Source organism: Nomascus leucogenys, chromosome 22a (genome assembly GCF_006542625.1).
Source record: "Nomascus leucogenys isolate Asia chromosome 22a, Asia_NLE_v1, whole genome shotgun sequence".
In the NCBI taxonomy this organism is placed as follows: domain Eukaryota; kingdom Metazoa; phylum Chordata; class Mammalia; order Primates; family Hylobatidae; genus Nomascus; species Nomascus leucogenys.
In genome coordinates this window covers 72258662-72363999 of record NC_044402.1, presented here as the reverse complement: position 1 = coordinate 72363999, position 105338 = coordinate 72258662, and the positions used below count along the sequence as shown (strand labels likewise).

Sequence of the window (105338 nt, the reverse complement as noted above, 5' to 3'; positions counted from 1 at the left end):
CCGATCTTCAACTCCTGACCTCAAGTGATCTGCCTGCCTAAGCCTCCCAAAGTGTTAAGATTATAGGCATGAGCCACCATGCCCAGCTCTCTATTTTTACAGTTTTAAGACACAGAGTCCCACTCTGTTGCCTAGGCTGGAGTGCAGTGGCACAATCATAGCTCACTGCAGCCTTAAACCCCTGGGCTAAAGCAATCCTCTGCCTCAACCTCCCGAGTAGCTACATGCACATGCCACCATACCCAGCTAATTTTTAAATGTTTTATAAAGATGGGGATCTCACCATGTTGCCCAGGCTGGTCTTGAACTCCTGGCCTTAAGCGATCCTCCCACCTTGGCTTTCCAAAGTGCTGGGATTACAAGCGTGAGCCACCATGTCTGGCCACAATGTACTTTTTCAAAGGTCACTTGACTGCAGCGTGGAGAATAAACTGGAGGAAGTATAATAGTTTAATAGGCAGTATTTTAATGACCATACAACGGCCCATCTCAACTTATGAATAAATCATAATTTACTGAATCATTTCTCTATTTTATTGGACATTTAGGCTATTTCCAGTTCGTTGCTAATATTAATACAAGCAACACTGTAATAAGTATTCTTGAACCTAAATCTTTGGCAGCATCTCTAATTATTTTCTTTCTTTTTTTTTTTGAGACAGTCTTGCTGTCGCCCAGGCTGGAGCGCAGTGGTGCGATCCCAGCTCCCTGCAACCTTCACCTCCTGGGTTCAAGTGATTCTCCTGCTTCAGCCTCCCAAGTAGCTGGGATTACAGGTAGGCGCCACCATGCCTGGCTAATTTTTGTATTTTTAGCAGAGACGAGGTTTTGCCATTTTTGGCCAGGCTGGTCTCAAATTCCTGACCCCTGGGATTACAGGCGTGAGCCACCGTGCCCAACTTAATTATTTTCTAAATATAGATTTCTAGAAGTGGAATTAAGTAAATAAGTTAAAGGGTATGAAATTTTGTGGCTATTTTATAAAAATTGTTTTTAAAAGATAAAGATTTTGATCATTAAATATAAAAAAATCTACTTTGCAAAATGGGTATCTTTTCACCTATCCAGTCAAATTATATCAGCAGAAATGTGCTTTAAAAAGATGAAAAACTAGGCCGGGTGTGGTGGCTCACGCCTGTAATCCCAGCACTTAGGGAGGCTGAGGTGGGCGGATCACAAGGTCAGGAGTTCGAGACCATCCTGGCTAACATGGTGAAACCCCATCTCTACTAAAAGTAAAAAAAATTAGCTGGGCGTGGTGGTGGGTACCTGTAGTCCCAGCTATTCGGGAGGCTGAGGCAGGAGAATTGCTTGAACCCAGGAGGTGGAGGTTGCAGTGAGCCGAGATTGTGCCACTGCACTCCAGCCTGGGCAACGGGGCGAGACTCCATTTCAAAAAAAGAAAAAACATGAAAAACTATCTGGATGCAAAAATTACCACATTTTAAAAAATAAGTGGCAAGATAGTCATCAAATCCAATACTGTCCAACTTCTTGGTCAGAACAGGCCACATTTTAAACAACCAACATGTCACAAGCAGGCTATGCCTCTGAATCAAATGACTACACCTTTGGGACAACCTAAAATAATCCCACTGTAATGTAATATGCTTAGTATATAACTCTTTGTGTTTTTATAATAATAAATTTCTAGCCGGGCACGGTGGCTCACGCCTGTAATCCCAGCACTTTGGGAGGCTGAAGTGGGCAAATCACCTGAGGTCAGGAGTTCAAGACCAGCCTGGCCAACACAGTGAAACCCTGTCTCTATTAAAAATACAAAAATTAGCCAGGCGTGGTGGCAGGTGCCTGTAATCCCAGCTACTTGGGAAGGCTGAGGCAGGAGAATCGCTTGAACCCAGGAGGTGGAGGTTGCAGTGATCCAAGATCGTGACACTGCACTCCAGCCTGGGTGACAGAGATTCCCTCTCAAAAAAAAAAAAGTAGGCCAGGCACAGTGGCTCACACCTGTAATCCCAGCACTTTCGGAGGCCGAGGCAGGCAGATCACTTGAGGTCAGGAGTTCGAGACCAGCCTAGCCTATATGGTGAAACCCCGTCTCTACTAAAAAATATAAAAAATTAGCTGGGCGTGGTGGTGAACACCTGTAGTCCCAGCTACTTGGGAAGCTGAGCCAGGAGAATCGCTTGAACCCAGGAAGCAGAGGTTGCCGTGAGCCGAGATCACACCACTGCACTCCAGCCTGGGTGACAGAGCAAGACTCTGTCTCAAAAAAAAGAAAAAAAAAAGTAATAATAATAAGTTTATTTGTTATAAATATATTTACAAATTGGAAAGAATGCTTCATCAGACTGTGTCTCCCAATGCTGTGCATGGTCACATTCTGCCAGGCAAAGCTGTCGTTTTGCTCTTTCTATTCTCTCACATGTGGCCTCTTTCACACGCAAATTTCCCTCTTTTGTTCCTCATTTCAGTGACCAGCATCTGCATACCCAAGCCCCTTTATGTCCTTGCCTACTTCTTCTCCCTGCCATCTTGTCTTTGTATACAGGCCTCATCACCCTCATATTCTGACATATTTATTTTCTCTCCCACACTCCTTCGCTCTCACTTTCATCTTCCCTCAGACTCCTGAGACCTGTCACCTTTCCTCTCCCCTCTCTAACAACTCCTGCCCCCGGTCCTAGTTCAGGGAAGAACTGTTAAGTCAAGAAATCTGCCAAGGTGGCTGAGGGGACAACTGGGGCAGATGCGTAGATGCTGGGCATGAGGACACCAGGTGGCCAGGCTGAGTTTCCCAGGCCTCTGAGGCAGGAGGGGGTGGACCTGAACTAAAAGATGGGGCCAACGAAGCCGGGGACAGAGGCCAAGTCCTGCTGCTCGACAGCCGGAGCGCGCACACAAGCCACCCGGAAATGCTCTGTGGCCTGGATGGGCTCTGAGAGTTGCCAGTTGGACATACTGACCTAGACAAGCAATTATCCGTGTTCAAGGTCTGCTGCACAGATCATACACTCTTGTAAACTAGGCTAAATCCCCTGTTAAGAGTTACTGATTTTTCTTCCCCCAAATTCTCCAGATTTACAGTCACAATAAGAATTGGAAAACAAATCAGACAAGGGTACTGAACATTTGACACATACCGAACATGAGACTTAATGTTCTTTTATGTGCTTTTGGAAACAAACCAGTTATTCAGTGAACGCTGGGAGATCTAGTAGGTATGTTTAATGAGAATTTGTACCGGGAAGGAATTTGAGATCAAGGTCAGGAATGATTAATATGCATGCAGGAAGTCATCAACATTTAAGCATAAGCAGTATGAATCTCATTAAATCTTCAATAGCTTCCTATTGCCTGAAGGAACTGGTGGTATTCTAATGATTAAAGCAGTAACATTAAGGTAGAAAACAGCATTAGAAAATTAATCTGACCCTCATGAAACAAGCTACCCCAAAATACTAAGCCACTAAAACTGGCTTTGCAAGACTCTCTTCTGCAGCTGTGATTTTTCTTTGAAGTGCAGCATCTCCTTCCGTTGAGTTAGAAGGCTTTGGTAAAGTGACCAGTGACAGAGGTGTTCGAGGGCTCTTTTTTTTAAATCTAGGTAATTGATAATCTCCCCCACGCTTCACCCCATGGTGAAGCCATCACACTGCTATCTAGCTGTTTGTCCTGTCTCCCACTCACTGGCCCCAGAACAGCCTTCTCCTGCTGTGTCCCTCACTCCCTTTTCTGATTGCAGTGCCCCTGCGCTCGGGCGATGTCCTGAACAGCTGCTATGCGCAGAGCATAACATAGGGGAGAGAGGACAGAAGACGACAGAGAGGAGTTGTCCTTTGAAATATCAATTCTTAAAGAGGTTGGTATTAAGGAGCATCAGCTAGTTTGAGGAGAATAAGGCCAGGGAGCTCTTTTCTCTCCTGACCTATTTCTATTTGATCTTAATCATAATCTTACTGATGACAGAGACAGGGTGTGTGGGGCCCCATGTCCAGAATGATCACAATGCTGACTCGAAGGAAAAACAAGGTTGTGATATATAGATTCCAAATGTGAGAGATAAAAGGATCGCAAAAGTTAACTTTCATAAAGGAATATTTCAGTACTTAATAAACATTGTCTTGTGGACGTGGTAATTTTACCACATCCTTACCAGTTTCTTTGCTTCCCTCTGCATCTAAACATAGCCTATTTCAAAACCAAAATAAAATATATGCCCGCACAAAAACACGTACACAAATATTCACAGTAGCATTATTCATAAGAACTAAAAAGTAGAAATGACCCAAATGTCCACAAACTGGTGAATGCATAAACAAAATGTGATATACCCATACAGTGGCATATTATACAGCAATAAACTGACACATGCCACAATAGGGATGAACTATGAAAACATCATGCTAAATGAAAGAAGCCAGTCACAAAAGACTGCATGTTGTATGATTCCATTATATGAAATGTCCAGGAGAGGCAAATCTATAGAAACAGAAAGATTAGGCTGGGCACGGTGGCTCACGCGTGTAATCCCAGCACTTTGGGAGGCCGAGGCGGGAGGAGGATCACGAGGTCAGGAGATCGAGACCATCCTGGCTAACACAGTGAAACCCCGTCTCTACTAAAAATACAAAAAATTAGCTGGGCGTGGTGGCGGGCGCCTGTAGTCCCAGCTACTCCGGAGGCTGAGGCAGGAGAATGGCATGAACCTGGGAGGCAGAGCTTGCAGCGAGCCGAGATCGCGCCACTGCACTCCAGCCTGGGCGACAGAGCAAGACTCCGTCTCAAAAAAAAAAAACAAAAAAAAAACAACAAAAAAAAACCACATTAGTGGTTGCTTAAGGATGAGGGGATGGGCAGATTGGGGAGTGGCTGCTAATGGGTAAGAAGTTTCTCTTTGGGGTGATAATAACGTAAAACTTATTGTGGTGATGCTTGCACAACTCTTTGAATATACTAAAAAATCACTGAATTATACAACTTAAATAGATGAACTGTATGGACTGTGAATTATATCTCAAAAAAGTTGTTAAGATTGAACAGGCAGGCTGGGCGCAGTGGCTCACGCCTGTAATCCCAGCACTATGGGAGACTGAGGTGGGCAGATCACTTGAGGTCAGGAGTTTGAGACCAGCCTGGCCAAAATGGTGAAACCCCACCTCTACTGAAAATACAAGTTAGCCAGGTGTGGTGGCACGTACCTGTAATCCCAGCCACTCATGAGGCTGAGGCAGGAGAATCGCTTGAACCTGGGAGGCGGAGGTTGCAGTGAGTGGAGATCGAGATCATGCCACTGCACTCCAGCCTGGGTGAAAGATCAGAGACTTCATCTCAAAAAAAAAAAAAAAAAAAAAGGGCAGACGAATCACTTGAGGCCAGGAGTTCAAGACCAGCCTGGCTAACATGGCGAAACCCCGTCTCTTACTAAAAATACAAAAACTAGCCAGGCAAGGTGGCACACACCTACAATCTCAGCTACTCGGGGGGCTGAGGCAGGAGAATCACTTGAACCCGGGAGGCACAGGTTGCAGTGAGCTGAGATTGCACCACTGTCCTCTAGCCTGGGCGACAGAGTGAGACTCTGTTAAAAAAAAAAAAAAAAAAAAAAAAAAAAAGAGAGAGAGAGAAAGGAAGGAAGAAAGGAAAAAAGTTGTTAAAAAAAAAAAAAAAAAAGGGGCCGGGCGCGGTGGCTCACACTTGTAATCCCAGCACTTTGGGAGGCCGAGGCGGGCGGATCACGAGGTCAGGAGATCGAGACTACGGTGAAACCCCGTCTCTACTAAAAATACAAAAAATTAGCTGGGCGTGGTGGTGGGTGCCTGTAGTCCCAGCTACTCGGAGAGGCTGAGGCAGGAGAATGGCGTGAACCCAGGAGGCGGAGCTTGCAGTGAGCCGAGATCGCGCCACTGCACTCCAGCCTGGGTGACAGAGCGAGACTCCGTCTCAAAAAAAAAAGGGCGGGGTGCAGTGGCTCACACCTATAATCCTAGCACTCTGGGAGGCCAAGGCAGACAGATCAATCACTTGAGCCTAACAGTTCAAAGCCAGCCTGGGCAACATGGTAAAACCCCATCTCTATAAAAAATGCAAAAAATTAGCCAGGTGTGGTGGTGTGTGCCTGTAGTCCCAGCTACTTGGGGGGCTGAGGTGGAAGGATCACTTGGGCCTGGGAGATCGAGGCTGCAGTGAGTTGAGATTGCGCCACTGCACTCCAGCCTGGGTGACAAAGTAAGACCCTGTCTCAAAAAAAAAAAAAGAAGGGACAAAAAACCCCTCCACAATTCTCTACAACCACCACCAACTGTCACTTTTCACAAGCTCCTTCTACTGCTACATTTTGCTCCAAGCCGCCATCATCCCTAGTGGCCAAATTCACTGATATTTACTTAGTCATCCTGTAATTTCATCTTAGAGACTCTTTTCCCTACTAGGTTCTCTGTTCCTGCCAACTCCTCCTTTTCTGCTTTGATGGCCCCTTCCCTTCCTCTGGTCTCCTTTCCAGCAAACAACCAGGTCATGATGATTTCTCCTCTGTACCATTTCCTTGGCATCCATCTCTCCCTTTCCATCCTGCAGTCATTACCCTAGTTCAGGTCCTTCTGTTTCTGCCACTATCTTCTAACTGAATGCAATGGCTTTCCCTCTCCAATACATTCAGAACACACCAGCAGCAGATTAAAATGGAGACACCATCTCACTTTCTTGTTAATCCTCTCTTACCCTAGTCTTCTACTCTAACATTAAGGTATAGTAAGAATTTCTTAAATTCCATATATTAGAAATGCTACTTCTGTCAATAGCTCTTCTATCTTGAATCTTGCAATCCTGCCTCACAATTTCAACACTCCATGACATTTCATATACTTTCAGAAAATTAAAGAAGTAGATACACAATTAAAAATAAACCCGTATAAAAAAAATTAACCCATATAATGACCCTAAACAAAAATTCATTGGTCACTTTTGGATGATAAACCTGTTACAGTAGTCTCCTCTTAGATAAGAGTTTCAGTTATCCAAGGTCAATCAAAGTCTAAAAATATTAAATAGAAAATTCCAGGCCGGGCGCAGTGGCTCACACCTGTAATCCCAGCACTTTGGGAGGCCGAGGTGGGCAGATCACGAGGTCAGGAGATCGAGACCATCCTGGCTAACATGGTGAAACCCCGTCGCTATTAAAAAATACAAAAAAAATTAGCCTGGCGCGGTGGCGGGCACCTGTAGTCCCAGTTACTCAGGAGGCTGAGGCAGGAGAATGGTGGGAACCCGGGAGGCGGAGTTTGCAGTGAGCAGAGATCGCGCCACTGCACTCCAGCCTGGGAGACACAGTGAGACTCTATCTCAAAAAAAAAAAGAAAGAAAATTCCAGAAATAAACAATTCACAAACACACTGTTCTGCACAGCATGATGAAATCTCACACTGGCCCAGTCCATTCTGCTCAGGACATGAATCCTCCCTTTTGTCAGCAGGTCCACACCCTGCACATTAGCGACCCATTAGTCATCCACATCCTCTGCTTCTGACATCATGTCATGGCTTAGTGATCCAGGATCACCTGAAGCAGATGATTCTCCTTCAGACATGTAGTCTAAAACTACATCACAATGCCTTCTCATTCACCTCACTTCATCACGTAAGCATTTTATCATCTCACATCATCATAAAAAAAAAGGGTGAGCACAGTGCAAAAAGATATTTTGAGAGAAAGGCCACATTCACCTAACTTTTATTACAGTATATGGTTACAATTGTTCTATTTGTAGTGATTGTTGTTAATTTCATACGCTGCCTAATTTATAAATTAAACCTTACCACAGAAATGTGTGTATAGGAAAAAGCATAGTACAGCACCATGCAGGGTTGAGTACCATCTGTGGCTTCAGACATCCACTGGGGGTCTGGGAACATACCCCCATTGGAGAAGCGGGGAACTATGGTATTTTAAAAACTGATAAATAAAGAGAACAAACCATTTAACTTTCCTTGCTGGGACAGGGCCTGTCAGGGTAATGAAATACTTCATGAGAAAGTTTCTCTTTGTAGATGTTTTCTAGCTGATAAATAAAGAAGGAGCAATTAAAATATTGTCATTTGTAAACTCCTAATGAGCCAGGTAATGATTGCCAATGGCCACTAATGTCTCCAATGTCTCCAGGCCACAATGTCTCCAGCAACACCACTATGAAGTACTTGTACCAAAAAATGTCTAACTTAAGTCAGGCCTTGGATCTAACTACCATTTTATAAAGGAACATCTTCAACAAGCCCTGTGGAATATAATACAATCAGCAAAATCCACAAAATGCAAAGCTCCACATTACCAACAGACTAACCAGTTGCTTCAACAAATAATTTTCAAAAAAAAAAAAAGGGAAAGTAAACTTATAGACTAAAAAAAATAATAATATCCGGCCGGGCGCGGTGGCTCATGCCTGTAATCCCAGCACTTTGGGAGGCCGAGGTGGATCACTTGAGATCAGGAGTTGGAGACCAGCCTGGCCAACATGGTGAAACCCCGTCTCTACTAAAAATACAAAAATTAGCCGGGTGTCGTGGCACGCGCCTGTAGTCTCAGCTACACAGGAGGCTGGGGCAGGAAAACTGCTTTAACCCAGGAGAAGAAGGTTGCAGTGAGCTGAGAATGCGCCACTGCACTCCAGCCTGGGCAACAGAGACTCTGTCGCAAAAAAAACAAAATTAATATCCTTTTCCATCCATTCCAGCATAACTGGTACTAGAATTCCCACCTGTCTTAACCAATTAGACAAAATATGTGAAGCAACTATATCTTGGCACTGGATATTAGGCAATGCAGGACCATGAACCTTAAAAGAAAACAATACAACACATGAGCCCACACTGGCCTCAGCCACCCCCTAGAACTAACAGCAAAACACAAATAGATCCATCCTAACAGAGAATAAAAACCGGGCCTGAAAGAATCAGATTTAACAAATTGCCTGGTAGTTCTTTAAAACATATGTTAAAGAAAAACAACATAATCTCCACCAAGATATTATCTGTCATGCCACTTACAAAATTAAATATTACATGATTAGCCAGACATGGTGGTGTGCGCCTATAGACCCAGCTACTTGGAGGGCTGAGGCAGGAGGATTGCTTGAGCCCAGGAGTTTGAGGTTGCAGTGAGCTATGATTGTGCCACTGCACTCCAGCCTGGGTGACAGAACAAGGCCCTTCTCTAAAAAAAAAAAAAAATTACATGACATGGGAAGCAGCAGGAAAATGTAATGTACAATAAAAAAAAAAGCAGTCAATAAAACAAAAACAGACTCTGAGGGGGCCCAATAATAGAATTAACAGACTTTTTAAACGCTGTTATAAATATGTATGTTCAAGTACTTAAAGGAAAAGATGAACGTAATGAGTGAACACGTGGGAAATCTCAACAGAGAAATGGAAATTGTAATGCAAATTCTAGAACTGATATGTACAACATAAGAAGAAAAAAACGGCTCCCTATCTTTTAGAGATACACGGTAAAAAATCTACAGATGAAATAATGTATCTGGAACGTGCTTCAAAATAATCCACCTGTAAGGAGGCAAAGTAACTGGGAGTATAGATGTAACAATAGTGGCCATAGGTTGATGACTTTTGTAACTAGATGATGGCTACATGGGAGTTCATTGTACTATTGTCTCTACTTTTGCATTATGTTTAACTGACTCCATGTTCAAAAGCTAAAAAAGAAAATTCAGTCTCCACAAGAACAAGCTGTTTCAGCTATAAAACAAGATGTTGTTCAAATGAAGATCTGCATACACATAATACTTCTCCCATCTTTGCCAAGTTCCCTAAGATATGTAGCATCCACACTGATTTTTATGGATTTCCAATGCTAGAGGAACGTGGGTATTTCATAGAAACTATAAATATTGGCCAGGCGCAGTGGCTCACGCCTGTAATCCCAGCACTTTGGGAGGCCAAGGCAGGCGGATCACGAAGTCAGGAGATCGAGACCAGCCTGGCTAACATGGTGAAACCCCATCTCTACTAAAAATACAAAAAATTAGCTGGGCGTGGTGGCAGGTGCCTGTAGTCCCAGCTACTCGGGAGGCTGAGGCAGGAGAATGGCATGAACCTGGGAGGCGGAGCTTGCATTGAGCCGAGATCGCGCCATTGCACTCCAGCCTGAGTGACAGAGTGACACTTCGTCTCAAAAAAAAAAAAAGAAACTATAAATATCTAGTTGTATGTCATACTCTGTGTGTATATGTTATATACACTTAGACACACGTATACACATATACAGAAATGTTGATATTTTATTTACAAAATGTGAGTAGCTTATATTGTTTTATAACTTGCTTTTCCAAAATAATGTATTTTGTGGACATCATTCCATACCAACAAATGCAGGTCAATATTTTTTTTTTTAATGACTGCAAAGCATTCATCACTGAGGGTCTATATGCCCTGTAGTATACATTGAAATTTCATAATTTCAATGGAAGACAGGAACTATTTGTAGTACAGAAAGCTGTTTCACATCAACCAATGAGTAGATAAATAAAATGTGGTATACATGGTGGCTTATGCCTGTAATCCCAGCACTTTGGGAGGCTGAGGTGTGTGGATCATTTGAGGTCAGGAGTTTGAGATCGGCCTGGCCAACATGGTGAAATCCCGCCTCTACAAAAAAATACAAAAATTAGCCGAGCATGGTGGCGGGTGCCTGTAGTCCCAGCTATTCAGGAGGCTGAGGCAGGAGAATTGCTTGAACCCGAGAGGCGGAGGTTGCAGTGAGCCAAGACTGCGCCACCGCACTCCAGCCTGGATGACAGAAAGACTCTGTCTCAAAAAAGAAAAAAAGATATATATATAATACAGACACCATGGAATACTACTCAGACATAAAAAGGAACAAAATAATGTCTTTTGTAGCAACTTGGATGGAACTGGAGGCCATTATCCTAAGTGAAGTAACTCAGGAAAAGAAAACCAAATACTGTATGTTTTCACTTATAAGTGGGAGCTAAGCTATGAGGATGCAAAAACATACAGAGCCATATAATGAATTCTAGGGACACGGGGGTGAAGGATAAAAGAAAACATATTGGGTACAATGTACACTGCTTGGGTGATGGGTGCACTAAAATCTCAGAATTCACCTCTAAAGTATTCATCCATGTAACGACAAACTACCTGTACCCCAAAAACTATTGAAATAAAACATAAAATAAATAAATAAGAAAGAAAGAAAACTTTCACAGCCTGGGCAGCATGATAACCTGTCTTTATGAAAACAACAAAAAATTAGCTGGGTGTGGTGGTGTGCGCCTAGCCACTCAGGAGGTTGAGGTGGGAGGACTGGTCGAGCCCAGGAAGTTGAGGCTGCAGTGAGCTGTGACTGTGCCGCTGCACTCCAGCCTGCGTGACAGAGTGAGACCCTGAAAAAAAAAAAAAAAAAAGGAAGGAAGCAAGGAAGCAAGGAAGCAAGGAAGGAAGGAAGGAAGGAAGGAAGCAAGCTAGCTGTTTCAAATAGAGGAAAACACATACAAGTATGTATGGATTTAGGAACACTTAGGACTTTACAGCCATGGTTTCATTGTAAGTATTTCTTAATTTGTGTAGTAACATGCCATATTATAATAGAATTGGAATGTATTTGTTAAAAGATGTCATACGGCAAAACTCCATTTCCATTCTCTGGTTGTCAACAGGAGTGTAGTCTAAGTAATAGGAAGTTAAACTTAGGAATGTTAGCATTTTCCAAATCACCCATGAATTGCCTCCCAAAAGTTTAATTATAAGTTGGTTTGGCGGCTGGGCACGGTGGCTCATGCTTGTAATCCCAGCACTTTGGGAGGCCGAGGCAGGTGCATCACCAGAGGTCAGGAGTTCGAGACCAGCCTGGCCAACATGGCGAAACCCCCGTTTCTACTAAAACTACAAAAATTAGCCAGGCATGGTGGCAGATGCCTGTAATTCCCACTACTCAAGAGGCTGAGGCAGGAGAATCACTTGAATTTGGGCGGCAGAGGTTGCAGTGGGCCAAGATCACACCACTGCATTCCAGCCTGGGCAACAGAGCAAGACTCCGTCTCAATTAAAAAAAAAAAAAAAAGTTGGTTTGGCAAAACTGAGCAGACATTTTCCTGCAGGAGCTATACAAGATAGCAAGGATCTCAGGGCAGTTGGCAAAAGTTTAAAGTACTTAACTCATGATGTATAACAGCCCCTCCCCTGCCTGGATATTACATTTTTGAAAAACTACTAAGGTAACAAAATTCTCAGTGGAGGAGTCTAGGGCCTTACAGTCACAAGTGAACAAAAGTACTTGTAAGTTTTTTTTATATTTGTTAAAAATAAGTAAATGGCCAGGTGCGGTGGTTCACGCCTGTAATCTCAGCACTTTGGGAGGCTGAGGCAGGAGGATCACTTGAAGTCAGAAGTTCAAGAGAGACCAGCCTGGCCAACATGGCAAAACCCCGTGTCTACTTAAAAATAAAAAAATTAGCCAGGCTTGGTGGTGGGCACCTGTGGTCCCAGCTACTCGGGAGGCTGAGGCAGGAGAATCGCTTGAACCCGGGAGGCAGAGGTTGCAGTGAGCCAAGATCGCACCACTGCACTTCACCCTGGGCTACAGGGCGAGACTCTGTCTCAAAAAAAAAGAAAGAAAATATGCCCTCTTACTTACTGTATTAGTCTGTTCTCACACTGCTATGAAGAAATTCCTGAGACTGGGTAATTTATTAAGAAAAGGGGTTTAATTGACTCACAGTTCTCGGGAGGCCTCAGGAAATGTATAATCATGGCAGAAGGCACCTCTTCACAGGGTGGCAGGAGACAGAATGAGTGCAAGCAGGAGAAAATGCCAGACGCTTATAAAACCATCAGATTTCCTGAGACTCGCTCATTATCACAAGAACAGAATGGGGGAAACTATCCCCATGATCCAATTACCTCTACCTGGTCCTGCCCTTGACACATGAGGATTATTACAATTCAAGCTGACATTTCCTTGTTCCTTCTCATATTCACTGGGATCTTGCTTAGTGGCCCCAGCTAGACCTGGGATTCCAGTGAAGCGAGGGCTGGGAGTGAGACTGAGATAGGAGAGAGTTCCTGGGGCCCCAGGGTAGGGATTCTGTACTCTGAGTAAGGGATTTCCTGCCAGCGCTAATACTTGGGAGTATTTTAGTCCCTTAAAGGCCCTTGTTACCTTCTCTCTTGGTTGCAAGAGGCTGATCTGTCTTTTCCTCTTTCCAATGTCACTACTCATAGTTTCTACCCATCCCTCCTTAGACCATGATAGAAGAGAACAAATCTTAACAGCCTCTCAATTCAGTATACTTTTAATGAGCTTAACTTTGAGTCAGGTACTGTGCTTATAAAGACAGAAAGATACATAAGACAAAGCGTCTGTTCAACAAGAATTAATAATCTAGTAAGGAGAAGAAATGGTGAGAGGAGCTAGGTAACTACTGTATACAGGGTATACTGTGACCAAAGCCACAATGAGTTGAGGCGTCACAAGAGAAACCTCATGCCCTTTTTAAAAGGTTAAAAAAAAGTCTTCCTATATTTCAAGAAGAAATGATGCTCATAGATGCTGATGATAAATCCTGGTACACAAAGACTTGTAATGGATTGCTTTACATCAATCTAGATGGGTGAAAGGGAGGAAGAGAGTGGAGAGAGGAGTCTTCGTGAATTTACCCTTCATTTTCAATTCTTGGGGGCAGGGAGCAGGAAAACCTCTCTGCAATTTAAAACTAGCTATGGATAGTCCAAAAAGGGGCCCTTTCCCCATCATTAAAATAGCTTCCTGATGACACATTTTTCGTCTCTCCGCTAATGAGAGGATCCACTTCTTGGTTGTTGCAACACTTTGGGATACAGTGGGATGGATTATAGGAATCAATAACTTGGCCTGACTTCCATATAATATATTTTCTCAAGACTGTCTAAACCACCATTTGTCAAAATAATAAGTTATCAAAAAGAAAGAAAAGATTAATGCTATTTCTGTAATCTGCAAAGAGATGTTATATATACAGTTGGTGCAAAGTAATCGCAGTTTTTGTCATTGATTCTAAAACTGCAATTACTTTTGTACCAACCTAATACATATACACACACATATAAAAATACGTTTATACATGCATAGGTGTATATATATATATATATGTATATATATATATATATATACACCTATGCATGTTTTCAGGTTGTTTTTTTTTTTTGGCTCCTCCTCTACATTGACTATCTCCTCAGATCCTTCTCACTATTACCTGAAGCACACAAAAATGAAGTCTAAAAGCCATGATTTCTTGTGAAAAGAGGAAACAGAAAAGTAATTAGTAAAAAAAGTTTGGACTGGAACCCAGATCTTTTTTTTTTTTTTCAGCTCACTACAACCTCCGCCTCCTGGGTTCAAGCAATCCTCCCACCTCCACCTCCCAAGTAGCTGGGATTACCAGCATGTGCCACCATGCCTGGCTAATTTTTGTATTTTTAGTAGAGACAGGTTTCACCATGTTGGCCAGGCTGGTCTTGAACTCCTCGCCTCAAGTGATCTGCCCGCCTTGGCCTCTCAAAGTGCTGGGTAATATTACAGGCATTAGCCATCTTGCCAGGCCTAGCACCCAGATCTTAAGAGATGTAAATTGGCTGTCTTTTCACAAGGCTACACTCTCATACTGATCTCCATTCCTCCATGCAACCAGTCCAAAATGCTCACTACATCACCTTCCCCATACACATCTCTCCCCTCAAATCTTCCTGTGGCTCCTTTCTCATCTCCACTAACACTGAAATACTGAAGTCTATTCAATTATCAACCTTCTTCCTCTCTAAAAATATCTTCCTCTTCACTTCTTTTTATTATTTTTATTTATTTATTTTTTTTCTGAGACAGAGTCTCGCTCTGTCGCCCAGGCTAGAGTGTAGTGGTACAATCTCAGCTCACTGCAACCTCCACCTCCCGGGTTAAAGCGATTCTCCTACCTCAGTCTCCCGAGTAGCTGGGATTACAGGCATGCGCCACCACGCCCAGCTAATTGTGTGTATTAGTAGAGATGGGGTTTCACCACGTTGGCCAGGCTGGTCTTGAACTCCTGACCTCAAGTGATCCACCTGCCTCGGCCTCCCAAAGTGCTGGGTTTACAGGTGTGAGCCACCGTGCCCGGGCTCTCTTCACTTTTTGCACACACTCATCCTGCACTGTCTCTGCTGAACTTTACACACTGACTTCTATGGAGTGACCATGTCATGCAGTACAGAGAAATGAGTCTTAAAAAAAAAAAAAATTAGAGTCATGTTCAAATGAGCATTCTGCCTCTTACCATTTATGCGACCTTAGTCATGTTACTTAACCTCTCTAGCCTTACTTTTCCCTTCTGCAAAGAGAAAACAATTCCTAACTCACTGGGTTTTTGTTTTTGTTTTTGAGACAGGGTCTGGCTCTATTGCCAAGTCTGGAGTGCAGTGGTACGATCACGGCTCACTGCAGCCTCACGACCTCCCAGGCTCAAGCGATCCTACCACCTCAACCCCCAGAATAGCTGAGACTACCGGCATGTGCCACCACGCCCGACTAATTTTTAAAATTTTTTGTAGAGACGGGGTCTCATTCATTGAGTTTTAAAAGGAAACAAGCATATGTAAGGCTTAACACAGTATCGTGTACTTAAAAGGCACTTAATAAACAGTAGCTATTACTATGAAAATAATATTTACCTCACAAAACTGTTCCTACATGCCTGACACTTAAGTAGCTCCTCAAAATATGATAGTTTTCCTCTTCCCCCGTCCTTGGAAAAACTTTCTAGTTCTTTCCAACAAAGATTCAGAACCTAGTTCAAATCCAACAAAGATTTCCCCAATTCTGCTGCAAACGCATTTGTATATTTACTAAAATCTCAACACTCACGCAGGATAAAACCTACTTAGAACTACCCAGACATCCTTTCTTATCTTCTTAACTTTAAGTTACTGGAAGAAAACAATCACATTTTGCAAGTCCCCAAAAGACATGCCTGCATAAAAGCTCTAGGGAAGGGAACCGGGTGTCCAAATGCATTTCAGAATTACCATAGGTTTCCTCGCTCGGCATACAGAATAAATGTTGGTTACACTAACGACACAACCGAAGTTGGGGAAAAAAACTTCAGACAATGGCCCGCAAATCTCAAGGAGTAATTGCGAAAAGATGCCACGTGGTGACGTGGTCTAGGCGGGTGATCAGTGAACAAATTTGTGCGTGTGTTCCTGTGGTGTGTGAATGTGTCATCTTGTGTGCCTGCGTGTGTTCGTAAAGACTGAAAGTACAGTCGTGTGCGCCGAGAAGTCTGAGCTCGGGTGTGCATCCCTTTGGACCCGGGTGCGTACCTAGTGAGCAACCGTGCGAACCCTCACGGGGCTGTCCTCCACGCGCTTACCTCTGCGGACGAGCAGGTGGACGCCGCTGGGCGCCGCCATGTTGGCGTCGGTCACGTGGCCGCGAGCACTCGCTCGCCGCCCCGCCCGCTGGAGCCGGCCAGTCGCAGCCCTGCCGAATCCCTGAGTCGTCGAGGCCGCCCGAGGGGAGCGCGCGTGCGCGCGCGGGGCTGACTGCGGGAGCCTTAGCTGAGAAGCGGCTAGGGCACCCGGGCAAGCAGCAGAACCCGCGGCCGGCTGAGTCCTCTCCAGCCGCGAGAGGCGGGCTCCAGCCGCGACTCGCGCGCTCGCTGAGCCCCCGCGCCCAGGTGGGATGGAAGAAGCCTGTCAGGTAAGCGTGGCATCCAATATTTATAGCATCAACATTTTGGTGCATGGAAACGTGAAGTTGGGCGGAAAAAATAAAGCACAATCTAGTGTTCAACATAGCACTTTGTATCGTCTGCCACTCTGTTGCAAATTATTCCCCTGGATTCAGTTGAAAGGTAAAATTTGGTTCAAAGTCACCAGCTTCCCTTTTGCTGTCCCAGAATCTACATTACTCAGCAGAGACTCCAGACAACACAGGATCTGTGTGTCGCTGCAAAATCTATTCTAGGTACCCCAGTGGGTATGTTCAGGAGACTTCTCTTTCCCCAAGGACGCCTTCTGCTTGGCAGTATTAACTGGAGTCTTAATCCTAAATTTGGAGTTTAAGTATAAAAGGATGACGCCTGCCAATTGCATTGCCAAGAGATGAAGCCAACAGAAGGCCAATTGTGAATCAAATGAGGGAGCTGATGTATGCCTACTGATGACGGTGCCCATTTTTACCAAATTCACTGTCTCTCTTACCTGTGTTCTGGGGTAGATACCATCCTGTCATGGACCAGGTGTTATTCATCTTAGTAGCCTCCGTGCCCGGCACAGAACCCGAAACCCGAGGAATGTCAGGTGAAGCAATTGAACACTGCATGAAACCAGTCAAACTGAGAATGTAACCGTTTCCAGACTTTAAATGCAGTGAAGATTCATTAGGATTCTCGGTGAATGTGTGTGATGTCTTCTAATTAATTTTTAAGCACTACGCATTCTGAATAATCTAGACAATTCAGAACAATTCAGAAATAAGTTAAGGAACAAGTGCAAGCCCCTTCCTCGCCCTCTGTACACACCACAGTCCCACTCCCCAGTTAACCACCGTGTGCTCAATCGAGATCTTTGCCTTTTACACACAGGCAAATGTAAGTATTTTATATAGAATCATATGACTTGCTTTTTCCATTCCACTCATCATAGACATCAAATCTTAGAACACTTAGTTCAAACTTATTCTTTTTAATGACTATATAATCTTGATATTTTTACTTTTAAAGAGAGTGAATGTTGGCATTTCATTAGAGGACACATGCTATAATTCTTGGAAACCTGGTTTTGGATGCTTTTGGGTCACCTTGAAAGATAAAGAGAAGTAATGCTTTCCATCAAGGTAAATAAGATGCACAAGAGTCAGAATAAAATGTACTCCTATGGGTTACTTCAAGCCCTACCTTTTGCAAACTCATTTCAATTCCAGGGAGAGCATCTCTGAATGTGGCAAGTCTGTCCTCTGTATAACTGAAGCCAGCAATCTGAGTGCAGCAAAGGAGCCTGAGAGTTAGCTGGCCACAGAGTCTTAAGAAGTGTGCAGAAAAAAGAAACCTAGACATCCCTATTCCTTAAGGTATCAAGCCCAGTTTCAAACACATCTGAAATAGAACACATGTTCATGTGACTTAACTCAGCCAACCCTTGGGAAATAAATGAATGCTTTATTCCCCTACAACTAGAAGGAAAAGGAAACACTATGAGGACCCAGGTGGCACCAGCAGTAGTGGAATCCAGTGAGGAAATCCTCAGTAAGTTCGGCATGGAATGTAGATATCTGGGATGAGCTAGAAATGAAGCAAATATGAACCTGCACAGGTGATAGCTCATCCACTGACCCTGGATCTGGCTTCTCTGATACACATCCTTCTCACAGCAGAAGGGCTAAAAGCTGCCAGCACATGTCCGCCAAAACCATCAATTTACGGGATATAGGCCGGGTGTGGTGGCTCATGCCTGTAATCCCAGCACTTTGGGAGGCGAACGCAGGCAGATCACTTGAGGCCGGCATTTCGAGACCAGCTTGGGCAACATGGTGAAACCTGTCTCTACTAAAAATGCAAAAATTAGCCAGGCATGGTGATGCACGCCTGTAATCCCAGCCACTCAGAGGCTAAGGCGGGAGAATCACTTGAACCTGGGAGGCAGAGTTTACAGTGAGCCGAGATCCTGCCACTGCACTCCAGCCTGCGCCACAGAGGAAGATTCTCTCAAAAAAAAAAAAAAAAAAAAAAAGGGATATATACATAGTGACCAACAAGATAAAGGGCTAGATCACTGATATCTAGGATCCCTTGCAATTTTAACATTCTGTGATCTTGAGCATTAGAGTGCTTTTATTTAGATGAGTAACCACTACTGAGTCACTTCTCTACTCCATTTCTGTCCATGCTCCTATCTGTGAAATGAAGCTTAATTATATTATAGCACTTCACTGATTTGAATTCTCACCATTAGTCAGATTTTGTACTTAGGATTCTTGAATAAAAAATTGAATAATTCGGCTGGGTGCAGTGGCTCACACCTGTAATTCCAACACTTTGGGAAGCCAAGGCAGGAGGATTGCTTGAGCCCAGGAGTTGGAGACCTGGCTGGGCAACATAGTGAGACCCCGTGTCTACAAAAAATTTAAAAACTAGCTAGATGTGGTGGCACATGCATATAGTCCCAGCTACTTGTGAGGCTGAGGCAGGAGGAGCGCTTGAGCCCAGGAGTTTGAGGCTGCAGTGAGCTGTGATTGTGCCACTGCACTGTAGCCTGGGCAACAGAGCAAGACTCTGTCTCAAAAAAAAAAAAAAGTTGAATAGCTTTTCAAAACCAGGGTTCAAGAAATAAAGGATAACTTAATACCTTCAGCTTATGTCCAAAAATTCATTCTTGAATGTTAAAATATTTTTATTAATTGTGATTATTATTTTATAGATCTTTACCTTGATTTTCAAAAGATCATGTCTTATTCACATCTTTTAAAATCTTTTTATTTATAAAAGACATAAATCAAATAAATTCCAATATGCATATTTTTGAAAAACCCATTTTTCCTTCCTCCTTCTTGAACTTAATGATATTATAGACTTATACCATGAGTTTGTCTAAAGTTGTATATAGTTTGTAATAAAATTTAAATTATGCAGGTTCTGTAATGTATGTATTGAATTTTTAATTGAATATTTGCATTTTTAAATGCTCTAAGGGATTATGTGACATGAAGTAAATAATTTTTTAAAAATGTTTGTCTTATAGTAAATAACATCATCTTGTAATTTGTCTCACAAGTTGTAGATTTTTATATATATATATTAGGATTACTATAAGATATTTGAAAACACAGGCCCGGTGTGATGGCTCACGCCTGTAATCCCAGCATTTTGAGAGGCCGAGGCGGGCAGATCACCTGAGGTCAGGAGTTCAAGATCAGCCTGGCCAACATGGCGAAACCCCATCTCTACTAAAAGATGCAAAAATTAGCCGGGTATGGGGCGGGCACTTGTAATCCCAGCTATTCGGGAGACTGAGGCAGGGAGAATAGCTTAAACCCGGGAGGTGGAGGTTGTAGTGGGCCGAGATGGCGTCACTGCAGTCCAGCCTGGGTGACAGAGTGAGACTCTGTCAAAGAAAGAAAGAAAGAGACAGAGAGAGAGAGAGAGGGAGGGAGGGGGAGGGAGGAAGGAGGGAAGGAAGGAAGGAAGGAAGGAAGGAAGGAAGGAAGGAAGGAAGGAAGGAAGGAAGGGAGGGAAGGGAGGGAGGAAGGAAGGGAGGAAGGAGGGAAGGAAGGAAGGAAGGAAGGAAGGAAGGAAGGAAGGAAGGAAGGAAAGAAGGAAGGAAAGAAAGGAAGGAAGGAAGGAAAGAAAGAAAGAGCACAAACCGTGAAATAGGGGCTAAGGTGCTTACACATCTCTAATAAAAAGCTGTTTTATATGAATACGTTGTAAGATTAATTGATATAATGTGGCTGCTGGGGGAAACTGGTACCCTGGGACCACACAGCTTCAGCGCAGTTGTCATCTAGACCCAGGGGCCTCATTTTCCCTTCCTGACCCTGCCTCTTTGTTTTGCCATCTGAATCCGTAAAGTTAGCCTTTTGATTTGATTTCACGATCATTTCTTAGCAGCTCTGTAGTTGGAGAAGAATCTCCAATCTTGTCCTCTAGTTTCTCTAATTTTAATATGTTGGTATGCTACTTGTTTACATATTTTAAGTCAAATGAACATTCTTTTCAGGAACTAGGAGTCCTGCATAAACATAAGCTGCATGTACCACAAAGATCTGTCTTAGTAGCTGATTGGGCCCCTCTAAAGTTAGGGTCTATGTTTGAATGATTATAGGTTCAGGCAGACAGTTTCTAGGGCACTCTCAACTAACTTGCTGGCAGAATGTCATGTTTCCTATACCAATCATTTGAGACAATCATGAATATGTTACTGAGTAATCTAAGGGTACTGTTAGAGAAAATGTGTAAATATTCCATGTTTTGCAAGGAAAAGTGACGCCATATGTGAGACAGTTGTGGAAAATCAAGTGGATTTCTCTTTGTTGTTTGTGCCCTGTTCCTTGATCTTTAGCAGTGCCAAGAGGGAGCCAGGACAAGAGGAGGAGGATGTTAGTTGCATGTGATCCTCCTGCCACTCTCATTTTTTATTTGTCTAATGACATTTTCCCAGTCGTATAATTCCTATGCAAATGATACTTTAAGCCCCACCCCTTCCTAATGGGATTGCCCTACCTGAGCCTCTCCCATACTGAAATTCTGAGGATTTCAGGGATCTAGAGCCATGTATAGGCATAATCCAAATGGGCTCAGCAAATAGCATGCTGCAACCTCCTGAGCAGTCTGTCAAGGGGAAGGGGAGTAGAATGGGACCAGACAGGGCTAACTTAACTGTAGGGTAAGACCAAAACATTGCCCCAAGGGAGTTGTTGATATCAGGCCCAGTCTGGCTAGCATTCAAGTTTGTCCAACCCTTTGGCTTAAAAGATGTTATAGGAGAAGTAAAAACAGCAGTAACACTCCAACATAATAGCATATCCATTTTTGGAGCAGTAGCCCATCTAGAATCGTGGCAGGAGCTGAGGGAGGGAAGGGAATGGATGGCTATAGGGAAGAGCGTGGAGATGGTCCCAGACCCTTCTCACTGGTGCATTAAAGCTTTCTGATAATACTGCCTGCTTCGGTCAGAGTTGGCTTGGGAACTGTGCAGGCTTGAGGGACAAGGCTTCCCTGACCTGATGTCTTGGGACTGGCTCTGAGTGTTGAGTTAAAGCAGAAGTGTGCAATTGCCCCATGGAATCTAAATGAAAGTGTGAACCATTAGAGGCTGCCATCCATTGCCAAACTCATCCAATTCTTAAGAAACGAATTGGAAGAGACTAACGTGCTCACAAGATTGTCCATAAAACAAGACCAAATTGTACCCTCTTGACTATAAGCCCCATGGAGCAATGCCAGGGGTCACAGATTGTAGCCATGCCTGGCTGCCAGGAACTGAGGAAAATGGTGAACTCTAATTATCTAAGTTCCCAGGAAATTATACCTACTTAATCTCCTTCCTTCAAATATGTGCTGTTTGAAAAACATTCCAAAAAAAAAACAAAAAGAGAGAAATGTATAATAAATAGAAGTCCCTCACATTCAGGTAATTACTGTTAACAAATTGATGTATATTCATTCATCTAGACTTTTTTTCTATGCCTATACTCATTTGCTGGACTTTTTTTTTTTTTTTGAACAGGATCTCACTCTGTCACCCACATTGGCGTGTGGTGGCACGATCATGGCTTACTGCAGTCTCAACCTCCTGGGGTCAAGTGATCCTCCTGCCTCAGCCTTCTGAGTAGCTGGAACTGCAGGCACACACCACCACACACGGCTAATTTTTCTATATTTTGTAGAGACTGGGTCTCACTATGTTGCCTAGGCTAGTCTCAAACTCCTGGACTCAAGTGACGCTGCCACCTTAGCCTTCCAAAGTGCTGGGATTACAGGCATGAGCCACTGTGCCCGGCACTATTTGCTGGACTTTCTAAGGGAAGATACCCATTTTTATCATGACCAGTCACACAGGTATATAGAATAAAAGACAGCAGACTAGGCAAGTCACACGCAAAAGCATAGGAATGCACAATATTATTCATGTCTTTATTGCAGTCTACCGTGCATTCTCTCTCTTCCTTTTGCCTTCACTCTGCATCTGTTTCTCTTCTTTCTTTTATTTTTCTCTCTCCTGTAAAATTACTTATTTTCTTGTGGCTTTTTTCCCTTTCCCTCATAAAGTGATGATATTGGTTATCTTCTCATATTTTTCCATCTTTGTTTACTCTTTTGCTGTATTTATGGTTCTATGTTTGCTGTTATGTTCTTAGTGGTTTTGGTTTAAAATATTTGGTCCTGTAGGACTGTGTGAGGCCAGTGCCTATGGAAAGCAGTTTGATCATTAATATCAGAGGTTGAAAATATTTGTAATTTTGCCATTTCCTGCATATAATTATGAAATAGTGTTCCTTAGTCAGTTAGCAGTTACACAAAAGAGACTGCAATAAGAATCTCTGAAGTGGAGATCATGAAATAAGAAGGGATTTAATAATAGAAAGAGAAAACTAGCTGTATGTCCCTTTCTCCCCTCCCACTCTCCACCTCCACTCCCCAAACCGGCTGAGAAACTAAGCAGTAGTGCATTTTTTAACTTCTTCTGCTCGCCTCTCACTGAACACATTCTATATTCAAGACTGAAACTGTTGAAACAAACAAGAGGGCAGATGCTGCCACGACCTCTCTTCCCATTGAACTGAGCTCCTCTGTGCTCACTCCATCCACTTTAACCCAGAGAATAACCTGTGTGGAGTGCATTCTCCTCATCCGAAGCATGCACAAACATCACTGCATTTTCTTTTGCTTGATAAAGGATAAAGGAAGAAAGCGGCAGCTGCTCTAGGAGCAGACAGCAAACAAGCCTCTCTGTGGTAGCACCACGGCCTTCACAAAAGGGATTCAGAGAGCCGGGCAAACACACACATCCAGCCAAGACTTCCTCACAGATTCACCTGCCAAAATTATTAATTAAACATGTAACGAGCTGTCCAGGTGAACTGAGAGTCTAAAGCACATTTTCCAACTAGTCTTTTATTAAGATGGTGGAGCGAGAATATGGTTGAAGAACTAGAAATGGCTTCAAGATCACCTAATCCAACTCTAACCCTACCCCTTCTAATTTTAAGATAAAGACAGTGAGACCCAGGGAGGTTATAGAAGATGTATTCCATTTCAAGCCTGTATATAACACTGGAGGTTTTTAAAAACATTTTTTTTTACATTAGTACAGCACTCCTTGCAGCGTCTTACACACAAGAGCTCAGCAGATATTCATAAATGATGATATTATACTTTTATTGCATTATATTTCTCCACTGGGTTAATGGGAAGCCCAAAAAATTATGAAGTATGTTTTTCAGAGCTTTGGTTGTACATCCAGTGTCTACTGACTCATAAAACCAGTGTATCAAAGATGGAGACAATTTGCTTTGATAACAAATTTTTTCCAGATTCATCTTTTACCAGGTAAAGTACATGGTAAATATGATTCCTTTGATAATCAGTTTCCAAAGAAAATAACTGAGTATTGCTCTTTTTTTTTTCTTTTTTCCCAAAGAAAGCTCTTCACTATCTTTTGGTGAATTCTGCCTGGTCGAAGTCAGGCGGAGCACGATTTCATTGTTTAAAGGTGCCACTTGGTTGCTTTAGGTAAACTTTTATTTTAAAAATTTCCTAGATTTACAGTTTTATTTTATTTGACGGTAATATGGAGCTTTAGTGGCAGAACAATATACCTGTGGTAATATTAAACAGATTTTTATATCAAAGACATATATAGTGAAAAAATAACCATACAATTATAAAAAGGTTTACAATGAAAAGCAATAGGTTGGGTGCAGTGGCTCATGCCTGTAATCCCAGCACTTTGGGAAGCTGAGGCAGGCGGATCACCTGAGGTCAGGAGTTCGAGACCAGCCTGGCCAACATGGCAAAATCCCATCTCTACTGAAAATACAAAAATTAGCCAGGCATGGTGGCGTGCGCTTGTAGTCCCAGCTACTCAGGAGGCTGAGGCAGGAGAACCGCTTGTACCCGAGGAGGCGGAGGTTGTAGTGAGCTGAGATTGCGCCACTGCATTCCAGCCTGGGTGACAGAGCAAGACTCCGTGTCAAAAACAAACAAACAAACAAAACAATTCAGCATCAGAGCTTTGAAGATATTGTTCCATTATCTTTCAACACGCAGTATGGCTGATGAACTCTAATGCTGAATCCCCCTTCCTCTCCCAGGTTGTCTGCGTTTTCCCCTGTGAAAGCATTTAGGATCTTAATTTTATGCTTTGGATTCTGAACTTAATAATTTGGCCTGTGAGTCGATCTTTTTAGGTAAGTGGTAGCGGTACAGTGGTTGAGAATCTAAGTGAGTCATATTGCATGGGCCAAATTTCCAGCTCTGCCACTTACTAGCTATGTGACCTTGGTCAAGATAACCTTCCTAGGTCTCACTTGAGGATACCAAGTACCTCAGAGGGTTGTTAATGAGAATTGAGATAACTCATGCAAGTGCTTAGCCGACAATAGAAAGTGCTCAGTAAATGTTAGTAACGCTGCTCAAACTTCAGGGAGCTCTTATAGTCTGAAGATTCATTTCTTCAACTTCGAGGAATTATCCTCTTCCTTTGGTTATGTTCTGTTTGCTCTTCCTCTCTGAAACGAAAATTATTGGTTATTGAATTTCCCACATTGATCCTCTGTTTTATCTTTTTGTCTCATATTTTCTGTCTCTCTTTTTGATGTCCTGGGAAATTCCCTCAACTTCATATCTCAGTCTTTCTGCTGCTTGAGTTAGAGCAATCATTTTTAATTTCTCAGAGCTCTTTCCTACACGCTGATTTTTCCTTTTTCATACTGTTCTTTCATATATGATATGTCTTTTCTTACCCAGTTTTTATTTTAAACACTTAAAAAGATAGAGCAGGTCGGGCAGAATGGCTGACACCTGTAATTCCAGTACTTTGGGAGGCCGAGGCAGGCTGATCACTTGAGCCCAGGAGTTCAAGACTAGCCTGGGCAACATGGCGAAACTCCATTTATACCTCCGCCACCCCCCCCCACCCACCGCCAAAAAAATATATATATATATATAAAATTAGCTGGGCATTGTAGTGTGCACCTATGGTCCCAGGTATTTGGGAGGCTGAGGTGGGAGGATCGTTTGAGCCCAGGAGGTGGAGGTTGCAGTGAGCCAAGATTGCACCTCTGCAATCCAGCCTGGGTGACAGACCAGGACCTTGTCGGTCAATCAATCGGTCATACAGGTTGAAAGAACCATACTGAGAACACCTGTATTTAATTCCACCTATATTCAACACTTTTACAAACTTTGTCACATCTGCTTTATACACACACACACACACACACACACATACATGCCCCACATACACAAACATATTTTTCTGGACCATTTGAATGTAAGCTACAAATGTCATGACTCTTTGCTCCTAAATGCTAAGGCATGTGACTCTTAGGAATAAAGACATTGTCCTACATAATGACAGTACCATTATCACAACTATGAAAATTAACAAAATTCCTTACCAATTGTGTCCATATTCAAATTTTCCTTCTGTCGGCCAGACACTGTGGCTCACTCCTGTAATCCCAGCACTTTGGGAGGCCGAGGCAGGCGGATCACGAAGTCAGATCGAGACCATCCTGGCTAACATGGTGAAACCCCGTCTCTACTAAAAATACAAAAAATTAGCCGGGCATGGTGGTGGGCACCTGTAGTCCCAGCTACTCAGGAGGCTGAGGCAGGAGAATGGCGTGAACCCAAGAGGCGGAGCTTGCAGTGAACCGAGATCGCGCCACTGTACTCCCGCCTGGGCGACAGAGCAAGACTCCGTCTCAAAAAAAAAAAAAAAATTTCCTTCTGTCTCAAATATGTGCAAAATCTACCAAAATGTACAATGTCCATACCTTTTCACTTAGCGATTTGATCACTATTTATCCTACATACACACTCCCAAATATACAAAAATGGTGTATACAAAAGGCTATTTGCTGCAGCATTGCCTGTAGTAGAAGATAAAAAACAACCTAAATGTCCTTTAATACAGCATTAGGTCAAACATTGACATCGAGCTATGGAATATTATACAGTTGTTTAGAATTAAGGTGTTTAGAACTGAAGTAACATGTACTGGTAGAGATATGCATTAACTGGAAAAGATACTCAGAGTACTGCATGTAGTATATCAATATTTGTGTTTGTAATAGAAATGGACATTTGTAGACTGATAATTCTGGGGGATAAAAGAGAAACTGGTAAAAGTAATTGTAAAGAAGTGAATTGGGTGGCGGTGTGGGAGGGCAGTTTATTTCTCATCAAATACTTTCATAGATTTTAAATTTTTAATTTTTACTTAGAAAGCCCATGACTGCATTTTTTTTTTTTAGTAAGTGTATGTTACATAATTTAAAAAAATAGTGCTTAAAGTAGATGGATATTCAATCCCACAGAACAACGATTCTCAACAAAGGATGATTTTGCTCCCCAGAGGACATATCTAGAGGCATATTTGGTTGTCACAACTAGTGGTGGGGGTGGCACTACTGGCATCTTAGTGGGTAGAAGCCAGGGATGCTGTTAAACATCCCACAATACATAGGTCAGCCCCACACAAGAAAAAATTATCTGGCCCAAAATGTCAGTAGGACTGAAGCTGAGACACCTGGAAGTACAGTGATTCTTAAGGACGCAAAGGTTTGAGAAGAGCTAAGCAAGACTAAAGGAATAAACAGAAAGGTGCATATGCCTAATCATTCAAATCATTGTGCATTTAAGATAAGGCCAGGCACAGTGGCTCACGCCTGTAATCCCATTTTGGGAGGCCGAGGTGGGTGGATCGCTTGAGCTCAGGAGTTTGAGACCAGCCTGGGCAACATGGTGAAACCCTGTCTCTACCAACAAAAATATATAAAAATTAGCCAGGCCTGGTGGCACTTGCCTGTGGTCCCAGCTACTTGGAGGGGCTGAGGATGCAATGAGCTGAGATCATGCCACTGCACTCCAGCCTGGGTGACAGAGTGAGACCCTGTCTCTAACAACAACAAAAAAAGGTCATTCAAATTTCTAGCCATGAAAGAGATGATTGGAGAAGTCCAATATGCTCCTGTTTGCATAGTTTATTCAAATTGGGACATTATAAAGTTCCCACAAGCTTAGTTTATGGTGATAATTTTAACTGTTGTAAAGGTAGTAGAGTCACTGTAAGAGTGAGGTTAGACTAATGTCCATGACTTCTAGGACTTTCATCTATTGGTATACTTGTATATGTATGCATAGCACATATACAATAGGCATTGCAGCATTGTTTGTAAAGGAAAATATTGGAAACAACATAAATATGTTACTGGTAGAGTAACTTATGATATATCCACACAATGGAATACCGTGCTGCCATTAAACAAGATAGCTGAAATAATCCCCAAAATAAAAGTAAAAAAGCAGTTAGAAAACGTGGTAGGTCATCACATATACATATGGTATATAAAAAATATATATACATACATGCTCCCTTTTGCATGTATCTCTGAAAGATACACAATATATTGATAACTGGTTGTTTCTGGAGGAATGCAGTGAGGAAATTTTCACTGTATGCCCTGTTGCTTTTTATTTCCATGTGCATACTTCCTATTGAAATATCACATATACATAAACACAGCTCTGCCCAACTCAGTGAGTAAACTAAATGCACTGTATAATTCCACCACACCTCATAAAACAAGAATGAAATATTTATAATAGAAATGTAAAGGCATATGGGAACACAGAAAAGTTGAAGATTAAATGTTGAGAGGAAGAGTAACTTCAGGCTGTATTTCCAGAGGCATTGGTAATTTCAGTCATTGCTATCAAACATACTCTTAAGGTTTTCTGTGTTTTTTTTACTTTTTTCTTATTTTTAGAGATGGGGGTCTACGTTGCTTAGGCTAGTCTTGAACTCCTGGGCTCAAGCTATCCTCCCACCTCAGCCTCCCAAGTAGCTGGGACTACAGGCATGTGACATCAAGTCCAGCTTTTTCTTTTTCTTTTTTTTTTTTTAAGAGGACAGGGTCTGGCTTTGTCACCCAGGCTGGAGTATGGTGGTGTGAACATACCTAACTGCAACCTTGAACTCCTAAGCTCAAGCGATCCTCCCGCCTCAGCCTCCCAAGTAGCCTGGCTTGCACCACCACAGGTGTGCACTACCAAGCCTCATTTTTCTTTTCGTTTTGTTTTGTTTTGAGATGGAGTCTCACACTGTTCCCTGGGCTGGAGTGCAGTGGCGCAATCTCGGCTCACTGCAACCTCTGCCTCCCAGGTTCAAGCGATTCTCCTCCCTCAGCCTCCCAAGTAGTTGGGATTATAGGCGCCTGCCACCACACCCAGCTAATTATTTTTATTTTTAGTAGAGATGGGGTTTCACTATGTTGGCCACCAAGCCTAATTTTTAAACTTTTTGTAGACGGGGTCTTGCTATGTTGCCCAGGCTGGTCTTGAACTACTGGCCTCAAGCAGTCCCCCACCTTAGCCTCCTAAAGTGTTGGGATTACAGGCGTTAGCCACCGTGCATGGCCAAACATACTTTTCTTAATACTTGCTCCTCTAAAAGTCCCTCTTAGGAACAGCCTAGTGGGCTGGCATGCTTTACTTGGCTGGCCTACTTGATGGAAGATGAGATGGAGTAGAAGTCAGGAGCCTAGTGTATATTCCTGGCTTTGCCACTTACTTGTAGTGTGGCCTCTGGATTTATTGTCCATTTATAAATTGACAGTGTAGATTGCAAAACATACATTAAAAAAACAGTTAATTCATATCAAGGAAAAGATTTTACACACACACACACAATTCAACCTTCCCAGTAAAATAAATGTAAATAAGATATTATATCTATGGAAACAACAAACATCCCACGTCATTGAAATTCTGTTAAAATTGGTGTATACATTCACATCGGGTAGTATTTTAACAACGATTCTGCAAAATATGGCATGTTTTTGTAATAGAGCCATAGACATATTCTTATCCTTTAACTCAAGTTAACTACATTTCCCAGGAAATGATTTCACAGATACAAATATATACATGCACAAAAATATACTACTATGTTCCAAGTATATACACAGAGATATACAAATGCAAAAATAATTTTATTTGGAAGAATTATGAGTACTTTATTAAATCAGTATTTAATAGTTAAACTGGCTTTTAAATTCTAAGAAAAAGAACTTAAGATTTAAGGAATTAAATCAGTTGACCTCTCAGGTGTGATTATTATTATTAAATATGGCCTTGGTAGCTTTGCTGCCAGCTCTTCTCTAGTAGGCGAAGATGGCAGTCAATCAGGTCTGATAGATTTTCAGCCTAGACAAGGCTCTGGTACAACAAACTGGGGCCCCAGCAACTTGGAGACAATCAGGGACACAGTCTTTTTTCCCTCCCTTCTCATACAAACTATGTCACGTATAAACTATGAATATCCTTGTGTGACTTAGAAAAGTGTTTTATTTTAGACATATACCACATCTACACCCACATGAGTATAAAAGTATAAGGGTAAGGAGAAAGATATGAAAACGACAAGCACAGAACCTAGAACAAGGAGGGAGTGAGCCTAGAGATCATTCTAGTACAACCTCAATTTTAGATGAAAAATCTGATGCTCAGAAGGAAATACATGTAGAGAAAACACAATTTGTAGAGGACAGGGAAAAAGTAAGAGGCTGGGCACGGTGGCTCAATGCCTGTAATCCCAGCACTTTGGGAGACCGAGGGCAGATCATTTGAGGTCAGAAGTTCAAGACCAGCCTGGCCAACATGGTGAAACCCTGTCTCTACTAAAAATACAAAAATTAGCTGGGCATGGTGGCTCAGGCCTGTAATCCCAGCTAGTTGGGAGGCTGAGGCAGGAGAATTACTTGAACCCGGGAGGCGGAGGATGCAGTGAGCTGCATTCCAACCTAGGCAGCAGAGACTTCGTCTCAAAACAAACAAACAAAAGAATAGGAAAATCAGCATCACATTTTCTTTCTGGTTTTTATACAAAAAAAATCTTGAAAGATAATTGGTTTAGATGGTATTGATGCTTTCTTCAGAGCTCATCTTTAAGTATCAGTTGTGAACTGTCGATAAAAAAATTAAAAATTAGCCAATTTATATGAAAGACAAATTGCTTTCATATCATTTCAGAAAGGATTTTAACTGAACTAGTTCATTTTATCTGTAGCAAATTATGTACACAGATATAATCTCTCAGAAGTCAACAAGTTTTATCTATATACAGGCTTCTAAGATGAGACGGTTTGAAACTTTTATAGCTCCCTCATTTTAAGGAAAGTAGTGCTGTTGGTATGCTGCTGGCCACAGCTATTTTGTGTCCAGAGGCTACCCGTTACTTTACTTCTCTGACAGATTTTACGGACGGAAATTGATCAAAGGACAAGATAATGCCTGTCCAACTTGGGATTCTGCCCCAAGCATCCATCAAATCAGATTTTTAAAAGTAAATTTCAACTTACATCCTGTTTTTGTTATATAATACCTTGCTTACTAGCATACATTATAAACATCTCAAACTTTTACTTTGAATGATTCTGTTTCCAGCAATCTATTTATACTCCATTAAAAACAAGACTATATTAGGCAGTTTGTCATTATTTTTTCTTGCTGTATTTCAATACCTTGGTAACCTTACAGCAAATCCAAATAGATGGGCGTCTCATTTTACACAAGATATATTTTAATAATGATGTGTAAATTGGATTTTTATACACTGATTTCTATCTTCTATTTTTATTTATAGAATGTTTATGCTAACTTCTAAGTTATCTTCAAATAATATTTGATGCCAAAATTTTGGCTTTTAGGCTGTATCTAGCTTGATTTCCCTCTTACCTGCCTTCCCAATAGAGTTAATAGGATTTTATTTAAAACAAAATAAAACCTATACTAAGAACATTTCCTATTATGAAAAATCAGTAAGAACTTAAAACAAATTTACAAGGAAAAAACCAAACAACCCCATTAAAAAGAGACGTGAACACTTTTCAAAGAAGACACACATGTAGCCAATAAGCATATGAATAAAAGCCCACCACCACTGATCATTAGAGAAATGTAAATCAAAATCACAATGAGATACCATCTTACACCAGTCAGAATGGCTGTTATTAAAGTCAAAAAATAACAGATGCCGGCAAGGTAATGGAGAAAAGGGAACACTTATAAACCGTTGGTGGGAGTATAAATTAGTCCAACCACTGTGGAAAGCAGTGTGGCAATTCCTGAAAGAGCTAAAAACAGAACTACCATTTGACCCAGCAATCCCATTACTAGGTATATACTCAGAGGAATATCAATCAGTCTACCATAAAGACACACACATGCAAACATTCACTGCAGCACTATTCACAATAGCAAAGACATGGAATCAACCTAAATGTCCATCAGTGACAGATTGGATAAAGAAAATGTGGTATATATACACCACAGAATACTATGCAGTCATAAAAAAGAACAAGATCATGTATTTTGCCAGGACATGGATGGAGCAGGAAGCCACTGTCCTTAGCAAACTAACACAGGCACAGAAAACCAAATACTGTATGTTCTCACTTAACAAGTGGAGTAAATGATGAGAACACATGGACACAAAGAAGGGAACAACAGATACTGGGGCCTACTTGAAGGTGGAGTTTGGGAGAAGAGCAGAAATAGTAACTATTGGGTACTAGGCCTAGTACCTGGGTGTTGAAATAATCTGTACAAGAAACCCCCGAGACACTCGTTTACTGTGTAACAAACCTCCACATGTACCCCTGAACCTAAAAGTTAAAAAAGAAAGAAAAATCATATTGAAAAAATAAAATTACCAGGATAACCTTAAAGAAATGTTTTAAAGGTGTCAGATGTAAAATCTTAGAAGCAAAGTGTGGAAGGAATGATAAGTATTTAAGAATGAGGTTTATTGTAAGTATTTAAGAATCATATCACCACACATTAACATATCACAACTAAGCATTTATTATACTGTTTAAGAAGGGAAGCAATTGCAGTAGTATTTCAGAAGCTATATCTTTTTTTAAATGCAATATATGCTCATAAACTCTAAACAGTATTTTAAAATATACAATCTCTCCAAAAGAAAATATTCAACTAAAGATAGATAACTTTTAGTATAAGCAAAATGTCACAAGATTTTAAAATTAAAGTCATCAGATTTTTCACAGCACATTGTACAGAAAATTTGCAAGCTTCCTGTACAGAGCAGTATAATCTTTACTCTTGAGCAAGTCGTTCAATAACACGCCGGTAATCTTCCACTAGTTCCTGAAAACTCTCTTCCAGCTGTTCATGTTGCATGCTTATTTCTATTTGGTTCATCTGGTTTGTCAGTTCTTCTGGTCTGAGACATTTTCTCATCTTAGCAAGATCTCTCTGCTTTTTCTAAGTGACAAACAATTATTTGTTAGACGAAGAAAGCAAATATATTTCCTTATAGTCTTACAATTTTAAGTCTCCAATGTTAAAAATAAGAATAGTATGAACATGCCCAAACTTGTGTCCCACACTGTGTTTTTTTTTTTGTTTTTTTGTTTTTTTTTAGGAAGCTTAAACATAACCATGAATTGCAAACCCTCTAAAAAGGGTTAACAAGAAGACTTGGTATTTGTGTCCAATGATGGTAAATATAGACATTTGACTAGCAGCCCCCTCCAAAACTTTAAAGAACTCTGGGCAGTATAGACACTCAAATATTTGTTTAATAAATAAAAGACATTAGCTGAAGAAAGACAACTGAGATTAGGTGCTATTATTCTTCATTTTACTATTCAATCATTAATTAATTACATTTTAAATTCCACCCAGTGAGGTACTTATGGGCCACACGCTAATTTTAACATAAACTGTTAGAAATGTTTCAGAAAGACAAATGGAAAACTGCTGTACTTTAAAAATATACTAACTAGCATTTGAGTCTTTATTAAGTTCCAGACATACATTATCATACTAAACCCTCCAGGTTTGACTTAGGATACCGCTATGCTGAGGAGTTTGCAACAGGTAGCTGATAACAACTTTTATGCAGGACACTGTGTCAGAGATGTTTAGGATGGGACTGGAGGACTGGGCAGCTACTGCAGTAGTTCAAGCCAGAGGTGATGAAAACCTAGATCAAGTCAGCAGCAGCAGAGATGGAGAGGACAGGGCAGATTTAGGGGAGAAAATACTGGGTGATAAGAGGAAGGAAGAATGAAAAATAACTCCAAGATTCCTGCTTGGGTGGCATTATTGCAAATATGAAGCTTTCATATTTCGGATGTACTGTTCTAGAACTCCTGGGCCCAAGTGATCCACCCACCTTGGCCTCCCAAACTGTTGGGATTACAGCCATGAGCCACCACACCCGGCCCAGTTCTGGCCTTTTAGACTGGTGAACTGGCTGGACAGGTAAAGGTACTTAATAATAATATAAAAAAGAATTATCATTCTTTAAGAGTAGAAAATACTTGCACTTATGAACTACAGAGATTCCCATTATTTGGCATTAGCTGCGTGACTACTATTTGTACTCATTTGTTATATTTTATATAAAAGTCACAATATCTAAAATACATAATTCAATAAATTATTTTACTTTAGTAAAATCTTAATACTCTTAAATGTTGCCATCTATTTATACTGTTCTCTGTACCCAAATTTCATCATTAAGACATTTTCTAGCTAACAAATATTACTTAAAGATCAAAACCTTTGGAAAGTACCATTTCTACCCATTTTCTGATGTTTCTGAATTGATAACATCAAATAATAAAATGCTACTTTGGATAATTTTTGAGGAGACCATTATAATTTATTACAAACCTGCTATATGCAGATGATGGCCTGTAAAATAGAAAAACTATTAAACTGCAATGAAATGACACTATGAGGAACTATTCATACATCTATGTATGAATTCAAGATAAAATGATTTAGTCAGGCAAATAATAATTACTTTTATATTCAGAATGTGATATAGTTGAACAGAATTACAATGACAAATTAGGAAATACAGTTGCACTGCAAAGTAAAAAGATGCTATGAAGGAAAAGTTGGGATTCAGCAAGTAGGGTCAGCCAATGAACCATCAGCATTCAAGACTGGCTCTATAAAGCAGAATCCATGGCAAATAAAACTTAAATTTTCTTTAAATTTACAAAGGAAAACCAAAACTACGTGTACCTGATATAGTTATTTAATTTACTTTCTCAAATTGTAATGCAGATTCAACTTGGTCATTTATGTTCTCAGCTATTGTGATGTATAACCCTATAGGTATAGTATATGTAAATGCAGCAACAACATTTCATCATTGAGCAACTGTACTCAATAATTATCTGTTGAATAAATTAAATATTCTGCCAATCAGCCCACTACTCAGCTGCAACTAGATGACAAATTTTCTTCTTTTTTGAGATGGAGTTTTGCTCTTATCACCCAGGCTGGAGTACAATGGCACAATCTTGGCTCACTGCAACCTCTGCCTCCCAGGTTCAAGCAATTCTCCTGCCTCAGCCTCCGGAGTAGCTGGGATTACAGGCACCTCCCACCATGCCTGGCTGATTTTTGTATTTTTAGTAGACACAGGGTTTCACCATGTTGGCCAGGCTGGTCTCGAACTCCTGACCTCAGATGATCTGCCCGCCTCAGCCTCCCAAATTGCTGGGATTATAGACATGAGCCACCGCACCTGGCCTTTTTTTAAGAAATTTTTTTTTTTTTTTGAGATGGAGTCTTGCTCCGTTGCCCAGCCTGGATTGCAGTGATGTGATCTCGGCTCACTGCAACCACTGCCTCCCGGGTTCAAGTGATTCCCTTGCCTCGGCCTCCCAAGTAGCTGGGATTACAGGCACCCGCCACCACACCCAACTAATTTTTGTATTTCTAGTAGAGGCTAGGTTTTGCCATATTGGCCAGGCTGGTCTTGAACTCCTGAGCTCTGGTGACCTGCCCACCTCGGCCTCCCAAAGTGCTGGGATTACAGGCATGAGCTACCATGCCTGGCCTAGACAGCAAATTTTCATTCACATAAGGTGGCATAAACAATACCCATCCTAACAATGTCCAAATGATAAGGCCAATTTGATCTAGGAGGGAAAATATGGAAGATGACAAAGAAGTGGGAAAAAAGGGCAAGAAGAATGTTTAAAAATATAATAGTACTAACATGGTTTTGGCTATGGTAAGGTACACAGATTATATTAATAAATAGCAACAAAGGCTATTTTTAGGAAGAAGAAAGCAAAAGCAAAGAGAATATATATATATGTAACTTTGCTTTTATCTGGGAAGAGAGAAAAAAGAGAATATATATATAACAACTGAGACAAGAAACTTGGGAAAAACAAGATAATCTGTTAGGGAAGAGACTAGGCATTCAGATTTTTTAAAGATGCATACAAATGAAAGAAAAGCTAACCATGGTAGACTATCCTTGGGATAAGTTTGTTTGTTTGTTTGTTCTGAGACACAGTTTCATTCTGTCGCCCAGGCTGAAGTGCAGTGGCACAATCTCAGCTCACCGCAACCTCCACCTCTTGGGTTCAAGTGATTCTCGTGCCTCAGCCTCTCAAACAGCTGGGATTACAGGCACGTGTTATCATGCCCAGCTAATTTTTGTATTTTTAGTAGAGATGGGATTTCGCCATGTTGGCCAGGGTGGTCTTGAACTCCTGACCTCAAGTGATCCACCTACCTCAGCCTCCCACAGTGCTGGGATTACAGGCGTGAGCCACTGCATCCAGCTTTTTTTTTTTTTTTTTTTCAGATGGAGTTTTGCTCTTGTCATCCAAGCTGGAGTGCTATGGTGCAATCTTGGCTCACAGCAACCTCCACCTCCCGGATTCAAGCGATTCTCCTGCTTCAGCCTCCCAAGTCACTGGGATTACAGACGCCCACCACCATGCCTGGCTAATTTTTGTATTTTTAGTAGAGACAGGGTTTCACCACGTTGGCCAGGCTGGTCTTGAACTCCTGACCTCAGGTGATCCACCCGCCTTGGCCTCCCTAAGTGCTGGGATTACAGGTGTGGGCCACCATGCCCAGCCATGAGTGAGAATTTTTATAAATTACTGGAAGAATATTTCTACTTTTGTAAAAGTTAATTTTACAAAATGACTTGGACTGTCTCATATACTGGCATTTGGTAGCTTTTCTTCTGTTTTAAACAGTGAAAAGAATACGATGTTTAAGATTCTTGAAAGTCCTACCTTATATGGGCTAATTAGTCTTCTTTTAATATCCAGTCTATAGCTTCTGTATTGTTCGGCATCACTCATGTCAGTTACCAGTAGTCGAAGAATTTCATAAACCCTTCTAGCATGTTGCTAGAATGAAACAAAAGAAAATGTGAACATTTTCAAAGTAAAAATAATGACACTTTCCCAAAAGAACACAGGATATATTTAATATCTGCCATGAGCAAGGAATTGTGCTAGATACCAGAGGAAAGGCAATAAAGTAGTTGCCCTCAAGCAGTCTAGTGGGTAACACAAATGATTATGGTAAGGATAATTTAATGTGGCACAACCATAGTTCACTGCAGCCTCAACCTCCTAGACTCAAGCCATCCTCCCACCTCAGCCTCCTGAGCAGCTGGGACCACAGGCATACACCACCACACCCAGCTATTTTTTTTTTTTTTTTGGTAGAAATGGGGTCTCACTTTGTTGCCCAGGCTGGTCTTCAACTCCCAGCTTCAAGCAATCCTCCTGCCTCAACCTCCCAAAGTATAAGAATTACTGGCGTGAGCCACTGCCCCAGCCTTCGTGACAAATTTTAAAAAGGAATGTAAGCAATATGCACAAATTTTGAATTTTAAATAAGTCACTCTTTCAGCTACAAAGAAATGGTAGTAAAAAGAAGTGCAGAGAGACCAATCAAGAAGCTGAGTTATTACATCAGATAAAAAACGATGAGGGCATGAACTGGAACAGCACAAGTAAGAAGACCAAGGGGACAAGGACTCTAGAAACATATGAGAGGAAAAACTGACTTAGAGAAGGATGTGAAAATGTGAGTTTTCACAGCCTAGGAGAGATTTAGGAGGCAGCAGAAAATAGAAAATCTGAAGAAAATTCTAGTCTAAGGGCAAGGATTTAAGCAATGTCAGTATATAGGTAAGAGTTAAAACCATAAGGCTGGTTAAGGTCACCTGAGGGAAGCATATACAGTGATAAAAGGAGAAAGGTCAGAAACCTGGTAGTACAGTGACAGTTAAAAAGCAGACAGGGCTGGACATGGTGGCTCATGCCTTACTTCCATCACTTTGGGAGGCCAAGGTGGGCAGATCGCTTGAGCCTAGCAGTTTGAGAACAGCCTGTAGGAACCCTGTCTCTACACAAAAATTAGCCAGGTGTGGTGGTGTACCCCTGCAGTCCCAGCTACTTGGGAGGCTGAGGTGGGAGAGTCATTTGAGCCCAGGAGGTTGAGGCTGCAGTGAGCCGTGATTACACCACTGTACTCCACCTCAGGTGACAGAGCAAGAGAGCCTGTCTCAAAAAAAAAAAGGAAAAGGAAAAAAAAAGACAAATGGTATCAAGGAAATATCAGAAGAATCAGGAAGTTTTCGGTAGCACTGAAGCCAAAGGAGAACCACAGTTTTTCTGTTGGTGTTGTTTCACTTACATATTTATTTGGGCAGGGAGTTGGGGTATGGGTAGGTTGAGAAGGTAATATTTTCTGACTTCCTGGAAGGGAACCTGAGTTGAACCTGAAAAAATGAGTATTATTTGGCCAGGCAGTTAGGAAAAGGGAGTATTTCAGGTAAAGAGAACAGAATATGTAAAGGAATACAGAAGGAAGAAGGATGTGTGGCAGAATTGGGAAACAGCTAGAAGATCAGTAAAGCCAGAGCATGTGGCAAAGTACTAACAGGCTGAAGCTAGCAAGGTAGGCAGGGTCCAGATTATCATGGGCTCTTTGTGCCCTAGGTAGGGAGTTTGAATTCCTTTTTTAAGAAAGCACCATTAAATATATATACATATACATATATATATATATATATATATATATATTCATATGCCCTTTCTTTTAAAAGCTGAGCTATTAAACAAATTTCTTTTCTTTTTTTTTTTTTTTTTAAGATGCAGTCTCTCTCTGTTGCCCAGGCTGGAGTGCAGTGGCATGATCTCGGCTCACTGCAACCTCCGCCTCCCAGGTTCAAGCAATTCTTCTGCCTCAGCCTCCTGAGTAGCTGGGATTACAGGCACGCGCCACCACGCCCAGCTAATTTTTGTATTTGTAGTAGAGACATGGTTTCACCATATTGGACAGGCTGGTCTCAAACTCCTGACCTCGTGATCCACCCACCTCGGCCTCCCAAAGTGTTGGGATTACAGGCGTGAGCCACCTCGCCCAGCCTAAACAAATTTCTTTTTTTTTTTTTTTTTTTTTTTTTTAGATAGGAGTCTCACCCGGTCACCCAGGCTGGAGTGCAGTGGCACCATCTCGGCTCACTGCAACCTCCGCCTCCCAGGTTCAAGCAATTCTCCTGCCTCAGTCTCCCGAGTAGCTGGGACTACAGGCACATGCCACCAGGACTGGCTTTTTTGTATTTTTAGTAGAGATGGGGTTTCACCGCGTTAGCCAGGATGGTCTCGATGTCCTGACCTCATGATCTGTCCGCCTCGGCCTCCCAAAGTGCTGAGATTACAGACGTGAGCCACCACTCCCAGCCCATCCCACATACTTTCATAATCCAAATCCTACTCATTCTTCAAGGTTTACATCAAATGCCATCCTTTCTATGAAATAACCACTGATTTCCTTGCTTACATAAATGCAATAAACTTCCTTCTCTGAACTTCCGTATTATTTTTTCTGTAGGTATCTTAAGACATTTACCACTTTAAAATTTAAATAAATATATAAAAGTATATAAAATGAAATACGTGTTTTACTTCAACCCTTCTTCCCACCAATAATGTCTCCAGGGGTGCAACTACTTTAAAGAGCAAAAATATCCTATTATCCACCTTTCCTCTGCTTGTTATGCTTAATATAACAATAACACCTATTATCTTCCCATTTTATTAATGAGGAAACTGAGGCACGAGGTAAAATTAAGTTGCCATAAATCACAGAGCAAGGGTTGGAGCTAGATTTGAACTCAGGCAATTTGGCTTCAAAGCTGTACTGTTAACCACTGCTGGTTCCCACACATGTATTCTTAATGTCCTTATAATATTTTAGTTAAGGTATACACTTTAAAAATTTGTTTGTAATTTAAGTCTGTTTTCCTCCTACAGAATAAAAATACCTTATTTATTTTGAACTTCTGTTGTGCCTCTATCGCCATATCTTCATTGAATCCTTGCATTAATTTTTCTCGGGAAAAACAGGGCAAATCTTGACAAAGCTTCACAAGCACAAAGTCTCGTAATTTCACATAGCTTTTGGATGGATCTTCCGCTAAATAAATAAAGCAGAATAATATTAACATTTCCCTGATACTCAATATAATTTCTTCATCATTTGCAATCTCAACATATATGCTAGGCTAGGAAGGCAAATATTCTTAAAAAAATTACACATACAAAAGTTACAACATGAAAGGATTATTATAAATAAAACTATTATCTTTGTCAAAATAATAAATCCAATCCTTTTGCAAAGACATTTGTATTAATATTTGTGCATCAAGAGCTACCCGTTTCAAATTTAAACTTTTTTTTTTCTTTGAGACAGAGTCTCACTCTGTCACTCAAGCTGGAGTGTAGTGGCATGATCATGGGTCACCACAGCCTCAACCTCCCAGGATCAGGTGATCCTCCTATTTCAGCCTCCCTAGTAGCTAGGACTACAGGCTCCCGCCACCACACTCGGCTAATTTTTGTATTTTTTGTAGAGACAGGGTTTCACCATGTTGCCCAGGCTGGTCTCGAATTCCTGGGCTCAAGTGATCCACTCGCCTCAGCCTCCCAAAGTGCTAGGATTACAAGCATAAGTGACTGCACCCAGCCTCAAATTTAAACTTTTTAACTGGCATGGTATCACATGTATCTTAGTTTTTTTTTTTTTTTTTGAGACGGAGTCTCGCTCTGTCGCCCAGGCTAGAGTGCAGTGGCGCAATCTCGGCTCACTGCAAGCTCCGCCTCCCGGGTTCGTATCTTAGTTTTGATTCCAATTAAAGTAGCTGTATAAATGAGAGATTCAAATTTGGATGAACAGATCAGGCACAGTGGCACACGCCTGTAATCTCAGCACTTTGGGAGACCTGAGGCAGGCAGATCACCTGAGGTCAGGAGTTAGAGACCAGCCTGGCCAACACGGTGAAACCCTGTCTCTACTAAAAATACAAAAATCAGCCGAGCATGGTGGTGCATGCCTGTAATCTCAGCTACTCAGGAGACTGAGGCAGGAGAATTGCTTGAACCCAGGAGGCGGAGGCTGCAGTGAGCTGAGATCGCACCACTGTACTCCAGCCTGGGTGACAGAGCGAGACTCCTTCTCCAAACAAACAAACAACAAATTAGCCAGGTGTGGTCATGCACGTTCCTCCCAGCTACTCAGGAGGCTGAAGCATGAGAATCACTTGACTCTTGGAGGCGGAAGTTGTAGTGAGTGAGCCAAGATTGTGCTGCTGAACTCCAGCCTGGGTGACAGAGACTATCTCACAAAAAAAAAAAAAAAAAAAAAAAAAAAAGGAAAAAATTCATACAGAAAGACAAAGGACCCAGAATAGCCAAAACAATATTGAAAAAGAACAGGCCGGGCACGGTGGCTCACATCGGTAATCCCAGCACTTTGGGAGGCAAAGGCAGGTGGATCACAAGGTCAGGAGTTCGAGACCAGCCTAGCCAACATGGTGAAACCCTGTCCCTACTAAAAATACAAAAATCAGCCAGGCGTGGTGATGGGTGCCTGTAATCCCAGCTACTTGGGAGGCTGAGGCAGAAGAATCACTTCAACCCAGGTGGCAGAGGTTGCAGTGAGCCGAGATTGTGCCACCGCACTCCAGCCTGGGCAACAGAGCAACTCCATCTGGGGAAAAAAAAAAAAAAAAAAAAAGAAAAGAAGAAAACTTCGAGGACTCAACACTTTCTGATTTCAAAACTTACTTCAAACCTATGATAATCAAGACCATGTGACACTAGCATTAAGGACAGACATACAGAAATGGAACTGAACTGACAGTCGAGAAATAAAACCATAGATTTAGGTCAGTTAATCTTGGAAAAGGTTGCAAAGGCAATTCAATGGGGGAAAGAAGAGTCTTTTCAACAAATGGTGATGGGACAATTGGATCTCTATCATCAAAAGAATAAAGTGGGATCCCCTTTCCTCACACCATACATAAAAATTAACCAAAATTGATCATAGTCCCAAATTTAAGAGGTAAAACTATAAAACTCTTAGAAGAAAACACAGGAGTAAATCTTCATGGCCTTTGGTTAGACAATGGTTTCTTAGATAATGAGACCAAAGCATAAGCAACGAAAGAAAAAACAGATAAACTAGGTGACAAAAATTTTAAAACTCTTGTGTTTCAAATGATACCAGTAAGAAAATGAAAAAAATAACATACAGAATGGGAGACTATTTGCAAATCATGTATCTAATAAACACTTGTATCCAGATTTGTATAAATTGGTATAAAAACCCTTATAATTTGGTAAAAAAAAAAAAAAAAAAGACCCAACTAAAAAATGGGCAAAGGATCTAAATTGACATTTATCAATAAGATATATACAAGTGGATAATAAACACATGAAAAGATGCACAGTCTCCCTAGCCACAGGAAATGTGAATCAAAACCACAATGATATACCACTTCATACCTACAAGGATGGCTAGAATTAAAAACACAGTAACAAGTATTGATGAAGAGAAATTGAAACCCTGATACACTGGTAATGGAAATGTAAAATGGTGTAGCCATTTTGGAAAATAGTCTGGTGATTCCTCAAAAAGTTAAACATAGTTACCAGATTTCCCATAATTTCCAGTCTTAGGTATATACCCAAGAGATATGAAAACACAGGTCCACATAAAAATTTGTACATGACTGTTCCTAGTAGCATTATTCATTCATAAGAGCCAAAAAGTGGGAATAATCTAAAATGTTCAACTGACCAATGAATAAAATGATATAACCACACAATGGAATATTATTTGGCAATAAGAAGAAATGAAGTACTGTTATATGCTATAAGAATGCACCTTGAAAACATTATGCTATGTGAAAGAAACTAGTCATATATTGCATGATTCCAATGTCCAAAATAGGCAAATTTATAGAGACAGAAAGTAGATTAGTGGTTGCCTAGGGATAGGAGTTGATGGGAGGAAAGGAGTGCTAACAGGGATTTCTTTTGGGGTTTTTTTTAATGGGGGAACAGAATATTCCAAAATTAGATTATTCGCCAGGGCTGCTAGCACTTTGGGAGGCAGAGGTGGACAGATCTCTTGAGACTAGAAGTTCGAGGCCAGCCTGGACAACATGGCAAAACACTGTCTCTACTAAAAATACAAAAATTAGCCAGGTGTGGTGGCACATTCCTGTGATCCCAGCTACTCAGGAGTCTGAGGCATGAGAGTCGCTTGAACTCAGGAGGCAGAAGTTGCAGTGAGCTGCAATCACACTACTGCACTCCAGCCTGGGTGACAGAGCGAGACTGTCTCAAACCAACAAAAAGATTATGGTGATGGTTGTGCTGTAAATTTCATCTTAAAAGTGTCTACTTTAAGTGAATGAATTGTATGATGTGTTAATTATATACCAATAAAGCTATTTTTTTAAAAAAGCCTGAGACAGGGTAATGTCTTATGATTCCAAGAAACACATTCATTCATTCAACTGATTTGTACTAAAATACCTTTTTTATGCTTCTATGCCACAGTTAATTATACACATCATATGCATGTAGTTATTAAGTGCTATTTGACTATGACTTTAAAATAATAAGAACTGAAATCAAGTCACTGCATCAATTTGGGATGAAATTATGATCTATTAAGAATGGTGAAATCAACAGTAAAACAAAATAAGTAAAATACAGACCTACACAGAAAATAAACCTAAGACTGTTATGTAATTTGTCACCCTATCCCATTCTTCAGTCTTTTCTCATTTTAATTTACCTGCGTCATCCAGTTATACAAGCCACCTAGAAACCTGGAGGACATTTATTTCTTCTATCTGCTTCCACCAGTATTTTTGTCAACTAATAACCTTTTTTTAACTCATTCTCCTTACCTGTTGTCCCCTGCGTTATGAAATATAAACTGAACTCTGACACCATCCTATATTAAAATTGTTCGAGCATATAAGAGAGGAGAGGAAGGAACAGAAAAAATACTTAAAGAAATAATGGTCAAAAATTTCCCAAATTTGATGAAAAACACTGGTCAACACATCTAGGAAGCTCAAACTTCAACTAGAAAAAACATAAAGAGATCTACACCCAAACATATCATAATCAAACTGTCAAAAGTGAGAGAAACAGAAAATCTTTAAAGCAGCAAGAGAAAAATGACTCATTAGAAACCAAGGAGGTCAGAAGTCAGTGGGATGACATATTCAAAGTACCAACAGGAGAAAAAAAACCTATCAACCAAGAATTCTGTATCCAGCAAAACTATCCTTCACAGTAAAGGTGAAATAAAGATATTCCCAGAAAACCAAAGACTGAGGAAATCTGCTGCTAGCTGACCTGCCCAAAAGAAATATTAAAGAACTTCTTCAGGCTAAAACAACACAGTACCACTGAAATCTACATGAAGAAATTAAGAATACTCATAAAAATATATATAAAAGTTAGTATATATAAAAGTTAGATTATTTTCTCTCTTTTCTTCTCTCAACTAATTTAAAAGACAATTACATAAAGCAATAATTATAAACCAGTGTTTGGCTTATAGTAATACATAAGGATGTGGCCAGGAACGGTGGCTCATGCCTGTAATCCCAGCATTTTCGGAGGCCAAAGCAGGCAGACTGCTTGAGCTCAGGAGTATGAGACCAAAAAGTACAAAAATTTAGCCAGGTGCGATGGCATGCACCTTTAGTCCCAGCTACTTGGGAGGCTAAGGCAGGAGAATCGCTTGAGCTTGGGAGGCAGAGGTTGCAGTGAGCCTAGGTCACACCTTTGCACTCCAGCCTGGGCAACAGGAGTAAAACCCTGCCTCAAAAAAAAAAAAAAAAAAAAAAAGATGTAATCCTACTGAGTAGCTAGGACTACAGGTGTGTGCCACCACACTCTGCGAATTCTTTTTTTTTTTTTTTTTTTTGGTAAAGAGATAGGGTCTTGCTATGTTGCCTAGACTGGTCTGAAACTCCTGGCCTCAAGTGATCCTCCCTCCTTGGCCTCCCAAAGTACTGGGATTATAGGCATTAGTCACTGAGCCCAGCCTAAGAAAATAACTTAAAAAAAAAAATTAAAAAACCACAAAGGAATTGAAATGGTTCAATAGAAAATATTATTTAACACAAAAGAAGGCAGTAAAAAAGAAACAAAATAACAAAAAGGGTTGGGTGTGGTGGCTGACACCTGTAATCCCAGCACCTTGAGAGGCCAAGGCAGGAGGATCACTTGAGCTCAAGAGTTCAAGACCAGCCTAGGCAACATAGAAGGATCTCGTCTCCGCTAAAAATAAAACAAATCAGCCAAAGTGTGGTGGCATACGCCTGTAGTCCTAGCTACTTGGCAGGCTGAGAGGGGAGGACAGCTTGGGCCCAGGAGTTTGAGGCTGCAGTGAGCCATGATCATGCCACTGGACTTTAGACTCTGACAGAACAAGACCCTGTCCCCGCTCCCCACCAAAAGAAATGAGACATATAGAAAACAAACAGCAAAATGGCAGGCATAATTCCAAGCACAGTAATAATTACGTTAAATGCATGCATATTAAAATATTCTAATCAAAAGGCAAAGAGTGTGAGACCGAATTTTAAAAGATCCAACTATATGCTGTCCACAAGAGAAACATTTTAGATTCAAGATGGATAGGTTCAAAGTCTAATGATGAAAAAAGATGGCTGGGCACTGTGGCTCACGCCTTTAATCACAGCACTATGGGAGGCCGAGACAGGCACATCATCTGAGGTCAGGAGTTTGAGACCAGCCTGACCAACATGGTGAAAACCCGTCCCTACTAAAAATACAAAAATTAGCCAGGTGTGGTGGTGGGCACCTGTAATTCCAGCTACCTGGGAGGCCAAGGGAGGAGAACTGGTTGAACCCAGGAGGCAGAAGTTGCAGTGAGCTGAGATTGTGCCATCGCACTCCAGTCTGGGTGACAGAGTGAGACTTCGTCTCAAAAAAAAAAAAAAAAAAGAAAGAAAAAGAAAAAAAAAAAAGAAAAAAGATATACCAAGCAAACAATATGCAAGCTAGAGTGGCTACATTAATATCAGGCAAAATAGAGTTTAAGGCCACATGCAGTGGCTCATGCCTGTAATTCCAACACTTTGGGAGGCCAAGGCAGGTAGATTGCTTGAGCTCTGGAGTTTGAGACCAGCCTGGGCAATATGGCAAAACCCTGTCTCTATCTTTTTTTTTTTTTTTTTTTAAAGAGTTTAAGACAAAAAAGGGGCACATTTTATAATGATAAAAAAGTTTATTCATCAGGAAGATATTACAATTATAAACAAATGCACAACAGAGCCCCAAAATACATGAAGAAAATACTGACAGAATTAAAGGGAGAAATAGACAATACAACAGAAAAAGTCTGAAATTTCAATACTACACTCTCAATAATCGATAGAACAATTAGACAGAAAATTGGCAAAGATATAGAAGGCCTGAACGGCACTATCAACTTGGCCCAACTGATATTTACAGAACATTCTACTCAATAACAGCAAAATACATGTTCTTTACAAGTGTACAAGGAACATTCATCCAGGAAAGACTTAATGTTAGGCCAGGGATCAATAAACTATGATGGCCCATGGGCCAGTCTTGCCTGTGGCCTGTTTTTGTATGGTATGTGAACTAAGAATGGTTTCTAAAGGGTTGTTTAAAACAACCAAAACAACAACAAAAACCAAGAGTATGCAACAGAGACTGTGTGTAGCTTGCAAAGCATAAAATACAACCTATCCTTAAAACAAAAGAAAGTTTGCTGACCTCTAAGCTTGAACAGAAAACAAAACTTAATAAATGAAAAAGGGCTGGGCATGATGGCTCACACCTGTGATCTTAGCACTTTGGGAGGCCAAGATGGGGGCATTGCTTGAGCCCAGGAGTTCCAGACCAGCCTGGGCAACATGGCAAAACCCCGTTTCTACAAAAAAAGTAAAAATTAGCTGGGTGTGGTGGTGTGCACCTGTAGGCCCAACGACTTGGGAGGCTGACGCAGGACGACCACTTGAGGCCAGGAGGTTGAGGCTGCAGTGAGCCATGATTGTGGCACTGCACTCCAGTGTGGGCGACAGAGCAAGACTCTCTCAAAAGATAGCTAGGTAGGTAGATAAATAGACAAATAGAATAAATGAAAAAGGTTCACTGGAAGGTCATGTAAAAATTAAATATAAAATCACATAAATAAATGAAAAAGGACCGAAGTCATACAAAATATGTTCTTTTTTTTTTTTTTTTTTTTTTTTTTTTTTTTTGAGACGGAGTCTTGCTCTGTCACCTAGGCTGGAGTGCAGTGGCACAATCTTGGTTCACTGCAAACTCTGTCTCCCGGGTTCACGCCATTCTCCTGCCTCAGCCTCCCGAGTAGCTGGGACTACAGGCACCCATCACCACGCCCGGCTAATTTTTTGTATTTTTAGTAGAGATGGGGTTTCACCATGTTAGCCAGGATGGTCTCGATCTCCTGACCTCATGATCCGCCTGCCTCAGCCTCCAAAGTGCTGGAATTACAGACGTGAGCCACCGCTCCCGGCTTTTTTTTTTTTTTTTTTTTTTTTGAGACGGAGTTTCGCACTTGTTGCCCAGGCTGGAGTGCAATGGTGCCATCTCGGCTCACTGCAACCTCCACCTCCCAGGTTCAAGCGATTCTCCTGCCTCAGCCTCTCAAGTAGCTGGGATTACAGGCACGTGCCACCACGCCCAGCTAATTTTGTATTTTTAGTAGAGATGGGGTTTCTCCATGTTGATCAGGCTGGTCTCGAACTCCTGACCTCAGATGATCTGCCAGCCTCTGCCTCCCAAAGTGTTGGGATTACAGGCGTGAGCCACTGCGCCTGGCCCTAAAATATGTTCTTTAACAACAGTGGAATTAAATTCAAACTTTACAAAAGGAAACATGGGAATCCACATTATTTAGAAATTGAACAACAAGCTTTTAAATAATCCATGGATCAAAGAAGAAATCACAAGGAAAATTAAAACACATTTTGAACTGAATGAAAATGAAAGCACAATTTCTAAAAGCTTACGTGATGCAGCTACATCAATGCTTATATTTAGGTATTATATATTTATATATTTATATATTATATATTTATATATAAATGTGTATTATGTGTAAATATTTAGGTATTTAAATGTCTGTATTAGAAAAGAAAGGCCAGGCATGGTGGCTCACACCTGTAATCTCAGCACTTTGGGAGGTCAAAGTGGTCCAATCATTTGAGGCCAGGAGTTCAAGACAAGCCTGGCCAAAAAAGCGAAGCCCTGTCTCTACCAAAAATACAAAAATGAGCTGGGTGTAGTGGCCCATGCCTATAGTCCCAGCTGCTCAGGAGGCTGAGGCCTGAGAATCACTTGAGCCTGGGAGGTGGAGGTTCCACCACTGCACTCCAGCCTGGGTGACAGAGCAAGACTCTGTCTAAAAGAAGAAAAGAGAAGAAAAAAAGACATCAAATCAATATAACCTAAGATTCAATCTTAACTAGATAAGGAAGGGCAAATTAAACCCAAAGTAATAAGAAGCAATAATAATAACAGAGTAAAATCAATGACAAAGAAAACAAAAATAGACAAGTTCACATAAACACAAAGTTGGTTCTTTGAAATGATCGATGGATTGACAAACCTTTAGTTAGAATGACTGAAAAAAAAGAGAGAAAACATTTACCAAAATCAGGCAGGAAAGAAGGGATATTCCTACCAACTTTACAGAAATTAGAAGAATTAAAAGGGAATATGCCATGAACTTTATGCCAACAAATGAGACAACTTAGATGAAATAGACAGCTTCTAGAAAGAAACAATTACCAAAATGACTCAAAAAGTAAATGACTATGTGAACTGACTATAACAAAGACATTTAATTACCAACTAAAAATCTTCCCACAAAGACAAGTCTACAACCAGATGGCTTTACTGGTAAATTCCATGAAACACCTGAAGAAGACATAATGACGATCCGTCACAAACTATTCTAGAAAATAGAGGCAACAGGCCAGGCACAGTGGCTCACACCTGTAATCCCAGCACTTTGGGAGGCCGAGGCAGGCGGATCACCTGAGGTCAGGAGTTTTGAGACCAGCCTGGCCAACATGGTGAAACCCCATCTCTACTAAAAATATAAAGATTAGCCATGCGTGGTGGCGCAGGCCTGCAGTCCCAGCTACTTGGGAGGCTGAGGCAGGAGAATCGCTTGAACCTGGGAGGCAGAGGTTGCAGTGAGCCAAGATGGTACCACTGCACTCCTGCCTGGGCAACAGAGTGAGACTCCATCTCCATTAAAAAAAAAAAAAAAGAAAAGAGAGGAAACACTTTCCAACTCATTCTATGAGGCCAGAGTTACCCTGACACTAAGGATCTAAGACAAAAACTACAAATTAATATCCCTCATGAATGTAGATACAAATGTCCTCGACAAATATTAGCAAACCAAATCTGGCAATATATAAAATGATTTACATACCAGAACTAAATGGGATTTATACCAGAAATGCAGTTGGTTTAACATCCAAAAAAAATCAATTAATGTAATATACCATGTTAACAAAATAAATGAGAAAAATTCAATACATGCAGAACAAAGCGTTTGACAAAATCCAACATCAATTCATGATAAAAACGCTCAACAATCAACAATCTAGAAATAGAAGGGAACTGCCTCAATTTCATAATTAACACATATGAAAACTATAGCTAACATCATCCACAATGGTGAAAGACCAAATGCTTTCCCTCTGAAACTGGGAGCAAGGCATAGATGTCTGCTTTCACCATTTCCAGGCACCATTATATTGGAGTTCTCAGCTAAGCAATCGGGTAAGAAAGAAAATGCATCTGACTGCAAAGGAAGAAGTAAAAATGTCTTTATTTACAGACGTGATCCTGTATGTGGAAAATTCTAACCAAAAAACCACTACAACTAATAAACAAGTTCAGCAAGGGTGCAGGATAGAAGATCAATATATAAAACCTAACTGTATTTCTACATACTAAAAAAATCAATGATCCAAAAACAAAATTAAGAAAATAATCCCATTTCCAACAGCATCAAAAATATTTACAAATAAAGTTAACAAAAGTAGTGCAAAACTTGTATACTGAAAACAACATTGTTGAGAAAAGTTTTAAAAGATCTAACTAAATGGAGATAATTCTTTTTTTTTCTTTTTGAGACAGGGTCTCACTCACCCAGGCTGCAGTGCAGTGTATGATCTTGGCTCACTGCAGCCTCAACCTCCTGGGCTCAAGTGATCCTCCCACCTTAGCCTCCTGAGTAGCTGGACCCACAGGTGCTTGCCACCATGCCTGGCTAATTTTTGTATTTTTGCAGAGATGGGGTTTCACCACATTGCCTAGGCTGCTCTCGAACTCCTGGGCTCAAGCGATCCACCTGCTGTGGCCTCCCAAAGTGCTGGGATTACAGGTGCAAGCCACCAAGCCTGGCCCAAGACATTTCATATTAATGGATTAGAGCAGTGGTCCCCAACCTTTTTGGTACCAGAAGTGCCAAAAATCTCTAGCACCAGGGATTTTGTGGGAGGCAGGCAATTTTTCCCTGGGGATGAGGGGAACAGACATGGGATGGTTTCCAGATGAAACTGTTCTACCTCAGATCAGTCATCAGGCGTTAGTTAGATTCGACCTATATCCTTCACATGTGCAGTTCACAATAGGGTTTGTGCTCCTATGAGAATCTAATGCCGCCACTGATCTGACAGGAGGTAGAGCTCAGGCAGTAATGCTTGTTCACCCATCATTTACCTCCTGCTGTGTGGCCCAGTCCTAATAGGCTCTGGACCAGTACCAGTCCGTAGCTGGGGGTTTTGAGACCCCTGGATTACAGGATTCTGAATTGTTAAGATGGGAATTTTCTTCAAATTAATGACAGATTTAATATAATCCCTCAATCCCTATCAAGACCCAAGAGACTTTTTTTTTTTTTTGTAGAAATTGGTGAGCTTATGCTAAAATTTTTATGCAAATACAAGGGACATTATAAACAAAATAATTTTGAAAAAGAACAAAATTGGAGGACTTTCATTTCTGATTTCAAGACTCATATATGATTGAGGTGCTGCTTTGCCAGAGCCTCTGTGCCTAAAGGAAGGAGAAAGGGAGGCCACAAAGGCTAAGCAAGGCAGTACATATTCCCCAAGCAGATCAATGCACAGCTCCAAGTTGAAAAGCAGAAGGCCAGAGAAGACACAAGAGAGTGGAGAATGGAGGCTGCAGGTGACCCCAAAAAAGAAGAAATCTCTAGCATCAGGCAAGAGATTGCCTGAGAATGAAGATGACTGACTGCCAACAAAAGTACAAAGGCATAGAACAGCTCATTGACACGAAGAACCCCAATTGGATGCCACAGATAACCAGAAAGGTCACACAACTGAATCTGGGCAGGCCAAAGGAGATTTCAAGAAAAGAAGACATTGAGAAGAGAGAGCAAAAGAGCATTACACGAAATTGCATTTAGCTGGGAAGACAGAGCAGGTGATTATCTGGAAATAGCAAGAGAAAGCCAAGAGGAAGAAAGAGAGGAGAGCAAAAGATGATTCATGTTTGTCAGGAAAGTGAATGCAGTCACTCTCCCTGAAGAAGCAAGCATGGACTATATAGAAGGAGATACCAGGAACTGGGCCATGCTGCCAAAACCTCTGCTGTGCCTTGCCCACTCTGTGCTGTCGCCACTGCAGCAGCCCTTTACAGATAGAGGAGACCCCACAGCTTGCTGCCTGTGGGGGTTGGGGAAGGGCACCTGCTATAACTTTGTGTGTGCCAGGCCAGGTGCAGTTGCTCACACCTGTAATCCCTTGCTTTGGGAGGCCGAGGCAGGAGGACAGCTGGAGCCCTGGAGTTCAAGACTAGCCTGGGCAACATAGTGAGACCCCCATCTCTACAGAAAATGCTTTAAAAATTAGCCAGGTATGGTAGCATGTGCCTGTAGTTCCAGCTACTCGGGAGGCTGAGGCAGGAGTTTTGCTTAAGCCCGGAGTTCAACGCGCAGTGAGCTATCACTCCACTGCACTCCAGCCTGGGTGACAGAGCAACACCCTGTCTCAAACACTACCCCTACCTCACCAAAAAAACAAAAGAAAGACCCCGGAAAGATGCAGATAGCATTTCATATGTAACCGTTTGAATGTTTTCTTAAAAACTGTTTTTAAGAGTTCAGGATCCTGGTGGGGGGCCTGGGAAGAGTGCCTTAGAAAGTAGGGTTTGTCAGGTAGATTACACAGTAGGGGGTGGTTGTGCCAGGGGTTGAGCACTGATGAGTTTGCAACATGTAGCCCCTATGTGTGTTGCTTGGGTGCTCACTCAGAAAGGGGCTGCCCTTTGGGACCCTGTACTCCTGTGTCCTTGAGGGTCATGGCCCAAGCCCAGCCAGTCCACTCTGAAGCCTCCATCTCTACCTTTCTTTGTCCCATTCCCACCTGCCTGGCCAGGGCAAGGACCCATTTTTAACCCTACACCATCGAGCATTTCAAGAAACTTCTGTTTACCTTGCAGCACACAGGCAAAATATGTTCCACAAATTCAACTCGTATATTTGACAGGTTAAACTTGACATTATCATTTTAAAAATAAATAAAAAAATAAAAAATATAAAGCTATATCAACCTAATCATGACGGTTTAGTAGTGGCATAAGGGTAGAAGTATAGATCATCAGAGAGTCCGGTAATAAACCTTCACATTTATGGTCAACTGATATTCAAGAAAAGTACCAAGCAAATTCAATGAGGAAAGACACTCCGTTCAACAAATGGTGCCAGGACAGCTAGCTATCCACATGTAAGAAGATGAACGAGATACTTACCTCACATCATACACAACAATTTATTCAAAATGGACCAAGGACCTCAATGGACGTTGGGTGTAGGGATGGAAACTGACTACAAATGGACATGAAGGATCTTTTCAGTGATGGAAATGTTCTAAAACAGGCAGATTTACTAAAAACCACTGAACTGTCCGCTTAAAATGGGTGAATTTTATGGTCTGGAAATTATACCTCAATAAAGTTGTTTTAATTAAAAACTCTACTAAAGACAAACGCTTAAGCAAGTATCTCTTGTAAAACATTTTTTTGTTTGTTTGTTTTTGAGACGGAGTCTCGCTCTGTCGCCCAGGCTGGAGTGCAGTGGCGCAATCTCGGCTCACTCAAGCTCCACCTCTGGGTTTACGCCATTCTCCTGCCTCAGCCTCCCAAGTAGCTGGGACTACAGGCATCCACCATCACGCCTGGCTAATTTTTTTATTTTTAGTAGAGACGGGGTTTCACCGTGTTAGCCAAGACGGTCTCTATCTCCTGACCTCGTGATCTGCCCGCCTTGGCCTCCCAAAGTGCTGGGATTACAGGCATGAGCCATGGCACCAGGCCACATTTTTTGAAGTACTAATAGATGAGGTACAAGCTTATGCAATGTCAGTTTTTCCAAGTCTATTTCTTTCTAAATTGGTTTAGAAAAACAACTGCATTGCGGCCAGGGGTGGTGGCTCACGCCTGTAATCCCAGCACTTTGGGAGGCTGAGGCCGGAGGGTCACAAGGTTAGGAGTTCGAGACCAGCCTGGCCAATATGGTGAAACCCCGTCTCTACTAAAAATAGAAAAATTAGCCGGGCATGGTGGCAGGCACCTGTAGTCCCAGCCACTTATGAGGCCGAGGCTGGAGAATTGCTTGAACCCGGGAGGCGGAGGTTGCAGTGAACCAAGATCGCACCACTGCACTCCAGCCTGGGGGACAGAGGGAGACTCCATCTCAAAAAAAAAAAAAAAAAAAAAAAAAGAAAAATAACTGCATTGCTAATATTGATTTAAAGTAACATTTAGTGTATGTGTGTATGGCTGTGTGTGTATGTGTGTGTGAGTGTGTGTGTTTTTTTGAGACAGAGTCTCACTCTGTCACCAGGGTGGGGTGCAGTGGCAGGATCTCGGCTCACAGGTTCAAGTGATTCTCCTGCCTCAGCCTCCCGAGTAGCTGGGACTACAAGTGCATGCCACCACGCCTGGCTAATTCTTTGTATTTTTAGTAGAGACAGGGTTTCACCATGCTAGTCAGCATGGTCTCGATCTCTTGACCTCGTAATCTGCCTGCCTCGGCCTCCCAAAGTGTATGTGTATTTTTTAAGACAGGGTCTCGCTCTGTCCCCCTAGCTGGAGTGCAATGGCGCAATCACAGCTCACTGCAGCCTTGACCTTCTGGGCTCTAACGATCCTCCCATCTCAGTCCCCCAGGTAGCTGGCTGGGACCATAGGTGTGTGCCACCATATCCAGCTAATTAAAAAAATTTTTTTTATAGAGACGGGAATCTCCCTATGTTCCCCAGGCTGGTCTTGAACCCCTGAGCTCAAGCAACCCTCCAGCACAGCCTCCCAAACTTCTGGGATTACAGGCATGAGCCACTGTAACCAGCTGAGTGAAATTTTAAGTAACTTCTATACCCTCAGAAAAGTTTAGGAAATAAGTATCATAGGAAAATGAGTTACAGTTGAGAAAAACTACTCAGACCACATTTTTACCTGAAATTTTCACATAAGTCAAAAAACATGCAAAAATTTTCCAGTTTTAAATAAGGCATTATAGACTGATAATACTTTGTTTGCAGTTTAATATAAGGAACCAAGTCACCAATCTTTAAGCCCTTTGAAAGTGTCAGTCTGAAATGAACTTAAAATGACACCCAATAACGTGTGACATCCTTCAATTCCTTTGTTTCTATGCTACAAAGATAAGCAACATATTTAAAGATAAAATTTTCTTGAATTTAAATCTACAATGATATGCAGGATCAAAAACTGAGTTTTTTCCAAATGTAATACCTCATCTAGCAATCGTTTTTTAAAAGCTTCTCATATTAACGTACTATATTAGTGATAAAAAAATCATATTCTAAAGAAGGGAAATGAGATAACAGCACAATCACCTAAGTATAAACAATTCACATGATATTCTAAAAAGCTATATGGCACATCCCAGAACAATAAAGTACATTTAAAGGACAAATATAATTAGCTCTTCATGTACTACTGATAGATAATAATACTGATATGTATTCCAGCCCAGAATCGATTTCTATTGCCAAACGCAACTCCTTTCAGAAGTCCAGAGGAAAGAGATCATTGATTCTATTTATAAAGTTATACAACTGAGATGAATTCAAATGCTGTACATCTTGAGACAATGACATCTTCAAAAGGCAGATGATATATAAGGAATTGTCTGCCAGTATTTTACCTTAAAATTGAGTGCAAAAAAATGAAAATGGGTGGCAATGATACCACAAACACCCATCCATTGGAAGTAAGATATAACTTAGGCCATCTACAGGAAGTTTCAATTATTATTAGATCTGGCTATCTGTCAAGTAAGCAAAAGGCCATCTCAATATAAAGAATATTCTGGATTGCAAATGGAGATCCAGAGCCTGCAAAAGAACCACAAAGCTAAAAAAACACACACAATAATGGAGAAACAGGCAACTAAATGACAGAAGAGTAGAAAAATCTGCAGTTTCGTTTTCTAAGGACTGGGTATGGAAATCTAGGAGAAATAAATATCTTAATGAGAACAGCTGATAAGGCATTTTTAGTATTTTTAAATGCTGAGAAATGTCAATGCTGAAAATAAAGACCAATACCCAGTTGCCAAATTCAGAAGTCCTTTAGCATGTTTAGTCTTTTCTTTTTAGAGACTTCAGTTTCTAATGAATAACACCAATGAATAAAGGCTACCATTATTGATGACTCTTCACTGAGATTTAAGAAATAAAATTCTTTATCTGCTAATTGGTGCTAAGTATCAAGGACTTTATTGGTTGGAGTAGACAGAAGAAAGTGGTTAAGAGGCTTCAGAGAAACAACCCCCGCTGGCACATTACCCACTAGAGTAGACAAAGACTACTTATGTGAACTTCATATTAAAATCACCAAAAATGTCCCTTCATGTAGCAGCAAGTCTAAGCTTTGTAAGTTAATAGAAGCTAAACAATTTTCTGCTCAACTAAAAGAAGTGACATAGTCTGTATTACGTTTCTACAATTTTATAAGTCACTAAGCTAGTGAAGTTGTCACTTAAACAATTTATAACTTTTGTTATAAACGAAGTTTAGTAACTACTACTTTATCTCCTGAGCTTCCAATCCATTTAACAGTAGCAGGAAAGTCAGATGAAAAGATAATTCACCTCTATAAATGTGGAACTCCCTTTTAAAGACAACATGCTTTCCCTCCAGTTTATTATTCTACAGATCAATTCACTGTTCTGAGGCAACTTCAATTTTATTTACCTTGGATTACTAGTCTATATAAAGAAGGATGAAACAATCTGCTTACTAGCCTATTTATGTGGTTGCCAGTCTCACATCCAGTTTTCTTTTTTTTGGGGGGGGGGGGTGGGAGGTGGTGTCTTTAAACAAAATTCCCAAATCGCATTTTTTAACATGTTAATATTTTAGTGCATGTTAAATAGCATAGTTTGTAACAAAGATGTATCCAAATTCAAACTTGTAAGATTAATAAATTTTAATACCAATTTGCATGTAACTATCTGGTAAAGTAATTTTCATGAAAAGAAAAAGGTAACTTTCAGTTTCATCAGCAATTTTATGAACAACAAATTTGAAAGTTAGAAAATAACATAAATATTCCTTGGGCCACTTTGTTTTTTGGTGGATCACACTTTAACATATTATCATCTGAAACTCCATCTAATAATGCCTTCTCCTTTTAAAGAGTCAAGTCAAGTAAGTCGTCTTTCCTTCTCCTAAGCATTCTAGTCATAATACTACTTCTATGGCTAATCCATACTGAAAGACATTTCCAAAACAAATAGGCCTACATTTCACCTTATCTACTACTGTTGTGAAGGCATGCATTTTAGGAATACAAAACACACACTTTAGGAAATGTGTATTCTATTCAAGAAGTATTTACCTTGACTTTTTTTCTCAGTAAAGTTTAGAATATTCTGCCCCTACATGTAAATTAAAGCGCAGGCTGCCTCTAAATAATGCAACTGTTTGCCAAATAAAGTGAACAAATAAGTTATACCACAGTATTTATGCCTGACCAAGACTTCCCCATATATATTCAGCTCATTATCTTCAATTTGTTCCATTAAGCACTTCACAGTTAGGGATGTAATCCAATCCCCACAAAGGCTTATGATCTAAAATATAGACTTAAGCCATCTTGAGATGGCTTAAACACCCTAGGAAAATGTTGCTGTTTAAAATAGTTATTTCTGACAAAAATAAAATCAATCAGTAAGAAGACACTTTTAGAAAGGCTCTTTCAGTAACAAATCAAATTTTACATACCTGTAATGTCAAGAACTGTAGGAAATTCAGTGTAGTATCTATGAACTGTTTCAAGAAGTTGAGCACCATGGCCTTGACCTTGAAATGGAGTCAAAATCAGCATCTGACTACAGTAAAGAAATTATTTTAAAATTAAAATATCATAATATGACCAGTTTCAAACTCGCAGATCACTATAGTATTACAAACACTTTAAAGTTTGTGTGATCTTTTTTGTCTACCTTTGAGATACCCAAAAATTCTCAAGATACTCAAAATTAGTTTAATCTTCTACACTGTTTCAAAGGGAACAATGAAATAAATCAGTACATAGCCCATGAATAATACTGATTTTTTTTTTTAAACAAATCAACACTATTATAACAAGTATTGGAAACTTCAGCAGTTCCTTCTTCTGAAATAAAAGACAAGGCACGTGTTATACTGCCAATTACCTTACACGTGGCCGGGTTTTGTCTGGGTACACATAGTAATTATAGACTGTCATGTAGCCTACGGTCGCAAAGAGCGTAGCTCCATCCTTATTATACTTCTCAAATCTGCAGATAAAACAGAAAGCCAAGCAGGTCAATTACAGTCGCGCTCCCATGCAGTGTCCATTTTCTTTTCCATTCTCTGACTGAATTTTCAGTGTCAGCAAGCTACTCTGTGAGGGCCCAATGGGTACACCTGCTATGTTCTGAATGTACAATTCACTTAATTGGTGTGCAGCAACTTGGATAAATCAGACCTCTTTACATCACTTCAGTGCACTTGCCTATTATAAAGATGAATAGGTGGCAAGTAAAAGAAAACACAGGCAAAGCTCATTTTACTGTTTAAGCCTACATTCAGGGCCCTAACGGACAACAGCATTTAATTCAGCTCTATTCTCAAGGTCTCCCAAAGCATAATGAAGGAAAACTCAAGCCTCATAAACAATAGTTTTTCTTTCCTGGGAAAAATATCATTATACTGTCCCAATAATTGGGCTGCCACAATTAAAATCCTGGCTTTGTGGAGGTAATAAGGTCTACTGTTGCTTTAGAACTGTACTTACACTAGAAAGTAGTGCCATCTTTCATCATCCACGTCAATAAAGCTAGCAGTTTCAATAAACCACATCAAAAAGGTCTGAAGCCTTTCATGATATTCTCGAAAGCCTCTACATGTCATGTCAGCCTAGGGAAAAAGCCAGGAAAAGTCAGGTGAAACTCATCACAAAGGTAAGTGAAAGTCTGCAGAACACAAAATTATCCTGTGGGAAAATGTTTAGAAGTCTCAGATTAAGATGTGAACACAGATACAGACATACACACAAAATAGATCTTTGTTTACAATGCTGATTAAAACTTGTTTACTGCAGTTAGAATAAATCACTGACAACAAAACTACATACAGGTTTCAGGCAAATAGAACTTTACTCAATAAATATTTAGATTTATCTTTACCTTATATATCTGAAAGGTAAAGTTTTCTCCTCCTGTTGGACTGAGAACTGAGTAGGTATGAAGTAAGGTTCCGAATGGCTTGAAATCAACTTCCTTTTCCAGTAAAGAAAGGAAATCATTCGTGTTTGTGCAAAATCCAGGTGGAATGATTTGTCTAATTTTGCCCTCAACATCATCTGCCTAAAGAATAAAGGATATAAAAAATTAATAACAAATTCGACTTTAAGTTGAATATGGTTAATTTCTTTAAAATTGACAAAACCAACACAAATTACAAAACTTTGGTTGAAAACTAAAGAAGTAAACACACAGTGAATTGGAAAAGGATGAGCTTCCTGTGCACAAACTGCATCACAAAAAACTGAGATGAGCATAATATAAAAGTAAATAAGAGAAGGCAGGTAACCTGATACCAAGTACAATAATAAGGGCAATGCTATGGACGTTTCCATTATGTAGAAACTGCTGACTATACCCCTTCATGACAGTCTGAACTGGCCAAGGCAAAAGGTTGCTTATTATTTTATATGTGTCAAAGAAATCATATTATCCAAGACATGAAAAGATCACCAGCAGTAGTGAGATGAGACTAGAGTCTGACCAAATGAACAGCAATCTCACAACTAGATGGGTCACAATTCCCTCATATGCCAAACTCAAACTAAGATGATAGCTTAAAAATATACCTATTTAGGAAATAACATAAATTATATGAATGGATATATCATTCTTTCATCCTTAGAATGTGACACAATTCTTAACAGACCTGGATTTGTGACAGTAAAAAAGAGACAAGACTGGACAACAAAACTAAACTCAGAGATTAAAATTACCCTTGTTAAACAACCTCTATCAATGTTATCAGCTGAGCAGACTTCATAATCCTTTTCAAAATCCCAAAAGACCACTTGATTGAATACATTTACTACTTCTCTTTAACCATGAATATTTGATGAAGTCTTACAATAAAGTATTGCTGCTTCTCACCAGGCAATAAAACTTAATGAATTGGTCTCAACTTAACAAAACCTTATCCCTCAATACAGTCCCTAAAAGCCTGACATTACATTCAACAAAATGAGCTTGTATTCTATTCAAACTTTTTCCTGAACAATGAGGCCAGGTTTTTACTTAATGGAGTTTGCCGTGAGTTCAGCTGTAATGTTTGTATTGTATCTATTTCCACAAGCACTGACACAAGAACACTTTGTGTTAACTTACTAAGCAGCTCTTTCATACCGTTTACATGCATGATGGGTATTAGTTCTAAACCAAGACCCTTGCTACTTAGCATTCAAAACAGGGAAATTAAGATGCTTAGGACAAAATACACTACAAAAGGCTAATACAACATGCTACTAATTCCTATCCTTTCAACCATCTTTTAACTAAGTAGAAGCAATGCACCTGCAGATGAATAGCACTTTATTATGATTCAGTTACATTTCAGGATAGAGAACTAGTGATGACGTTTATCACAAACGAGTTTTATTTTCAATGCTCTGGTACCACCACCATTTATATATAATTTGTTTATAGGTATAAAAAAGACCTATTATTGAAAATATAGCTCTTCAGCATTTTGCCCAACAGTTTATTTCTAATATAGACATCAGTCCTTGCAACTCATTCACACTCTAGATCAAATAAACTGCATTTCATAGGACTGTTTTTGCTTATTTTTAAAGTACTATTTGATAAATATTTCTCCTTGAAATTGCTAACGTGAAGAGGCCATCGTAAGCATATTTTATAGAATCAGTACAATTTCAACAACTATCAAGGAAACTGTCATAATGAGGGATATCTGTAATAGGTGTGTTGTGTAGCAATTAAAATCCAAAGTAGTGATGAGTAAAACAGTATAGTATGTTAGTTAAGGTTTTTAAAAAGTCAAGAAAAACTACTTTTAAAAAGAGATTTATAATCTGTCAGTTTAAAAATCACTTTAAGACTTTCATAGCATGTATAATTTTAACTTTTAAAAACTTTCCTTATGTCCTGTCTTCTCAAGAAGGCATTGCAAATCACTTTACATATCTTGTATCAAATCTACTTCAAAGACTTCTCAGAAACTCTAAGTTTCAAGTAGCACTTTTGGTGGCGGGCAGAGCAACCCGAAGGTTTGAGCCCAACAAAGATGAAAAAGGGCTTTCAGCCTTCAAAGGATGCCTATTCTTGTAATAAATATCTTCAAATAAAATATTTTGCTTTGTGTAAGTTTACACATTAAGAATTTTTAGAGGGGAAAAGGACAATTTTAAAGCAAGGAATCTTTATATAATTATATAAATATATATTTATAAATAGTTATGTATATAAATATATATTTATAAATAGTTATGTATATAAATATATATTTATAAATAGTTATGTATATAAATATGTATCTGATATACTTACATAAAATATACAACTTAAAACCAAATAGTTCTTCAACCTAGAATTTAGAACTTCGCTTCACTAAAGGGAAAATGTCTGCATTTCTCTATTAAATGGATTCTGCTTTAAGAAAAAAAAAATCCTGACTACCATGTCTTAGAGATCTGTACTCTTTTCCCAAATATATAATTTAGTTCAATTTAAAATATTTGTTTTTCGGATTGGATTACTGATCAGATAATAAAATCAGCACAAGAGCAAAACCTCATTTAATCATTGTTAATTGAATAGAGTTAAAAATGAACAGAAACTTTTTAATTCCAATGTCTGTGGCTAAAAGTTTAGAATCTATTTCTGAAGATCACTGAAAAATTCCCTGTCTTCCAGAGCATTATTCTAAACTTCAACTAAAATTATATAGAAATATAGAAAGGGTAAGAAATTCAGCTGACTAGACAGACCAGGGAACTAGAATTTCAAAAAAATTTTTAAAAAAGAAACCAGGCTGGGCATGGTGGCTCACGCCTATAATTCCAGCACTTTGGGAGGCCAAAACATGCACATCACCTGAAGTCAGGAGTTTGAGACCAGCCTGGCCAACATGGTGAAACCCTGTCTCAAATAAAAATACGAAAGTAGCTGGGCGTGGTAGCGTGCACTTGTTAATTCCAGCTACTTGGGAGGCTAAGGCAGGAGAATCGCTTGAACTTGGGAGGCAGAGGATGCAGTGAGCCAAGACTGCGCCACTGCACTCCAGCCTGGGTGACAGGGTGAGACTCCATCTCAAAAAAAGAAACCAGAACACAACCTGATATATTTAATTAACAAAGACATCTCTTAAAAATGGTTTCCTAACACTTGGCAATTTCTTTTTAAAAAGGAAAGTGCAAAAGTATTCTAGTGAGATATTCTGGTAGGTGGGTCATGATGAAATATTTTTAGATTGTATACTCTTTAACTATGGTCATTTCAAGTTCCAGTGTTCTGTACTTTATTACACATGAACATGTTCATATGGAGCAATTTTTGCATTTCCTCATTATTGAATAAAGCGATATGCCTGATAATTAGTAATCTATTTTTTTAATGTTTATATTTGTATTTCTACACATTTGAAAACCCAATAACCTCTCTAATGTCTTATCTTTAAGCAGCACCATTTGTCTAAATTTGTCTAGTTATTTTTGAGATTGCAATTAAAGGCATGTTAAGTAGGTGGTAACATGTTGTTCTTTACTTGGCTAAAGTGGTACATAGACTTAACTATACTAAGACTACCTAAAATATGCTAAAAAAAAAAAAAAAAACAAGCAAAAGAAATTCTGTATCTACTTAATGTTCTCAATCTCATGTTCTCTGATAATACTTAAGCTTTAACTACAGAATGTATTGTTGAGAAATTAAAAGTGTGAACTTTTTCACTAATGGAAAAACAAAGGTCATATTATGTTATTTACACTGCATTAGTATTTTGCTACTTGAACTAAACAAGATAAGCTTGTCAATATGTACTTTTAAAGCTCTTTATGATATTTCATAAAAAGTATTACTTATCAAGAACACCATCACAATTTGAAATTTTACTAGTCTACCAACGATTTTTTCGAAATTTCTGGATGTGGGGTTTTCCTAGAAAGAGGCTAAACACTCCATAAAATTTTTTAAATCTGCTCTCATCTACTCTCAAATTCAATCCAATTAGTGGGACACTAGGATAAAATAACTGAAATTCACAGTTAATACAAACTTTATCCATCTATTTCAACTTCCTGTACCAAACCTTTCCCAGAAATGCTAGCAATTAGCAAGACAACAATCTTAGTTACGCACTACTTCACTAAAAGGCAATGAAATTACCCCCAAGAAAAGGCAGGAGGTTTTTAAGACAAGAGTCTTGCTGTCACCTAGGCTGCAATGCAGTAGTGTAACCATAGCTTACTGCAGCCTTGACCTCCTGGGCTCAAGAGATCCTTCTGTCTCAGCCTTCCAAGTAGCTGGGACTACAGGAGCATGCCATCATGCCTAGCTTTTGTTTTTGTTTTTGTTTTTTGAGACGGAGTCTTGCTCTGTCACCCAAGCTGGAGTACAGTGGTGCAAACTTGGCTCCCTGCAACCTCCACCTCCTGAGTTCAAGTGATTCTCCTGCCTCGCCCTCCTGAGTAGCTAGGACCACAAGCATGCACCACAACACCTGGCTAATTTTTGCACTTTTGGTAGAGATGAGGTTTCACCATGTTGGCCAGGCTAATCTCAAACTCCTGACCTCAAGTGATCTGTCCACCTTGGCCTCCCAAAGCGCTGGGATTACAGGTTTGAGCCACCACGCTCAGCCTTTTTTTTTTTTTTAAATAGGCAGGGTCTTATTATGTTACCAAGGCTAGTCTCAAATTCCTGGCCTCAAATGATCCTCCTGAGTCAGCCTACAGAGTAACTGGCATTGTAAGCACAGAGCAGGAGGTGTTAATAAAAGCAAAGATCAAGGACAACCAGATGAAAAAATCATCAGTGTCTGAATAATCAAGTTTACTGTATTGTAAAATTCAGAATTATGTTTCCTTTAAAGATGATGGCTAGTAGAGATTTTATAGGCATCTTAATTGTGACTGAAGAATTTTAGGTGCAACTAGAGCATTCAGCTTGGAAAAGTAAAAGAATGGATATTAAAAATTAATGTAATGACATAATCCTAATAAGAAATAACTTCTAAGCAGATGTTATGGCTGCTGACCACCTATGTAGTATGATCTGCAAAGCCCTAATATATAGACTCAAACTTAACATCCCAAATAAAATTTTTTATTTTTCCCACTTAAACCTATTTCTTCTATAGTTTTCCCAGTTAACAGTACCATAATTGAACCCCCATTGCTTGGGCAATGGGGTTCTCCTTGCTTCTTTTCTTCATCTGTCACATCTAATTCAACAGCAAACCTCCAAAATGTTCCTTACTCTGACAACTAAGTCCAGTGTCACCTCTAACACTGCAATGTTCCGGTCTCTTCTTTCACTTTTGCCCCATACAGTGTGTTCTCTGCACAGCAGCCAGAATCATATTTTAAAAATATAAATCACATTGTTTATGACCTCCACCTACTTAAGAATGCCTCTAAAGAATGCCAACTACTCTTATTTCTTGCAAACACCTATCACAGAACAGAAGATCCTATAAGATGATCTAGCTTTGCATCCCCTTCAACCATCTCCTACCCCTCTCTCCATCACCACAATGATTTAACCCTGGTAAACTTTCTGCACTACAAAAATGCCAAAAATGCTATATTTTTTAGAGCCTTTGTATCTTAGTAAGCTTTACCCTCAGATTATAACATGGCTGGTTCCTCCTTCATTATTCAGAAATGAGCAAAATGTATCTTCATAATACTACCGTAATTTAATTTGTGTATTTACTATTTTGTTTACTGACTGTTCCTCTTGGCTAGAATGTAAGCTCCATGACTTTGTCTGCCACTATATCGCTGGCATCAAGAACACAGAAGGCACTATGGAATGAACACTCACTGCAAACTGAGATAGAAGACGCAAGCCCATGACCCACGTATCCCCTACCCAATCGTTTTTAATAAGGGGAAAAAAGTATTTGTTTGAATACGCAATATAAATGATCTTTGACCACAAAGAAAATAAGTAACTCTACAAAAAGACATTATAAAAGATTGATTCCTTACTCCTAACACAGTATTTCTAAATGGAAAAACCTAATTTTCAAGAATGGAACAATTAGATGTCAATGCAAATACAAAGCTATTTTCACTGCATGAAGTATTTAAAAGATTTATCTATAACTAAATCAATAGTTCCTTTGGAAGAAATCAATTTAGTGCTATCAGCTGCAACTGTAAAAAACAAAAACCCTCCAACAGTGGGTTTACACACAAGGAAAAATATCACCTGCATTTTTAATAAGAATATCTAGCTGGGCTTGGGTCTGGAGAATTTAGCAATCTACATATTTGATTATGAAAAAACTCTATTTTAATAAATGTGTTAAATGCTAGTTCATCTAAGATTACATCTTTTCAAACATCAAACCACTACAGTATTACTCAGAATCACTTTTGTATCTGCACAATTTCAAAAGTTATCCTGGGACACAAACTATATTAAATAAAACAAATATTAAATGTAGTTACATATTATTTATCTGGCAAGCTCAGTCATCTCAAACATGGCTGGGAAGTGGGGAAAAACACACACACAAAAAAAACAAGTAGTACTCAAAATATTTCTAATATTAAAGTTGAATAATAAATATGAAACTACTTCAGATCTTTTTCATGCTATGCACAATTCATATTATACGAAACTATTTCAGATCTTTTTCATGCTACGCACAATTCATTTTATAGATGGGGCACAGGGTTGGCAAAAGAGGTAAAGTCAGAAGTTAATGTCAGTTTAAAGTCCTGAAAAAGTTGGTTGCATTGTTAATGTTTCAAGAACTGCTACTTCTGCAGAAGAAAGCTATGACATATAGTATGAATTAATCAGATTCCATCAAGCTTACCAATATGGTATTTTTAACCATAAGGGGTTTGCTAGTGTGAAGCCCCTTACAATGATAGCAGTAAACTGGGAGCACATGGCATAAAACACAGGAGAAGGCTGGGTATGGTGGCTTGCGCCTGTAATCCCAGCATTTTGGAATGCCAAGGTGGGAAGATTGCTTGAGGCCAGGAGTTTGAGGCCAGTCTGGGCACTATAGCAAGACCCTGTCTCTACAAAAAATTAAAAACAAAAATAAAAAAATTTTTAATGAAGGGGAAAAAAACACATGGTCAAAAGGAGAAAGATACCTATGTAACAAATGTGCATATTCTGCACATGTATCCCAGAACTTAAAAATTAAAAAAAAAAAAAAAAAAAAAAAAAACGGGAGAGAGAGAAAGAAAAAGCAATAAGCACAAGAGCCTGGATCCTCTCAGAACAGGTCATAAATATTCCTAACATCTTTTAATCAGGATATTATTATATATTATCCATAATAACACTAAATAATCATCTCCTAGTACAATACTGATTATTTACTAGTTGTATGACTTTGGGCAAAACCTTTAAATATAACAAATCCCTCAAAATTTAAATAATAAAAAAGGGCCAAGTAAGTCAGTTCCAGTAATGAGAGGAGATTTTAACCAAAAATATAGATGGGGCATAAGTGTGGCAAAAGAGGTAAAGTCAGCAGTTAAAGTCAGTTTAAAGCCCTGAAAAAGTTGGTTTCATTGTTAATTCTTTAGGAACTGCTACTTCTGCAGAAGAAAGTTATGATATACAGTATGAATATATTTCATTTTCCATACTTGTTCTAGCACAGTATTACCAACAGTATATCAGATATAATTTACTAAAACTTCCTGGATTTGTAAGTGCAAAGAAAAGCGATTTTGCTGTAAGAATTAACTTTCAATTTTATAAATATGATTTAGTGACAAAATGGGATTTAATCTTTAAAAAAATCACCTCTGTGAAGTAATGCTTGATTTTCAATGCCCTTAAATAAGGAATGCTGAGAAACAGAACAAGTCTAAAATATAATTTTCTTAAGGCCCTCAAAGATTCATGTCCATCCCACATGCAAAATACATTCGTTCTATCCAAACATTCCTAAAAGTCTCAACCATTACCATATCAACTCAAGTCCAAAATCTCATCTAGATATAGTCAGTTCAAAAGTCACACATCTCATCATCTAAATCAGCTATAGGTAAGACTGTGGGTATGATACATCCTAGGGCAAAATTCCTCTCCATCTATGAACGTGTGAAATTAGAAAACACAGTATCACTTCCAAAAGACAATGGTAAGACAGGCATGGGACAACGGTTATAGAATCTCTCATTCCAGAAGAGAAAAGAAGGAAGAAAGGAGCCACTGCCACCAAGCAATTTCAAAATTCAGCATGGCAAACTCCATTAGGTTTCAAGGCCTAAGAATAACTGTGGCCTACAACTCCACCCTCTGGACCCAAAGCTTTGCCCTCAGAGTCATTCTTCCATTTTCTTTAAAGGTAGCACATGTTGGCAGCTGAGCAGTTTTATTAGCCTGTTTCCTGCCTGTGAAATTTGGAGAGTTCATACAGCCTTCCTTCATTTTGTCCTGTCAATCCAAGCTGCACTATAGAGTTTCAATTCTCAAAACCCTTAAGTCGCCTGTGTACGTCATGAGGGTTCATACCATTAGACAAGAGGGTCTTCCACAGATGTTCCCCAGATCTACATTCCTAGCTTTTTTGCTGAGACAACTGAGGAGATCCATGAGTCACATGCCTAATCCCTTCAGCACTAGCAAAAGGTTATCCTGTCACACTCACGGCTTTCTCTCCAGAACACGCTTTCCACTTTCCTGACAATGAATATCCTAACTAGTGTCTTCTACAATCTGGATAGGCTAAGAATTTCCCAGATCATCAAGTCCTGTATCCTTTTTGTTTAACAGTTCTTTCCTCAATTTATCTCTTTCATCACTTTACTATAAGCAGCCAGAAGTCAGGCCACACCTCCAATACTTTGAATAAAAACCTCCTCAGCTAAACATCCAAGTTCATTGCTTACAGTAAGTTCTCCTTTCCACAGAACTGCAGGACATAACTCAGCTAGGCTTTCTACCACTATAGAACAAGGATATCCTTTTCTCCAGTTGCCAAATACATGTTCCTCATTTTGTTCTAAGCCCTCGTCAACCAGAGGCACTTCTTTTTTTTGGTTTTTTTTTTTTTTGGAGACAGGGTCTGGCTCTGTCACTCAGGCTGGAGTGCAGTGGCACAATCTTGGCTCACTGCAACCTTCACCTCCCATGCTTAAGCCAGTCTCCCACCTCAGGCTCCAGAGTAGCTGGAACTACAGGCACACACCACCACACCCAGCAAGTGTGTGCGTGTTGGTAGAGATGGGGTTTCGCCATACTGCCCAGGCTGGCTTGAACTCCTGAGCCCAAGTGATCTACCTGCCTTGGCCTCCCAAAGTGCTAGGATTACAGATGTGAGCCACTAGGCCTGGCCTTTTTTTTTTTTTTTTTTTTTTTTTTTTTTTTTTTAAAGAGACAGGGTCTCACTGTCACCCAGGCTGGAGTGCAATGGCATGATCACACTTACCTTACTGTAGCCTCAACCTCCTGGCCTCAAATGATCCTCCTGCCTCAGTCTCCTCAGTAGCAGAGGCATTTTTTTTTCTTTTTTTTTTTTTTTTTTTTTTTGAGATAGTCTTGCTGTGTTGCCCAGGCTGATATCAGCTCACTGCAACCTCTGCCTCCTGGGTTCAGGTGATTCTCCTGCCTCAGCCTCCCGAGTAGCTGGGATTACAGGCATGTGCCACCATGCCTGGCTAATTTTTGTATTTTTAGTAGAGATGGGGTTTCACTATGTTGGCCAGGCTGGTCTCGAACTCCTGACCTCGTGATCCACCCGCCTTGGCCTCCCAAACTGCTGGGATTATAGGCATGAGCCAATGCATCCAGCTCATGTTCGTGTTTCTACCAAAACTAAGTTTATGACAATATATATATTCTCTAAGATGATACGGGTTTTCTCTCCTACACTCCTAGCTTCATTCTGAGCCCTAACCAACAGTCCATTATTTCCTTTATTTATTTGTTTATTTTTGAGATGGACTTTTGCTCTTGTTGCCCTGGCTGGAGTGCAATGAATGGCGCGATCTTGGCTCACTGCAACCTCTGCCTCCCAGGTTCAAGCGATTCTCCTGCCTCAGCCTCCCAAGTAGCTGGGATTACAGGCGCCCGCTACCACGCCCGGCTAATTTTTGTATTTTTGGTAGAGATGGGTTTCACCATGTTGGCCAGGCTAGTCTCAAATTCCTGACCTCAGGTGATCCTCCCGCCTTGGCCTTGTAAATTGCTGGGATTACAGGCATGAGCCACTGTGCCCGGCCCATATTTCCTTTAACATCCATATTTCTACCAACAGTCCATTCAAGGTAATCTATGCTTTTTCTATCATGCACCTTCAAAACTCTTCCAGCCTCTATCTATTTCCAAAGACACTTCTACATTTTTAGTTATTGGTTATAGCAGCATCCCACTTCCTGGTATGAAAACCTGTATTAGTTTCCTGTGGCTGCTATAATAAATTACCACAAACTTGGTGGCTTAAAACAATATTTTTTCTCTTACTATCTGGAGGTGTTCTGAAATCAGTATCACTGGGCTGTAACCAAGGTAATACACTCCCTCTGGAAGCTCTAGGAGGGAATCTGTTCCTTTCTTCTTCCAGCTTCTAGTGAGTAAGCATTCTTTGGCTTATGGCCATATCACATCTGCCTCTGTGGTCACACTGCCTTCTCTTTTTCTGTCATCAAGTTTCCTTCTGTCTCCCTCTCGTTAGGATACATGTCATTACATTTAGGTCCATCCCAATATTCCAGGATAATATCAAGATACTTAATTATATCAGCAAAGTGCTTTTTGCAATATGAGGCACCATTCACAGGTTCCAGATATTAAGACATGGATATCTTTTGGGGGGGACCATTATTCAGTCTACCACGGATACATACTCATCTCTCTCTCTTTTTTTTGAGATGGAGTCTTGCTCTGTCACCCAGGCTGGAGTGCAATGGTGCAATCTTGGCTCACTGCAACCTCCACCTCCTGGGTTCAAGCAATTCTCCCGCCTTAGCCTCCCGAGTAGCTGGGATTACAGGCATGTGCCACTGTGCCTAGCTAATTTTTGTATTTTTAGTAGAGATGGGGTTTCGCCATGTTGGCCAGGCTGGTCTCGAACTCCTGACCTCAGGTGATCCGCCCACCTCAGCCTCCCAAAGTGATAGGATTACAGGCGTGAGCCACCGTGCCCGACCTCATCTCTCTCTTTACCTTTATCCCCTTTTGATATACTCGCTTTAAATAGTTTTATAATGTGATCAGCTTGATCATCCATGTATTCCATCCATAAAAGAATACATTAGCAAAATTTGTGGGATTAGAAATGCAGCAAGAGAAACTTCAATAGATTCTACACTAGGTAAAAGTGGAAAACTTAGCTATTTTCCTCCATCTTCTTTGACTTATAGGAAATAACCACAATAAAAAACAAAAGTTGGCAAAAAAATAAAACTCTGATAACAAAGGCAAAGATTTTTGTGAAGAAGGTCCATGCGGGAAACAGGAATGGTCCATACAGGAAACTGTAATGACAGGGAGGCAAATGCCTCCACAACTAAAGACTGAGTATATGATTTTAATTAATTTTTTTTTGAGACAGTTTCACTCTGTCACCCAGGCTGCAGTGCAGTGGCATGATCTAAACTCACTGCAACCTCTGCCTCCCGGGTTCAAGCAATTCTCGTGCCTCAGCCTCCCAACTAGCTGGGATTACAGGTGCGTACCACCACGTCCATTTAATTTTTGTATTTTTAGTAGAGACGGGGTTTCACCATGTTGGCCAGACTGATCTCGAACTCCTGACCTCAGGTGATCCACCCACATTGGCCTCCCAAAGTGCTGGGATTATAGGCGTTAAGCCACCACACCCAGCCTGAGGATATGACTTTAAAACTACCATATAACAGATTCTCTTCCCTCAAACCTTAGTTTTTTTTTTTTTTAGAGACAGGGTCTTGTTCTGTTGCCCAGGCTGGAGTGCAGTGGTGCCATCATGGCTCACTGGCAGCCTCAAGCTCCTGGGCTCAAGTAATCCTCCCACCTCAGCCTCCCAAGTAGCTGAGGGTCTCATTACGTTGTCCAGGCTGGTTTCCAACTCCTGGGCTTGAGATCCTCCCATTTCAGCCTCCAAAAGCACTGGGATTATAGCCACAAGCCACTGCACCCAGCCCAAACCTTTAATTTTTAGAACCTATTTGTTTATTGTTTGTTTGTTTTATTTTTGAGACAGGCTCTAGCTCTGTCATCCAGGCTGTAGTGCAGTGGCATGACCTCAGCTGACAGTAGCCTCTGCCTCCTGGGCTCAAGCCATCCTCCGACCTCAGCCTCCTAAGTAGCTGGAATTACAGACACATGCCACCACGCCCCACTAATTTTTGTGGGTTTTTTGAGAAATGGGCACTCATTATGTTGGCCAGCTGGTCTTGAACTCCTGAGATCAAAAGATCTGCCCCCCTTGGTCCCCCAACTGCTGGGGTTACAGGTGTGAGCCACTGCACCTGGCCTAAAACCTATTTTAAAATAAATTAAATTGGAAAACAGTTTAAAAAGTATTTCTGTTCTTACCTCTACACAGTCAAAGTTCTCATCAACTTTAGATGCATATTCAACACGGAACATTGTTGACAGGCTACCAGCAATATAGTATAACAGGATCTTTAGACCCTTGTAACCAAAAGCAGTTTCACTGAAATGGAAAAAATAGCAATAATGGAATGAATTTTTGCTGTCATTAAAAAGTATTAACCCTACATATAAACAAGTTTAACTTCATGGGTAGTTTCAAGATTTTAAACTATACTTAAAAAAAAAATCTATGATAAAATGTGCTTCAGTTTTCATCTATAAAATAGAATAACTCAGGAATGTTGCCTAAGTCAGGAATGTTGTTTGGGTTAAATAAGTTAATACACGTAAACTACTTATAAAACTGGCACATCGCATAAGTACTCAATAAATGTCAGACATTTAATACTATTGCTACTGTTGCTGCTGCTGCTACCATTACCAGTATTAGAAGGCATTTCAAATGAGAGAAGTAGTGTTAAACTAGGACCTGGCGAGGCAAGCAGCTACCAAGCCTTGGACTAGTCCCTCCAACTTCCTGCTTACTGAATCACCAAAATCCAGAGCTGCAGTGATAGCACCTGCCTTACTACATGTAAACTGCTCTATGAAATCAAAAGGCAGATATGGAACTGCTGATAATTTTTCCACCCCTGCTCCCTGCTATCACATTTATGCCTTAATATTCCTTTTTCCAGCTTAAAAGAGTCTTCTAAAAAGTGAACTCTAAATTATCCAGAATAGGTAAATCTATAGAGACAGAAAGTAGATTAGTGACTGCCTAAGACTAGGGGTCAGGGTAAAGGAAAGTGACTATTAATGCATTTTAGGGTTTTTGATGGAAGTAATGACAGTGTTCCAAAATCGACTGTTTGCACAACTCTGAATACATTAAAAACCACTGAATTGTACACTTTAAATGAATTGCACAGTATATATCTCAATAAAGCTGTATTCTGATTTTTTTAGAAAGTGAATTGTGAAAGAAAAGTGTTTGAAAGAAGCAGTGTCATTTCCAAATTTTTGTCTAGGCTACAAAAATATGCAGCATTGTCCATTCCAGCAACTCTGAAAGTTATGTGAAGAAGAAAGGAGTGGCAATGATACTAGGATCAAGACCAATATCATGCTTGGGTCATACAGTTCAGGGATATCACTATTATGTTACTGTCACCTGCCCACCTTAGAAGAATGGTATACAAGACCCCCACTTTCAGTGATATTATGCAAAACAGTGTGCAAAATGCCATTAAGAAGCACTATCTGGGCCGGGCATGGTGGCTCACACCTGTAATCCCAGCACTTTGGGAGGCTGAGGCGGGGGGATCACTTGAGGTCAGGAGTTCAAGACCTGCCTGCCAACATGGTGAAACCCCGTCTCTACTAAAACTACAAAAAAAAAAAAAAAAAAGACGGGTGTGGTGGTGGGTGCCTGTAATCCCAGCTACTCAAGAGGCTGAGGCAGGAGAATAGATTGAACCCAGGAGGTGGAGACTGCAGTGAGCTGAGATTGCACCACTGCACTTCAGCCTGGGCAAAAGAGCAAGACTCCGCCTCAAAAAATTAAAAAGAAGCACTATCTGTAAAACTAGATCTTATCTACTAAGATATTATTATATGGATTTTTTAAAGTAGTAAAAAGTAGAGAATAAAACAATGTCTCTTTAAAGATAGAACTCCAAAGAGAAAATATTCTTATTTTTATAATACAGTAAAACCTGTTTAAAATATAAAAGGCTGAAATTTTGGCATTAATCTACATATAATAAGATATAATTATTAATATGTGAAAGCATATAAAATGCCTAATCTGATACATTAATAATGAAAAATTCACAGGAAATTTGTTGCAGGAAGAGACATTTGTTGACTTAAAAACACAGTAAGGGCCTGGTGCAGTGGCTCACGCCTGTAATCCCAGCACTTTGGGAGGCTGAGGCGGGTGGATCACCTGAGGTCAGGAGTTCAAGACCAGCCTGTCCAACAGGGTGAAACCCCGTCTCTACTAAAAATACAAAAATTAGCTGGGTGTGATAGCACGTGTCTGTAGTCCCACCTACTGGAGAAGCTGAGGCCGAAGAATCGCTTGAACCTGAGAGGCGGAGGTTGCAGTGAGCCAAGATTGCACCACTGCATTCCAGCCCAGGCAACAGAGTGAGACTCCATCTCAAAAAACAAGCAAACAACAAAAAAAGCCACACATTAAATATGGCTGGGTGCAGTGGCTCACGCCTGTAATTCTAGGACTTTGGGAGGCTGAGATGGGCAGACTGTCTGAGCTCCAGAGTTCGGGACCAGCCTGGCCAACATGCCAAAACCCCGTCTCTACTAAAATTACAAAAAAAAAAAAAAAAAAAAAAAAAAAAAAAAAAATTAGCTGGGTGTGGTGGCACACACCTGTAGTCCCAGCTACTCGAGAGGCTGAGGCATGAGAATCACTTGAACTGGGAGGCGGCAGAGGATGCAATGAGCCGAGAAGATCATGCCACTGCATTCTAGCCTGGGCAACAGAGCAAGACTCCGTCTCAAAAAACAAACAAACAAAGAAACTCAAAACCCCCACACATTAAAGAAATATGTCAATGATGTTAAAATAATGCATGGGGGGAAAAAAGACATGAAGGGAAATATTTAAATGTCCACTATGTCTAAATACCCTTTCCTACTACAACAAACCAGGGGTTCCATGGGAGACTGACTGACTCCAGAACTAACAGGGAAAGTACAAGATGAATCTGGAAACATCCTATTGTGCGAGAAAGTAAAGTATCATCAAAATTATAAGGACATATCAGAAAGACTCAAAAGTGTCTGAAAGGGTGGCCACTTGCCAAATCTGTGATAATTTGAGCATCAAAATTAGTAGCAGTAACAGATTGTACATAACCCACTGAATTGTAAAAGACTCCTTAGCCAGGTGCGGTGGTTCACACCTGTAATCCCAGCACTTGGAGGATCACTTGAGCCCAGGAGTTCAAGACCAGCGTGGTCAACATAGGGAGACCCCCATCTCTTAAAATTTTTTTTTTTTTGAGATGGAGTCTCGCTGTGTTGCCCAGGCTGGAGTGCAGTGGCGCAATCTCAGCTCACTGCAACCTCTGCCTCCCAGGTTCAGGCAGTTCTCCTGCCTCAGCTTCCCAAGTAGCTGGGACTACAGGCACCCGCCACCAACACCTGGATAATTTTTTGTATTTTAGTAGAGACGTGGTCTCACCTTGTTGCCCAGGCTGGTCGCGAACTCCTGGCTCAGGCAAACCTCCTGCCTCGGCCTCCCAAAGTTTTGGGATTATAGGTCTAAACCACTGCACCCGGCCAAAAAATTTTTTAAAATTAGCAGGGTACGGTGGTACACGCCTATAGTCCCAGTGCTTCAGGAGGCTGAGGTGCGAAGATCTGCTTGAGCCTGGGAATTCAAGGCTGCAGTGAGCTGTGATCGCACCACTGCACTTTAGCCTGGGTGACAGAGCAAAATCCTGTCTCAAAAAACAAAAACAAAAAAAAGAATCCCTGAGTTTGATACAAGTAAAGAAATAAATAAGAGGAAGAAGAGCTCTTTCTTATAGTAGCACGCCCAACTAATAAATGAAACAGGCATGAAAGAGTTACAAAATCACCATTTTACAATCATCATAGTAAAATACTGATTCAAGCAAGAATCATTAATGGATGCTTCTGGGTGAAAGCTTGACGGAAAACAGGATATTTTCAGTCTCACAGTATCTCCCTACAAACTACTTATAAATTACAAAGGAAAAAAGATTAACTTTATAGTGGAAAAACCTAGCAGCCACCACTAAACCAAGTGACCCAAGTTAACCAACAAGGGACAAACTGACATCACAGACTTCCTGATGTGATACACTGAGGACACAATACCATTTCTGTAATGGCACAGCAAAAATATGCATTATCTGAGTTTAATCACAAATAAACCAATCAAATTAATCCAATATAACAGTTCTACAAAATTAGCCTATACCCTACAAAAATGTATGTTAGGAAAAAACAAATGCTGAGGATCTGTTTCAGATTAAAGAAGAATGAAGAGATATGACAACGAAATACAATATGATTCTGTATTGGATCCAGGATTGGAGAAAATTGCTATAAAGGAATTACTAGAAATCAACTGACAAAATCTGAAACATGGGCTGCATATCAGAAGATAGTACTGTATCAGGCCGGGCGTGGTAGCTCACGCCTGTAATCCCAGCACTTCGGGAGGCCAAGGTGGGTGATCACTTGAGGTCAGAAGATTGAGACCAACCTGACCAAGACGGTGAAACCCCATCTCTACTAAAAATACAAAAATTAGCTGGGTGTGGTGGCGGGTGCCTGTAATCTCAGCTACTTGGGAGGCTGCAGCAGAAGAATCATCTGAACCCAGGAAGTGGAGGTTGCAGTGAGTTGAGATAGCACCACTGCATTCCAGCCTGGGCAACAACACGAGACTCTGTATCAATGTTAAATTTCCTGAATTTTTACAACTCTTCCATGGTTATTAACCTTATTTTTAGGAAATACATAGTGAAGAGAAATGAGGTGTAAAGGATCAGGATAGATCTGCAACCTACTCTCAAATGGTTCAACAACAACAACAAGAAGAAGAGAGAATGATTAAAGCAAATGTAGCTAAATGGCAACTGGTGAATCCAGGTAAAAAAATATACAGAGATCACTGTACTATTCTTGCAACTTTCTGCAAATGTGAAATGTTTTCAAAATCAAAAGTTTTTTTTACAAAGTATTTCAATGATGTAATCAAAGTATAGGAAATTAAAGAACAGTGCTAAATATACTGGGACATATCTTTATTTTGTTTTTGTTTTTTTGAGACAGTCTTGCTCTGTCACACAGGCTGGAGTGCAGTGGCATGATCTCGGCTCACTGCAACCTCTGCCTCCAGGGTTGAAGTGATTCTACTGCCTCAGCCTCCCGAGTAGCCAGGACTACAGGCGTGTGCCACCATGCCTGGCTAATTTTAGTATTTTTAATAGAGATGGGGTTTCACCATGTTAGCCAGGCTGGTCTGGAACTCCTGACCTCAGGCAATCTGCCCGCCTCAGCCTCCCAAAGTGTTGGGATTACAGGAATGAGCCACTGCACCTGGCCTGGGACATATATTTAAAGTTCCTTCGAAAAAATAAACTTCAGGGCAGGTACAGTGGTTCATGCCTGTAGTCCCAGCTCTTTGGGAGGCACAGGTGGGAGGATCACTTGAGCCCACGAGTTCAAGACCAGCCTGGGCAACATTGGGAGACCCAACCTCTACAAAAAATTAAAAAAAAAGGCAGGCATGATTGTGTGTGCCTGTAGTCCCAGCTACTCAGAGGCTCAGGTGGGAGGACTGCTTATGCCCAGGAAGTTCAGGCTGCAGTGAGCTTTGATCACACTATTGCACTCCAGCCTGGGTGACACAGCAAGACCCTATCTCAAAAATAAATAAATAAATAATAAATAAATAAACTTCTCTCAACTGCTTATTTAATCATAGAATAACAACTTAAGCTTTCTATTACAACTTCAGGGGAATACACGCTACTAGAAGTAATTTAGCAAAATGGTAGCAGAAAAAAATAGTAGTTATGATTATGGGCTCTGGAGTCAGATTGCCTAAAATCTACACTCCAGCCATTTGTATGTTCATGAACAATTATCCAATTCTATCAATGCACAAAGTAGCAAATAATAATACCATCATTAATACTGTTGTGAGAATTAAATAATGCATTTATAGCACTAAATGGTAGATATTAAAATGACTGGTGTCTTTGTAAAAAAACACCACTATAACATATATTTTAAGATAAACCACATTAAAAATAAAAACAAAGAAAATAAAATTTGATTTCTAAATCTAAAAGAAAAAGAATGAAAATTTTTTTTCCATACTAATTTGACAAACATTTTACTAAGTTACTTACTCATCCCCAAAGAGTTGATGGGTATACTCAGGAAAGAAAGTTCTAATGTCATTTTCAAGATCTTCAGGAAAACGAACTGTTTCAAGGGACAAAAAAATAGAGATATTAAAGATACTAAAGATATTGAAGGTGACAGGTATTCCTATTTCATGAGTTTCAGTATAACTAGGATACAGCCAACATTTTTCTTACTCAAAGTGTCATTTCACGATTATATGATTTACACTGTATTCTCAAGAGACTAGTGAACAATGAAAATTAAAATATTACTTTGAGTGCTTCAGCATCAAAACCCTACTTATTCTAAGAATCAGAAGGCGAGGTTATGACAGAGGCACCTGATTTAGTTTTTATTTTTCCATGTTTATGCACAATGCAATGAGTAAAGGAAAAACAAAGACGCTTTGAGATAAGAAAAGTTACAGCAAATGAAAACAGAATGCTGTAAGAAACATTCTGATAATAACAATAACCTGAGTTTGATGAAGTCATTCTTTCTGACTGCTAGATGACATTTATGTTGTTCTCATGTTTGTTTTTTGCTATTAAAAATAACACTGCAATGACATCTTATATACATCCTGCTGTACTTTTATAAGTATACACGGGAAATTCCTGGCAGCAGAAAACTAGGGGGAGAGTACTGAAATATTTGTATAAACATTGCTGAAGTGGCCAGGTGCAGTGGCTCATGCCTGTAATCCCAGCACTTTGGGAGGCCAAGGCAGGTGGATCATCTGCGGTCAGGAGTTCACACCCAGCCTGGCTGACATGGTGAAACCATCTCTACTAAAAATACGAAAATTAGGCTGGGCACAGTGACTCATGCCTGTAATCCTAACACTTTGGGAGGCCGAGGTGGGCAGATTACCTGAGGTCAGGAGTTCAAGACCAGCCTGGCCAGCATGGTGAAATCCCGTCTCTACTAAAAATACAAAAATTAGCTGGGCATGGTGGCACACACCTGTAATCCCAGCTACTCGGGAGGCTGAGGCAGGAGAACTGCTTGAGCCTGGGAGGCAGAGGTTGCAGTGAGCTGAGATCGTGCCACTGCACTGCAGCCTGGCCAACAGAGCGAGACTCTCTCAAAAAAAAAAAAAAAAATTGGCTAGCCATGGTGGCGCATGCCTGTAGTCCCAGCTACTTGGGAGGACTGAGGCAGGAGAATCACTTAAATCTAGGAGGTAGAGGTTGCAGTGAGCCAAGATCATGCCACTGCACTCCAGCCTGGGCGACAGAGACTGTCTCAAAAAAAAGAAAAAAAATTACAGATAGATAGATAGCTAGCTAAAGTGCCCTATAAAAATATTCTAACAGTTTATACACCCACAAGCAGTTTATATACCCATAGCTTGTAAACTCTTTTGCTCCCCTACACCCTTGAGAACACTCTGATGTACTCAAGGATACTCTGTACCCTCAACTTTAATTTCTATCAATCTACGATGGAACGGGTATCCTTTTATTATTTTTATTTGTATTTGTTGTGAGTACTGAAATACTAGACAGTTCCCTGATAAAATTTATCTTAGGAAGAAAATTTTATTCATTAAAAAATTCTTAAGCAATTGAAGAATGAACAGATAAATTGGAGAGCTGGGCGTGGTGGCTCACACCTGTAATCCCAGCACTTTGGGAGGCCGAGGCAGGCGGATCACTTGAAGTCAGGAGTTCAAGACCAGCCTAACCAACATGGTGAAACGCCGTCTCTACTAAAATACAAAAATTAGCCAGGCATGGTGGTGGGTCCCTATAATCCCAACTACTCTGGAGGCTGAGGCATGAGAATCGCTTGAACCTGGGAGGAGGAGGTTGCACTGAGCTGAGATTGTGCCACTGCACTCCAGCCTGGGTGACCGAGTGAGACTCCATCTCAGGGGGAAAAAGAAGATAAACTGTAGATGAAAAATTTCTTAACACTGTCCTCACAGACCAGGTCATTCCCTGCATGCCAAAGTATCACCAGCAGATTACTAATTTACAGAAGAAAAGGTATACTTTCACTGGAGAGATCTGGTAGTCACCTCCTTTCCAAATGATCTAACTTAGCATCATTCATTGTGGGACAGAACAACATTATGTGCCTCCTGATTCAATGCAATATGAAGTACAGTCATCCCTCAGTATACTCAAAAGACTGGCTCCACGACCCCTGACTGTACCAAAATCCATGATACTCAAGTCCTGTAGTTCTGTCTAGTGTCCCAAACACTGTATTTTCTATCTGTATTTGGTAGAAAAAAAAAGTCCATGTGTAAGTGGACCCACACAGTTCAAGTCGTGTTGTTCAAGGACCAACTGTATGCTGCATCACCCATGAAGTTTTCTCACCAAAAATTTTATCTTAATCTAATCAAGCTTTTTACCTTCCAATTTACAGGAAATACAGAGGATAGGAGGAAGTTAAACTAATATCAAAAGGAAAAACACAAATCCAGAATGTACATTTATCTGTGCAATGACTTTACTCTCCCAAATAAATCAATGTCATGTAGGGGAAAAGTTGCATGTGGCCGGAAAGGGACTGCTCTGCATTAAAGGAGATTATTTAAGAAACATTACAACCAAATGCAGTGCATAATCCCTTACTGGATCCTTGTTTATTTTTTTATTTATTTTTATTTTTTCTTTTGAGACAGGGTCTCCTTGTCACCTAGGCTGGCAGTGGCACAATCACAGCTCACTGCAACCTTGAAATCCTGGGCTCAAAAGATCTTCCCACCTCAGCCTTTCAAGAAGTTGAGACTACAAGCGCAAACCACCATGAACAACTAATTTTTAAAATTTTTTGTAGAGATGGGGGTCTTACTTTGTTGCCCAGGCTCGTATCCAATTTCTGGACTCAAGCCATCCTCCCACTTCAGCCTCCCAAAGTGCTGGAATTACAGGCATGAGCCACCATGCCTGGACTAATTTTTTTTAAAGCTATTAGTGTTTTGATGGCAACTAGGGAAACCAGAAATTACACAGTATTGAAAAAATTACCATTAATTTTCTTAAGTGTGATAACAGTATTATGGAGATATATATATATATATATATATATATATATATGAATGTCCATATATTAGGAGATATACTATAGGGAAGTGTCATGATGTTTAGATACCTACTGTCAAATAATTCAGCAAAACTACACACATACTAAAGCAAATGTGGCAAAATGTTAACTGTTGAATCTAGGTGTTACATATACATGAGTATTGTTTTATTCTCTCAATTGTTCTATGTTTACAATTTTTCATAACAAAAATTTAAAGAAAAAAAAAGAGGTCTAGGCAAATGCAGCCAAATGTTAAGATTTGAAAAAGCAGAGTGATGGAATCAGAGATATTGCTTAGTTTCCTTTTTTTTTTTTTTTTTTTTTTGAGACAGAGTCTCTCTCTGTCGCCCAGGCTGGAGTGCAATTGCATGATCTCGGCTCTCTGCAACCTCTACTTCCCGGGTTCAAGTGATTCTCCTGCCTCAGCCTCCCGAGTAGCTGGGATTACAGGCACCCACCACCCAAAAATTAGCACCCAGCTAATTTTTGTATTTTTAATAGAGATGGGGTTTCGCCATGTTGGCCAGGCTGGTTTCAAACTCCTGACCTCAGGTCATCCGCCCGCCTCAGCCTCCCAAAGTGTTGGGATTACAGGCAAAGCCACCATGCCCAGCCAGCACTGTATTTTTTGTATGCCCGTAATAGTTAAAAAAAATAGTCAAATATGTCCAGACTCATTAACCTAAAAATTCACAACTACTACATCTCTAATGTTTGAAAATGTTTGGAAAATCTAGAAATTCTGAAAAATTAATTTTCAAACTAATATGTATATTATATGACATTTTGGTACTGATAGGTAAAAAGACATAGAGAAAAGAACAAGTAATGAGTAAGAAAAGTTGTCTTAAGCCTAGTTATGATAATAATTTCTAAAATTCAGATTGGCCTTCTTCTGATGCCCCTGTCATCCAAATTAGTGAGGTTTTAATATTTTCCCATAAAATTTGGTCCACAGAAAATAGGAACTAAAAGTTGGTATTTAGCGGATTTAAGGTTCAATCAGTGTGACATAACATGTACAAAATGTGAACTTTCTCCAGGATATCAGAAACATTAAATATCTTCAAGTCTTTATAAGGCAGTTATGGTAGTACAGCAAACAAGCAACCCAAATGTCACAGGTGAATGATTAAATAAATTACAGTAAACACATGAAATGGCTTACATAATTGTTAAACATGTTATCACGACAAACATAGGAAAATGTTCACAATGCAGAGTTAAGTGAACAGAACATGATACGGTAACCTCGATTTTACAAAAGAGAAACAATAGAAATGAATATATAATAAAAAATACTAGAAGAAAACACCCCAAATTATAATACAGAGGTAGGTATTTTGAGTGATGAATTATGGATAATTTTTATTTCATATACTTTTATGTACTTTCCAAATTTTCTGTAAAATATGTATTACTGCAATACTCAGAAAAAATATACAGTATAAAAAACTGAAACAATTCAAAATAAGCACTAAAAACCTATGTCACAGCTGGGCACAGTGGCTCATGCCTGTAATCCCAGCACTTTGGGAGGCCGAGGCAGGTGGATCACCTGAGGTCAGGAGTTTGAGACCAGCCTGGCCAACATGGTGAAGCCCCGTCTCTATTAAAATTACAAAACTTAGCTGGGTGTGGTGGTGTGCACCAGTAATCCCAGCTACTCGGAAGGCTGAACTAGGAGAATCGCTTGAACCCAGGAGGCAGAGGTTGCAGTGAGCCGAGATCGAGCCACTGCACTCCAGCCTGGGTGACACAGCAAGACTCCATCTCAAAAAACAAAAACAAAATCTATGTCACTCACACTTTTGTAGAAAAATGGAAGCTCAGGGCCTGGAATACTAAATGGCACCTTATTGCTCTATAGGAGGGGCCCTCAAACCCCATGTATCGGTTTGTGGCCTGTTAGGAATGAGGCTGCACAGCAGGAGATGCACAGCGGATGCAAATACAGATTAATGTTAGCAGAGAGGTCTGACTGCAAAGAAACCATAATAAATCAATTGCTTGCAGACTCATATCAAAACCCTATCAGCCCAGCCTGGCCAACAAGGAGAAACCCCGTCACTACTAAAAATACAAAACTTAGCCGGCTGTGGTGGCACACACCTGTAATCACAGCTACTCTAGAGGGTGAGGCAGGAGAATCACTTGAACCCAGGAGGTGGAGGTTGCAGTGAGCCAAGATCGCGCCACTGCACTCCAGCCTGGGCAACAGAGCAAGACTCTTGTCTCAAAAAAAACAAAACAACAACAAAAAAACCACCAACCCTATCAGTGAGTAGTGAGTGGCAAGTGACAACTAAGCTGCATCTGGTGGCAGGCTTTATAATGGCAAATGAGTTCATATAGTTCCATTGCACAGGTGCATCTAGTGGCAGGCTTTAAGTCAGAATCCAACATTTATTTTAGTCCCCATGTTGCCAACCCATTATTTTATTTGCGACTTCCATCTGTGCCTCTTTCTCACACTGTACACTTGTCTCAGTCACAGTTTTGGTAAGTCTTTTTGCTAACCCTAGGCAAAATGAGTGAAAAACAAATGTCACTGGAGAGCTTCTTTGAAAAAGGGGAAAGACCCAATGATGAGACAGCAGAAGACTCTAAGACTGCCAACAAAAAGAAAGCTGCATTTAAAATACCAAGAGTCCTACTTAAATTACGGGTTCACTGCAACAGGTGATTCACATTCTCCAAGCCCTCTTTGTACAGTACATGGTGACCAGCTATCCAACAAAGCCACAAAACCTTCAAAACTGCTTAGTTACATCGAGACCAAGCATCCTGCATTAAAAGACAAGCCTCTGGAGTTTTCAAAAGAAAAAAACATGAACACGAAGAACAGAAGCAATTTATTGAAGGCCACCACTTCATCAAATGTGTCTGCACTGAGAGCTTCATTCTTAATGCCTAACCACATTGCTAAAACTAAGAAGCCCTTTACTACTGGCGAAGAGTTAATCCTGCCTGCTGCTAAGGACATTTGTCGTGAACTTTTAGGAGAAGCTCCAATTCAAAGGGTGGCGCATGTTCCTCCTTAGGCTCATACCATAACTAGAAGAACTAATGAAATAGCAGGGGATATTGAGGCACAATTGTTAGGGAGGGTTGAGTCACCATGGTGCACAACCCAGGTTGACGAGTCTACCAATGCTGACAACAAGGCAACAATGCTTGTTTCTGTTCAATATATTTTTCAGGAGGATGTGCATGAGGATACGTTTCTTGCCAACCAATACCACACTGCAGAACTATTCAAGTCTTTGAATGATTACACATCAGCGAAACTGAATTGGTCATTTTGTGTTGGTATATGCATGGACAAAGTGGCTGCCATGACTGGACAGCTTTCTGGTTTCATTATTCAGGTCAAAGAGGTCACCTTGGCCGGACGCAGTGGTTCATGCCTGTGATCCCAGCACTTTTGGAGTCTGAGGTGGGGGGATTGCTTGAGTCCAGGAGTTTGAGACTGGCCTGAGCAACACAGTGATACCCTTTCTCTACAAATAATAAAAAATTAGCTGGGTGTGGTGGCATGTGCCTGTAGTCCCAGGCAGAACTGCTTGTGCTCAGGAAGTTGAGGCTACAATGAGCCATGACTACGCCAGAGCACTCAGCTTGTGCAATAAAGTGAGACCCTGTCTCAAAAAAAAAAAAGAAAAAAGAAAAAGAAGATGCTTCCAAATGTGAGTCTACACACTATTTCATCCACTGAGTAATGCTGGCTATCTAAAAAATGTCACCTGAACTTAACATTTTGCAGGACGTAATTAAAATTATCAACCACATTAAAGTATATGCCCTTACCTCACACCTGTTCACATTACTCTGTGAGGAGATGGACACAGAGCACACATATCTTCTTTTATACACAGAAGTGAGATAGCTTTCTAAAAGTAGATCACTGGCTAAAGTTTTTGAGTTACAACAGCCACTCCAGAGATTCCTTCTAGAAAAACAGTCACCACGGGCAGCACATTTCAGTGACACAGAATGGGTCACAAAACTTGCTTATTTTTGTGACATATTCAACCTGCTTAACAAACTTGATCTATCACTTCAAGGGAGAACAACAATTGTGTTCAAGTTGGCAGATAAAGTGGCTGCATTCAAAGCCAAAGCGGAAGTATGAGGGTGACGAGTGAACACTGGGTTTGTCGACATGTTTCAAACATTAGCAGAGATTTTGAAAGGCCCTGGCTCACAGGGTCCTCTTACTCCCAGCTGGTGCACGATCACCTATCTCAGCTTTCAAAAGTTTGAGCATTACTTCCCAACCACAAAAGAACCCTGAACTGGGAAGGAATGGATCCGTGACCCATTTTTGAATAAGTCAGGTGAATCGACTTTGTCCGTGCTGGAATAGGGTCAACTGCTCAAGACTGCAAATGAAGGTGGCCTTAAAAGTGTGTTTGAAGCTGGGCGTGGTGGCTCACATCTGTAATCCCAGCACTTTGGGAGGCCGAGGCAGGCGAATCGCTTGAGTCCAGGGGTTCAAGACCAGCCTGAGCAACATGGCGAAACCCCGTCTCTACTAAAATTACAAAAATTAGTGGGGTTTGGTGGTATGCACCCGTAGTCCCAGCTACTTGGGAGGCTGAGGCATGAGAATCGCTTGAATCCAGGAAGTGGAGGTTGCAGTGAGCTGAGATCGCACCACTGCACTGCAGCGTGGACAACACAGCAAGACCCTGTCTCAAAAAAAAAAATGTTTCAGACAACTTCAAATCTCCTTATGTTCTGGATTAAAATCAAGGCAGAACATCCTGAGATTGCCAGAAAAGTATTGAAAAGCCTGCTTCCATTCTCAACATCTTATCTTTGTGAGGCAGGGTTTTCTGCAATGACAGCAACCAAAACGAGACTACAGAGTAGACTGGACATAAGCAATGCACTTCAGGTGTCACTGTATCCATCACCCCCAGATGGGACTGTCCAGTTGCAGGAAAACAAGCTCAGGGTTTCCACTGATTCCACAGAGAGGTGTATAATAATTTCATTATAATTACAATGTAATAATAGAAAAAGTGTACAATGAATGTAATGCGCATGAATCATCCCAAAACCATTCCCCCCAAACCTCCCTCCCTGGTCTGAAAAAAAATTGTCTTCCACTAAACTGGTCCCTGGTGCCAAAAAAGTTGGGGACTGCTGCTATATAGAACATAGGGCCTGCAATTATTCTTCCTTTTGAATATATTTACTGTTGCTTCTTTCTTTCTTTTGTAGAGACAGAGTCTTGCTATGTTGCCCAGACTGGTTTTGAACTCCTCTAGCCTCAAGCAATCCTCCTGCCTTGGCCTCCCGAAGTGCTGGGATTGTAAATGTGAGCCACCATGCCTGCCCTGCCCTATTGTTTCTACTCTTATATATAGTTCTTTTAAAGAGAGAGAGAGAGAGAGAGAGAGAGAGAGAGAATGAATCAGTAGACAGACAGATAAGATAGATGGGGTCTTGCTCTGTTGCCTAGGCTGCAGTGCAGTGTACAATCCTAGCTAACTGCAGCCTTGATCTCCTGTGCTCGTCTCCCAAGTAGCTGAGACTATAAGTGTGTGCCACACACTTGGCTAATTGTTTAATTTTTTTTAAGAGACAAGGTCTCGCTATGTTGCTTAGGCTGGCCTCAAACTCCTGGCTTCAAGTGATCCTCCTCCCTCAGCCACCCTTTTTCCTACAGCTCAGTTACTATAATTAACCATCATGCTACTGCTATTTCAGAGTTACTAATGACTTTATTGTACAATTAGTGCTGTTTTGCTTTTCTTCACTCTCCTTGAACTCCATAACAGTAGATGTTATTAAACTCTTTTTCTACCTGAAATATTATTCTTCCTTTCTCACTTATATACTATACCTCCTTGTTTTTCTGACTTAACCTGGTTTCTTTTGCTTCCACTCCCTTAGACATAGGCATTTTCCAAGACTTGGCCCTTGGTCTGCCCTTCTTTCACAGTGTGTTCCTTTAAGAGCTCATCTTTTTTCCTGGCTTCAACTATCACCAGCAACAGTACCACCAGGGCCAGCTCTCCCCTCTAATCTTTGTGTCCCTGTCAGTGGCACCACCTTTTATAGGCACGAACCACCATGTATGGCAGTAAGTTCATATACTTCCTAGTTCTTAGAATCACTTCAGTAGTTTTTGGAGAGGCCAAATGCATCGAAGAAGATATAGTCTACATGTCTTATTAACCAAAAGTAAAATTAAGAAATCACCAAGGCACATTATTTTAATCAATTTTTAAAGCTTGTTTAATAAATACATAAGAGTTCAAGACCAGCTTGGGCAACACAGTGAAACCCTAACTCTACAAAAAATACGAAAATTCGCTGGGCGTGGTGGCACACATCTGCAGTCCCAGCTACTCGGGAGGCTGAGGTGGAAGGATCACTTGAGCCTGGGAGGCAGAGGTTGCAATGAACTGAGATCACACCACTGCACTCCAGCCTGGGCAACAGAGCCAGACCCTATCTCAAATAAATAAATACTTAAGTATTTAACACATTTAATATATATGATCTATCAACAGGTGCTCATAATGCAGACATAAATGGATTCTGGCCCCCACGGGGTATATTATCTAACTGTATTCTGGACTATAAGTTTATTCATAATCCTGTGTTCTTTAAATAACTGAGATCTTAGCATACTGCCCGATACATCTTTTCCTAGCCATGCTAAACTGAAAAACAAGCTTAATTATATAATTTTAAAACACAAGAGTGGGCCCAGTGTGCTGGCAACATTCCCATCAGCACAATCTTCAAGATGAGGTATCTCAACATTAAATATTCCTTAGAGACGCCATAATTAATCCCATCACACTCTTTATTCCCATTAACAGCAGTCCAATTCTTAAAAACTCCCTTATCACTGGGATTCTCATCCCTATACAGTAGTATAAAACTACTCATCTAATTTGCCACCCCTTCCCAACTCATTGTGATCACTGTGAAACTTAGAGGTCAGTTACCACCAAAATTCTCCACATCCCCAACCTCTCTACCAAATGCTCTCCTATCTTGCGCTAACAGTTCTTTGGCACACATGGCTCTCCCCTAAGGATGCTCCTGTCTTACAGACCTCTCAGGTAGTGGTTGTTTTCTCTATCTTCATACTGCTAGAACAAGGTATCCTCCTTGCTCCTCATTGCTGGTTTCAGACTAATGTCTCTCTCCCCACACCCTAAGAATAAACCACTTTGAAGCTAATGTTCCACCTCTCTCTCTCATTCTTCGAATAATTTAGCTCCAGGCTCACTGCTGCACTTCCCAACACTACATCTGACTTAAATCTTGGTAACTTCAAAATTAATGAAAATCAATCTCTCAATCCAGCCTTGGAGTTCCTTGATTCCTCCCTGAGAATTTTGTCTTTACTGTACCTCAGCTACTTATTCCCATGACGTGCCCTAGCCTTTATTTATCATTATTGACAATTATACCTCCTTAATCTCTATTTCAAACATTGTACCATCTTACCATCACCACTTATCTTCCTACCTCACTCCCTATACCCCCCAATTCTTTTGTTTTGTTTTGTTTTTTTTGTTTTTTGAGAAAGGGTCTGGCTCTGTCACCAAGGCTGGAGTGTGGTGGCACAACCAATCACAGCTCACTGCAACCTCAACCTCCTGGGCTCAGCCTCCTGAGTAGCTGGGACCACAAGCACGCACCACCACAACCGGCTAATATTTTATTTTTTGTAGAAATGGGGTCTCCCTATGTTGCCCAAGCTGGTCTCAAACTCCTGTGCTAAAGTGATCCTCCTGCCTTGGCCTCCCAAAGTGCTGGGATTACAGGCATGAGCCACCGTGCTTGGCCACAATGAATTGATTTGAACATAATTTCACTGTCCCTCTTCTACTTCATATCCTAATTTTCCTCCCTTTCCAGTGCAGAATTCCATGGCCCATCAACGTTATTACTCCATCCTAAACATCCTCAACCCCTTGGCCTTAATTTTTTTCATAGCAGCCTGGTAAAAAAAAAACCCACTCTAGGCCAGGCGTGGTGGCTCACGCCTGTAATCCCAGCACTTTGGGAGGCCAAGGCGGACGGATCACTTGAGGTCAGGAGTTTGAGACCAGCCTGGCCAACATGGCGAAACCCTGCCTCTACTAAAAATACAAAAATTAACCGGGCATGGTGGTGGGCGCCTGTAATCCCAACTACTTGGGAGGCTGAGGCAGGAGAATCGCTTGAACTCCAGAGGCGAAGGTTGCAGTGAGCTGAGATCACGCCATTGCACTCCAGCTTGGATGACAAAGACCAAAATTTCATCTCAAAAAAAAAAAAAAAAAAAAAAACCCACTCTAGTTACATTTGACTATATGTCTATTCTTTGTGGCACACTTTCATCTGGACGTGGCTGACCTCACTTCACATTCATGAGAACTAACTTGAAGTGGGCCCTTAGTGCTACCTGACAATCATAACAGTTCCCAAGTCTACTCACTCCTCTCACTCTCCTAGATGACTATTTCCTCAAACCTCCAATGCCTTCTTTAAGCACATTCTCCAGATGACCTTGCTTCCTATCTCACTTAGGAAACAGAAGCATTGAGAAAAGAAACTGCACAAAATGCTTCATCTATACCTTCTAACTTACTGCAGCAATTCCTGTATACCCTCCTTCATCTTGTTATGGTAGAAATTCTCCATGCTCCTATCTAAGGCTAATCCTTCCATTGATTAATAAAATACTTTCCCCTCTTATATTGTCAAGGATATTACTCAGCAAATACTCCCCTTCTCTGATACTCCCAGAAATACTCCTGTATTATTTCCCCCTTCTCTGATAGATCACTGGCATCAGCAAATAAACATGCTGTTATTTCTCACAGGTTTAAAACATTCTCATTTCTATATTAATATCTAACAAAGTAGACTTAAATATGAGGCAAGATGGGTTAAAGAGGGGACAGAGATAAAGATGGAACATTTTATAATGAGTAAGGTCAATTCACCAAGAAGACATAGGAAGTCTAAATCTGTATGTACCTAATATCAGAGCTGCAAATACATCAAGCAAAAATTAATGACTGAAGACACAGACAATCCACAATTCCAGCTGGAGATTTCGACAGTTTTCTCAATTGTCCTAATTGCTAGAAAGTCAGTAAAAATATAAAAGACTTTAATACTATTAAGTCAATTTACACTTATAGAACACTACATAAAACTGCAGACTATAAATTGTTTTTCAGTGCACCTAGGACACTGACCAAACAGATCCTATATGATAAGCTATAAAACAAGGCTCGGCCGGGCGCGGTGGCTCACGCTTGTAATCCCAGCACTTTGGGAGGCCGAGGCAGATGGATCATGAGGTCAGGAGATCGAGACCACGGTGAAACCCCGTCTCTACTAAAAATACAAAAAAAATTAGCCGGGCGTGGTGGCGGGCGCCTGTAGTCCCAGCTACTCGGAGAGGCTGAGGCAGGAGAATGGCGTGAACCCGGGAGGCGGAGCTTGCAGTGAGCCGAGATCGCGCCACTGCATTCCAGCCTGGGCGACAGAGTGAGACTCCGTCTCAAAAAAAAAAAAAAACAAAAAACAAGGCTCAATGAATTTAAAAGGACTGAAATAAGGCTATATTGTCTGACCTTGACAGAACTAATTCAGAAATCAGTGACAATAAGACAGCTAGAAAAGTCTCAAATATTTGGAAATTAAGTAACACTCTTCTGTGTAACTCATGGGTCAAAAAAGAAGTCACAAGGGAAATTTAAAAATATTTTGAATTGAGCAATAAAAATAGAACATAACAGAATTGGTGGGATACAACTATATCAATATTTAGAGGTAATATTTTTCTTTTTCTTTTTTTTTTTTTGAGATGGAGTCTTGCTCTGTCACCCAGGCTGGAGTGCAGTGATGTGATCTTGGCTCACTGCAACTAGAGGTAAATTTATAACATTAATGCTAGTATTAGAAAAGGAAAGTTTAAAGTTAATTATATACACATCTACTTTAAAAAGAAAGATCTTAAAAAAAGCAAATTAGACCAGGTAAAGTGGCTCATGCCTGCAGTCCTAACACTTTGGGAGGCCAAGGCAGGAGGATCACTTGAGCCCAGGAATTCGAGACCACCCTGAGCAACATAGTGAGACTCCATTTCTACAAAAAAAAAAATACAAAAGTTAGCTGCGTGTGGTGGCGTACACCTGTAGTCCCAGCTACTCAGGAGGCTGAGGTGAGAGGGTCACTTGAGCCAGGAGGTTGAGGCTACAGTGAGCCATGATCACACCACTGCACTCCAGCCTGGGCAACAGAGCAAGACCTTGTCTCAAAAGAAGGAAAAAAAAAATTAACCCAAAGTAAGAAGAATGAAAGAATTTATAAAGATTAAGAAAACAAATAACAGACAAAGGCAATGCTGAAAAGATCAATAAGATTGATAAACTTTTAGGGAGACATTAAAAGACAAAGAGAAAAAGAATTATCAATACCCCCAAGAAGGGATTATAGATTCTAGAGTCACTTATTTTATTTTTTGAGACAGCGTCTGGCTCTGTCACCCAGACTGGAGTACAGTGCAATGATCCCAGCTCACTGTAACCTCCACCTCTCCAGCTCAAGTGATCCTTCCACCTCAGCCTCCCAAGTAGCTAGGACTACGGGTGCACGCCACCATGCTTGGCTAATTTTTAAATTTTATTTTATTGATGAGGCTTCATTATATTGCCCAGGCTGGCCTTGAACTCTTGGGCTCAAGCGATCCTTCTGCCTTGGCCTCCCAAAGATCTGGGATTACAGGTCTGAGCCACTGCACCTGGCTCTACAGTCATTTAAATGGTAACAGGGGAATACTGTAAGCAACTTTCTGCCAAGAAAGTTAGATAAAATAGAGAAACGCTTTAAAAGACAAAAATTACCAAAACTGACACAGGAAGAAACAGAAAATCAGAATAGTATTAAATCTATTTATTAGATGTATAGTTAAAAACCTTCCAACAAAGAAAACTCAAGGCACATAAAACTTCACTGGTGAATGCTACTGAACGTTTAAAGGAATAATGCAGTCTTATACAAATTCTTCCAGAAGATAGAGAAGAAACAGTTCCCAACTCATTTTATGAGGCCAGGAAACCTTGATACCAAAATCAAAAAAAGACGTATGAAAAAAGAAACCATCACCTGTCATGAACAAAGAGTCTTAACAAAACATTGCCAAGTCAAATCCAGCAAAGCACAGAAAGGATAATATACTGGCATGCAAGGCCAATTTAACACTTAAAACCTCATCAATGTAATTCACCGCATTATCAGAATTAAAGGAGAAAAATCTTATGATTATCTTGATAAAGAAAAAGCATCAGAATGTAACACTTTCATAATAAAAACTCTCACCAAACTAGGAATAGAAAGAAACTTCCTCAACCTGATAAAGGGCACATATGAAAAACCTACAGCTAACATCATAGTGAATGGTGAAAGGCTTAAAATTTTCCTTCTTAAATTGGGAATAAGGCAAGGATGTCTACTCCATTACTTCCATTTGACATTGTAATAGAGGTTCTGGCCAGTGCAGTAAGGCAAGAAAATGAAACACAGGTGGCTCTCCATATATGCAGGTTCCACATCCACTGATTCAACCAATTACGGATCAACATGAGATTGGTTGAATCCTCAAATACAGAATCTGCAGATACAAAGAGCTGACTGTACTATATGGCTATTTTTACCCCCCGAGACACAGTCTTGCTTTGTCGCCCAGGCTGGAGTGCAGTGGCACAATCTCGGCTCACTGCAACCTCCACCTCCTGGCCTCAAGCAATTCTCCTGCCTCAGCCTCCCAAGTAGCTGGGATTACAGGTGTGTGCCATCACGCCCAGCTAATTTTTGTATTTTTAGTAGAGACGGAATTTCACCATGTTGACCAGGCTTGTCTTCTCAAACTTCTGCCTCAGCCTCCCAAAGTGCTGGTATTATAGGAGTGAGCCACCGTGCCCAGCTATATGGCTATCTATCTATTGAGACAGGGTCTCACTCTATCACTCACACTGGAGTGCAGTGGCACAATCACAGCTCACTGCAGCCTGGAACTCTCGGGCTCAAGCAGATCCTCCCACCTCAGCCTCCTGAGTAGCTGGAACTACAGATGCACACCATCATGCCTGGCTAATTCTTGTATTTTTTGTAGAGATGGGGTTCTGCCATGTTGCTCAGGCTGGTCTCAAACTCCTGGGCTCAAGCAATCTGTCTGCCTCAACCTCCCAAAGTGCTAGATTACAGATGTGAGCCACCATGCCCAGCCACACTATGGCATTTTGTATAATGGACCGGAGCATCGGCAGATTTTGGTATTCACAGGGGATCCTGGAACCAAATCCCTGAAGATACCAATGGACAACTGTATAAGGCAAAGAAAAACTGTTAAGTTTCTTCATTAACAGGTAATGTGTGTGTGTGCAGGAAATCTGAAATAATCTACACTTAAAAAAAAAATCCTGTAGCTGGGTGTGGTGGCTTATGCCTGCAACCCTAGCACTTTGGGAAGCTGAGGCAAGAGGACTGCTTGAGCCCAGGAGTTCAAGACCAGCATGGGCAACATAGTGAGACCCTGTCCCTAGAAAAAAAAAATTTTTTTTGCCAAGCATGGTGGCACACACCTATAGTCCAGCGACTCAGGAGGCTGAGGTGGGAGGTTCGCTTGAGCCTGGGAAGTCAAGGCTATAGTGAGCCACAATCACGCCACTGTACTCCAGCCTTGGCAATGGAGTGAGACACTCTCAGAAAAAGCCCAGAATACAAAAAACTACGATAATAAGTGAATTTAGCAAGGTTGCAGAATACAAAACAATTACACAAACTGTGCCATTGTGTGTGCATGCATAGGCACATGCACACACATAAAACATGCAATTGGAAGAGAAAATTTTTAAAGTATATCATTTTTAGGTCAGGCACAGTCGCTCACATCTGTAATAGCATTTTGGGAGACTGAGGTGGGCAGATCACTCAAACCCAGAAGTTCAAGACCCGTCTGGGTAACATGGCGAAAACCTGTCTCTACAAAAAATACAAAAATTAGCCAGGCATGGTGGTGTATGCGGAGTCCCAGCTACTCGGGAAGCTGTGGTAAGAGGATCACTTCAGCCCGGAGGCAGAGGTTGCCGTGAGTGGAGATCGCACTACTGCACTCCACCTTCGGTGACAAAGTGAGAACATGTCACACACGAACAAAAAATAAATTAAAAAGTATACCATTTTTAAAAGCATCAAAAATCAAAAGATGTAGATTTACTCAGATAAATTTAACAAAATACATGCAAGACTGAAAACCTGAAACATTTCTGGAATACAGAAATATGTCATGTTCATATACTGGAAGGCTCAATGTTATCAAGATAGCAATTCTCCCCACATTCAATTTTAGATTCAATGTAATCTTAAGAGTAGTCGGAACTTTTTAAATAGAAATTAACCACCTGATTCCAAAATGTATACAGAAATAAGGTCAAAAATAAAACAATCTTGAAAAAATAAAGATGTGGGACTGACACTACCAGGACTCACTAGAAAGTTACACTAATCCAGACAGTACGATATTGACTGAGATAAGATAATGAATGAGAAAAGTCCAGATGTAGATCTACACGTGTAAGTTCAGTATGTTTTTGTTAAAAACGCACCAAGGCATTCACACAAATTATACTGAAACAAGTGGATATCCATATGGAACAACAAACCTTAATCCCCTTCCTCATATTGAACAAGAAAAATACATGAGATGGATCATGGCCATAATTTTAATAAGCTAAAACTAAAAACCTTCCAGAAGAAAACATTAGGAGAGCTTCATGATCTCCTTGGGGTAGACAAAGATATTAGGCATGAACCAGAAAACACTAATAGAAATTTTTAAAATTAATAAACTGGACATGATTAAAACTAAAAACTACTGGTTACACAAAAAAAGTTTAGAATATGAACAGGCAAGCCACAAACTGAGAGAAAAATGTGCACAAAACATGTAATCTGCATGAAGGACTCATCCAGCATACGTAACACCTACAACTAATAACAAAAAGACGAATAACCTAATTTAAAAATGGGCAAAAGATGTGAATACGTGAGTCCAAAAGGAGACAGTCAATAACTACATTTAAAAAAAAATCCTTAATAGCATTAGTTATCAGGGAAAGGAAAATTAAAACCTATTTAATCTTTACAACCACTATGAAGTACCATTAACAAAGAAATACTACTATAAAACCCAGTAGAATGCCTAAAACTTTAAAAACTGACAACATAAAATGTTGGTGAGGATATGGAATAACCAAAATTCTAATACAATGTTGATATGAGTATAAAAGTACTTTGGAAGTCAGTCTGGCAAGTATCCCATAAAGTTAAACATACAAATACCCTATTGACCCAGCAAATCCACAGCTAGGAATTTATCCAAAATAAAATCATATGTCCACAAAAAAACTCATACAATAACAGCCAAAAACTAGAAACAACTCAAATATCTATTAACTGGCGAATAATGATGTATCCAACAACAGAACAGTATTCAGCAATAAAAAGGAATGAACTGCCGGGCACGGTGGCTCATGCCTGTAATCCCAGCACTTTGGAAGGCCGAGGCAGGTGATCATGAAGTCAGGAGTTCGAGACCAGCCTGGCCGACAAAGTGAAACCCCGTCTCTCCTAAAAATACAAAAGAATTAGCCAGGCGTGGTGGCAGGCGCCTGTAATCCCAGCTACTCCAGAGGCTGAGGCAGAAGATCGCTTGAACCCAGAAGGTGGAGACTGCATTCAGCCACAATCGCGCCACTGCACTCCAGCCCGGGCAACAGCGCGAGACTCCGTCTCAAAAAAAAAAAAAAAAAAAAAAAAAAAAATGGGGAATGAACTACTGGTACAGACAACATATGATGTACCTCATAAAAATTATGCTTAATGAAACAAGCCAGTCACAAAGCCAGTATATATGGGATAATTCCATTTATATAAAGTGCTAGAACACGGAAAGCTAATTCTGGTCAAAGAAATGAGACTGTAGTCACCTTGCAGGTGGCAGGGACTGAACAGTAAGGAACAAAGTTCTATCTACTAAGCCTGCTCTCATTAATGTTAGAGCAATACTAACAGCAATGTGTTCACCTAGCACCTAGATCTTGGCTTTAGCACCCAAATCTTGGCTTTAAAATACCATTTCCTGTGGCTGGGGGTGGTGGCTCATGCCTGTAATCCCAGCACTTTGGGAGGCCTCAGATCACCTGAGGTCAAGAGTTCCAGACCAGTCTGGCCAACATGATGAAACCCTGTCTCTACTAAAAATACAAAAATCAGCTGGGTGTGGTGGCGGACACCTGTAATCCCAGCTACTTGGGAGGCTGAGGCACGAGAATCACTTAAACCCAGGAAGCAGAGGTTTCAGTGAGCCAAGACCACGTCATTGCACTCCAGCCTGGGTGACAGTGAGACTCCATCTCAAAATAAAAAACCATTTCCTGGCTGGGTGCAGTGGCTCATGCCTGTAATTCCAGCACTTTGGGAGACCGAAGCAGGTGGATCACTTGGTCAGTTTGAGACAGCCTGACCAACATGGCGAAACCCCATCTCTACTAAAAACACAAAAAAATTACCCGGGCCTCATGGCACATGCCTGTAATCCCAGCTTCTAGGGAGGCTGAGGCAGAAGAATTACTTGAATCTGGGAGGCAGAGGTTGCAGTGAACCAAGATCGCACCACTGCACTCTACCTGGGCGACTGAGTGAGACTCTGTCGTAAAATAAAATAAAATAACATTTCCTACTAAAAGAAACCAGGGATCCTTGGAGAAATGGCTGATTCCAAGGCTGGGGCAGAGATAACAGATAACAGGATGTTCCAAGGTAATCAAAGTATCAAAGAATGAAGTAATCGAAAAATGAGGGGACATGTAAAAAAATACACAGATCTCAGCAACCACATCCAGTCACTCCACTCAGCCCTTATCAAGTATTTTCTGTATGTCAAGGAGTTTAAACACTTTACTTATATTTAACTCCATATTTAATCTTTGTAACCACTGTGAAGTACTATTAACAATGAGGAAACTGAGGCATGGAAAGTAATGCAACCAGGAATCATGAGCATATATTATTTTTCACTTGTTCTAAGTGTAAAATTTTAGCAAATTCAGAGCTGTGCCACAATCTAACTTTCAAACATTTCCATAATTCCCAAAAGAAACGTCAGGCCCATTTGTAGTTACTCTGTGCTCCACTGTGCAACCACTACTTTCTGTCTCTATGGATGTGTCTTTTCTGAACATTTCATACAAATGGAATTACACAATATATGGTGTTTTTGTTTAGTTTCTTTCACTTAGCACAATCTTTTTAAGGTTCGCTACAATAGGTATCAGAATTTCATTCCTTCTTATTGTCAAATAGTATTCCGTGGTATAGCTACACTATACTTTATCCATTTCCAGCTGATATATATCTGGGTTTCTTACATTTTTTTGGCTATTGTAAATAACGCAGCTATGGACATTCATGTACAAGTTTTTGCATGAACATACATTTTCATTTCTCTTGAGTAGACAGATACCTGGCAGTATAACTCCTGGGTCATATAATTCATTTACGTTTAACTTCTTAAGAAACTGTCAAACCACGAGGGGCGCTGTGGCTCACAGTCATAATCCCAACACTTTGGGAAGCCAAGCCAGGGGACTGCTTGAAGACAAGAGTTCAAGATGAGCCTGGACACACAGACACGTAGGGTCCATCTCTATGAAAAAATTTTTATAAGCCGGGCGTGGTGGCTCATGCCTGTAATCCCAGCACTTTGGGAGGCCAAGGTGGGCAGATCACCAGAGGTTGGGAATTCGAGACCAGCCTGACCAACATGGAGAAACCCTGTCTCTACTAAAAATACAAAAAATTAGCCAGGCGTGGTGGCGCATGACTGTAATCCCAGTTATGCGGGAGGCTGAGGCAGGAGAATCACTAGAACCCAGGAGGCGGAGGTTGCAGTGAGCCGGGATCACGCCATTGCACTCCAGCCTGGGCAAAAAGAGCGAAACTCCATCTCAAAAAAAAAAAATTTTTTGGCCGGGCGCAGTGGCTCACACCTGTAATCCCAGCACTTTGGGAGGCCGGGGCGGGCAGATCACGAGGTCAGGAGATCGAGACCATCCTGGCTAACACGGTGAAACTCCCATCTCTACTAAAAAAATAGAAAAAATTAGCCGGGTGTGGTGGTGGGTGCCTGTAGTCCCAGCTACTCTGGAGGCTGAGGCAGGAGAATGGCGTGAACCCGGGAGGTGGTGCTTGCAGTGAGCTGAGATCACGCCACTGCACTCCAGCCTGGGCGACAGAGCTAGACTCCATCTCAAAATAAATAAATAAATAAATTCTTTTATAAAAATTAGCCAGGCTTGGGTGGTGCACACCTGTGGTCTCCTAGCTACTTGGCAGGCTGAGGCAGAAGGACTGCCTGAGCCCAGGGGTTGGAGGCAGCAGTGAGCTATGACCATGCCATGGCACTACAGCCTGGGTGATAGAGTGAGGCCTTCCTTGTCTCTTTAAAAAAGAAAGAGAAGGCCGGGCGCGGTGGCTCACGCTTGTAATCCCAGCACTTTGGGAGGCCGAGGCGGGCGGATCACGAGGTCAGGAGATCGAGACCACGGTGAAACCCCGTCTCTACTAAAAATACAAAAATTAGCCGGGCGTGGTGGTGGGCGCCTGTAGTCCCAGCTACTCGGAGAGGCTGAGGCAGGAGAATGGCGTGAACCCGGGAGGCGGAGCTTGCAGTGAGCCGAGATCACGCCACTGCACTCCAGCCTGGGCGGCAGAGCAAGACTCCGTCTCAAAAAAAAAAATTAGCCGGGCGTGGTGGTGGGCGCCTGTAGTCCCAGCTACTCGGAGAGGCTGAGGCAGGAGAATGGCGTGAACCCGGGTGGCGGAGCTTGCAGTGAGCCGAGATCACGCCACTGCACTCCAGCCTGGGCGGCAGAGTGAGACTCCATCTCGAAAAAAAAAAAAAAAAAAAAAAATTAGCCGGGTGTGGTGGCGGGCGCCTGTAGTCCCAGCTACTCAGAGAGGCTGAGGCAGGAGAATGGCGTGAACCCGGGAGGCGGAGCTTGCAGTGAGCCGAGATCGCGCCACTGCACTCCAGCCTGGGTGACAGAGCGAGACTCCGTCTTAAAAAAAAAAAAAAGAAAGAGAGAAAGAAAAAAAAGGGGGGGAGGGGAGGAAAGTAAAGAAGAGAAGGAAGGAAAGAAAATTAAAAAGGCAGAAAAGAAAATTGCCAAACTGTTTTCCAAAATAGTTATACCACTTTACATCCCCACCAGCAATATACAAGTGTTTTTTTCCACATCCTCACCAATATTTGCTGTTGTTTATTATTCTTATAGGCAAAAAAGTAAAAAATGTTTTTAAGAGGCTGAAACTATATATACTTATTACTTTTTGCTCCACCGTCTTTCCTTTTTATATAAAATTTCCTTTTTATATAAAATTTGCCCCACCTTTCAAACATCTACACCTTCCGTGACATAAATCAAGACTGAATAAAATCTGAATATGTTCAATAAATGCAGAAAACCATACATGTGCATAAATAACTGCTCTTACATAAAATTTTACTTCAAATTTAAAATGAAAGCGTATATATACACAGTATATACATAACATCACTTAGAAATGGCATACATACCTAATTTTAGTTCAATTGCTGTGTTGGTGTTACATTTGTACTCTGCCAGTTTCTTCTCCACTGCACTCTTATATTCTACCAAAAATTTCTCCATAGCACCAAATCCTAAGAGAAAAGGTTTTTAAAAGGTTTAGCTGGAAGTGACTTAAATTGTCAAACCTACAATAGGGTTATTAGAAGTGGAATAGGGGTATGATTTAAAACATGCTGATAGATCATAAAAGCACAAGTCATTCTCCACATACTCTTAAATAAATGTATTAAGTAAGAATGCCAGCCGGGCACGGTGGCTCACGCCTGTAATCCCAGCACTTTGGGAGGCCGAGGTGGGTGGATCACGAGGTCAGGAGTTCAAGGTCGGCCTGGCCAAGATGGTGAAACCCGTCTCTACTAAAAATACAAAAATTAGCCGGGCACGGTGGCAGGCGCCTGTAATCCCAGCTACTTGGGAGGCTGAGGCAGGAGAATCTCTTGAACCCGGGAGGCAGACGGTGCAGTGAGCCGAGATCGCGCCACTGCCCTCTAGCCTGGGCGAGAGAGCAAGACTCCGTCTCAAAAAAAAAAAAAAAAAAAGAATACCTCATTACAAAACAGAAAAAGAAATCACTTTTGAGATACAGGCTTATAAACTAGGCATACTTAATATAAATGAATAAACCTGAAAATTAACATGATAGACTACTAACATTTCTGAACATTTACTAATATAAATTACCTGCTAGGATTTATACCTGTCGTCTTTTTCATTGTAAGATGTAAAAAGCAAAATGAGAATGTCCTCTGATAATTATGACAGAATTTCATTTTAAGTATTGGAAAAAGTCTACCAGAGTGCTTCAGATAAGGAAATGATAACGCATGGAATGTCTCAAGAAGAATACACAAATATCTGGTAACCATGGTTACCCTGGGTAAGAAAGAAGGAAGAGGAACAGGGGCACAAAGAAAACATCTTTCCACTGTATTAAATATTTAAAAATCATGTGTGCCTAAAGTCATAAACTGTGAGCTACTGGCACAATAGTTTTACTACATAGTGGCTACTCAATAATATATATAATAAATAACATTGGAAGATATCACTATCAAGAGAAACTTTCAAGATAACAAATCTCCTGACAAAATGAACATATGATTAGTAAAAATGGGCCAGGCGCGGTGGCTCACGCCTGTAATTTCAGCACTTTGGGAGGCCGAGGCAGGGGGATTGTGAGTTCGAGACGGAGATCATCCTGGCCAACATGGTGAAACCCCATCTCCACTAAAAATACAAAAATTAGCTGGACGTGGTGGTGAGTGACTGTAGTCCCAGCTACTCCGGAGGCTAAGGCAGAATTGCCTGAATCCAGAAGGCAAAGGTTGCCAAGATTGCGCCACTGCACTCCAGCATGGTGATAGAGCGAGACTCAGTCTCCAAAAAAAAAAAAAATCAGTAAAAATTCAGGCAGAAAAAAGCCATAAGCAAAAAATAAAAAGGGGTACAATGATGTCCTATGAACTTCAAAAAGGGTTTGTTAAAACACACACACAGAAAATGGGAAAGACTTGAAGCAGTATAGATTAATAGTTTGGAGTCAGAATTCCTGGATTCTGACTATTTCACACGCTTACTGAGCTAGTAAGCTCAGGGAACTAGAGCACATTACTTAACCCCTCTGACCCTAATCTACAGAACTGAGATTACAGAATTTACTTCGAGAAATGTAAGCAACAAACCTGTGAAATCATATATTAGGTTAATCCACACAATTCTATAAGCAGGTGTTATATCAACCCCATTTTATATGCAAAAGTTCAGGCTTAGAAAGAGGTTGAGTTGAAGGGCATCCAACTACTAAATGATGGGCCCAAAATTCGAATTTAGATGTAATTCTTAGAGTATGTCCTCCCTCTTCTGTGGTACTTCAAGATCCTATAATCTCCATCTGGTAGAAAAGTCCTTCTTTAAACATCTGTAGAGCTCACACAACAGCTTGTCTATCCCACATATTCATGAAAATGGAATGGTTAATGTAGCGAGACTACGAGGAATGCCCTGTAAAGGGATGATAAAAGCAACAGAGGCCAGCAAAGTGGCTCAATCCTGCCATTCCAACACTTTGGGAAGCTGAGGCGAGAGGATGGCTTGAGGCCAAGAGTTCCAGACCAGCCTGAGGCAATACAGCGATACCCTGTCTCTAAAAGGTTAAAAAAAAATTGTTTTTTTTTAGCCGAATGTTGTGGCGCATGCCTGTAGTCCTAGCTACTCGGGAGGCTGAGGCAAGAGGATCGCTTGAGCGTAGGAGGAGTTGGAGGCTGCCGGGAACTATGATCGCTGCACTCCAGCCTGGGCGACAGAGAGACCCTGTCTCAGGAAAAAGAAACTGTCCATAACTTCAAAAGATAAGTAATCGAAAAAAATAATCACACCAAAACAGCCTTAATAGACGTACAAAGTAACAGCAATTATACATTATTAAATGTTGTAACTTGAAGGGTCTCTAGAATGTACACAAGAGAACTGTATTATAGTAGTCCAACCCTAAAAGAGAAGGGAGGAGTTCAGGAAGAAAGTCATTCTCAAAGGGCATCTAAATACGATCCTCGGAATACCAAAGTGTGAGAGATTAAGGAGACGATTACGAAGTCAGTCGAGACCCAAGTGGGAGCGCTAGAGCAGGGCAAAGCAGCAATGCGCTAGCTCAGAAGTTGACTGTAGTGGAAGGTAGACGGAGACCTGGAAGAGGAGGAGGATCTGAGCATTAAAATCAGCTGGCGGGAACAGGACCAGATGTAAAAGAGCTGAAGCAAGCAGCAGTGGACAAAAGGAATGGGAAGAGAAACAGGCCCCAAGGCATGTGGCATTTTACAAGCCCAAATCGTGACGCTTTCCCCCGGCGTCTTCGGCCCTCGGTAGGGGCCGGGTTGCTGGCAGAAGGCGCAGAACCCCAAGCAGTTGGGGGCGGGGGCGCGGACCGCCGCCAACAAGGAGCTGCTGGGCTGAGAGTTCCGCGCTTCCTGTCCCAAGCAGGCCTTCTGGAACCCAGGCTACTGCCCGAAAGTTCTAGGCGGGCATTGTCACCACCGTCTCGGTGTTCTATCCCCGATTTGGCCGCCTCCTCCCCTTGGTAAACTTTTCCCGGGAACTTACCCGCCATTTCCGAGCTACGAGCACCCGCGGCTGAGGAAGGACGAATCAACCCGCGCGCTCCCGGGCCGGAAGTGACCGCACAGTCTGACATATTTTCCCCGCCCACTCCCAGCATGACGTTAGCCAACTAAAGGAGGCGTGTCCAGGAGCCCGGCGGCGGAAGCGCCTCAAGAGGCGGGGCTAACGCCGAGAAGTATGCGCGGGCCGTTGCCTAGCCACTGCGAATGCCGTCAGCCGCTTTGCAGGCCTGAAGTGGAGAAGGAGGCCACAAACGGACCTTCGCGGTTGAGATGCTCTCTGGCCCCAGGAAAGTTTCTCTGGGGTTGATTTGATCAATACAGACACTTTACGCCTGTTTTCCATACCCGTCCCTGAGATGTTTTGGAGACTGGCTGAAAATCTTTCCTCTTGGCCTGGACAGTGCATCCAAACACCTGAGCCCTGTGGGCAATTTTACCATTTTACCTAGGTTAAAGTAGAGGTTGAGTTTCAGTTGCGGGAGAAGTTTTCACTTGTTTTCCTCATTTGTTTCTCATTTTGCTGTAAACTTTAACATCTTTTTTCCTTTCTCCCTGTTTTTAACGTATACAGTATGATATTTAGGTACTCTGCTTTCACTCTTCAGGTTACTAAGCAACCATTTAGCGCGCAAAAATCGTTACCTAGGCCGGGCGCGGTGGCTCACGCCTGTAATCCCAGCACTTTGGGAGGCCGAGGCGGGTAGATTGCCTGAGCTCAGGAGTTCGAGACCAGCGTAGCCAACATAGTGAAACCCCCGTCTCTACTAAAAATACAAAAATTAGCCAGGCATGGTGGCAGGCGCCTGTAATCCCAGCTACTCGGGAGGCTGAGGCAGGAGAATCGCTTGAACCCTGGAGGCGAAAGTTGCAGTGAGCCGAGATTGCGCCACTACACTCCAGCCTGGGCGACAGAGTGAGACTCCGTCTCAAAAAAAAAAAAATTATTACCTAATAAATACCTCAAGTGGCCTGATGTAGTCTTGCATGCCACATGTCCTAGTGGTTTGAATTACATCACAAGGTGCCACCTGATTTTAGCCATAGGCCTTGTTAGTATTTAGTAGCTGTTGGAACTGCTTTCACCAGAGGATAAACCACTATTTAGGTATCCACAAATATTCCCACAATGTTGGCTATACACCAGAATTCCTTATCTCAACAAATATTTGTTAACAGGTTTTACAGTGATGCACGCTAAAGCTAAAATGAACCCTTGGGATGATGGTCTAGAACTAACACGCCCTCTCATTTTAGAGATGAGGAAACCAAAGCCCAGAAAAGATAAACTGCCCAAGTTCATTCTCAGTATGCAACCTATGCAGAGTGCAGTTCATCAGATACTCAGCCCAGTATTTATTTGCTCAACTATATAGAGATGGCTTTCCTGAAGATAAAGATCAGAAAAGGTACTGAGAATGCCCAGATCCTTTTTCTTTCTTTCTTTCTCTTTCTTTTCTTTTCTTTTCTTTTCTGACGGAGTTTCGCTCTTGTTGCCGAGGCTGGAGTGCAATGGCACAATCTCAGCTCACCACAACCTCTGCCTCCCGGGGTTAAGCGATTCTCCTGCCTCAGCCTCCTGAGTCGCTGGGATTACAGGCATGCGCCACCACGCCCAGCAATTTTGTATGTTTGTAGAGACGAGGTTTCTCCATGTTGGTTAGGCTGATCTCGAACTCCCGACCTCGGATGATCTGCCCATCTCGGCCTCCAAAAGTGCTGGGATTACAGGCGTGAGCCACCGTGCCAAGCCAGATCCTTTTTCTTGAAACCTAATGATACACAAGAAATTACAGTCATAGGCTGGGCGCGGTGGCTCACGCCTGTAATCCCAGCACTTTGGGAGGCCGAGGCGGGCGGATCACGAGGTCAGGAGATCCAGACCATCCTGGCTAACATGGTGAAACCCCGTCTCTACTAAAAATACAAAAAAATTAGCCGGGCATGGTAGCGGGTTCCTGTAGTCCCAGCTACTCGGGAGGCTGAGGCAGGAGAATGGCGTGAACCTGGGAGGTGGAGCTTGCAGTGAGCCGAGATCGCACCACTGCACTCCAGCCTGGGCGAGAGCGAGACCCTGACTCAAAAAAAAAAAAAAAGAAATTACAGTCATAATGTTAAGACAGAAAACTGAAATCAATGGGACTAATGATATTATGAAATAAAAAAGGAAAACAATCTTTTTCTTTAACAATCATTTTTGGCCAGGCATGGTGATTCACACCTGCAATCTCAGCACTTTGGGAGGCCAAGGCAGGCAGATCCCCTGAGGTCAGGAGTTTGAGACCAGCCTGGCCAACATGGTAAAACCCTGTCTCTACTAAAAAGTACAATAAATTAACCGGGCATGGTAGCATGCGCCTGTAATCTCATCTACTTGGGAGGCTGAGGCAGAAGAATCGCTTGAACCCAGGAGGCGGAGGTTGCAGTGAGCTGAGATAGCGCCACTGCACTCCAGCCTGCTCAAGAGAGCGAGACTCCATCTCAAAAAAAAACCTTTTCTTTTCAAAATGGCAAAACTTATCATTTCTTTCCAAAATCATCTTATCTATGGATCAATTGCTGACCAGCAATTATGATCTTTATAAGTAAGAAATCAAGAAGAATTACGTTTTAACTGTGGTATATCACAGATTATTAGTCCTGTGATATTATGGTTAGTTGTAGGAAAAAAAAGTGATGAAACTTACTGATATATTGTGTGACTAGCATTTAATGTGATCTGCTTGCAGAATTGAGGTTTTATATTGTCCTCATCTTAGATGTTCACTTTTTTTTTTTTTTTTGAGACAGGGTCTCACTCTTACCCAGGCTAGATTGCAATGATGCAATCATAGCTCACTACAGCCTCCAGCCTCCAACTGCTGGGCTCAAAAGATCCTCCTGCCTCTCAGCCTCCCAAATAGCCAGGACTACAAATGTATGCCACTGTGCACAGCTAATTTTTTTGTTTTTTGTAGAAATGGAGTCTCAGTATGTTGCCCAGTCTCAGTATGTCCCAAACTCCTGGCCTCAAGCAATCCTCTCAGCTTGGCCTCCCAGAATGCTGGGATAATAGGTGTGAGCCACCATGTCCATCCTCACATATTTTTTTTTAATGTTACAGAATAGATGTTTTGGTACAGTTTACCTAAAAGATAAAAGAATGACTTACTTTGGAAATGTAGTGGTAAAATTACCCAAAAGGAAAAAACATTCTCTTTTTTTTGTAGGGATTTCTTTCCTTTTTTAACTTATATTTTACTTTGTTCTAAAGGGAATTTAAGAAAGCAACTATTACAATCATGGAATAACATTTCTATG

At 40.9% G+C, this 105338-nt stretch overlaps 2 protein-coding genes across 2 annotated transcripts in view; both read right to left on the bottom strand.

Annotated features, from left to right (window-relative positions):
* Positions 1-16797, bottom strand: part of METAP1D (methionyl aminopeptidase type 1D, mitochondrial) — an 82643-nt gene extending 65846 nt beyond the window's left edge. Inside the window, 2 exon segments of the mRNA XM_003253709.4 lie at positions 16373-16662; positions 16664-16797. Coding sequence (XP_003253757.2) covers positions 16373-16662; positions 16664-16797 — 424 coding nt within the window.
* Positions 16798-32569: 15772 nt separating this feature from the next.
* HAT1 (histone acetyltransferase 1) lies at positions 32570-102113 on the bottom strand. The gene is made up of 11 exons (XM_003253707.3): positions 102022-102113; positions 98892-98996; positions 77176-77251; positions 71252-71372; positions 58673-58852; positions 58282-58403; positions 57677-57781; positions 57243-57349; positions 39873-40024; positions 36823-36939; positions 32570-33016 (listed from the first exon to the last, which is right to left on the bottom strand). Exons 1-11 carry the CDS (start codon positions 102110-102112, stop codon positions 32849-32851), a joined length of 1344 nt encoding a protein of 447 aa, XP_003253755.2. The 5' UTR covers position 102113; the 3' UTR covers positions 32570-32848.
* Between the last annotated feature and the right edge of the window lie 3225 nt (positions 102114-105338).

Coding starts and splice junctions, on each gene's coding strand:
- HAT1 (XM_003253707.3), bottom strand. CDS start 102,112: ATGTCAGACTGTGCGGTCACTTCCGGCCCGGGAGCGCGCGGGTTGATT. Junction 98,997..102,021: donor TCGTAGCTCGGAAATGGCGG/GTAAGTTCCCGG, acceptor CTTTTCTCTTAG/GATTTGGTGCTATGGAGAAA. Junction 58,404..58,672: donor TTACCTTTCAGATATATAAG/GTAAAGATAAAT, acceptor CTTTTTCCCTAG/GCTGACATGACATGTAGAGG.